Here is a 140554-nt window from a genome sequence, read left to right as displayed (position 1 = left end):
AGCAGCGAGGAAAAGGACCCTGATGATGTTAGTATATTCAACGACTTCTGTGGCCGAGCTTTCGGGGACTGCTTGACAGTGGAAATAACCATAGCAGGGGTGAGAACCCGCTGTTTGATAGACACTGGCTCAGAAGTCACCACTATTTCTGAATCATATTTCCGAAACCACTTAAAAGAGAGAGATCTGACCATGCATAATACCCGATTTGTACAGCTAACGGCAGCTAATGGACTTGCCATCCCTGTGGTGGGGTGCCTTGAAGCTGATGTAGGGTACATGGGTCGAACAATCCCTGGGAAATGCATCTTTATTCTAAAGGACACAGCTTCAGAAAAGACTTTAATGGAGAACAGAGTACCAGGAATTCTTGGGATGAATATTATAAGAGAGCTGAAAGAATTACTGTTGATAGGAGAAGGAACCCAGGAGATGAACCGTCACGGGCAGCCCAGGAAGGACGCTACACTGAAGCGAGTACTAGCCCAAGTGGAGAGACATGAACGTTTCCCGGGGCCAACGGGACAAATTGGCTATGTTAGGGTGGCAGGGAGACAGAAGGTGGTTATACCTCCCTGGAGTGAGAAGATTATTGATGGACGCTGCCGGGTGCCAAGCGACTTTGACGGATACAGAGTGCTTGTCGAGCCAACACCTGGGGCCAGTCTCCCTAATGGGCTCCTGGTTGCAAATGTACTGGCTAATGCCAGCAAAGGAAAAGTGCCAGTCAGGCTGTTAAACTCAAGTAAGAAGGCCATAAAGTTGTGCCCCCGAACCAGAGTGGCAGAGATACACCGACCTGAAGGAGTGGTACCCCCAGTGGGGGTGGCCTTGGAAGAAAATGGGGATGAGCTGCGGGTGACAAAAGTAAAAAAAGGCACACAGGTTATCACATCGCAAGTGGCACCCAATGGAGGGCTACCCATTCCAGTCCAAGTGGACCTCCAACAGCTAACCCCTACACAGGTTGGTCGTTTGCGGGCGCTACTGGAGAAACATCAAGAGGTCTTTTCCAGGGATGAGCGGGACTTCGGTTACACCACTACAGTGACACACCAAATAGCCACTGGAGATGCTGTCCCGATAAAACAGAGACACCGGCGGATTTCACCACGAGTGTTCCAGGAGGTAAAAAAACACATCTTGGACCTAGTGACTCAAGGTGTCCTTAAAGAAAGCCACAGTCCGTGGGCATCACCTGCAGTGATTGTAATAAAAAAAGATGGTGGGGTGCGATTTTGCTGTGACTACAGGAAACTGAATGAGGTAACACACAAAGATGCCTACCCGCTACCCAGGGTGGAAGAGTCACTGGATGCATTAGGGAGTGCAAGAGTGTTTTCAACCCTCGATTTAACGTCTGGTTATTTCCAGGTTGCAGTGGAAGAACGAGACCAGGAAAAGACAGCAGTGACGACTCCCTTTGGGCTGTTTGAATGGACACGTATGCCATTCGGCTTGTGTAATGCACCTGCTACGTTCCAGAGACTAATGGAGGGGGTTTTGGGAGACTATATCTTAGACACTTTGCTGATATACCTGGATGATATTATTGTGTTTTCCAAGGATTTTGAGAGTCATATGGAAAAATTGGACTTGGTTTTCACACGATTGAAGGAACACGGATTAAAGCTGAAGCCAAGCAAGTGCTGCCTCCTACGTGAAAAAGTCAAATTCTTGGGCCATGTGATTTCAAAGGAGGGAATCCAGGTAGATGAGGAGAAGACCAGGGCACTGGAAAATTGGCCGGTCCCCAAGAATGCCAAGCAAGTGCGGCAGGCTCTAGGTTTCATGAGCTATTACAGACGATTCGTTCCAAAGTTTGCACACGTTGCTGCACCGCTATATGGACTAGTGGGCCAACCCACCCAAAGGAAGGGAAAGGACCAATGTTTTGTGTGGGATGATGCCTGTCAGACAGCTTTTGACAAATTAAGACATCAGCTTATGTCACCACCTGTACTTGCATATCCTGACTTTAGCCTGCCATTTATAGTGACAACTGATGGAAGCCTGCACGGCCTAGGTGCGGTGCTCAGCCAGAAGCAAGAGGGGGCCGAGCGTGTAATCGCATATGCAAGCCGAGGGCTGAGGAGGTCAGAAAGAAATGACAAAAACTACAGTGCTTTTAAACTAGAACTGTTGGCCTTGAAGTGGGCTATCACTGAAAAATTTAAGGATTATTTAGTGTACTCTAAATTCACGGTAATCTCAGACCACAATCCACTCCGATACCTGGCAACGGCTAATTTAGGTGCAATTGAGCACCGCTGGGTGGCCCAACTCGCTGAGTTCACTTTTGAAGTACAGTATAAACCTGGAAGGCAGAACATCAATGCTGACACCCTGTCTAGATTGCCTCTGGAGGAGGAATCAGAAGAGGGTGAGGATCTAGAGAAAGACTTCCTAGTCATCCCTGCAGATGTTGTGCGTACGTGTTTGTGGCTCGAGAATCCAAAGCCCGAGGATGAAGTGACGGTAGAGGATGCAGTACAAAATCAGGTAAAAGGGGAGAGCGCAATAATCTCGGGGTACTCATGGGAGGAGATTCAGACTCTGCAACGCGAAGGTGATGTTGGACCTGTCTTAGTGGCAGTCATGAGCCAAAGGAGGCCAGATCGGAGATTTGGGGCCAGATACCCCAGTCTAAGAAGCTAGCCAGACAGTGGGAACGACTTAGATTACACCGTGGAGTGCTGTTCCGGGTAACATACCATCCCGAGATGGTGAGGAAGTGTGGCAGTTAGTGGTGCCTGTGTCGCTCCGCCGTCAAGTTTATGAAGCCAGGCATGATCATGGGGGACATTTCGGAGACAGGAGCACTCTGGAGGTGATGAGGAGAAACTATTACTGGCCCACAATGGGTAGCGACGTGCAAGCATGGATCCGTCAGTGTAAACGGTGTGCCTTAGCCAAAGATGTGTTTCCTCCCAACCGAGCCCCTTTGACCTGTACTAATGTGACTGCCCCAATGGAGGTCCTAGCAATGGATTACACACGGCTAGAGAGAACTTCAGAGGGTATGAGAACATACTGGTTCTCACGGACATGTTCACCCGATTCACTGTTGCAGTTCCAACTAGAAACCAGACAGCGCGGACAACGGCTGATGCCCTCATAAAACATTGGTTTGTGTACTATGGTTGTCCGCACGGTTACACTCGGATCAGGGAGGAATTTTGAATCAGAAGTGATAGCTGAATTGTGTAAACTGTATGGCATAGCCAAAAGCCGAACAACACCCTATCACCCGCAAGGAAACGCTCAGTGCGAGAGATTTAACCGACACTGCACGATATGCTAAGAACACTCCCGCCGGAAAAGAAGCAAGCCTGGCAGGAACATCTCCCTGAGCTGGTGTTGGCCTATAACAGCCATGTCCATTCGTCAACAGGTTACGCTCCTTTTTATCTCATGTTTGGGAGGGATCCCAGGTTGCCATTGGATATTCTGGACAGAGAGGGCCCTGAGGAGGATGTGGTGACCAATTTGGATGACTGGGTCAAAGGTCACCATGACAGGCTGAAGATAGCCTGTGAAGTTGCTCTCAATACAACTAAAGACACTGCCCAAAGTAGGAAAAGGACTTATGATCGCAAGTCCAGTGGGGCTCTCATCAGGCCCGGTGACCGTGTGCTAGTTCGTAACCATAGACACCGGGGGCGTAATAAAATACAGGACAAGTGGGAGTCAAAGCCCCACATTGTAGTTGCTCACACCAATCCCGAGCTACCAGTTTACACCATCCGGCCTGAACGAGGAGGTCCTGAGAGAGTAGTACACAGGGACCAGTTGAAACATTGCACTCTTAGTCCAGACAGGGACCATAGGAGGCGTAGATCAGTACACTCTGAGGAGGCTGAAACTAGTTGGGAAATGGTTCTAGTCCCACAAACCGAATACAGAGGGGGACAGAGTGGGGCAAACCCAAACCCTAACGAGAATGGCCAGATCCCTCAAACTGACCCAGTATTACCTGAGGATAGGGAAACAGAAAATATGGGTAACGAACCACCAGTTTTAAGGAGGTCCCAGCGGGCTAATAAAGGTGTACTTCCTGTTAGACTTAGAGATACTTATGTTATTGGTTCTATGTAGTGTGTTGATGAATATTGTTATGTATAGTATTAAGAAGTAGATGTGGAGTGTTAACTATGTTAAATGTTCTTTTCGTAATTGTTAATGGGTTTTAATATAATATGATGTGGATATATGTTGTTTTTATGGGGCCCGGATGTACCGGTGTAACTATTGTGGCTGTGGCAGAATTTTAGCAGGGGAATGTAAGGGGACTGTTGCCCCTTACTAACATTCAGTGGGGGTGTTTTGGCTGCTAGCTCCCAGCACTAAAAGGGGAGGGTTTGATGGCAAATCAGGACCCTGAGACTGACAGTCCCCAGGAACAATGGCAAGAGGCCAATGCTTCAGGTCAGCCTGATTGACAGGGCAGGCCGGCTAATCAGGGAGACAGAAGGCCAGTGTGGGTCCCGTCCTCCGTGTGTGAGCAGGAATGTGCCGGAGTCAGACAGAGTGGGGCCGAGCTAAGGAGGAAGCAGGGGCCCAAGCTGAGCTGGAGAACAGAGCCAGGCCAGATCCAGAGGGGCCAGAGCTGCAGCCAGAGAGCCAGAGGCACAGCCCAGGAGAGCAGATCCTGTGCTGGGAGCAGAGCTGCAGCCAGAGAGCCAGAGTGTGGTGAGCAACTGGGGCCAGCCAAGGGGGAACCTTGCAAAGGGCCCAGCGCAAAAGACACTCCAGCCAAGGGTCCATGCAGGCCAGGTTGGGAGGGGACCTTAACCTGCCGGGGGGCTGGCACTGGAAAGAAGGATCCCACCACCCAAAGCCCGGAGGTGTGTGGTCACCACCATTTCAAGTGTCCCACCCACAGCATCCCTGCAGCACAGCCAGGGCCTGAGAAGGAGGCCTGGGGCCTACAAGGAACAGACTGCAAAGTGCTTTGATGTCCAGAGACATTGTTTGTAATGTTCCCTGCCACAGAGCAGGGTGATGTGTTTCCCTGTAACCGTTCCCATTTATTCTTATTCTTTTCTTTAAATTGATTGTTAAGTAAACAACTTGTATTTGCTTTAAATTGTATGGAATAATCAGTGGGTCAGGGAGGTGCCCAGTGCAGAGAGGGTACCCCGGAGTGGGGACACCTTAGCCCCTGTCCTAGGTGGCCACAGCAGGGTTGGGGGTTGAGCCCCCCAGGAATCCTGGGCCCAGTCTTGTTGGGGCTACGAGAACTCTGCCAAACAGGAGAGTCCTCAAGGGCAGGGAGGCCTCTGGGTAAAGGAAGTGGGAGCAAGGACTCAGATCCTTTTGCTAGCCCACTTCACCGGGGTACACAGAAGCCAGGAAAGTTCCCCACAATAGCGGGACCATTCCCCCGCTTACACATGCCCCGGATCCCTCTAGGGCCGGCCCTGAAGGGAAGCACCGACTATCACAGTGACAATACAACTGACCAGCCTTGTGGGGGGGGCTGAGGGAGATCCGCACTCACCAGGTCTCTTCTCTCCCCCAAGGTGAGCCAGACACTGCTCTCTCCTGGCTCTCACTCTAGCAGCTGGACGCCAAGGAGCCATTTCCCCTCAGGAAGTGCATTGAGTGCCCCTGTGGTGCTGGGGGGCTGGCGCTGCTGCTGCCTGTGGGGCTGGCAGGGGGGCTGATGTCTGCACAGACTCTCAGCTGCCAGGCCGGAGGGGGCACTTGGGACCTTACCAGACTGGCTCAGTGAAGATGGGGAGTTGACAGAGCAATACAGACGCTCTCCAGAGCACGGAGCAGCAGCCGCCCATGCAGCCAGGCAATGAGCATTTCCCACAGCCTGGAGCCGAGGGGGAGGCGGCAGCTGCTGTTCCAGCTCCTCGGGGACAGGCCCTGTCAGCCAACAGCCACTTCTTACTCCCCACAGCTAAGGGCGTCGGGTTCCTCCGATGGGGGTGTGGAGCAGCCGTTCGTTTTCCTGTTCGCACTCCTCTGCGGTGTGAAAATCGGGGAGGGGAGGCAGAAGCCCCACTTCCCTCCCGAAATGACGCCCAGTGGGGGAAGCCAGGACAACAGGGTGGGGCGGCAGGTGGTGGCCAGACTGTCACTGCCAGGGTCTAGTCTAGCTCAGGGTCCAGCTCAACCTCCTCCCCGCGCCACTGGCCCCCAGTCCCCTTCCACCACCAGGTCAACCCGGGCACTAGGGCAGGAACGGGGTGAGGCAGCAAGTCAAGCTGAGCAAGGCAGGCAAAAGCGAGTCTTGTCTTCATGGGCCGCTCCCAATGACGTCCTTTTTTGTGTGCAACTGCTGCAAAAACATCCCGGGCAGAGAAGCAACAGGCCAAAGTGTCCCTACATAGCTGTTGAAGTAGCTCAGTTGGGAGAGCATTAGACTGAAGATCTAAAGGTTTCTGGTTCAATCCCAGGGTTTGGCAGGTCTTTTCTTCCCTCCTTGTGCAGTGGTGGCTTGTTCTCTGGGAACACAGTTGTGTCTGCACCCAAGGTGAGCAGTGCTGCCCTAGAGGACTTAGGGGGTCTGGAACGAAGCAATTTTGGGGGCCCCTTCCATTAAAAAAAAGGTGCAATACTGTATTCTCCTGGGGCCTGGGGCAAATTGCCCCACTTGCCTCCCCTCTGGGTGGCACTGAAGGTGAGTCTCTGATCTTGGGCTCTGCAGTAGGAAAACATAGAATGGGCTTCTGCCCCTAGTTGGCCCACCTGACCTTTAACAAGGAGAGATGGGAGCTGCCTTTCCCAATATGGCAGGAAGAGAGTGAGGCAGGGGGACCCTCAAGAATGGTGCCACAGGGGGTGCTGGGCAGTGACAGGCAGGGATTGGGATGGAAGCTCCTCTGTGCAGCTGAGTGAGGGCAGTACCAGGGAAGGGGCATGTGTGAAAGCGGCCAGGTGGAAGGGATTTGGGGGCCCAGGAGGTGGCACTTGATGTTCATTGCCTTGGAGCAGCTGGACTTGGCCATGGTGGGTGTTCAGGAAATGCACATTAACAACTCTAGGGTAGCTTGATGGGCAGAGGGTGATTGGAGGAAGGGCCTCCTGGCCAGGGAAGAATGATGGGGCTGGAGTCTTGTTCTTCACGTTGGCGGTGCGAGTACAGAAGGGGCTGGAGCTCCAACCAGGGAGGGCATTACTGGTGGGCTTTGTGCTCTGTGGCACTGGTTACTGCTATATTAGTGTGTATGGTCCCCAGTTAAGGCATGAGAGGGAAGATCAAAGGCTCCCTTCCTCAGGACTGCATGATGTTTGGTGTTGGGGGGGATTTTAATTGTGTCAGCCGGCCTGAGCACCGCTGGTCCTGTTTTTCCAACCTTCAGAAGAAACATTTTTACAATGAGCACTACCTGGCGCAGGTCTGTAGTGAGGTCGGCTTAGAGGAGCTCACTCCAGCCACAGAGGGGGTTCACCTTTCTGCGGGGACAGGCCAGGATTCGCATTGACCGGATTTATGCTTAGCTTTTGTGTCTTTAGCATGTTGCTTCTCAGATTCTTTCTTGGCCTGACTTGTTACACTTTGACACTTAACAGGCCAGAGTTTGTGCACCTCCCTATTATCCTCACTAGGATCTGATTTCCAAATTTTGAGGAATGACTTTTTGCCTCTAACAGCCTCCATTACTCTGCCATGAACCTAGAGTGGCGTTCTGCTGGTCGTCCTATTGTCGCTTCTGATTTAGGGCAAACGTTTCATCTGAGCCTCTAATTGCGGCGGTTTTAAACAGTCTACATGCTGCTTGCAGGCACCTAACACTTGTGACAGCAGCTCCTTTTAATTCCGATCCAACCATCTATACTTATGCCAATAGGTTGACTTTAGGTCTTTAACTTTGAGCGGTAGCTGAGAAGATGGTAAATCGGGCAGAAACCCATTCGACAAACCTCTTCATTTCCTTGTTATTTCCTGACTTCTTCATTCATCGCCTTTTCCTTATTTCCTGGCTGAGGCGGCGGCCTGCCAGAGAGCTCCCCGGCACCTCTGGCTGCCTGGGCTGAAGGCAAGAGGCAGGCCTGGGCATGGCGAGGGCCTCCTGTCCCGTAATGAGGCCGCACTGCTTCCTGGTCCCCTTTTCCCACCCACACCGGCAGGCGGCTGCTGTGGGAGAACACGAGGGAGGCTCTCGGGATGCTAGGCAGCGCTGTGTGGCTGTCAGGGGAAAGAGCCTTCTTCTCTAAAGATGGCTGGCAGAAAGGTGGTGCTCAGCTCTGTCAGCGACCTCCCCAGTAGCCTCGCTGCCAGGGGATGCAGACATTTCTGTAAGGTGCAGAAAGAGGGTATTTGGCTTCCAAGTTAATATGAGAAATATGCATTTAGGAGATGGAATTTCCCTTCTTTCACAAGGCCCCAGTGGCCTAATGGACAAGGCAATGGCTTTCTAAGTCAGAGATTGTGGGTTCAAGTCCCGTCTGGGGTGAAAAACTCCCTCTACATTGCAAGGAAACCTTAGCCTTATTTTCACCAAGGCAGCTGGGAGATGTTTGAACACAAAATACTGGATCTTGGGAAAAATCCCCCAGAAATGGCATCTTGACAAATGCTTTCTAAACCCCTCAGTAGCAAACAGTTAATACTAGTGCTTGTCTGAGACTAGAGGGAAGGGGAGTGTTCACTCTCACACCTCAGTGAGTGAAACAGAGGGAAAGAGGAAGGCTGTTCTGAAAGAGAATGGATCTGTCTGGAGACAAAGCAGCCCCTGAGAATGAGCAATGGTGTGAAAAGAAGGGGTTCAAATGGGTGTTAGATGTAAGTTAGTGTTAGAGGGTTTATCCCTTCACCCTCCAATTACTGGGTCTGTCTTGCGTACACACAGAGCAGCAATACCCAGAGTCCGAAGGTGCAAACAATTAGATGTTTATTGGGTTGAATTTCCAGCAAGCAACGATTCCAGTTTCCTTCCTCAGTGTCCCCATCCCAGCCCTGACACCACAGAGCCTTGCCTGTGTCCCTGTTCCCATTCTCCTCATTGGCAAAGCATAGGACATATGGTGACACATTTCCTGATAGGGCCAGGCCTCAAGGTGGAAGGTGCTGATATTCCATTTGTCCCACTGCCCCTTGCGTAGTACAGGGCCCTGCACCTTCTCTCGTACAGGCCTGCCACACCTGTTCCAATTAGTGTTCCAGACTTCCCACTATAGTGGGCCCGAGAAGGTTGGGTCCAGGTTGTCTAGTACAGGGGGGAGGGGCTTACTCCATTACTTCTAGGTTATTTCCATAGGCAACGTATCACAAGTATACTTAGCAATACACCAGCCGCTGTAACAATCCACAGCAACACCGACAGACCTGAGCACTAGCCGCATGGTCCAACATCCTGGCCACCACCGAAACACCTCCTCTCCTCCTTTGACGGGGTCAAGCCCTTAACATGTCCAGTTGCTGGCAGCTGCAATACGCTGCCGCTGCAGGTTTTCGTGCTTTTGTCCATAGCATAAGTCCATTGAATGTCCTCAGAGAAATGGGTTATTGTCCAAACCAACTTAACCACGTGGTGTGGAATCAGGCTGTATGCGCTGGTTCGATTATTCACAGCAGTAAGATTCACAGGTCTATCTGTGCACCAAAGCCCAGAGAGCAGTGTGTAGTGTGGAATTTGGTTAGGGGCTGGGGTAATTGTGCCCCCAGTAATATGTACATTTCCAGCAAAACACCTCATACACAGTACACCCAATTGTCCACCCCTTGCCATGGGCCATTGGGTGTGCTCCTCCACGGCCATCAGGGAGGGGCACATTCAAACATCTTCTCTGGATTTACACCATTTTACACACCCCTCCATTGATTCCCAGTGAGCAAATCCCCTTCTCATTATTCCCATAGGGCTTGTGGGGCCCACCTCAGCTGCCGATTCACTTCCAGATACCACGGTAGCTATTACACAGGTGCTGGCCTCCTAGTCGAGCATTTTGAATGTCCACACACATCTTCCCCCAGGTCAGCCTTTTGAAGCCATCCCCATCCATGTCATGAGGTTTTCTGTTCATTGAAACACAACAATGCTAACAACAAGACAAACACCACAGACAAACAATACAAAACATAGATTCATGGTATTCTGGGTTAGTCTTTTGCTGGCACCAGCTTGCTTGTAGAGTGTCTGAAAAACAAAAGAAACAATTTCCACACACACCCCCGGCGAGGACAGATTAGTGTTTAATAATAATAATACCACATCCTTTTACAAATTTCCTTGCTAATTGCAGGAAAAACAGAAGAATTCCCTCCAGGCTGTCCTTATTTTGTTCTATAGTCAGATAGTGAATTACTCCCCTCACTGGTCATTTATGAAATTCATGAGGTGGTGTGCCTCAGTTTCCCCTCTTGTACAACAGACCCAGTTTGCAATAGTTTCTCTGCTGCACCAAGCTTTAAGTTTATCCTCAGGTAATAGCTGAGAGACAGCTTTAGATTTAGCTTTAGCACTGTACATACACACACACACTCCTTAGGGTTAACCTGTCCCCCTTATTTTCAGGCTTGACTTGTTTTTTCACCTCCCTTTCCTGGAGGGCCACAATCTGAGTCTTCCAGTAGCTTGTTTGCTGACCAGATGTATTTATTATTTGCAGCTCCTTTGTGCTGCCACTGATGGGCAGTTCTCTCCTTCCCCCATCAGCTAGGTAATTTGCATTCACACAGAGGCTTTCTTGGCTTGCCTCTGGATCCAATGCTATCAGCAGCTCAGAGACTGTTTTAAAAGGGACAGGTTCCACTTCCTCCAGAGTTCCGATTACTTTTCACTTTCATCTCCTGCTCCGAAACACACAGAGATCTGAAAAAGAAAGCACAATCTATTCTGGCTCCTGTTGGAGCCCTAACAGGATTTTAATGAAGTACCATGTTTTGTTTGCATTTCTTTTACCCCTTCTCCAATATACACTGCACACGTCCTGGGAAAATGCACATTCCTTCCATAGTTTAACCTTCATAACATTATGTTACAAAACATAAGTCTCACTTTAGGTTTTTAAAACCTGACACAATTACACACAACATTTTGTTTTGTCTAACATCCCTTGCACTGCAATAATTTTTTTTTACACAACTGTACCCCGATTACACGTCCATCTTGTACAACCAGAGACAGCCAGGGGCAGGCACGTTAAGTGCCAATAGAAACCCCGGACATTCCTTTAGTGATTTTGCTAACATTACCCAGGAGTCAAATCATTTTGATGAGATTATCTCTCCGCCTGCTGCCTGCAGCCGTCCCCTATAGACCATTTCTGTGGACAAAGGGCCCATTTCCCCTCAGAATGGCTGTGAAGGCTTCTCAGGATAAAACTTTACCTGACCCTCTTGTATAATTTAATTACTAAGCTTCCATCCAACAGGAGTGCACAGAGCTGCACATACAGTTACATTTATATAACTGGGTTTTATTATTAAACCAAAAACTGCCTTCTTGTAACACCACAACTGTTGGCTTTTGCTATTTCCACAACTCACAAATGTTTACTTTCCTCCAAACTCTGTATTATTAATTTTTGCAAAGCCCTGGGCGGCTGCACTGCAGTGCTGGGGTGACTCTGCAGGGGGAGAAGCTGCTGTGGAGCAATGTAGAGCAGGTGCAGGAAGGAGCCAGGGTCACTATTCACATTCTGAACTGCACAATTTTCCAAATTTGGGAATGTCCGAGAACAATTCTAAGGGGAAGGTGAATGCAGAGCAGTGACACTGGAGGTGCCCAGACCTCCAATGGGGGCGGTGTGGAAATTAATAATGGGAAGATCATTTGCGAAATTAGTCGTCACTGACAAGATTTGTCTCTGTTCTCATTTCACATTGTGGTGTTAGTTAGCAGAATCAAGACATAGTTTTACTGTATTAATTAAACACGTAATTTTATTTAACTGAGCCAAAAACTTAGTGTCACTTATTTTTTCTCTGTCCTAGCAAGAACTAAATGAATGTTGTGACTTTCTGGAAAGTGCAGCGAGATTAAATGTGGGGAATTCAGTCCCTGTGTTTGGAGCTGATGTTTTCCTCTCACAGGTCAGTGCCTGCATTGAAATACCAAGAGGGATCTAAGGGCTGGTGTACGCTGGGCACAGGGGTATTTGTAGAAGGGGTGAGGCCTCAGGTGGAAGGGGCGGGGCAGGGCATTAGTCTCCCCCAGCTGGCGGTTCACGCCCTGCCCATGGTGTTACAATGAAAGAGGCTGCCCAGGCTGCACTTGTAGCGAGGTTCCCCCACTACGTGGCCGCACAGAGGCTGCAGGAGACAGGCAGGTGGCAGCAGGGGAAGTGGCGACACAGGAGCTCTCAGCAGCAGGGTGAAGGACAATGCCGTGGAGCGGCAGCGACGCAGAGTGAACAGGGCAAACCGAGAGCCAGTTGAGGGAGTGTCGGCAGCAGAAGCTGAGGTGTCTTTTGATGCCTTCCCCTCCCTCCCCCACTCCTGGGGCTTTGCTGCCCAAGAGGAGTGGGGGTTGGGGGAAGGAGAGTGGAGGGGTCTCTTAAAGGAACATTGGATTGGACTGTCACACCGCAAGGTGAGAAACTGAGGCGAAGGACACTGCCCAGTGTACTCTGGGGTGGGGGGTTGCTGATGAGCATAGATTTGAATGTGGTTGTGGGGTTTTCCCAAACTCAGGCTTGATTCTCTTTCTCTTTTAATAGAAGTTCTCATTGGCTCTCCGCCCACACAGAGCTGGGGAGTGGGGGCCTGTTGCCTTTTCCCCAGGCAGAAGGGTGACACCTGCTGGCGAGTGAGGGTCGGTTTGGGTGACCCCCACTCAGGGCAGGCTAAGGGCAGGTCTCTGCCCTTTACTCAGCCCAGGAGGAGTTTTTTGCACTAACATCCCAAGTGTGCAAGTCCGTCCCGGCAGAGCAGCCCCATAGGGTGACCTTAAAGAAACTGGAAAATGGGACAGGGCGTGGGGGGTAATAGGCTCCTATATAAGAAAAAGTCCAGCCAAACCTTTAAAAACGGGACATCTGGTCACCCTGGAGCAGCCCCGCACTCCTGCTCCCCGGTTGGTGCGTTTGTAACCCGGGGGCTGAAGCCGACATGAGAAAGGGAAGTGAGTGAGCTCGCAGCTCTCCGGCGCCACCTGCTGGGAGCAGAGGGCAATGACTGAGTGACGTCCTGGCTAATTTAAATATCACCTGGTTCTCTGCCGGGTGGCTCCACTGGAGAGCTGGGGCGTGGCCTGAGTGTGGCAGCACCTTATTTGCATATATTAAAAGCGGCAGTTTGGGGCCATTGGGGTAAAATATGAGTAAATTTTGGGGTTGGGCCCCACATGTTTAGTGCAGGCTGTGGGGAGCCGGGCTGAGCAGAGCCTGCCCCGACGGGGTGTGTGGTCACCCTGAGCTGGGAGCGTGTTGCCAGATATGGGGAAGGGGCTGGGTTAGGGGTAAGGGTGGCTGTGGAAAGCAGAAAAGGATTCCCCCATTTTTGGTGTCTGGGTGGAGTTCTCGTTGTGTAAATAGAGAACAGCAGTGGGGGGACAAGGGGAGTTGAGACTTGTGTTTTGCGGGTTGCTGGGGGGCCTGACCTGAGCCATCTGGGGCGGGCTGCTGCTGGGTGGGGTAGGATGGGGGGGGTGCTGTCTGTGTGCTTGAGAAGAGGGTCAGTTCCTGGTTGGCTGGTGCTGGCCTGTCTAGTGTTTTCTGACAGCTGAACTCCCATTGGCCTTCAGGCAGGGCGGGTCTCTGAAACCTGGTCTCCCATTGGGCCCTCCCCAATTGACGTTTCTGACAGGCTCAGCTCCCATTGGTGATGTTGTCTGACAGCGATGTGGGGCGGAGCCGCCAGGGCCTTGTGCGCTCAGAGCTCAGCGCCGCCCGCGAGAAGCGGCGCGAGGCCGCGCGGGGCGGGTCCCGCTGCCGGGCGGAGGGACAGAGACCGCAGCAGCAGTGCCAGCGAGAGAGCCATCAGCCGGTCCTTAGTTTCTGCTTGGTAAAGGCAAGTCAGTGGGGTCCATCGGTCAGAAAAAGAGTCCCAGGACTTCTTGCTGGGCGCCAGGGTCCAAAAGCGGCGCATTCCCTCCTGGAAAGGGCTGTGTTTCGAATGTCCGTCCAGTGCGCGTTGAAGGGAAGGATCTGCGTGCCAGGGAAGCTGCGTCCCTCCAGAGGCGCTTGAGAAGCCAAAGGGGCCGTGGGTGAGTTTGCAATGAGGTGAGTGTGAAGTGTGGAAGGGGGAGGGTGGCAAGAGGAGGTTTTGAGAGGAAAAAAGGTGCTGCTGAGCTGGTAGGGGAGGGCAAGGTCCCAGGCGGGTGTTGTGTGAGGAGCTGTGTAGGCCCGAAAAAGCGTCGTGCTGGGCAAGGGCAGGTGAGGAGGGCCAGGGCTTTTCCCAGGGCTGTTGCTGCGGCCAAGGCCTTTGGGAAGCAGAAGAGGCCAGGGGTGCTGTTGCCTGCTGGGGCCCATGCGACGGTGTAGGTGTACGCTGACCATAGCTGGTCTGTGGAGCTGGGGCCCCTCCTATGCCCCTTTCCTCGTTAGTATAGTGGTGAGTATCCCCGCCTGTCATGCAGGAGACTGGGGTTTAATTCCCCGATGGGGAAGGTGACCCCTTTTCAAGGGGGGAACAAAGAAATCCCTGGCCTGCCCACCCCATGCCTTCCATTCTCCTTCTACGGCCACTTCCCTTCGCACCCCGAACTGATGACTTTCTCCTCCAGAGAGACAATTCCTCGCAAGGACACGCTGGCCCTAGCCAAAGCCTCTCCCTGGCCTTCCGCCCCGGCCCAGCTGGGTCCTGCACGTGGGGGCACGTTCAGAGCGGCAAAGGGAAATAGGCTGGCCAGGGCATGAGGACAATGGCCCAGACAAACCGGGAGGGACTTGGTCCAGGGGTGGAGGAAGACAGAAAAAGGGACAGGCATGGGATTGGCTTCCTCTATTTTTTCCTTTGCTCAGCATTTTACCTGTGACTGTAATGGGCAGACTTGAGAAATACCCGTGGCCGCCGGCGATGTAGGTGGCCGCCCCGAGAGCGCAGACCTGAGCATTTTGTGCTGGACTGCTACCTGCTCGCACAGCGCCTGGCCGTGATCATAGAGTGGTTAGTACTCTGCGCTGTGGCCGCAGCAATCTTGGTTCAAATCTGGGTCATGGCATTAATTTTTGGTGGGGAGGGGCTATCCTGCAGCACGCCTCGTGGCTCAGTCTGATGGCGTCCGTTTTTCAAAGAGAACCATCGGCCGGTCCTTAGTCTCTGCTTGGTAAAGGCAAGTCAGTGGGGTCCATCCATCAGAAAAAGAGTCCCAGGACTTCTTGCTGTGCGCCAGGGTCCAAAAGCAGCGCATTCCCTCCTGGAAAGGGCTGTGTTTCGAATGTCCGTCCAGTGCGCGTTGAAGGGAAGGATCCGCGTGCCTGGGAAGCTGCGTCCCTCCAGAGGCGCTTGAGAAGCCAAAGGGGCCGTGGGTGAGTTTGTGATGAGGTGGATAGAAAACTGGCTAGATGGTCGGGCTCAACGGGTAGTGATCAATGGGTCCATGTCTAGTTGGCGGCCGGTATCAAGTGGAGTGCCCCAAGGGTCGGTGCTGGGGCCGGTTTTGTTCAATATCTTCATTAACAATCTGGAGGATGGTGTGGACTGCACCCTTAGCAAGTTTGCAGATGACACTAAACTGGGAGGAGTGGTTGATATGCTGGAGGGTAGGGATAGGATACAGAGGGACCTAGACAAATTAGAGGATTGGGCCAAAAGAAAGATGATGAGGTTCAACAAGGACAAGTGCAGAGTCCTGCACTTAGGACGGAAGAATCCCATGCACTGCTACAGACTAGGGACCGAATGGCTGGGCAGCAGTTCTGCAGAAAAGGACCTAGGGGTTATGGTGGACGAAAAGCTGAATATGAGTCAACAGTGTGCCCTTGTTGCCAAGAAGGCTAATGGCATTTGGGGTTGTATAAGTAGGGGCATTTCCAGCAGATCGAGGGATGTGATCATTCCCCTCTATTCAGCACTGGTGAGGCCTCATCTGGAGTACTGTGTCCAGTTTTGGGCCCCACACTACAAGAAGGATGTGGATAAGTTGGAGAGAGTCCAGCGGAGGGCAACAAAAATGATTAGGGGGCTGGAGCACATGACTTATGAGGAGAGGCTGAGGGAACTGGGATTGTTTAGTCTGCAGAAGAGAAGAATGAGGGGGGATTTGATAGCTGCTTTCAACTACCTGAAAGGGGGTTCCAAAGAGGATGGATCTAGACTGTTCTCAGTGGTAGAAGATGACAGAACAAGGAGTAATGGTCTCAAGTTGCAGAGGGGTTTAGGTTGGATATTAGGAAAAACTTTTTCACTAGTAGGGTGGTGAAGAACTGGAATGGGTTACCTAGGGAGGTAGTGGAATCTCCTTCCTTAGAGGTTTTTAAGGTCAGGCTTGACAAAGCCCTGGCTGGGATGATTTAGTTGGGTTTGGTCCTGCTTTGAGCAGGGGGTTGGACTAGATACCTCCTGAGGTCCCTTCCAACCCTGAGATTCTATGATTCTATGAGTCTGAAGTGTGGAAGGGGGAGGGTGGCAAGAGGAGGTTTTGAGAGGAAAAAAGGTGCTGCTGAGCTGGTAGGTGAGGGCAAGGTCCCAGGCGGGTGTTGTGTGAGGAGCTGTGTAGGCCCGGAAAGGCGTCGTGCTGGGCAAGGGCAGGTGAGGAGGGCCAGGGCTGTTGCTGCGGCCAAAGCCTTTGGGAAGCAGAAGAGGGCCAGGGGTGCTGTTGCCTGCTGGGGCCCATGCGATGGTGTAGGTGTACGCTGACCATAGCTGGTCTGTGGGAGCTGGGGCCCCTCCCTGTGCCCCTTTCCTCGTTAGTATAGTGGTGCGTATCCCCGCCTGTCACGCGGGAGACCGGGGTTTGATTCCCTGACGGGGAGGGTGACCCCTTTTCAAGGGGGGAACAAAAAATCCTTGGCCTGCCCACCCCATGCCTTGTGTTCTCCTTCAATGGCCACTTCCCTTCGCACCCCGAACTGATGACTTTCACCTCCAGAGAGACAATTACCTCACAAGGACACGCTGGCCCTAGCCAAAGCCTCTCCCTGGCCTTCCGCCCCCGGGCCCAGCTTCGGGGCCTGCACGTGGCGGCACGTTTCAGAGCGGCAAAGGGAAATAGGCTGGCCAGGGGCATGAGCACTGATTTCCCAACACCCCCCTGCAGTTTTGTGAACTAGTTACATGCCAAACCTGGTTGCTGAACTTCGCGACTTTGTCCTCACCCACAACTATTTCACATTTGAGGACAATATATATCTTCAAGTCAGCGGCACTGCTATGGGTACCCAAATGGCCCCACAGTATGCCAACATTTTTATGGCTGACTTAAAATAACGCTTCCTTAGCTCTCGTCTCCTAATGCCCCTACTGTACTTGCGCTACACTGAAGACATCTTCATCATCAGGACTCATGGAAAAGAAGCCCTTGAGGAATTCCACTGTGAGTTTAACAATTTCCATCCCACCATCAACCTCAGCCTAGACCAATTCACTCAAGAGGTTCAGTTCCTTGACAGTACTGTGCTGATAAGAGATGGTCACATAAACACAACCCTTTACCGGAAACCCACTGACCGCTATACTTACCTACATGCCTCCAGCTTCCATCCAGGACACCCCACATGATCCATTGTCTATAGCCAAGCTCTAAGATACAACCGTATTTGCTCCAATCCCTCAGACAGAGATAAACACCTACAAGATCTCTATCAAGCATTCTTAAAACTACATTACCCACCTGCTGAAGTGAAAAACAGGTTGACCGAGCCAGAAGAGTACCCAGAAGTCACCTACTACAAGACAGGCCCAACATAGAAAATAACAGAACACCACTGGCCTTTACGTTCATCCCCAATTAAAACCTCTCTAGCGAATCATCAAAGATCTACAACCTATCCTGAAAGATGATCCTCACGCTCCCAGATCTTGGGAGACAGGCCAGTCCTTGCTTACAGACAACCCCAAACCTGAAGCAAATCCTCACCAGCAACCACAGAACAACACCACTAACCCAGGAATCTATCCTTGCAACAAAGCCCGATGCCAACTCTGTCCACTTATCTATTCAAGTGACACCATAATACGACCTACTCACATCAGCCATGCCATCAGGGGTTCGTTCACCTCCACATCTACCAATGTGATATATGTCATTATGTGCCAGCAATGCCCCTCTGCCATGTACATTGGCCAAACCAGACAGTCTCTGTGCAAAAAAATAAATGGGATGTAAAGCAGACGTCAAGAATTATAAGATTCAAACACCAATAGGAGAACACTTCAACCTCTGGCCGTTCAGTAACAGATTTAAAGATGGCAATTTTGCAATAGAAAGCTTCAAAAACAGACTCCAACGAGAAACTGCTGAACTTGAATTAATATGCAAACTAGATACAATCAATTTAGGCTTAAATAGAGACTGGAAATGGCTGAGCCATTACACACATTGAATCCATTTCCCATGTTAAGTATCCTCACACCTTCTTGTCAAACTATCTTAAATGGGTCATCTTGATTATCACTACAAAAGTTTTTTTTCTCCTGCTGAGAATAGCTCATCTTAATTAATTAGCCTCTTAGAGTTGGTTGGGCAACTCCCACCTTTTCATGTTCTCTGTGTGTATGTGTGTGTGCTTATACATATATCCTAACTATATGTTCCATTCTATGCAGCCGATGAAGCCATTTATCAACATTGAATTTCATCTGCCATTTTGTTGCCCAATCACCCAGTTTTGTGTGATCCCTTTGTAACTCTTTGCAGTCTGCCTGGGACTTAACTCTCTTGAACAGTTTTGTATCATCTGCAAATTTTGTCACCTCACTGTTTACCCATTTTTCCAGATCATTTATGAGTATGTTGAACAGTAATGGTCCCAGTACTGACCCCTCTGGGATACCACTATTTCTCTCTCTCCATTCTGAAAACTGATAATTTATTCCTACCCTTTGTTTCCAGGATTTTAACCAGTTACTGATCCATGAGAGGACTTCCCTCTTATCCCATGATGGCTTACTTTTCAAAAGTCAATTTAAATTAAATACATTTTTTTTAAATTATATATATTTTTAGAAATCTAGACCTGTTATGTGTAACTTGCATTATCCTTATATTAAATTTGCATTATTCTAACAAAACATTTACTTTATTCACATCTCTTTTATATATCTCATTGGCCCTGACACCCCCCCCCTGTAAATTCAAACACCCCCCCTAATTTCAATTCCTGGGGAAACTACTGGGCGCCGCCTCCTGCCTGGCGAGAAGCCGCAGCACCGGGGGGGGGGGGTCACAGGGCGCGATGGGTTTCTGCGCACCTCTGTTTTCTGCCGGTCGAAGGGTGACGGTTCCTGCCCGTGGGGGCCGGGGGGTCCCGATGGCAGCTGGGGGCTCTGGCATCCACCTGTGGCAGCTGGGAACTGCGGGGCCATCTGCAATGGCCAGGGGCTGCGGCTTCTCCTCACCCCCCCGGTGACTGGGAGCTCCCGGCTCTGCCTGCAGTGTCTGAGCGCTGGGGGCTCCTCTCCTGCCTGGGGCGGCCGGGAGCTCCCGGGGCTGCGGCGCTGCAGGGTCTGTGAGCAATGACGTGGGGCTGCAGGGTCCTCCCGCCATCAAGGCCTGTTGGGAAATCCTGGGTCCATCCGCAGCGGCTGGGAGCTCTGGGGTCACTCGTAGGAGCTGCAGGGTCCATACGCAGTGGTGTGGGGCTGTGGGGGCTCCCCGGCCACCCATGGCTGCTGGGAGCTCCAGGGTCTGCCTGTGGGAGCTGTGGGGAGATGAGGGGTTTGGGGTGGAGGAGGGGGCTCCAGCCTGCAGGATGGGGCTGAGGGATTCAGAGTGCAGGAGGGGGCTGTGGGTTGAGGCAGGGGGTTGGGGTCCAGGACTGGGTGATGGCTCTGGGGTGGGGGCAGGGATGAGGGGTTCCAGGTGTGGGAGGAAGCTCTGGGCTGGGGCAGGAGTTTGAAGTGCAGGGGGGTGAGGGCTCTGGGGTGCAAGAGGGGGCTCTGGGTTTGGGGGGGGTTCAGGGCTGGGGTAGGGGGTTGGGGTGCAGACTTACCTCGGGCGGCTCCTAGTCAGCGGTGCAGCAGGGGGGACCTACTGGCCTCTTCCAGGGCGCAGTGCGGTGCCCTAGGACACGTAGGGACCAGCCTGCCTGAGCCCCGCAGCACCGCTGACCGGACTTTATAACCCAGTCACCCCACTGGGAGCTCCAGGGTCCCCCTGTCACATGTGGTACCTGGGAGGTCTGGGATCCACCCACAACAGCTGGGAGCTCTGGGGTCCATCCGTGGTGGCATGGGCCTGTGGGAGCCCCTTCCGACACTGGTGGCTGAGAGCTGTGAGGCCCCCACCGGTCGACAGCTCCAGTCTTGCTGCCCCAGGGCTGAGGAGGAAAATGTCACTGAGATCTCTGAAAGTCACAGATTCTGGGACCCCCTTTATATAATCTTAGCCTTAATAGTTGTTGACTGTCTCTCTCAATCGAGTGGTCTGCTCTAGCGCAGATGGGACAGGGAAGACAGAAGCTCACCCCCCAGCACAGGTTTGGGCAGAAATGGCTCTTGGGCTATTTGCTGAGCATGCAGAGGACTTGTCTAGGCCAGTGGAGCAGCTCAGCCAGATGAGGAGCTGGAAGAAGGAGACCTGAGCAGCCTGGAGATCCCACTTTTTCTCCACAGCCACTGCCTATCAGCAGGATTCCTCCTTCTCCTCAGTGAGACCAAATCTAAGCACCTAGACAGCCAGTCCGTCCGCTTCCTGAGCCTCCCTGCCAAAGTCCTCCACCTGGCTGCAGAGAATTGTCTCACATCTTGATGGGAACTGGACTTCTTGTGCCCAGAGAGTCTCGGCCCCACTCAGTAGAGGACCTGAGAAACACAGTGTCTGCCTTTTCCAAATAAGTGCTTGGAAAGGTTTTGTTTTTATGACCGTGTGGCCTAATGGATAAGGCATCTGACTTTGAATCAGGCAATTGAGGGTTCAAGTCCCTTCGTGGTTGTGCAATTTTACCTTTGTGCTGAACGTCCTGCTCCCTTCAGGGCTGGAACCTCTTCTTGGCCGCTCAGGCCAATGCTCTGGCTTCAGCTAGAGCCCCGGGAAGGAGTTGGGGGGTGGGCGTCACAAAGGCTGGGGCATGAGCCCCAGGGGCTTCCAGTCTTGCCTTTGCCCTTCCTGACTTGCCAAAGAAACTGGGCGGCTGCCCGGGCTAGCGTGTGGAGCAGTTTCCCTCTTCCAAGTGTGCGCCTGTCCCTGTGCTGGAGGGGGGTTGCTACATAGCACCTTGGGAGCCTGGGTGTTTCTCTGCTTCTCGCCAGCTGGGGAAAAGCCTCTCGGGGTAAAATCTCCTGCCCCACTGCCAAAGTGAGCACCTTGAGTGGGAACGGTAAGAGGCCCCACCATGGGGGCTGGCCCTGCTTTCCTACCATCGTCTGATGTTGGCCACAAAGCATCAGCAGCCGCCCCCGCATGCTGGTCTGTGGGTGGTTTTCAGTGGGGGTTTGACATGCCAGGGAGCAGCCTGGCTGGGTGTCTCTGTGGCTGTCTGCTGGCCACGCATAGGCATGGTTCTCCCCTCCTCTTGCCCTGCCCTTGGTTGCTCTGTGGCTTTTAAACCTTCCCTTGGATCTGTCAGCACCAGCTGCCTCTGCTCCAGGTGCCCAGAGGAGGAGAGGTGTGTTGGGCTCCAGCCTGGGACTCTGCCTCCCTCCTGCCTAGCCCTGACTATGAAGCCTGGCCCTGGCCCTCCTTCCTTTAAATACCATGTGGGCAAGAGGAAGAGTGTGGCAGCTGCAGGTACAGGGACCAAAGTTGTGGGCATCAGGTGAAGCAGTGAGAAACAACCATATGATCAACCCACAGGACTCTCTAGCCAGACTGTTAAGCTCATTGAACCAGCCAGACCAAAGACCTATCTCCAGTGGGCATCAGTCACCCAGCAGGAGGGAAAAACCTCACTCTAGTTCATCCTGAGAGAGGGTAGCCAAGCACATTGAGCTCCAGGGGTTTTCAGCAAAATCACATATCTCCAGGAGGTCCCACTGACATTTGAACTCAGATTGCAGGATTCAAAGTCCTGAGTGCTGCCCGTTACACCATGGGACCAGCTCTATGTGGGTGGCAGACATTGGGAACAAGGGGCCTGTCCCTAGAGCATGTGGCCACTGCCAGAGCAAGTGTCCAGCCCGTGGTGTCCCTGCAGCACAGCCAGGGCCTGGGGAGGAGGCCTGGGACATGTGAGGGAGAGACTGTGACCTGCCCTGACCCTCCAGAGATGCTGGTTGTGATCTCCCTGCACCACAGAACAGGGTGACGTGTTTTCCTTTCCCATCTTTCCTTATATTTTACATTGATTGCTGGGTAATAAATGGTGTTCGCTTGAAGCACATTCAGAGAGGAGTGGGTCAGGGAAGTGCCCAGAGTGGAGACACTGTAGCCCTGTTCAAGTGATCATGACAAGATTGGGGGGGTCAAGCCCCCCAGGATTCCTGGGCCCAGCCTTGTTGGGGTTACGAGGACTCTACCACGCACCAGAGTAGAAAGAGCCTCCTTGGGGTCAGGCAGCCTCTGGGTAAGGGGGTGGGGACTCAGATCCTTCCGCCAGCCAATTCCACTGGGGTCTTGTAAAATCCAGGGAAGTTCCCAACAATAGCCAGAACAGACTCTCCTTACACTTACAGTCTGTCCTCATTGCTTCTCTCTCTCCCTTCCCCCCATCTCTGGGCTTTCTCAGCACCTGGCCCCACAGCGCTTCCTGCCAGCCAGAGACTGCGTGTTCTAGGCCTGCTCCTGTGGATGTGGCCTCTCTCCTGATTGCTAAGGAAAGGAACCTTTCCAGGAAATGGCCACAGCTTCTGGGAATCCAGCTGTGGCTGTGAACAGAATTTGGGTCCAGGCACACAAGGCTACTTAAGAGCTGAGTGCCCAGACAGGGGCTTGAACCCTGGACCCTCAGATTAAGATCCTGATGCTCTACCAACTGAGCGACCTGGGCTTGTTGAGAAACATTTTCACCGTTCAGCACAAGAGTGAGCAGGCAGGCAAAAGAGAGGCAAAAAAAGTCCCAGGAACCCCTCCTCTTTCTGTTCAGCCACTGCCTGTCAGCAGGATTCCTCCTCCTCCTCAGGGAGACTAAATCTAAGCACCTAGACAGCAAGTCCATCTGCTGCACCCCAATTCCCCATGCCTGAGCCTCCCTACCAAAGTCCTTCACCTGGCTCCATAGAATTACATCTCACGTCTTGCTGGGAACTCGACTTCTTGTGCCCAGAGAGTCTCCCTCCCCCCCTCAGTAGATGACCCAAGAAACACAGTGTCCACCTTTTCCAAAAAAGTGTGTGAAGTAGCTTTGCTCCTGTGTCTACGTGGTCTAATGACTAAGATATCTGACTTTGGCTCAAGTGATTGAAAGTTCAAGTCACTTTACGGTTGTATTGCTGCAGTTTTACCATTGTGCTGAAAGTCCTGCTCCCTTCAGGGCTGGAACCTCTTCTTGGCCGCTCAGGCCAATGCTCTGGCTTCAGCTAGAGCCCCGGGAAGGAGTTGGGGGTTGGGTGTCACAAAGGCTGGGGCATGAGCCCCAGGTGCTTCCAGTCTCGCCTTTGCCATTCCTGACTTGCCAAAGAAAATGGGCGGCTGCCCGGGCTAGCGTGTGGAGGAGTTTCCCTCTTCCAAGTGTGCGCCTGTCCCTGTGCTGGAGGGGGGTTGCTACATAGCACCTTGGGAGCCTGGGTGTTTCTCTGCTTCTCACCAGCTGGGGAAAAGCCTCTTGGGGTAAAAATCTCCTGCCCCACTGCAAAAGTGAGGACCATGAGTGGGAACAGTCAGAGGCTCCCCCATGGGGGCTGGCCCTGCTTTCCTACTGTCTTCTGTTGTTGGCCACAGAGCATCAGCAGCCGCCCCGCATGGTGGTCTGCGGGTGGCCTTCAGTGGGGGTTTGGCATGGCAGGGAGCAGGGAGCAGGCTGGCCGGGAGTCTTGTTGCCTGTCTGCTGGCCACACATAGGCATGGGCCTGCCCTCATCTAGCCCCGCCCTCAGTTGCTCTGTGGCTTTTAAGCCTTCCCTTGGAGCAGTCAGCACCAGCCGCCTCTGCTCCAGGTGCCCAGAGGAGGAGAGGTGCTGGGATCCAGCCTGGGACTCTGCCTCCCTATCAAGCCTGGCCCTGGCACTGCTTTCTTCAAGTGCCATGTGGGCAAGAGGAAAGGTGTGGTCACAAGCACCAAACTTGGGGGCATCAGGTGAAGCAGTGAGAATCCCACCCACCAGACAGCCACAGCCACTTCTGGACCCCAACCAAAGACCTGGCTCCAGTGGGGAAGGAGTCACCCAGCAGGAGGGAAATGATTCACTCTTATATAGGTGGAGCTAGGAAAGCACTTTGAGCATCAGATCTTTACCACCCACTAACACAAGGTCCTACTGACATTTGAACTCAGATTACAGGATTCAGAGTCCTGTGTATTACACCATGGGAGCAGCTTGTGCTGCCATCTGTGGACATTGGTGACACTCACAAGACTGGCTTGTGTAAGGGACTGTTGGCCCTTTACTAAAACTGAGTGGGTTTTTTTTGGTTGGCTAGTTCCCAATCCCAATAGAAGGGGGAAGGGTCAATGGGAAATCAGGACCCAGAGACTGACAGGCCCCTGGGGCAATGGTCATCAACTGGTAGGGAACAAGTGAGAATTTGTTAATGGAGAAAAATCCCTGGTGAAAATTGGCAAAGTTGTGCAGATTTTGAAAAGTTCCAGTGAATTTACACATGAAGATACAAACAGAGAGACAAACACACACAGAGAGAATGAGAAAATCACAGACTGCACAGGCCCACACAGACATAAACAAAAACCGAACCCACACAGCACACAGAGGCATATACCCATAAGGGAAAGCCACACAAAACATAGAAAGAACAAATCCACACCAAAAATACAGCAAAAGCCCACAACAGGAAACACAAAACCCACATACCAAAAGAATACTAAGCAAAAAACAATCTGCATGCAAAAATCATACACACACCCACGCACACAAAACTATGCCAGGCATCCACCAAAATCGCACAGGACCCACATGCACATCAACACGGCAGATGAAACCCCCCCCAACATAGAGAAAGCCAGGCAGGGTTTGAGTCTCACAGCGAAGAGGGTGAGCACACAGGTGGTTTGGGGAGCAAAGACTGAGGGGGAGTCGGGGGCAGTGCTCTGGGCTCTGCTCGACCCCTCCTGACACAGGCGGCTGGTGGAGAGCAGAGCCTGGTAGATCTGTGGACTCTGCTCTGCCCTGCTCTCTGTAAAGCAAGGGGACCCCGGTGTCTTCTGAGCTGCAATTGTATTTTCTGCAGGACAGAATGATTGGCAGAAGCCATTTGCTTAAAGGAAACTAGCGCTGTAGGTGAGGTTTGAACTCACAACCTCAGCATGACTCCACTCAGTACTGCTCTGTAAGTACTGGGCACTAACCCATTGCACCTCTGGTACCTGAGTGAGTGTCTTTTCTCCTTGATTCATGGATGGATTAGGGGTTGAGGGGGGGTTGCATTAGCTAAAACAAATCCATATTAAAGGCCGCAGGATGGCAGCAGCAGAGGTGGGGAGCCTCCTTCCATGTGATAGAGCTGGTTCCCCCCTTCCGTTGCTGAGGGGAAGGTTGGTGCTTTGAGCCCACCCAGTGCTGGAACGTCCCATGGGTGAGATTAACGGGACTCTTGAGAAGAGAAGAGAAGAGAAGGGAGGGGAAGTCTTTTCTATCCCTGCCTAGCTCCATTGGTCTCCTGTGGCCCTTTCGGCTCTCTGCTCCCCTGTTGGGGAGATGCAGAGACAAGCCCCCATCTGAGTAACTCACCGAGAGGCTGTGTCCCATGGCGTGTGTGGGGGAGAGGGGGAGGGTTGGATTGGGCTCAAGGGGAGACGGTGTTGTGTGTGACAGTGTGTGGGGGAGGGGAAAATAAATAATGGAAAACACAGGGGCAGTGACAGTGAAGCCCCGTGTCTGAGTGTTATGACCCTGTGTGGTGCCGCCGTTCACCTTCCCCTCCTATGGGCTCAGCTTTCATTGAATCCAGCATTTTTTCACCTGTCCTCACCACAGAGGTGTCCCACATGCCTCAGCTACCGAGTGTCCCTCTTAGAGACGCCGAGGACTGGAACTGATTTCAGCTGCTGGACAGCTCTGCTAGGTCTTTATTGATTTGCACAGGAAAATGCTGAGTGTTTAAATTCATTTCAAACCCCTGCCCCCCTGCTGGGGATTGGGGTGCAGGAGGGGTGCAGGCTCTGGGGGGAGTTTGGGTGCAGAAGGGGTGAGAGGCTGGTCTCTGGGAGGGAGTTTGGGTGGGGGAGGGGAGGGAGTTTGCAGCGCCGTAACATGGCCGAGGCGAGTGAGGCACTTGCCTCGGGTGCGCAAAGTGGAGGGGCGCAGCTCTGCCCCGATCAGCGGCACTTCGGCAGCAGCTCTACCGCTGCTGCTTCTTCAGCAGCAATTGGGCGGCAGGTCCTTCCCTCCAACAGGGACTCAGGGACCTGCCGCCAAAGAGCCTGGAGCCGGCCCTTGCCTCGGGCACAAAAATTCCTTGTTCTGGCTCTGGGAGTTTGGGTGCTGGGTGCAGGCTCTGGGCTGGGGCAGGGGCGGGGGGAACAGGAGGAGGGGTGGGGTGCAGGCTCTGGGAGGGAGTTTGGGGCTGAGGGGTGGGGAAGGAGGGCGTGCAGACTCTGGGAGGGGCCGGCAGCCACTGGAGCGAGCAGGCAGACGCTGCTCAGCTCCGCTGCACTGACGGGGCCCCTGGGGGGAAGCGCCTGGGGGCAGCAGGTGGGGCCAAGGGAGTGACCCGGTCCCAAAACTGCTGGAGCCCCACGGGCGAGACCTGGGAACCAGGACTGCCAGCCAGACAAACACCTTTAAGAGGAGGTGTCCCTCTCCCTGTCAAAAACTGATCTTCCTCCTTCAGTTCAGTGACAGCCTGAATTGTTCCCTATCCCGGCAGAGCCAGAGACTTGAAAGCAGCAACATCAAACCCCTGTGTAGCTCGCAGGAATGGACATAAACACTCCCTGGTATCTGAGGAGATGTTTAGCTTTGCCCTCGGTCAACTACAAGGCTAAAGGGAAAGAAGGTGGTGCCAGGTATAAAGAGTGAAACACGACACATCATAGTTATGCCCACGGTGCCTGCAAAATCTTTTGATGTACTACTTCTTATCAGCAGTGTATTGTTTTCTCTGGAGCCTAGGCCTTGACCAAGAAATTTGTACTTTGCTAAAATAATCGACTGCCCCTGGTGAAGACAATGGACTTGACACCCACTGGGGTGTCCCTACACAGGTACAAGTACTAAAAACAGTGGCTGCCTTTTAGCCATAGATTTTAATCAGGGCAATAAATACAAACCCCTGTTAAATCATTTCTCAGCCCGAGTCCTTCACCCACATTCCATAGAGCATTGGGCCACCATGTGGACGTTTCATTTCTGACCTCAGTTTCACACAGAGACAAAATTTCCTTTGCACAGATCCATGAACAGCAAAACCTCCCTGTGTCTCTGGTCTGAGCCAGGGCATTCGATGCCACTGAACCTTTTTCTCCTGCAATGGCGATGGTCAGACAGAGGGGTCATGGCACCTGCATTCCTGCCAGGGAGATATTGGCTCCGCTTTTTCTTTCTGCTGCTGTTGTTAGTCCATGAAACATCAGGGACAGAATGCAAGGCTGAGTTCACGCGCCAGCCCTCTGAAAAATTTCAGTGCCCCAGAGAAATCCTGACCCCTGCTATTGGAACGATGTGCTGGAGATTTGACTAGGAAAGGGACTGTCTGAATTGTCAGAGTGGGGAATGAATAACAATCTTCAGCAATGTCATTAACACAAACACACTCTCATGCTGCTCCAGCCGGAAAGGAAATGGGCAGGAATTCTCGCTGTTCAGCCAAGGACACACTTACACTGATGTGCAGCCGTGAGTGTGCTGGGGAAGCTGGTCTGAGCAAACAATTTGAAGTGACAATTCAGTGAGAACAAAATCATCATGCAGTGAAATAGACACATGTCAAGTAGTTGTGGCTGAGTGGTTAAGGCGATGGACTAGAAATCCATTGGGGTCTCTCTGCGCAGGTTTGAATCCTGCCAACTACGCAAGCGCTGCACTGTTGTTGTTGTTATTATTGCAGTCTTAGTGCCTGAGCATCCATAGTGCAAACTGGAGATAAATCTACTTTCACTCTGTCTACACTTAAAATGCTGCTGTGGCACTGCTATAGCACTTTGGAGTAGACAGTGAGTGGAGGGATTTTCCCATCCCTGTAATAGCTGCATGGACAGAACAATTCTTCCTTTTCTTTAGCACTATCTAACGCGGGCTTAGGTCACCTTAACTATATGGGTTTGGGGGGGGGGTCACACCCTGGGAGACGTCGCTCTGCCAGTTCAGTGCCCAGCGTACACCAGCCCTTAGATCCCTCTTGGTATTTCAATGCAGGCACTGACCTGTGAGAGGAAAACATCAGCTCACAAACACAGAGACTGAATTTCCCACATTTAATCTCACTGCACTTTCCAGAAAGTCACAAAATTCAATTCATTCTTGCTAGGACAGAGAAAAAATAAGTGATACTAAGTTTTTGGCTTGATGAAATAAAATTAAGTGTTTAATTGATATAGTAAAAATCTGTACTGATTCCTCTAACTAACACCATAGCGTGAAATAGGAACAGAGACAAATCTTGTCAGTGACGACTAATTTCACAAATGATCTTCCCATTATTAATTTCCACATTGCCCCTATTGGAGGTCTGGGCATCTCCAGTGTCATTGCTCTGCATTCACCTTCCCCTTAGAATTGTTCTCGGACATTCGCCTTCCTCTGCAGCGTGGGGCTCGGGTCACTTGCTGGAGGATTCCCTGCACCTTGAGGGCTTTAAGCCACAATTTGAGGACTTCAATAACTCAGACATAGGTTAGGGGTTTGTTACAGGAGTGGGTGAGTGAGATTCTGTGGCCTGTATTGTGCAGGAGGTCAGACTAGATGATCATAATGGTCCCTTCTGACCTTAAGTCTATGAATCTATGAATCTAGTCCCAAATTTGGAAAACTGTGCAGTTCAGAATGTGAATAGTGACCCCCGTCTCCTTCCTGCACCTGCTCTACATTGCTCCACAGCAGCTTCTCCACCTGCAGAGTCACCCCAGCACTGCAGTGCAGCCGCCCAGGGTTCAGCAGGGGCCCCTGGCAAGGACAGTGGGTGCAGCTAACAGCCCAGTGTGCCTGGCCCTGAGGCAGCTGTAAAAAAGCAACACTCCCCCCAGAAGTACAGAGACTGAATTCCTTAACTTTAACATCATGACCCCCTGTAGAAAGCCACACGTGTCAGTTGTATTTTCACAGGGAGATGCAAACATCAAGTGACCAATTTTTAAGTTGAGTAAATAAAGTTGAGGAGATAGTTATTAACCTCACAAAAATATACTAAAGATCCCTCAACATAACACCTGAAGGTGAAATATGAACAGAGACAAACCTTGTCAGCAAAGGCTCATTTCCCAAACGATCCTCAAAATGTTACTAATTCCCACCCCTCCTCCACAGGAGCTCTGTGCAGTGTCACTGTTCTGCAGGCAGCTTCCCATTCAATGCTGTTGTGGGACATTCCCAGGCCTGGAAATGTACCAGTGACAGAATTTGAAGAGCAAACCTGGCTCCCCGCACCAGGCGGGATTTGAGTGTTTTGTCCCTGTCACAAAGGCCTGGTCTACACTAGGCGTTTAAATCGGTTTTAGGAGCGTAAAACCGATTTAACGCCGAAACCGTCCACACTAGCAGGCACCTTATATCGATTTTAATGGCTCTTTAAACCGGTTTCTGTACTCCTCCCTAACGAGAGAATGCCAGTATCGGTATTAACATATCAGATTAGGGTTAGTGTGGGCGCTGATCGACGGTATTGGCCTCCGGAGCTATCCACAGTGCACCAGTGACCGCTCTGGACCGCAATCTGAACTCGGATGCAGTGGTCAGGTAAACAGGAAAAGCCCCGCGAACTTTTGAATATTTCCTGTTTGCCCAGCGTGGAGCTCCGATCAGCACGGGTGGCGATGCAGTCCGAAATCAAAATAAAAAAAAGAGCTCCCGCATGGACCATGCGGATGTGATCGCTGTAAGGGCAGGCAAATCCGTTCTATCAGCGCTCCGTTAGAATCCTTTTTTAAAAATCTCCAGACAGACGCCATAGCAGGGACTCAGCGCACTGCAGCGTGACAAGCGTAACGGAAAGCCAAAGAATCAAATGGATGCGCATGGACTGGAGGACTGAAGCTATCCCACAGTTCCTGCAGCCTCCTAAAATTATTTGCATTCTTGGCTGAGCTCCAAATGCTTCTAGGGTCAAACACAGTGCCCGCGGGTCAGGGCATAGCTTGGCAATCTACTCACCCACCCCCCACCCACCCCCAGAAGCGAAAGGTAAAACAATCCTCTGACTCTTTTACATGTCACCCTATCTTTACTGAATGCTGCAGATAGACGCGATAGTGCAGCACTCAACACCAGCATCCTTGCTCCCCCCCCCCCCCCGTCATGGGTGGCTGATGGTACAAATGATGGAAATCCATCCTCATCATCAGCCTCAGCTGATGGTACAAAAGGACTGGTAACCATCCTTGTCATCAGCCTATTGGCCCTAATTTTTTCTGGTGGATGGATGGTGCAATATGGCTGGTAACCATCCTCATCATAGCAACAGGGGGCTGAGCTCCATCAGCCCCCACCCTTCATGTGTAAAGAAAAGATTCAGTTGCCCCTGGACTAGCAGTGGGATGCTGGGCTTCTCTCCTACACACTGCTTAATGTCCTGTCTGGACTATCATAGCAGCTGGAGGCTGCCTTCCACTCATTTCTCACTAACAAGTCAGTGTGTCTTATTCCTGCATTCTTTATTAATTCATCACACAAGTGGGGGGACAATGCTACGGTAGCCAAGAAAGGCTGGGGGAAGAAGGGAATCAACAGGTGGGGTTGTTACAGGAGCACCCCCTGTGAATAGCATACAGATAATTTCTGCAGGCTCTGACACAGAGCAGGTGGTTCTCTAGCACACTTGCCTATATTAGGCAGCACAGATTCTATTTTTAGATACTAAAAAGGAGGGATTGACTCAGGGAGTCATTCCCAATTTTTGCTTTTGCACCCCTGGCTGATCAGCCAGGGGCACTTATGACAGCAGCCAATGGTACAAAACGATGGAAGGTACAATATGGCTAGTAATCACTCTTGGCTTTTGCACCCCTGGCTGATTGACCAGGGGCACTAGCAGCAAATGGTACAAAAGGACTGGTAGCCATGATCATCCTCAGTTCCAATTTATGGAAGGGTTTGGATGGTGCAATATGGCTAGTAACCATCTCTGCTGTCATGCAAAAGCAAAAGCATGCTTCTGTGTAGCGCTGCTGAATCGCCTCTGTGAGCGGCATCTAGTACACATACGGTGAGAGTCACAAACGGCAAAACAAACTCCATGATTGCCATGCTATGGCATCTGCCAGGGCAATCCAGGAAAAAAAGGCGCGAAATGCTTGTCTGCCGTTGCTTTCCCAGACAAAGGAGTGACTGACGACATTTACCCAGAACCACCCGCGACAATGATTTTTGCCCCATCAGGCACTGGGATCTCAACCCGGAAGTTCCAAGGGGCGGGGGAGGCTGCGGGAACTATGGGATAGCTAGGGAATAGCTACCCACAGTGCAACGCTCCAGAAATCGACGCTAGCCTCGGACCATGGACGCACACCACCGATTTAATGTGTTTAGTGTGGCCGCGCGCACTCGATTTTATAAAATCTGTTTTACAAAACCGGTTTATGCAAATTCGGAATAGTCCCGTAGTGTAGACGTACCCAGAGATGGGCTGAGGAGGGGCCGCTTGTGCAGAGTCACTTCCCTGCCCACCCCCAGCGCTTGCCCCGCCTCCATCCTCTGGGCCCTGCCTTAATTCAGACAGTCCCTTTCCCGTCATATCCCCAGCACATCAGTGATTGCGATAGCAGGGGGCAGGTTTTCTCTGGGGCACTGAGCTTTGCCAGGGGGTTGGTGGCTCCTTTCTTTCCTCACCCTGGATAAACTCAGCTTTTTATTCCATCCCTGATGATTCATGGAATAACAACAGCAGCATGAAGAAAGAGGTGGGCACAGCGGGTCTCAGGGTGGGAGCAGAGGGTGGGCTGGGCTGGGCAGGGGAGGGGACAGAGAGGTGTAGGTGGCAGGCAGGATGGGTGTCACAGGAGGAGCAGAGAGGTGCAAGTGGTGGGCTGGTCTGGGTAGGGTAGGTCAGGGGAGGGGCAGAGAGGTGTGGGTGGCAGGCAGGATGGGTGTCACAGGAGGGGACAGAGAGGTGTGGGTGGCAGGCAGGATGGGTGTCACAGGAGGGGCAGAGAGGTGTGGGTGGCAGGCAGGATGGGTGTCACGGATGGGGCAGAGAGGTGTGGGTGGTGGATAGGATGGGTGTCACAGGAGGGGCAGAGAGGTGTGGGTGGTGGATAGGATGGGTGTCACAGGAGGGGACAGAGAGGTGTGGGTGGCAGGCAGGATGGGTGTCATAGGAGGGGCAGAGAGGTGTGGGTGGCAGGCAGGATGGGTGTCACGGATGGGGCAGAGAGGTGTGGGCGGTGGATAGGATGGGTGTCACAGGAGGGGCAGAGAGGTGTGGGTGGTGGATAGGATGGGTGTCACAGGAGGGGCAGAGAGGTGTGGGTGGTGGGCAGACATTGGGGCAGAGGGTGTAGAGGCACGAGCAGCAGGTAAGGAGGAGGGAGGAGAGGAGCGAGCAAGAGGTGGACTAACTTCTAGGGAGCTTCCAGCGCTCATGCCCAGCCTCCCGACATGCAAGAGTCATGGGCCACCTGTTCTCTGGGTCGTCACTAACCAAGTCCCTCCCCAAGCTCTGTTGATGGGAGAAGCCCTCCTGTTGACACAGCGCTATCTGCACATGGGTTAGGTTGATAGAATTGCATTGCTTGGGGGGGGGGGTAAATTTTTTTACAACCCTGAGTAATGTAGTTAAACCGACCTAATTTTGCAGCATAGACCTGTGCAAAGAATCACACACCCACCTTGGGAGCAAAACTTCACCTGCTCCTCTGCTTTACAGAATCCAAACACAAGCAAAGCTTGTCAGGCCCCAGTGGGGGTTGGCAGACAGTCAGGTTTGGGCAGACAGGATGCTTTGATTAACAGCAGGCACCATGGCTTAGCTGATTAAAGCACCTTTTTAGTAACAAGAGATCCTGGGTTCAACTCCCCCTGGTACCTTAGGGAGTGGCTTTTGGGGCACCTGGCATTGGCTACTGTCAGAAAACAAGATTCAGAGCTAGATGGACTATTGGTCTGGCCCAGTGTGGCTTTTCTTATGGTTTAAATTACACTCACAGGCACTGATAATAGAGTTACTGAAAGTTTGGGACTTAAGAGCTGATAGGTCAGTGGTCCAGTCCCCTCCCAGATGACCCCCCTCCCTCTGGGACAGGGGCAGGTCTGAGCTCTCGCACCAAATGCTCATTGTGGCTGCCAGAATCTGTGGGCAGCTCATTTAGTTTATGCTGAGGGTTGAGTCCTGCTTTGTGCATCGTGTGTGAGAATGAAAATCCTAAACCACCCTTTGAAATAACGAATGCAGCAGGACGTGTTATTGTCCCTGCCCCAGAGCAGACAGACCAGTGGAGAAATGCCGTCGAGTCCAAGGTGATACTCCACTACCATTTTACCTTTTTTGCTGGCTAAACTCCTTCTTCTCTGCCCGGCCCAGGCTGTCCTCTGCCTCAGCTGCTGCTCCTGGCCTGCTCTAGAGTCAAACACGCAGGGCCCCAGGGGAACAGAGGCTGGGACAGGGCAGCAGCCTGTGCTGGGCTGGGAAGATGCTGGGAGTTCTCGTTCCCTGAGAACTGGCCTGGCTCCCTTCTCAACAGCAAACAAATCAATTCCACGTCCCCTCCCCAGAAAAACCAGCCTGGAGCCAAGGGCAGCAGGGGACGATTCCCTCCAGTTCCCACCGAGGCAGGAGAGAACCCAGGGTGTTTCTAGCAGAGCTTATGGAACTGACGTGGGGAAACCAGCCTTTAATAACAGGCAGTTCCAGTTGAAGCTCAGTGTTTTTAACAATTTCTACAACATTAAATAACCCTTCAATCGTAGTGTCACCATCCATAAAATTGCTTCAGCCTTACAGGTTCCCAAGTGCAAAACTAAACATCTCTTCAAATCCAAGGGAGTGGAGATCAGTCAATGTTCAGAGTCATCCCACATAAAAGAACCATGTTGTGGTACATACTGGCCCCATCATGTGGCCATCACCTTTCCCTCCTCCTCCAGAGTCAGAATGTGATCAGCTCACACCCAGGGGGTGCAACACCCCTGCCTTGGTCTCTATGCCAGAACTCCTATCAGCTCAGTGTCCTTCCCACAGGAGTTGGCTGCTGAGAGGGTTGCAATGGGGTAAATGAAGGCAGAGGAGGATTGTTCCTGCTGGGTTTTCTTTGTGTTGCTCTGTGATCCTGCTGGAGGAAGCATCATTTATGTTTGTTTCAGTGGCTTGGGTTGGTCTCAGGTTGTGACCCTGAGTACAGGGATTCCTGCACTTTCTGCTCTTAGCCCCTCAGGGAGTGGACAATGGAGCAGCTTCAGAAATTGGCTAGAAAGTAGCCTAAGAAAGTGTAACATAAGTGTAAAGAAAAACAGTATCATCACCTCCGTGTTCCCTCGTGGTTAGGATTTGGCACTTTTACTGCCAAGGCCTGGGTTCAATTCCCAGTCAGGGAAAAGTGACTTTAAACCAAAAATACTCCAGTTATTCTTCACTTGCAGTGTAAACAAATCCGTAGTATTTTCCTGATTCCCCCCATCTTCCCAGTGTCTCCATGGCAGGGCTGGCTCCAGGCACCAGCACAGCAAGCAGGTCCCTGGGGCTGTCAATGGAAAGGGGAGGCTTCAGCCTTCTCAGTCCCTCTCGGAGGGAAGGACTTGCTGCCAAAAGTGGCAGAGGTAGAGCTGCCGCTGACTGCAGCTTTTTTATTTATTTTTTTCCACTTGGGGTGGCAAAAACACTGGAACTGGCCCTGCTCCATGGAAGACAATTTGTTAAATCCCAGATGAGTGGAGTTAAATCAGTTCTCAGCCTGAGTCCTTAGGTCTTAATCCTGAGGAAATTGTCCCACCATGGGGCCATTTCCCTCCTCTCTTTCCTAGGGAAGCACAATTTTCCTTGCACAGACACAGGAACAGCAAGATCTTTCTCTGTCCCTTGTGCAAAGCAGGGGGCCAAATTCCATGGAAACAATGGACAAGCAGGGGGCCCTGGGCACATCCAGCCCTGGCCGTGAGATGTTCCCTCCCCTCTTTCTTTATGCCCCTGTTGTTATTTCATGGATGGTCTGGGATGGGGGAAAAGCTGAGTTCACTCCAGGTGGAGGGGAAAAAGGACCCTGAAAATCTCAGGCCCAAACCCCTGCTACCAGGATCACTGAGGTGCTGGGAATCTGCATGGGAAAGGGACTGGTTGAATTATCAAGGTGGGGAATGAATAACAATCTACAACTAGATCCACCTCATTAACCACTGACACAGGCTAATCCTGCCGCAGATAGAAGGGAAACTGGGAGTGATTCTTTGCTGTGCAGCCATAGAAATAGTGACCCAATTGCACCGCAGTGAATGTGCTGAGGAAAGCTGGACTTCACAGGCAGGTGGAAAGAGCAGATCCTAGAAACACCTAGAGCTCCCCACAGCACTTCTGCCACCAGGGTCAGGTGCTGAGTGACTCACAGTGCCCCCCTCCCCCCAACACATTACCTTCCAGTAGGGGGTGGCAGCACCCCCCACCCAATGCAGGGGAGAGGGCTGAGAGTATCTCTGCACCCTGAGTCCAGGGCACCCACTCTCTCTGCCCCACACATAGAATCTGGCCCTGCTGCAAAGTGACCCTAAGAAGCAGCAGCCTCCAGGACAGCAGGTTTGGCCCTCAGAGCAGGGAATGCGTCCCCCATGCTGCTTTTAGGCCACTAGGTGCTCTAGAAACAGGAGGGCTCTGAGTGCAACTTATAGCACACATGGCTCACCTGGAGATGTAGCTCAGTGGTAGAGCGTATGTTTTACATGTATAAGGTCCTGTGTTCAGTCCCCAGCATCTCCAGGTTCTTTTCACGCTGCTGCTTTGCTCATGCCCAGCTGGGATGTGGCCCAGCAGTCTCCCTGCAGGAGTTTTAATCCTGCTCAGTGAGGGGCAAGTGCCAATTGCATGGAAGGTCGGGGGGGGGTTTCTGCTCCTAAGTCACCTCAGTACATGTAAGATTCCCACCCGCTGTGCTGCTTGGGACAAGGGTAGATGAGAAGGGTGAATCCTCCAGCACTGGAGGGAAAGGTCCCATCTGCACAGACTGAGAGGCAAGGAAACAGAGGGGCAGTCAGTGCTCAGAGAGGAGAGAGGTCAGTGATTTACACCCAACAGGGGACACTGTCTTTTTGAGTATCACAGGGGTAGCCGTGTTAGTCTGGATCTGTAAAAAGCAACAAAGAGTCCTGTGGCACCTTATAGACTAACAGACGTACAGGAGCATAAGCTTTCGTGGGTGAATCCCCACTTCGTCAGATGAATGTAGTGGGAATTCTGTGCCTGGCTAGCCAACTACAAAAGCAATTTCTCCTCCCTTGATGCTCACACCTCAACTGCTAGAAGAGGGCCTCATCCTCCCTGACTGAACTAACCGCCTTATCTCTAGACTGATTCTTACCTGCATATTTATACCTGCCCCTGCAAATTTCCATGACATTCATCTGACAAAGTGGGGATTCACCCAAGAAAGCTTATGCTCCAATATGTCTGTTACTCTGTAAGGTGCCACAGGACTCTTTGTCTTTTTGAGGCGAGTGCAGCTGGCTTGGGATGGTGCTGACTATGGATAGAAAAAAGGCTGGAGTCAATGACTGATGAGACCACAGAAGGGGAAGGGGAATGGCAGCCCCACAGAAGGTCCTGGGTGCTTAGATGCCCCAGTTATTGCACCCTGGCCTGTCAGAGAGAAAAGACACGGAGGACCCAGCCCCCTACAGTGATCCCATGGACAAGAACCTGGCTGGGAGTTGGGTGAAGGTTCCTCTGGGCAAAGGGAGCTGAAATCCTCAGTGTCCTGGAATTTAAGCAATGGAAGCTTCAAAACCTGCACGGGTGTGGGCTGAGGTGCGTCAGCAGAAGGTTGGGCTGGACACGGGAGGCAGGTTTGTATAATTTTTGGTCGTTCCCAGAATGGGACCAAGTCCTGCCCCACCCCACAGCTGTGTAAGGCTCTGGGGGGGAGTTTGGGTGTGGGAGGGAGAGGGATTGGGCTCTAGGAGAGAGTTTGGGTGCAGGGTCTGATCTCAGTCAGGGGATTGTGCTGCAGCAGGGTGTGTGGGGGGCAGGGTCTTGGAGAGAGTTTGGGTGCAGGTGTGGGGTCTGGGTTGGGGTGCAGGAGAGGGTGAGGGGTGCAACCTTTACCTCGGGCATCTCCCGAAAGCAACCCGCACCCCCTTCTGGCAGCAGCCCCTAAGTGGGAGGGCAGGGGGCGTCTCTGAGCATGGCTGCCCGCAGACTCCACCCCTGAAGCTCCCATTGCCACAGTTCTCAGAGTTGGCTCTCGGGGCAGGGGCAGCACGTGGAGACCCCACCCCCCACCCCAGGGGCCGCAGGGACGTGCCAGCCGCTTCCGGGAGTGGCGTGCCACATGGAGCGAGAGTGGGCAGGAAACCGCCTTAGCCCGCTGGTGCTGGTGGTGGCAGGGGTCCTCCGGCTCTTTTAACTTGGCCGGGGCAGCAGGCAGGACCAGGGGGGACACTCCCAAGGGCCTAACGTTGCTTTGCACAACAATAAATCTTGGAACAGGACAGAAATGAAATGGCAGCAGAACCTAAGGAATTAAAAGCCTCCGGATTCTTGTGTGTGCACTGACTCCAAACGGAAACTGTAATTTGACTCACTTTGTGTCTGTGGCCGGTAAAATATCAAGCCAAAATCATTGCAGTGATTGTGACCGTGGGTTTGAGGAGGCTTTGGTCTTATTAAAATGTAACTAGCATGTTACACTTGTGTTTTTAAAGGTGGCTTCCCCAAGCAATCCCAAGTTGTTCTTCCCACAGCTGGCTGATGGGGGGCAGCAGGGGATCTCCCCAATCTGGGGGAATCTCTCTGGGCCCCACTGTTAGTTCTCCATCCTTTCTCCTCCTAATCACAGACACCCCTCCCCTCCCCATTATCAGTGTTTTGGAGCGACCCCTCCCTCCCTTGATGGGATACAGACTCTCTGTGACAGAGACTGACTGGGGCTCCTCTCTGCACAGCCCCAGTGGGGAAAGAAAGAGAAGGGGTGGGGCAGGGCGGGGAGGCGGGGGGAGAAGATGGGCAGGAGTCAAATGGGACTAAACCAGAATCGAGGAGATTTTCTTCCTGTTAAAATGTCCTGGAGTCTCATCACTGAAAAGCTGCATCTTGAGTTAGGTTTGATGCATCAGCCTTTCAATTACCAGGCAAAGGTGTGAACCCCAGAGACTGATAACTGCCTGCTTCCCAGCTTGTTCTAAAAAGCACCTGCAGTGGTGCAATTGGTTGGTATAAAGGGGGCTACTGCTGGGGTTATGAGTTCAAGCCTTGTCTGAAGCATTGGGGTTCATTATCCATGTAGTTTCCCCAGCTTGCTTTGCCCAATGCATAGGGAAAGGAGATTGAGTTTTAACATGTGGCAGTGGGTGTACAACTTGGAAACATCCCCCCTGTGCTGCCATTAGCTCCAGTACATTATTCACTGGCAGGGAGAATTGATTTATTTGCTCCTGTGAAAGCCGCCAGGACAGGTCTGTGGGCACCAGATCTCCTGCTTTTCCAGCACACCCTGGCTCCTTCCCTGCCCCAGTCACTGCTGTAGGAGGATCCTATATGTACTGAGCCTAAACATTTCACTGGGCAGCCTTAGCACAGTTGGCAGCGTGTCAGTCTCATAATTTGAAAGTCTCGAAGCTCAAGCCTCAGAGAAAGAAATGGTTCTGTTTCCTGCTTTGGATTTTCTAAAGGAATTCAGAGAAAAGAAAGTAGAGGAAAGTGGTTTTTAGACACCCTCCCACCCATCTAACACACAGAGGCTTTTCCAAGGCATTAACTTTTCCTTCTCTGTGCAGTTTGTATTCTCCATAGAGCAAAATAAACCAAAAACATGCAAGTCCAAGCCTAATACAGTATGAAACTCAATACAGATCAAATCTCACCCTCAGAGATCTTCCAATAAGCTTCTTTTGCAGACTAGATTTATTTCTTGTGTAAGCAGAGTCAGGATGAGATCTACCCTGACATCTGGTGGTACATTATGAGGAGTGGGCAAAGGAATTTTAGGAATGTGCATTTGCATTGGTAAACCCACTCCACTTAGCATAACACACAGCAACATGGGATGGTTATTTTCACACTGTGGAATCCCCAATTTCTTTGTTATTGGGGCAGGAAGGAAAAAAAAGTGCTGTTACCTTAATTATGTGAATGAGGAACTATGAGACTGCTTTATGACAGAAATGACTCAACCTACATTAAATAGTACTTGCTAGACAAGGGACATGGGTTCCAAAACCCAGTGAAGGGAGAGAGGCTGGGAACTGGTGTGTGTACCTGATGGTATGGGCCCCTTTTGAGGGTCTGGAACACCAATTGTACATTCTCCTTTGTCCACTGTTAAAGAGCAGAGCTAATTTTGAATCCTTTAGGAGTCCATCTGGAGGCTGCTGATCTGAATTCACGTTGGGCCAAGGTGGCACTGGGGCTCCTCTACTACAAGTTGAAACCACTAAGAGCTGAAATCACTAAAAGAGCTAAGCTTACTGAGCTGAGATCACTGAGTGGGGGAGCCTGAAGATCAATCGCTAAGCAGCTGGCAGAGCGGAGCAGTCTGCAGCACGTTGGCGCAGCCCGTGGAACAGTGAGCAGTGTGGCGCAGTTCACGGGGATGGCTGATGCGGTTCACGGGTTGGCTGGAGGAGCAGCACAGCTGGTGGAGTGGAGCCAGTCGTGGTGAAGGCTGCAGCAGAACTCCAAGGAGAAGCGGGGCAGTCGGCCCTGGCCCATGTAAGGTGTCCTTTAACACCCTGTGTATGCCCCCACCATTTCCACCCAGGCTTGGGGGAGGTGGTAAAACTCTGCAGATAAACTTTTGAACTCTGGGGTGGCACTGACCAGAGACAGAGACTCTTGGGTTGTTGGACTTTGGGGTGATTGGACTTAAGACTCTAAGGGGGAAAGGACAGTGCCAAATGTGCTTGGAGGTGGGTTTTTTTGCTTATGGTTTGTGTATAGTCCTGTTTGTGGTGTCTCTCCAATGTGATGCCGCATTGTTTCCCTCCTTTATTAAAAGGATTTTGCTACACTCGGACTCTGTGCTTGCGAGTGGAGAAGTATTGCCTCCTAGAGGCGCCCGGGGGGGGGGTGGTAGGTAATTGTCCCAGGTCACTGGGTGGGGGCTTGAGCCAGTTTTGCATTGTGTTATTGAAACAGAACCCCTGGATACTGAACCCGGCCCTTGTTGCTGCCAGCTCAGAGGGGCAGAAGGGTTACACTTGTCTGGGCCCAACCTTTTCACCTGGTATAGCCCTTGTTCCAGCTCAGGTGGTAGCTAGGGGATGTCTCATGACTGCAGCCACCTTTGTTCTGTTCCACCCCCTTATACAGCTTTGGTACAAGGCAGGAATCTTTTGTCTCTCTCCTGGGGAAAAGCCCCAGGTTTAAGATGGATTCCTGTACCAGGTGACATGGTCACATGTCCTGTGAGACCCCCAAGCCTTCATTCTTCCTGGCCTGACTCACAGATGGTGCAGGACAGAGCCATCTCCAGTCAATTGTCCTGGTTAATGGGAGCCATCAAGAGTCCAAACCACTATTAATGGCCCACACTTTGCATCATTACAACAGGACCTCAGAGTTATAGTTCATATTTCTAGTTTCAGATCCAAGAATGATCGGTTCATACAAATAGGATGAACACACACAGTAGATTATAAGCTTTGTAATGATACTGCACAAGAGACCTTTTGCATGAAGCATGTTCCAGTTACATCATATTCACACTCATTAGCATATATTCATAAAATCCTATGGAGTGCAACGTTACAGCAGGGAAAGGGTTTTACTGCGGCACTTGGGAGCAGTTGAGTTTCATGTTCAGGCTGTGGTATGAGTTCCTCCAGGTTTCTCGTAAGCACACAGGGACCTTAGCGGGTGCTCTCGATACAGGAATGGCCCAGACACGATAAAGTGATGGGAATTGCATTTTCCTTTTTTATTTTTGTATTTCCAATGACATTTCTGTTTGTGATTTTGTTTTGCTTTGTATAACTGTGTTTTCTCCTGGATTTGTTATTTAACTAAAAAAAGAATAAGGCCTCAGGGCACTGGATGGAGGAGCAGGCTGGGGCTAGGACTGCTAAGAGAGCCAGAGTAGCAGGTTTTCTGTATTGTTTCCCGCTCTCATTTTCTTGATTAGTTTCTCTTCTGCATGGAATTTGCTTCTTTGAAACATGAGCCTGGCTAGCTCAGTTGGTAGAGCATCAGACTTTTAATCTGAGGGTCCAGGGATCAAGTCCCTGGTCAGATGTAAAGTAACCCCTCCCTGTTGGATATTTCCCCCAGAACTGATGAAGGCATGTCTCCAGGATGTTATTTGAATCACTTTTTTCCCCCAGGAATTCACCTTTCACTAGGAAGGGCCATGTACTGCCTGGGACTGAAGGGAAAACTTCCTCACATGCCCACTGGCCTTTCACAGTCTGGATTAAGAAAGGCCTCTGGGAGCTGCAGCAAACTGCTGCATGAAAACCTGGTGAGCAAAGGCAGGGCTGCCCGCACAGGGTCATCCACACCAGAGCTCAGCAGAGGTCTGGGGGTTCCCTATTGGTCCCATGGTGTAAGGGCAGCACTCGGGACTTTGAATCCTGCAATCTGAGCTGAAGTCTCGGTGGGATCTGAGGACAATTCCTGTGCCACAAACCCTGCTGGGTCTTCCAAGGCTCGATCTTGCTCTCTCCAAGGCCATGAAAGCCTGTCTTTCACCCGCTAGCTGTTGTGACTTGAGCACAAGAGGGGACGTTTGATCCAGAAGCCTGGCTGTGCCTGGAGTCCTGTAGGTAGGGATGCAAGCTCCATTTCCTGTGAGTCCTGAAGCTGGGCTGCAGCCTGGCCTAGGAGGCAGCCCTATTGGTTGACCTACTGGCCCAAAGTCACTCGGGCGGTGTTGGTGTTCCCCAGGGATGCTGAAGGGCCTAAGGGAGGGAAGCTCAATGCTCCCCCCTATTAGTCAGGGCGGAAGGGGAGGGCTGCAAGAGTGGGCAGGTTGATGGCTGGGCCTTCTAGCATTCGGTTGGGGTTGAGGTGGGGAACACGAACTGGGAGAAATGGTTGCTGGCCTGTGAGGAATGGCTCAGCCGGTGGCGTAAGGGGACCTTGTCATTACCTACAAGGTTGTCATGCTCAAGACCCATCTGTGGGGAATTTCCTCAGCCAGGTATTTCCCCCTGCTCCACGAGTGCTGCTGAGACCGAACACGATGGCCTTCCACCTCTTGTGGGGCCATAGGACGTCCCCACCTAGTCAGGAGAACTGTGGCTTTTCTGCCGTATTAGAAGAGGGGTTGGGCCTGGTGGGCTTTGAAGCCTTGTACGGTTCTACTGTTTTGTTTTTCAATTTTCAGTGGTGGCTGAGCTGGAGGGCAGGTCAAAGCCCAAAGCCCTGCCCCCGCCCCCCTCGCTCCACCCTTCCCCCAAAGCCCTGCCCCCCCCCCCCGCTGTGCCCTTCCCCAAAGCCCTGCCCCTGCCAAACCCCTTTCCCCAAAGCCCTGCCCCCCCTTCCCCTGAGGTCCTGCCCCCGCCCCGCCCCCAAAGCCCTGCTCCTGCCCCCCCTCACTCTGCCCTTTCCCCAAAGACCTGCTCCCACCCCCCGAGGTCCTGCCCTCACGCTGCCCCTAACCCCGAGGTTCCCCCTCACATCGCCTGTTCCCCCTAATCCCTGCCCCTTTCCCTGAAGTCCTGCCCCGCCCCGTCCCTTCCTCCACGGCACCACCCTCACATTGCCCCTTTTCCCCAGCACCCCACCTCACTCTGCCCCTTCTCCCGACTCCCCACTCCCACATTGCCCCCAATACACCCCCTCCTGCACCCTTTCCCCAAGGACCCACCCCACATGGCCCCTTCCCCCGAGTTCCCGCCCTTGAGCTTCCCTTTCTCCTCGAGACCCCCCCCCCGCACCCCCCCCTCCCCCTGGGACCCCGCCCCTGCACCGCCCCTTCCCACTGGGACCCGCCCTGCACCGCCCCTTCCCCCTGGGACCCCGCCCTGCACCGCCCCTTCCCCTGAGACCCTGCCCCTGCCCCGCCCCATCCCCTGGGACCCCGCCCCTGCACCGCCCCTTCCCCTGGGACCCCGCCCTGCACCGCCCCTTCCCCTGAGACCCTGCCCCTGCCCCGCCCCTTCCCCTGGGACCCCGCCCTGCCCCGCCCCTTCCCCTGGGACCCTGCCCTGCACCGCCCCTCCCCTGGGACCCCGCCCCTGCACCGCCCCTTCCCCTGGAACCGCATGCCTGCACCGCCCCTTCCCCCTGAGACCCCGCCCCTGCCCCGCTCCTCCCCCTGGGACCCCGCCCCTGCCCCTCCCCTCCCCCTGGGACCCCGCCCCTTCCCCCTGGGATCCCGCCCCTGCACCGCCCATTCACCTGGGACCCTACCTTCACATTCCCACTAGACTCCGCCTCTGCACCACCTGTTCCCTCTAATCCCTGCCCCGCCCCTTCCCCTGAGACCCCTGCACCGCCCCTTCCCCTGGGACCCCGCTCCTGCACCGCCCCTTCCCCTGGAACCGCATGCCTGCACCACCCCTTCCGCCTGAGACCCCGCCCCTGCACCGCCCCTTCCTCCCTGAGACCCCCACCCTGCACCGCCCCTTCCCCTGGGACCTTGCCCCTGCACCGCCCCTTCCCCTGAGACACCGCCCCTTCCCCTGAGACCCCGCCCCTGCACCACCTTCCCCTGGGGCACCGCCTTCCCCTGAGACCCCGCCCCTGCACCACCCCTTCCGCCTGAGACCCCGCCCCTGCACCACCCCTTCCGCCAGAGACCCCCCCCCTGCACCGCCCCTTCCCCCTGAGACCCCGCCCTGCACCGCCCCTTCCCCCTGGGACCCCGCCCCTGCACCACCCACTAATAGGCCAGACCCCGGCGGGGGAGGGGGAGAAACATGCTGTGCTCTGCCACAGACTTCCCGAGTGTCCTTGGGCACATCACTCAGCCTCTCTTCTCCCGTCCAGGAAATGGGGCTGGTGGCGCTTCCCGCCCTCGCACGAGCTGGGACGAGAACTACCCTGTGAATTAGGAAGATGCTCCCAGTCCCCCTGCTCCCACCTCTAGACCCACCTCTGCTCCCAGAGCCAGGAATAGAATCCAGAGGTCCTAGCACCCAGCCCCCTCCCTGTTCTGACCACTGACCCCCACTCCCCTTTTAGGCTCACTGCCATTTCTATCCACCCACCCCACCTGTCCATCCCTTTGCTGCAGGTTTCTGGGGTGTCACCCCTGCTCTGCACTCCCCCAGTGCAGCCACAGGCCTTTTTTCCCCCAACCACACATCCTCTCCCCCTCATGCTGGATCATCTGCTTGGCCCCCTGCCCCCTCTCGGGGTGCGCTGTGCTGCGTGGCTGGGGATTGTGCAATGGCCCAGCACCAGGCAACACAGAACGTAAACCACAGGCCCTGCCCCACCCCACCGGAGCTGCCCTCCAGGTGCATTTGAGCCCAGCACCTTGCATCTGTGCTCTCCTGCCCCACGAGGGGTGAGCTGCAGTCCCCACCATGCTCTGCAGCAGAGAAGGGTCAAGCCAACCAGCCCATTTAGGATGGGGGAATCAACACCCTTTTTTCTGCACAGCCACTGACCATCAGCGGGATTCCTCCTCCCTCCTGTGCCTCAGTGCAATTAAATCTCCGCACCTAGACAGCCGGTCCATCCGCTGCACCCCAGTCCCCCATGCCTGAGCCTCCCTGCCAAAGCCCTGCACCTGGCTCCAGAGAATTAAGTCTCACATCTCGCTGGGAACTCAACTTCTTGTGCCCAGAGAGTCTCAACCCCCCTCAGTAGATGACCTGTCTGAGAAACACAGTGTCCGTCTTCTCTAAAGAAGTACTTGGAGAGCATTTGCTAGTGTGACCACGTGACCTAATGGATAAGGTGTCTGACTTTAAATCAGGCGGTTGAGAGTTCGAGTCCCTTTGTGCTTGTGCAGTTTTACCTTTGGGCTGAACGTCCTGCTCCCTTCAGGGCTGGAACCTCTTCTTGGCCGCTCAGGCCAATGCTCTGGCTTCAGCTAGAGCCCCGGGAAGGAGTTGGGGGTGGGTGTCACAAAGGCTGGGGCATGAGCCCCAGGTGCTTCCAGTCTCGCCTTTGCCCTTCCTGACTTGCCAAAGAAAATGGGCGGCTGCCCGGGCTAGTGTGTGGAGCAGTTTCCCTCTTCCAAGTGTGCGCCTGTCCCTGTGCTGGAGGGGGGTTGCTACATAGCACCTTGGGAGCCTGGGTGTTTCTCTGCTTCTCGCCAGCTGGAGAAAAGCCTCTTGGGATAACATCTCCTGTCCCACTGCAAAAGTGAGCATGGAGTATGGGAACGGTAAGAGGCCCCACCAGGGGGGCTGGCCCTGCTTTCCTACTGTCTACTGATGTTGGACACAGAGCATCAGCAGCCGCCCCGCATGGTGGTCTGCGGGTGGCCTTCAGTGGGGGTTTGGCATGGCAGGGAGCAGGCTGGCTGGGGGTCTTTGTCGCTGTCTGCTGGTCACGCATAGGCATGGTCCTCCCCTCCTCTGAACAGCCAGAGTGAGTCTGTGCTTAGAAAGCAGAGACACAGGAGACTGGAGACAAGAGGGTGAGAAAGATTGAGAAAGGGCCTATGCAGACAGCCCACACGACAGGGACGCTGCCTGGTTAAGGGATGTGGAGGCACCAAATTGCCCCAAATTTCCCGGTGCCCTGCGCAGCTGCGATCTGCTCCAGCGGGGAAACCGATCCCCTGGCTAGCTGAGCCGGCCAGGAAAGCTGCCCCTGCCCCTGCTCCACCTCTTCCCCACAGCCCCCACCCCTGGTCTGCCCCCACCCCCTCTTCCCACCCCTGCTCCACCCCATCCCCACTCCGCCCCTTCCCCTGAGCTACACCCCGGTGGACGGCAGGAGGGATCAGGCGCACCCGGCACTCACTGAGCGGTGGGAAGTGGAACGACCTGTCCCCAGCCTGCTCTGCTCCACTAGCGCCCAGCCACGCCACTGGTGAGTGCTGGGGGGGCGTTTCCCCCCCAACTTCCAAGGCTGGGAGCAGAGTGCAGCAGGCTGGGGCCGGATCACTCCATTTCCCGACACCCCGTGAGTGTGGGGTCGGGCCTGCCCTGCAATTACCGGGTAGCGGGAAGTGGAGTGACCTGGCCCCAGCCTGCTCCGCTCTGCCAGCTCGGGCTGGGGGACGGGGGTGCCGTGTAGGGCACCAAAATGTCTAGGGACAACCCTGAATAGATCATTTTCCCACAGGGGCCGATGGCTGTTAGAATAGAGAGATTCAGGCAGCCTGTACAGGCCTAGACTTTAAGAACTCAGGTGTATTTTTATCACTTAGCTAGTGACAGGGCTATAAAAGAAAGACCCAATATCCCAGTCTGCCTGCGTCTGGGCCTTCTCTCCCTCGGAGAGTCTGAGCCTTGTTTGTAGGCGAAGGCCTTTGGCTAAGCAGCGGGGGCAGCCATAAGCTGGGAAGCGAACGGTCCCATCCTCACCTCCCAAACCCATCACACTGAACTAAGGTGGGGTTGGGCTGTTAGCCAGACGATCCTGTCCCGATAGTGCCCATCACCACCAGATAACAAAACAGATCTTAAGGGAGCATCCGGTCTGGCAAGAAATCCCTTCTCAATGGTTGTGGTTGTGAAACCCTCATTTCTGTAGGGTTTAGCTTTCTGGCCCCCACTTTTCTATTGTCAATCTGTCTGGTTCGCTAATTGTTTCTGTCTGCTGCCGAGTTAATTTTGCTGGGTGTAAGTTAATTAGGGGAGTGGGATGTAATTGGTTAGAGAATTCTGTTACAATAGGTTAGAATTGGTTAGTTACAATGACTGGTTAAGGTCTAGCTGAGAATATTACTGTATAAACTGGGGTCAGACAGGAAGTGGAAGAGGAAATTGGAATCATGCTAACAGGGGGATGGGAATAGGGAACAGGGACACAGACAAGGCTTTGCAGTGTCACAGCTGGGAAGGGGGATGTGGGGTAAACACTCTGCAGTGTCAGAGCTCATAGACTCATCGACTTTAAGGTCAGAAGGGACCATTGTGATCGTCTAGTCCGACCTCCTGCACAATGCAGGCCACAGACTCTCACCCACCCACTCCTGTAACAAACCCCTGGCCTATGTCTGAGCTAGCGAAGTCCTCAACTCGTTGTTTAAATACTTCAAGGTCAGAGAATCCTCCAGCAAGTGACCCGTGCCCCATGCTGCAGAGGAAGGTGAAACCACCCCAGGGTCTCTGCCAACCTGCCCTTGAGGAAAATTCCTTCCCGACCCCAAATATGGCGATCAGCTAAACCCTGAGCGTGTGGGCAGGACTCACCCGCCAGCACCCAGGAAAGAATTGTCTGTAGGGATGTGGGGTAAACGCTCTGCGGTGTCAGAGCTGGGAAGGGGGACACTGGGGAACAGACTCTGTCGGTCTATAGAGATAAGCCCGACTGGTGTGAAGGGCTTCGGAATCTGCCTGCTTGGAAACTTGTAAACATCCCTTTCTCTGCGCTTCCGACTTCTGGTCTTTTGCTGCTTGCTGCTTGTGTGACAAGAGCCAGGGAAGTGGGCAGGGGAAGGGAAAGCCCTGTAACAATGGCTCCTTGCTCCTCTCCCTCCAGGCTCAGGGGTCAAGGATGGGCAGGACTCCAGGCTCTGCTTGAGGGATCCTGGCACAGGGGCTGGTGGGGGAGAAAGGATGGTAGATTCTCATCTGCGCTCTGGAGAGGAGGTAATAAACAAAGGGGGCATTTTTGACTCCTCCCCTCCTCAGTGTCCCCAGGGCTGGAAGTCTACATTACGCACGGCCAAATGAGGGGGTGATGCCACTTGGTTAATGAAAACCAGCGCTCCAGGTGAGGTTTGAACTCACAACCTCAGCATAACTCCTCTCAGCATTGCCCTATAAGTACGGTGCACTAACCAATTGTGCCACTGGAGCACCTGCTGTGACTCTCTAAAACCCCTAGGTTGATACAGGCGAGGGGTGACCCCAAAACATTGTCAGTGGGGCTGAGAGCAGGTAGCGACAAGTGTTGTACTCAGTGGGGTGGATTCTTCTTAAGGGTTCCAGGCACCATTTGACCCTTTTGTTCTTCCCTGTGTAATAACAGAGCTGGTTAAGACTCAATGGAGAGTCTTGCTGCAGACCAGCAGATCTGAAGTCACTGATAACCAGCTCTAAGCATTAGTCCTGCTTTGGGACAGTGTCTCTCATGCAAGAAACTGCCCAGTCTGCGCTAGCAGTGAGGCTCCCTCACTAACAGCTGAAATCAGGGAGAGCTCTGTGAAGTGCAGGGCCCCAGGGGGGCCTGAACAGGGGGGAACAACACCCCAGGACTTTAAAAAATGGGAGGGCTCTGCCTTGCCACTTTGTAAAGACCGTAAGGGTGAGTGAGGGTGGGGAGGGGACGGAGAGCAGTGAGCGGGAGGAAGGATCTTGGGGTATGAGGCAGTGTAGGAGCGGGGCCTTGGGGAGGGGGTGGTGCAGGGGCGTGGCCTCAAGTGGAAGGGGTGGGGCTACTGCTTGGGCTCTGGTGGCCGCCACTTTTAGGCAGGGACACCCCAGGGGGGGGCAAGTGGGGCAAAAAACCCTCCATACCAGTCCAGTTCCTTGCGGTTGCTTGTCTATCCACTGCAGGCATGTGCTATACCGTACCCTGAGCTGATGCCTGGCTTTTGTGCTCAATACAGCCTTGCCCCTCCGTGTCTCTGTGGCGCAATGGGTCAGCGCTTTCGGCTGTTAACCGAAAGGATGGTGGTTTGAGCCCACCCAGGGACGACGCTAAGTCTGTGCTGCTTCCTTGCTTCCCCGAGGCCTGTGGGGGAGTCTCAAAGGTCCCATTTTGCTGCCTCTTGGCCTCAGTGCTTTCAGCTGGTGGTCCAAAGAGCGGGCTGGATGCCATTCAGAAACCCATCTGCCAGCAGCCGTGCCGGAGGCTCAGGCTTAATCCTCAAGGCCGAGCACAAAAACTTTCAGCCGGGAACATTTCGCTCCCTTCCCACCTCCGCCCAAGCGGCAAGGGAGAAGCGGAGGAGACAGGCCGGCTCAAAGACGCCTCCCTCCCACTTCCCTGTACGCTGTGCAAAGCTCTTGGCCTGCCTCATGCCTCGTCAGGAAAGCACGGCCATGCGGCCCAAGCCTGAGTCACGTCCACGGCCTGGCCCGCCCCGGCTGACGGCCGCGCAGAGCCACGCGAGTCAATGGCAGGTCGAGTCGGGAGCCTCGGCTCTTTCCCCTGACAGCCACACACACAGCGCTGCCTAGCGCCCCCAGAGCCTCCCTCGTGTTCTCCCGCAGCAGCCGCCTGCCAGTGTGGGTGGGAAAAGGGGACCAGGAAGCACTGCGGCCTCATTCCGGGACAGGAGGCCCTCGCCACGCCCAGGCCTGCCTCTTGCCTTCAGCCCAGGCAGCCAGAGGTGCCGGGGAGCTCCCTGGCAGGCCGCTTCGCCTCAGCCACCTCTTGCCTCATGGCCTAGGCTCTTGGTGCTCTGCTGGTCCCCGGCTCGCTTGAAGGCCCAGAGGGAAAAGAAACAAGCGCACGCGTAGCAGAGGATGGTTTCAATCCATTGACCTCTGGGTTATGGGCCCAGCACACTCCCGCTGCGCCACTCTGCTGCTTCTTCACACCCTCCCCCTGCCACCTAGCCGCCACTATCCGGATTAGTGCCTTACGCGCTCTCGTGCTGGCAGGCAGATGCGCAGGCTGCTAGGCAGCTGCCCTGGTCACAGGATTTTACAGCTTCTACAGGGTAAAAGGGATCTATTTGGGGTTTGGACCCCATTGGGAGCTGGGTAGCTGAGTGCCGGAGATGGGAGCACTTCTTAAACAGTTTTCAGTTAAGCTTTCAAGCTTGTGGGGGACGAGGTTCAGCCTTGGATCCGTGTCTGCAGCAGGCAAGCACGTCTGGCTCAATCGTCCCCCCCCTCCCCCGCTGTATTAGCAGACTAAAACCCGGAGCAAACGCACACGCCTTGCAAAGGAACAGGAGCCGGGATCTCGAACAAAAGTCAACTTTTTATTAAGATGACGTTCAAAGAAAAAAAAAGTGTACAGTACAGAGTTTCAGCATAGAAGTTTCTGGTGCTCAGGGAACAACGTACAGCTTACCCAAGGGATGCAAAATTCAGTTTAAGATCGGGTGGCATAAGGAATACATAATCTACAACAGCCCTGACTGGGAGGTAAAAGGTTAACGTACAGATACTGAGTTAGGAGGGTATGTTGTCCATATGAGGGCTACATTCGGGTGTGGAATATAATGAGCGGTTACGACGATGAGGATGGATTGACCCGCGTTTGGTGAGTTTTAACGTTCGGTGTTTTGGAATCTTTGCCACAATCTAGTTGAAGCAGGGTCAGTATGAAGTCTCCCCTGCCATCTGTTGGTGATGTGTTGTCAAGGCCTTTTGGGGCTGATGTCATTTGCATGGTTACACCCACCCCGGATTGCATGATGGGAGTGCTTGTCCAAACGGTCATTTCAGCTGCTGCGATATCCCCAGTCTCTTTGTTATTGGGGCAGGAGTAATCCAGTGTATTTTCCTGTTGATTTTGGATCAAGGACAGAGTAACTGTACCTGGCATTTGAGGCCTGAGAGCGTCACCCTCTCCTGAAAAGTACTCACCATTTAGGGGTATGGGTTCCTAACGGCCGCTCGTGGAGGGAGGTAGAAATGGATGTTTGTTGGTGTCTTACAGGTGCTGCTGATGTCCTTTCTGCTGTCCCTGGTGTGGAAAAACAGAGGCAGAGGCGGTTTTGAATCTCTTCAAATTGTTGTTAATGCTGCAGTTGCTCACCCTAAGCTTATGCCGTTAGATCTCTTTCATGGTGTATTTTAGTCCTGAGGTAAAAGATGTGTTGTTAGGGAGTGAGGTAGCAAACGTTAGTTGCAGAGGTGGTGCATGTGCCACAGAAGTCGTGTGCCCCCCCCCCTGCCCCTGCTCCCGTCCAAGAGTCCAGTATTTCCATAATCCCACCCACTGACCTGTGACTAACAATTTCGCTCTGCTAACTCTTCCAGCAAAACTTTTCTACCAGGTTCTTATGCAGTGGTATATTTCTACCCACTTTAGCTTTTAAGTACCATCAAAGACAACCTGTTTACGTATAACTAAAATTCCTGCTTTTGCATTGAAGATTTTCAGTGTATGCTATAACACATTATTTAAAAAAGAATAACAATTAATTATATTTTTAAACTAAAGAGAAAAAAACCATAAAATATGTGTTTAGAGATTGCTAAAGAATCCCATGGTGCAAAACACAAATATTGATTTTCAATCTCTTTTATCTTGCTATTGTTTGGAACCCATGTGTCTTGTCTAAAGATTTTTATGTTGATTTGGGTGAGTTCTGAAATCAAGAAATGCTAAGTACCGTTCTACTGTTCTTGATTCATGTCACCAGGATTACTACACTTAATTACTCTTGCCCTAATAAGAAAGAGTTTGGAGATCCCACAGCAGCCAAAATCACCATTTGGACAAGCACCCCCATCATGCAATGCGGGGTGGGTGTGACCATGCACATCAGCAACTAAATGCCTTTGCATCACATCACCAACAGATGGCAGGGTAGAGTTCATTCTGACCCTGCTTACACCCTCCCCCCCAGCCAAGAATTGGTGGTCCTGATACATCACATTCCCTGTTATACCAACTCATTGGTATTGAATGCTGAAGTTATGGCTAGCAAAAGTAGCCACCCATCTCTGCCCTGTAGCATCCAGCTTAGCCCTTGTTAACACAGAAGTCAGTGGATTGTTCTCTGTCCATAGCTGAAACTGAGCACCAGACAAGTAGTCTGGACATTTCTCAGTGATGGCCCATTTCAAGGCCAAGAACTGCAGCTGGTGGATGGGATAGCGAGTTTCGCTATCAGACAGTCCTCAGCTGGCAAAGGCCACAGATTTACATTTACCTTCCACTTCCTGGTAGGCGAGTGCTCCCAGACCCTCCAAACTGGCATCAGCATGCATGATAAACCGTTCGTTTGGGTCAGCAAGGACTAGGACTGGCACATGAATCAGGCAAATAATGATTTCCCGTAAAGCCCTGTCACATCTCTCATCCCGCCATGTCCCCAATGGAGAGGAGAGGAGCCCCTCCCCTGTCCCAGGCCAGGCACACCAGATCTGTGCGGGGAGGTGTCCATGGCCCAGCCCAGGCGTGCTGGAGCTGCTGGGGAGAGAAGTTCCTCCCTCAGCCCGAGCCCACCAGAGTTGATGTTGCAGTGGGGGAGAGGTATCTCTCATCTGGTTTTTAGATGCTCTGATGAGAGGGAGCAGGAGAAAGATTTTTCTTCTCCTTGCATTTCAAACCCTTCACCCCCCCCCCAACCACTTTCTGCTCTAGCCTGATCTCTCTCTCTCATGTCTCCAGGGCCGTCCTTACCCATAGGCAGCTGCCTAGGGCACCACTAGGTCTGGGGGCACAGCTCTGCTGGGAGTCTGGACAGACGGGAAGCAGTGGAGCATGTAAGAGCAGGGCTGCTGGGTCCTAGAGAGAGCCGAATGCAGCACAGTCTGAGGGAGGGGATTGGCTGCTGGGGTCTCTGGGAAGGAGGGTAGGGGTGGGGAAGGAGCTCACCTGTGAGTGTGACTCTTTCCCCCCGGCTGAGGTGAGGTGAGGCAGGCTCTGCAGCTCTGGAACCAGTATCCTTTGTTGTCCCCCATAACATCCATTCTTCTCCCCCCCTGCCCCATGGAGCACCCCCTCCTTTCTCCCTCCTCCTCAGGAGCATCCCTCTCTCTCTCCTCCCTCCCCTCCGTCAGGGCTGGGTTGGGTGAGGTGCTGGGGGGTAGGTGGGGGGGAGGAGGCTGGCTGGCTGCCTGCTGAGGAATGACAGTGAAAGTAACTCACTTCCTGGGCAGTGAGCCAGGATTGGAATGTCACACGGGGCTGGGCTGGGGTTAGCCAGATGTGTGAAAAATCAGGACAGGGGGTTGGGGTAGGGTGAGCAGATATCCCTATTTTATAGGGCCAGTCCCAATTTTGGGGTCTTTTTCTTATATAGGCTCCTTTTACCCCCACCCCCACCCCCTGTCCTGATTTTTCACACTTGCTGTCTGGTCACTCTAGATGGGGGTAATTGGTGCCTATGTTAGGTAAAAAGCAAGTCCTTACTCACCTCTCCAGCACCCGAGTTTGTGCGGAGTTGGTATGGGGCTCACAAATCTGTCAGAGACCAGACAATTCGTTGATCAACGGGCTCACACCATCCTTAGCTTAAAAAAAGCTTCGGAGTAAGTGTGGCAAGTTTATTAGGGGTGAGCATCAATATTTATACACAGAAGTAAACAAAGTGATTAACAGATCATAATGGTCATGCATAATCAATCAAGATTCTACAGGATAAAACAGGTTAAAATGTAAACTGGAGAAGACATAAGAGGAGATGACTACTTATGGCTACTTATTGGGAGGGGAAGGGTCATGAGTAGTTCGCAGGTCAAAACTTTTGATTAAAAGTTTCAGACAGAGACATGTAGTCTGAGTTAAGTTTCAGTTCATAAAGAGTTAAATTGGAAAAGATGGGGATCGAAATGAAAATCCAGAGGTGGATAAGGAGCTGGTTAAAGGGGAGACTGCAGAGGGTAGTATTGAAGGGGAACTGTCCGGTTGGAGGGGGGTTACCAGTGGAGTTCCTCAAGGTTCAGTTTTGGGTCCGATTTTATTCAATCTATTTATTGCTGACCTGGGAACCAAGAGTAGGAGTGGGCTGATAAAGTTTGCGGATGACACCAAGTTGGGGGGTATTGTCAATTCGGAAGAGGATCGGGATATTCTCCAGGGAGATTTAGATGACCTTGTAAACTGGAGTATTAGTAACAGGATGAAATTCAATAGTGAGAAGTGTAAGGTTATGCATTTAGGGATGTCTAACAAGAACTTTAGTTATAAGCTGGGACGCATCAGTTGGAAGTAACGGAGGAGGAGAAGGACCTAGGAGTCCTGGTTGATTGCAAGATGACTATGAGTAGGCAATGTGATGTGGCGTTAAAAAGCTAATGCGGTCTTGGGTTGCATTAGGCGAGGTATTTCTAGTAGGGATAAGGAGGTGCTAGTCCCGTTATATAAGGCGTTGGTGAGACCTCATTTGGAGTATTGTGTGCAGTTTTGGTCTCCCATGTTTAAGAAGGATGAATTCAAACTAGAACAGGTACAAAGAAGGGCCACTAGAATGATCCGAGGAATGGAAGGCCTTTCGTATGAAAGGAGACTTGAGGAGCTCGGTTTGTTTTCCTTAACCAAAAGAAGGATAAGAGGAGATATGATTACACTCTTTAAATATATCAGAGGATAAATACCAGGAAGGAGAAGAATTATTTCAGCTCAGTGCTAATGTGTACACGAGGACGATCGGATATAAACTGTCAGTCATGAAATTCAGGCTTGAAATTAGACGAAGGTTTCTAACCATCAGGAGTGCAATACTGGAACAGTCTACCGAGGGAAACAGTGGGGCGAAGGACCTCCTTGACGTTAAGATTAAGCTAGATAAGTTTATGGAGGGGATGGTATGATAGGATAACGGGCTTAGTCAATAGGTCAATTATGTGCCTGGTATGATATAACCTTTTCCAGAGGGTTGGCTGGAGAGTCTTGCCCGCATGCTCGGGGTTCAGCTGACCGCCATATTTGGGGTCGGGAAGGAATTTTCCTCCAGGGAAGATTGGCAATGGCCCTGGAGGTTTTCGCCTTCCTCCGAAGCATGGGGCAGGGTCACTTGCTAAGGAGTGGGTGGATCGGCTTATGTGGCCTGCATCTTGCAGGAGGTCAGACTAGATGATCATAATGGTCCCTTCTGATCTTGAATTCTATGATTCTATGATTCTATGAGTTCAGACTCAACATTCCTCCATTTGTAGCTATTGGGATAACTATTTACCAACAGCTACACCCCATTTTAAGGAGCCAAGGGCCGCTTGGCAATTTCAGCCTGGGCCAACTCGAAGAGAGTAAGGCCTTTGGCTGAAGTAGAAAAAGAATAAACTGACCCACATGAGTTTATGAGGGAGGGAACACACTGAATACAGCAACACAGTATTATAAGGATTACTATGGCCCCAACAATACCCACCAAGAGTTTTTTAACCCACCCAAATCCAGGCAGCCAATTCCATAAGGCTCCCCACCAATCATAAGGTGGCTGGCCAGAGGAGTAGTTCTTAGCCATTTCCCTTAGATGTTTGGTACGTTGAAAAGTGTCAGGGTAGGTGTCGTTTACAAAAACACAGCATTCTTCATTTATGAGGGCGCAAGTTCCTCCTTGGGCTGCTAACATTATGTCTAAAGCCATTCGGTTTTGCAAAGCTAACTGGCGCAGCTGGGACATTTTCCCAAATCCAGGTGCTCCCTCCAGGAACACTGCAGTCTGGGTTGTTAAAAGAACCTGGTGGGGTCCAGTAAACCTCGGCTGGAGGGCGTCGCCACGAACGAACTTTTTGGCCCAGACAAGTCCCCTGGATGGAACGGGTGGATCTGTTCTTCTAGTGGCACGGTCTGGGAAAACTGCGAGGCTTTCCAAAGGGTACGGAGGCGAGCCTGTAGGGAGAGAAACTGGCACGCGGTCATATGATCCCCTCCCAATAGTGAAACATCAGCACGTGGTAGCGCCCCGCCTTTGAAAGGGGGGTGTCCATAGAGCAGTTCAAAGGGGGATAATCCCAATACACGGGTTGGGTGAGTACAAAGGTGAAACAGGACCAAGGGAAGTACCTGAGGCCACTTTAACCCTGTTTCCTGACAGTATTTAGCCAATGTAAGCTTAAGCTCCCTATTCATACGCTCAACTTTCCCGCTAGACTGGGGGTGGTAGGGTGTATGAAAGGAGTGTGAAATGCCCAGTCCTTGTTCTAAACAGCCAAGGACATTACCAGTAAAGTGGGGTCCGCGATCTGAATCAAGTATGAGAGGGATGCCAAAACGGGGTACAATGTCTCTAAGGAGGATCTTCGCCACTGTGGCAGCAGTACAATTAGCAGTAGGAAAAGCTTCGACCCATGAAGTCAGAGGGCAAACCAAAACAAGGAGGTGCTTTTTTCCAAAAGCCTTTGGCATATTTGCAAAGTCAATTTGAAGATGTTGAAATGGAGCAGCAAGCGGAGGTCTTTTACCCTTAATTTTGTTAAGAGGCGGAGCAGGTTTATTACGCTGACATGTGCTGCATGCTTTCACTATTGACAGGCAGTAGGGTTGAATGCCTGGAGCATACCAAAAGCGAGCGATGGTGTCCACAAGGGCGTGCGTGCCATAGTGACCCCCCTTATCATGGTGCCAGCGAACTGCCACGGGGTATGTGGAGCGAGGGAGGCAGGCTCGGCCATCCGGCATAAGCCAGGTCCCTTTGACCAGAGTGGCTCCGAGGCTCTCCCACGACTGTAGTTCAGCAGTGGGTACTGGTACGGGGTAAAAGCATACTTGCTATCAGTAAAAATGGTAACGGTCTTACCAGCGGCCAACTGGCAAGCTCGGGCCAGGGCGTAGAGTTCGGCTTGGGCTCCCCAGTTGCCTGGCAGTGAGGCGGCCTCTTGAATGTCCCATTCAGAGGTGACTGCATAACCGGTGAAACGCTTGCCATCAACATAGAAGGAGCTTCCGTCTGAGAAGAGGATGCAATCAGGGTTGTCCAGTGGCACGTCAAACAGGTTGTTCCTTATCTGTAAGATGCTATGAACTACTTCCACACAGTCGTGCTGTTCCTGGAGGACTGGCAGGTCAGGAAGCAAGGTAGCTGGATTAAGTGGACCACACCTTTCAAAAATTAGGTTAGTGTCTTCTAGGAGTTCGGCCTCTAGCTGCTGCTGACGATGGGACAAAAAGACTTGGGTCGTGCCCCTACGCAGAAGGGCTGACAAGGCATGAGCGGTCCAGACCGTGGTAAAATGACCCAGGGTCAGGCTCTTTGCCTTTGTGATCAGCAGGGCAGCTGCTGCCAGAGTCCGGGTGCAGGATGGGGTTCCCTGAGCGACAGGGTCAATCTGCTGGGAGTAAAAAGCAAGCGGGAAATGGTGGGGCCCGCTCAGCTGGGTAAGGACGCCACTAGCAATTCCGCCCCTCTTGTGGACAAAAAGGTGAAAGGGTTTGCTGTAATTGGGGGGGGGGGCGGAGAGACATGGAGGAGGCCACACTGTCCTTGAGTAACTGAAAGGCTTGGATCGTGTCTGGGGACCACTGCAAAGGGTCAGGAGCAAGGTTAGCAGTGAGTCGGTGGAGCGGTTTGCTCAACTCCCCGCAGGATGGCAACCAAGGGCGACAGAAGCCAATTAATCCTAAGAAACCTCGAAGTTGCAGAGGGCAGTTTTGGATAGTCTTTATGTGGACTGGGTCCATTTGTCTCCCCTCTGGGGTTAACAGGAAGCCCAGATATCGAACCTTCTGTGAGACCCACTGAATCTTGTTAGGGTCTACCTTGTGGCCTCTGGTGTGTAGGTATAATAAAAGTGCCTTACCATCGATGCGGAGGGCGGCTTCTTCGCGGTTACCTAGTAGGATGTCATCTACGTATAGGACTAACGTGGATCCCTGCGGACTGGTGAAGCCTTCCAAGTCGTGGCGGAGGCATTGGCTGAAAATCGTGGGGCTGTCTCTGTAGCCTTGAGGAAGTCGTTGCCAGACATAACTTTGTCCCTCCCAGGTGAAACCAAAGAGATATTGAGAGTCTGGGTGCACAGGAATGCTGAAAAAGGCTGATTTTAAGTCAATAACAGTGAACCACTCAGCATCCCAGGGGATTTGGCTGATGATAGTAGCTGGATCAGGAACTACTGCATGAAGAGGGACCACATACTGATTAATAACCCGTAGATCCTGTACAAAGCGCCAACGAATAGGGTCTCCGTCCTTTTTAGGAGGCTTTTGACAGGCAGTATAGGGTATTACAGGAGTGCGCTGCGGGCGGACTAGCTTTTGTGCAATGAAGCCCTCGACACGGGGGCGGATGCCCTCCCGGGCTGCCAGCGCCCGGGGGTATTGGGGGACTGCCGGGGGGGCTAAGGAGGGCTTTACTTGAATCCTTACTGGCTCTGCCGAAAGGAGCAGGCCAACATCAGTGTCAGAAATTCCCCAGAGGGTTAAAGGCAAGTCAGTGAGGTCAGGGGAGAGAGGGGGGGGTTCCCAATTACCCTGAGTTGGGGCCGAATCTCCTAACACTGTCACCAATAATCCTACCCCTTCAGGAGTGCAGGTTAAAGTAGCCTCAAGCTTACAGAGTAAATCCCAGCCCATCAAAGGGATCGGACAAGCTGGGGAAAAAAGAAAATGGTGAGAAAAACATTTATCAGCATAAATAACATTTAGAGGTAAAGTGAGTCCCAGAGACTGTGGATTGCCTTCCACCCCAGTTGCAGTTTTAACCTCAGAGGATAGCCAGGGAGAGGGGGCATGATTTAAAAGAGAGAAAGTAGCTCCAGTATCAATGAGGAAACAGACAGGCAGTCCCTGGACTGAAAGGGTTAGATGAGGCTCTTTGCTGGGAGGGGAGAAAGTGAGGAAAGAGCCGGCTAAAGACATTAAGGAAATAAGACCATCACATTGTTTGCCTTCGCCCCCGGGGTACCGTCATTGAGAAGGCTGAGTTCGCTGCAGCTGCTGCTGTTGCCCGTAGTTGATCCAGGCCTGAGGAACGGGCTGGGCTGGTGGTGCAGGGGTGTATTCGTCCCTGGTGTAAGTATCTGCGGATGCGACCGGACCCTCTGGGCGTCCCCAGGGGCATTCACGTTTAAAGTGACCGGGTTGTCCGCACTGAAAACAATTTCCTGATGGCTGGGGTTGCCAGGACCCTCTTCCCCGAGCACCCTGAAATCCCCTGTCACGGCCATGGCTTCTGCCTCGAATACCACCGCAAAAAGCTAAAGCCATCAACTTATATTCTTCCTTTTTTCTTTCTTTTTACTACTTTCCCTTTCTCCCATGCAAAACTCCTCCCGAGGTGTGCCCCTCCATTTCCTCCTTATCCCTCTGCAGAGATTCCAATCTGGAGTCCTGCAGATTCCCCTCTGCACTCTGGAGAGAGTCCCCTTGCGGAGGAATAGGGGCAGGTGCAGTGGGGACCAACTGACAAGTTAAAACACGCCGTGGTTTACACCCTTCATCGAAATAACATGGAGGGGGTTCACTCTCGGAAGAATACCTGACTGCCATAATTTTTAAAGATTTCCACAGCTCTGCTGCTGTGTCCCAACAAAACCAGTAACATAACTGTCCCGGATGGTCTTTTTCGATCTGGCTCCTTACTCCTCTTAAGGCAGCCTGTTCGAAAGAGCCATACGAAGGCCACCTCATCTCCGGGTCGGCCAATACCGCGGTATACCCAGTCCAATTCCTTACACACAGTGTGTACAACTTCCTCCTAGACATTCCTGTCTGTACTGGGAGTTTCCCTTCATTCCATAACTTATTTACAATCCCCAGCGGACTCTCAAGAGGCACGCTAGTCCCTTGACCCATGGTGTCTGACAGGAGCCCTCCAACTGGCGTTTATCCTGCTGTCCAGTACACGACCCCTCAATATTGAATTGGCTGGGAGAAATCTCCCGTGGCGCCTGCCAATTCGTATGTGAGTGGTCTGACCACTGGACAGAGGCACCGCACCAGAAGGAATCCCGGACGAGCCCCCAAATTGTTAGGTAAAAAGCAAGTCCTTACTCACCTCTCCAGCACCCGAGTTTGTGCGGAGTTGGTATGGGCTCACAAATCTGTCAGAGACCAGACAATTCGTTGATCAACGGGCTCACACCATCCTTAGCTTACAGAAAAGCTTCGGAGTAAGTGTGGCAAGTTTATTAGGGGTGAGCATCAATATTTATACACAGAAGTAAACAAAGTGATTAACAGATCATAATGGTCATGCATAATCAATCAAGATTCTACAGGATAAAACAGGTTAAAATGTAAATTGAGAAGACATAAGAGGAGATGACTACTTATGGCTACTTATTGGGAGGGGAAGGGTCATGAGTAGTTCGCAGGTCAAAACTTTTGATTAAAAGTTTCAGACAGAGACATGTAGTCTGAGTTAAGTTTCAGTTCATAAAGAGTTCAGACTCAACACCTATATAAGACAAAGCCCCAAATATCGGGACTGGCCCTATAAAATCAGGACATCTGGATCTGGTCACCCTAGCTGGGGAGCGCCTCCCCCCGGGCTGGCAGCTGCCACCGATCCATCTCATCCGGGGGGGAGCTGCACAGGGCAGGATGAGCTGCTGTGGCTCCATGGGTGACCTGTCCCTGAGATCAGATGCTGGGCTAACTTCACCATGGTCCGTAAGGCTGGTGGTGGTGCCCATTGGCGTGTGATTGGACCTGAGGGTTTGCTGCTGCTGTTGCTATTCTCCACCCCAAGAGGTGGATTTTGGGGTCTACTACTGCAGCTGTTGGACCAGCAGGCTGGGGGTGAGCCAAGCATGAAAGCAGTACTGTGTTGCCATTTAGATTGTCATTTAACAACTTTGTTTGCCAAAAATTCTTGCTAACAATCCTGAATCCAATTTCAATATCTTAGCCAAAAACAGAAAATTAAGTTGTTGTTGACAATTATTAGTGACAGGTTTGGTTTGGGGCAGGGAGTGGGCCAGTTTTCATCAGAGAAACAAAAAATGTCGACTGACTTTCCTATAGCCTGTTACTCCGGATAAGAGCCCTCCAACAACTGTATTATGCTCATCTTCTTACTGGTGTATAGAGCAGGGGTCGGCAACCTATGGCACACGTGCCAAAGGTGGCAGGTGAGCTGATTTTTGATGGTACGCAGCGGCAGGCTGAGCGGCTCAGCCCATCACTGCTCTGGGGTTCTGGCTGCTGCCCTATTGCCAGCTGGGATACCGGCCGTCGGCCCCACTCAGCACCTGCTGCTGGCCTGGGGACCCCCCAAGGAACCCCAGGCTGGCAGCGGGCTGAGCAGGCCGGCTGAACCACTCAACCTGCTGTCAGCCTGGGGTTCCATTCACTCAGCCGGCAGCGGGCTGAGTGGGCTGGCAGCGGGCTGAGCACGGCCGGTGGAGGGCTGAGTGGCTCAGTCTGCTGCCAGTCTGGGGTGCCGGCAGCACTCAGCCTGCTGCTACTCCGGGGTTCCGGCTGCCGGCCCCTTGCCAGTCAGGAGCCCAGCCCCCGGCCCCACTCTGCCTCCTGCCAGCCTGGGTGAGCAGAATCCCAGGCTGGTAGCAGGCTGAGGGGGGTTGGCGGCCGGGATCCTGGCTGGCAGGAGTTGGTGGTCAGAACCCCAGACCAGCAGCGGGCTGAGCAGGGCCTGGGATCCTTGTCTAGGGTTCCAGCCACCAGCCCCGCTCAGCCTGCACCCGGTCTGGGGTTCCATTTACTCAGCTGGCAGTGGCCTGAGTAGGACCTCAGATAATAACAATAGTTTATTTATATAATATAGAGATAGAGAGAGACCTTCTACAAACGTTAAAATGTATTACTGGCATGAGAAACCTTAAATTACAGTGAACTTGGCACACCACTTCTGAAAGGTTGCCGACCCCTGGTATAGACTGACCATATGTTGTACTAAGATTCTCCTGCTTTTTTTTCCCTGTGAGTCAGTATAGCTTTTGCCAGCCCAGAAGTTGGGCAGCCAATGTTTTACGTTTTCACAATATTTTCTCCAACTTTCATAAAGTAAATACATAGTTAATATGAGTTTAAAAGGCCAGGGACACTTCCTTGTGAAGAATCTGTACAGCAGATCATGCTAGAGCTGTGAAAATGTCAGTTTTTGATGGAACTTTAGAGGCAGTGATTTATCATGTATTTTATCATATGAATGTGCTGCTATTGCTAATGTCTTTCCAAACAAAAATAAGGCACAATAGGACTTCTGTAACATTTCTGTGCGACCTTAATCTAGATGAGATGATTCTGTGCTGACTTCATTTTGGTCACTTTGTGCTTTACCTAGCAGTAAAACTAGGGTTATATTTTCCCACTGTTTGGAAACCTAGCTTATTAAACTGATTTTGCAGCCAAAAAAGCCAGAAAGATTGCTTTTAATTAAAAACAAATCTTTGTTTCAATACCTCTTCATATAAAATTTCCAATAACATTCTGACAAATTAAAAAATATATATTATTTTCATCATTCTGTCAAATCACAATTTTTTCTATAGTGCTACTTCTTTAGTGCTAGTGCATCAGCATTACATTGTGCTTCGTTAAGTTAAACTGGTTTTAATACCGTGAATGTGGCAAGTTTTCCAATACTGTATGCTTATATTTGTGTTGCTAAGAGCAGAACAGGCACAGGGGCACCAGTTTAATAATCTCACCTAGGGCACCATAAATCCTAAGTACGGCCCTGCAGGTGAGTGCGGATCTCCCTCAGCCTCCCCCGCAATGCTGGTCAGTTTTATTGTCACTGTGATAGTCGGTGCTTCCCTTCAGGGCCGGCCCTAGAGGGGTCTGTGACAAATCCCCCCTTCCCTCCCCACGCCCAGCCCCCACCCCACCCCACCCCTTCCCCCAAGCCCCCACCTCTGTCCCATCTCTTCCCAGCTTGCACCTTCCTGCCCCATTCCTCTCCCTCCCCCACCTCCTCCAGTCCCTGCTCCTCCCCCTCCCCGCCCAGCGCCTCCTGCACCCCACTGAACAGCTGATCACTGGCAAGTGGAAATCACTGAAGGGGAAGAGGAGGAGCTTGTCAGCAAGGCCTGTAGTGGGGGGGGGGGAGCTGGCTGCCAGTGGGCGCTGAGCACCTATTTTTCCTCTGTTGGTTCTGCAGCCCCGTAGCTCCCATGGAGTCGCTGAATTGGCTCCTGTCACACTCTAGAGAGAGGAGCAGAACCAGGGCTATGGCTGATCTATGGGGCACCAGGTGAGTGGCAGAGGCTTCAGGCGCTGAGAGTTTGCCTCACCCCTCAGGGACACAGTGTGAGGGGGTGTCCCAGGGATCTCTATGAAAGGAGCAGAACAGGATTTACCTGGGGTGGGGAGAGAATTGAGAGTGTCTCAGGGGGTTGTACAGAGGTATTGCCCCCGTGAGACACCTGCTAAAACACAGGCTTTCCTGTGAGCAGGATTTGAACCCGCCTACTGGATTGCAACTCCAACGCCTTAACCACTCGGCCATCACAGCTGTTAGCACAAAACTGCCCCAATGCCAGAGAAACTGGTAAAGAATCCCAATGCCCAGGCGTGAAGTCATCTGAACTACAGGATTCCCACCGCAAACCTGGCTCCCAAAGCACAGGGGGGATTTGGGTTTGTTCTCTTTGCTTAGCCATGTGCAGTCGCACAGAGAGCGCGTTTAAAAGTCTCCCCTCCCACAGAGCGGGAAGGGGAAATGATTCTCAACTTGAAGCCTGATGTAGGGTGACCAGACGTCCCGATTTTATGAGGACTGTCCCGATATTTGCCTGTTTGTCCCGCGTCCCGACCGATGTTTGGTCAGGAGAGTGGACAAACAAAAAATTTTGCCCTCTGCTCCGGCACAAATGCAGAGCCCGGAGGGACACTCGCCCCCCCGACTCCGCCCCCTCCTTCCCCCATTGGATCCCTCCCCAAATCCCCACCCTGGCCCTGCCCCCAGCCCCACCCCCTCACTGCCCCATTGGATCCCTCCCCAAATCCTCGCCCTGGCCCTGCCTCTTCCCCAAGCAGGCAGCATCCTCCTCCCTCCCAGGTTTGCACATGGGCCATGGCCATGGCCGGGAGCGCAGCACGGAGGCTGCTCCAGCCCTGGAGCCTGCGGGGCAGCGCAGTGAGGCTGAGGGCAGTGCGGAGCAGACAGGACCCATGTGGGTGGGGGGCAGAGACACATGTGGGGCAGACACGCTCCTGCCAGGAGGGCCCGGGCCCGGCTGCCTGGTTCGCCCCTTGCCCGGGAGCTGCAGGAGGGACCTGGAGTACGGCTCGGCTGCAGAGCTCGGAGCCCAGGCTGGGCCCAGGAGTGAGGGGATGGGGGAGCTGGGGGTGTATCGGGGGTCGGAGCCGAGAGTTGGGTGGAGACGGGGCTGTGCCACTGCCACCTGGCTGTGTGGGGGGAGCCTCTGGCTTTTTTTTTTTGCTCCGCCCTCCGCGTCCCAATATTTCATCTTTGACAACTGGTCACCCCAGCCTGATGTGAATCAGGATGTCTGGACCAAGGGGCCAGAGACTGGCCTTTGCTAGAGAAACCACTGTCAAGTGTTAGCCAATTAGGACAAGTCAGCAAATAAGAACAACCTCAGGTCTCAGTAACTGCTACAGGTAGCAAAGTCCTACAGGGAGCAGTTTCTGGCACTACACCTGCGCAGCTCTGCTCCCCAGCTCTTCTCGGGCTCCTGCTCTCTCCTTAGCTCCGCCCCACTCTGCCCCAGGCAGTTCCAGCTCCCACGGAGGATGGGACCCCCTGGCCTGGTGACTCCCTCATTACACTGCCTGGCCTGTCAGTGCGGCTAAGTTGGAGCTTTGGCCTCTCCCCATTGCCCAGGGGACTGTCAGTCTCAGGGTCCTGATTTCCCATTGGCCCTTCCCCCTTCTATTGGGACTGGGAACTAGCCAACCAAAACCCCCACTAAGTTTTAGTAAGGGGCCAACAGTCCCTTACATGAGCCAGTCCCGTGAGGGTCACCAATGTGCAGAAAAAGCAGCAGGAGCTGGTCCCATGGTGTAACGGGCAGCACTCAGGACTCTGAATCCTGCAATCTGAGTTCAAATCTCAGTGGGACCTTGTGTTGCTTTGTGGTGAAGCCCTGGAGCTCGCAGTGCTCAACTTCCCTGTCTCCAGTTGTAGGAGAACAAGTCTTTCCCTTCTGGCTATGGTGGGTCAGGGCTCTAGAGCTGGGTACTGGTGTCTTAGGGTTGGGATTCTCATGGCTTTACCTGGTGCCCATAAGTCTGGTACTTGCCACTGTGCTTGAAGGAAGCAGGGCTGGGCAGGCGGAAGCCCAGCACCTCTCCTCCTCTGGGCACCTTGAGCAGAGGCAGCTGGTGCTGACAGCTCCAAGGGAAGGCTTAAAAGCAACTGAGGGCAGGGCAAGAGGAGGGGAGGACCATGCCTATGTGTGGCCAGCAGACAGCCACAGAGAATCCCTACCATGCCAAACCCCTGCAGGACAGCTGCTGATGCTCTGTGGCCAACATCAGAAGAAGGTAGGAAAGCAGGGCTGGGCCTCTGAGGGTGCTCAATTTGGCAGTGGAGCCGCCCATTTACTTTGGCAAGTCAGGAATGGCAAAGGCGAGACTGGAAGCACCTGGGGCTCATGCCCCAGCCTTTGTGACACCCAACCCCCAACTCCTTCCTGGGGCTCTAGCTGAAGCCAGAGCACTGGCCTGAGTGACCAAGAAGAGGTTCCAGCTGTGAAGAAAGCAGGACTTGCAGCACAAAGTGAGCACAACCACGAGGGGACTCAAATCCTGAATCATCCGATCCACAGGGAGATGCCTTATCCTTTAGGCCACATGATGAAGGGGTCTAAGCTCTTCTTTGGAAAAGCCAGACACTGTGTTTCTCAGGTCATCTGCTGAGGGGGCCGAGACACTCTGGGCACAAGAAGTCGAGTTCCCAGCGAGACGTGAGACTTAATTGTATGGGGCCAGGTGCAGGGCTTTGGCAGGGAGGCTCAGGCATGGGGGATTGAGGTGCAGCAGATGGACCGGCTGTCTAGGCACAGAGATTTAGTCTCCCTGAGGAGGAGGAGGAATCCTGCTGACAGGCAGTGGCTGTGCAGAAAAAGAGGAGGGGTTCCTGGGACTTTTTTTGCCCCCACTTTGCCTGCCTGCTCACTCTTGTGGTGAATGGTGAAGGTGTTTCCTAACAAGCCCAGGTAGCTCAGTTGGTAGAGCATCAGGCTCTTAATCTGAGGGTCCAGGGGTTAAGCCCCTGTCTGGGTGCTCAGCTTTTAAGTTGCCTTGTGTGCCAGGACCCAAATTCTGTTGACAGCCACACAGGGATTCCCAGAAGCTGTGGCCATTTCCTGGAAAGGTTCCTTTCCTTAGCAATCAGGAGAGAGGCCACATCCACAGGAGCAGGTGCAGATAGCGCAGTCTCTGGCTGCCAGGAAGTGCTGTGGGGCCAGGTGCTGAGAAAGCCCAGAGGGGGAGCAGCAGAGATGGGGGGAAGGGAGAGAGAGAAGCAATGAGGACAGAGCATAAGGGTAAAGGGGAACCCTCTGGTCTGGCTATTGTGGGGAACCTCCCTGGTTTATACACGACCATGGTGGAATTGGCCAGAGAAAGGATCTGAGTCCCCACCCCCTTACCCAGAGGCTGCCTGACCTCGAGGAATGTTAGGATACAGATATTCAGGCCTGTACTTTAAGAATTTAGGTGTATTTTTATCACTTAGCTAGTTATAAAGGTATAAAAGAAAGAATAAAAAATCACTGTCTGTCTGTGTAATGGCCTTCTCTTACTGTGACAGTCTGAGGCCTGGTTCTTCGGCTAAGCAGCAAAGGCAGCCATAAGGTGGGAAGTGTCTGGTCACATCCGCACATTCCCAACTAGTCACATTGAAATAAGGTGCTATTGGGCTGTGAGGAATACAATCCTGCCCTGATATTCCATCACCTCCAGAGAAAGGGAAACTTAGTTTGGTAGCATCCTGTCTGGCAAGAACTCACTTATCAATAGACACAGCTGGAAAACCCTTATGTCTGTATAGATGTAGTTGTGAAATCCTCCCTTCTGTATTGTTTTGTAGGTTTATTTGCATGGTCTCAGTCTGGTTCTGTGATTGTTTCTGTCTGCTGTATAATTAATTTTGTTGGGTGTAAACCAATGAAGGTGGTGGAATATAATTGGTTAGATAATCACGTTACAGTATATTAGGATTGGTTAGTTACATTTCAGTAAAATGATTGGTTAAGGCATAGCTAAGCAGAACTCAGGTTTTAGTATATAGTCTGCAGTCAATCAGGAAGGCGGGGGGGGGAAATGGGAACAGGGACTGGGGATGGGGGAATTGGGATCATGTTTTGCTACAGGGGGAAATGGGAACAGGGGATGGGACCAGAAACAGGGACACAGGCACGGCTCTTTGGTGTCAGAGCTGGGAAGGGGAAACTAAGGAAGGAAACTGGAATCATGCTTGCTGGACGTTCACCCCAATAAACATTGAATTGTTTGCGCCTTTGGACTTCGGGTATTGCTGCTCTCTGTTCATGCGAGAAGGACCAGGGAAGTGAGAGGGTGATGGAATAAGCCCTCTAAGACTGTCATTTGTTGCACTAGGCTCCATTCACATCCCACTCCTGACACAATCACTGTCTTCTATCTGACGAAATAGCCTAATTTCAACCTCTCCTGTAACATTACACCACCAACTATTCAGCATTTGTAGGAGACAAGCTGGAGGGAATTCAAATATCTTCAAATGGCAAAACTTTCCCCCCGGCCTGGTCACTGAATCCTATGGTGAGAAACTTTCTGTGCATTTCAGTTTCTTGTATTGTTGGATGGGGCCTGAGGTGCTGGAAGGGAAATGTCCATGGAAAACCTGGACATCACTGTTGTCCAAAAAAAGGCTGGTGTTAGACACAATCGCTTCTCGTATTCCCGTGGAATCCGAGTCTAGCTGAAGAATTTCTGTCTATCCTAGAGAGAATCATTCCATTGTAAATACAAATGAAATGAGATCTTCAGGTCAAGTCAGCGCCTTTTAAAAATATTTACTGAGCAAAAAGCCATTCTTTGCCTTGTTGATAAGGACAAGAAGCCCTCTTTTCCTTTCCATTTCAAATGCAAAATGAATGGAGATTTTCATTGAAAAACTTCTGGTTTTTAGGGGGAATTGAACCCAGGCCATGGCTGTTAAAACACCAGAACCTACTGCTTAAAGCACCATGAAGGGTTGTTTTTTTCTGATAGCCAGTGTTGTTTTTCTCAGCCTCCTACTTCACCAATGTCAGACTCTGAGTGCAGTTAAGCTCTGGAATAGGCTCCCAAAGGCGTCTGTGGTGTCTCTGTCCTCAGAGGTTTTTAAGAACAGGTTGAACAAACCTCTGTCGAGGATACTCTGCATATACTTGGTCCCATAGACAACCTGCTCTGGCTCTATCTGCTACCTTCATCGTGTTTGGATGTAAAGGTGGGAAATGATGGGGAAATTGGCCCCTCTTTCAAGTTTAAATGTTGTAACTTCTACATCTAGACCGGGGTGGCCAACCTGAGACAATGTAACTGCCAAACGTGCACCTTTGTATGCAACTGCTGAGTCAGTTGTGAACCTTGCTACCATTATCATTATCCCTTTGAAATGATGATGGTGATGGACACTTGGCTCTATATCCCAGAGTGCCCTGGACGTCTACAGGCTGCATTAGCCAATCCAACCATTTGGCACTTGCAGATGGGCACCTCTGTATTGTGCCTGAGTCTTGTACAGCTATGAAAGGCTGGTAGATGCCGATATTTTCCCGTCTTTTTAACCAGCACTAATACCCAGCCAGGCCAGGGCTGGGAAGAGAGAGAGAGCAGCAGGTTTCCCCTATTGTGGCCATCTCGCTTTTTCTTGACTAGCTTCACCTCTGCACCAACTTGTACTTTTCCTATGTGAGCCTGGCTAGCTCAGTTGGCAGAGCATCAGACTTTTAATCTGAGAGTCCAGGGTTCAAGTCCCTGGTCAGGTGAAAAACTTCTCACTGTGAGTATAAAAATCGGTCTTTCTGGAGTCTTGTTCAGTGTTACTCTTTCTCTCCAGGATTTTGCCTTTCCTAAGAAGGGCCTTTCTGGGGGGGGATTGAAGGAGCAACTCCTTGACATCCCCTCTGTCCATGCAGGCTGGAAGAATAAAGTCCTCTGGGCATAGAGCATGTTCCTCCCCTGCAGACACAAACACACAGAATATTCATAAGGAATTAGAATTAGAATCCACCACATTCCTTGGCAGCTTGTTCCTGTCATGAATCATCCTCGCTGTTGAATATTTGTGCCTTAGTAGTAATATGAATTTGTCTCTTTTCACCTTCCAGCCATTGGGTCTTGTTATGCTTTTCTCTGCTCAATTAAAGAGCCCTTTCATACCCAATATTTTCTCTCCATTAAGGCCCTTCAACACTTCAATGAAATCACCTTTCAATCTTCTTTTGATAAGCTAAACAGGTTGAGCTCGTTCAATAGCAAAGAGCCACCAAATGTTCTGAGGGCTGGAGAAAAATGTCTTCTAGGGAAAGTGGTGGATTCTCCATCTCTTGATATCATTTAATGAAGACTAGACGCCTTTCTGGAATGTGTTTGCCCCAAAAGTAGCTATTGTGTCATACAGGAGGCCTGTGATATGCAGGGGGTCAAATAAGATGCTCTAGTTGTCTCTTCTGGCCATAAAGTCGACTAATTTCTGAAAAACTGAGTGTAGCATTGGGAGCAGCGTCTGATGTTTTCCTGTCTAGCCGGCTTGCTTCCTAGAACGAACGCTCCTTGAGTGGGTGATCCACAGGGAGTAGCTCAAACCTCCAAAGTGCCTGGCCAGGGGCAGGACATTAGCCCAGCTAGGGAGGGGTGTGGCAGTGACATCACAAAGGCCTTTTGCAGGACCTCAGACTATTGGTCAAAGGTGGTGGGGAGGTGGTGACCTCACAGAGAGATGCTGACATCAGCCAGGCAGGACAGGGGCGAGGGGCCAGGGAAACCTCAGAGACCCTGTGGCTTTGCTTCAGCAAGTCTCCTTCTCCAGGTCTCTCTTTGAGGACTGAGAGAGTATTCGGGTTCAGGCATGTGAGCGCCAGGAGGAACCTCTTTCGAGTTTTCTCCTTCCCTTTTAGTGATTTTACTAGTAAACAGAAGTCCCTGTTTAGAAGGTAAGAGCCTCCTCGAGGTTTGAAACCTGTTCAGTCTGATCCATCTGGTGACAGTTGAATTCTAGGCATGGAAAACACGAGCTTAAGGAGGCAGAATTTTATTCCGAACCTGGGATTTTGTCCCTTAGAATCACTGGGGACATTAGGGTTTGTCCTTTTGGTTTCACCTTTTCCTCCATCCATCCCTCCCTCCTTTCTCTTTGTCTCTTGCTTCTTTTGTCTTTTCTCCTGTTCCCCTCCCAACACCAGGAAGGCATTTTTCTCCAGCCCTCAGAACACTTCGTGGCTCTTTGGTTATCAGACTCCTGAACTGCAGCTGGATGTGGTTCTTGTTCTTCTGCACAGCACAGCTCCTGGAGAAGAGGGATCTGCAAATGTACATTCGTATGATACCTTTGTTTAACTGATGAAAACATAAATTGACACTTTGAGGATTGAAACTGATTTCAGCGGATGGACAGCTTTGCTAGGTTTTTATGCATTTGGACAGCGAAATGTTGAGTGTTTACATTGATATCAAGCACTCCTGTATAGAGGAGCCCCTGAACATAATGGAGAATGGAAATGAAAATGTTTTCCTTTTTTTTAAAAAAAGAAAGAGGGTTATAAGAGAACACGGGGGTTTGAACTGAGGACTACGTGAACTGCACTCAAGCACTCTAACACTGAGCAATATCCCCATGACAACAGGAGTATGGAATCATGATGTCCAGCACTTTGAAGGACAGACCCTGCTTCATCGAGCTCCTTTGCCATTCCCAGACCACAGGTGGTTTTAAAAATGGGGTTTGATTAAACTTCTTAAATGTGGCAAACACCACAGCTTGCGCACCCACCGATATAGCTTCTCCCACTGACATAGCTGCCACCTCTTGGGAAGTGGACTAACTGCACCCACAGGAAAACTCTTTCCCCTCAGCCTAGAGCAGTGGTTCTCAAACTGAGAGTCAGGACCCCAAAGTGGGTCATAACCCTGTTTTAATGGGGTCACCAGGGCTGGCATTAGACTTGTTGGTGCCTGGGGCTGAAACCAAAAGTCTGAGCCCCACCACCCAGGACTGAATCCCTCAAGCTCTGGTTTTTCCCTCCCCTAACTGGGGCAGGGCTCAGGCTTTGTCTCCCCTGCCTGTGCTCAGTGTAGAGGGGCTTGGTGCGTCTTTCTAGGGTCAGGTAGTAAGTTGTTTTTTTTTGGCAGAAGGGGGTTGCAGTGAAAGGAAGTTTGAGAAACCCTGGCACAGAGCCTCTGAGTATGTCTAGACTTGGCTCCCTGTGGCAGATCAGACACTGAAAGTGCAGCCATGGAGACACCACACCCCAGCCTTGCCCAGCAGGCAAGAATCAAACATCCACAGACAAGTGGCTGTAGCTTTTTAACCCATCTCCCTAAGCCCTCAGCCCCCACCATTTAACAAAGGGGCTTTTCTACACTATGGTTCTGGTCTCACTGAAGGGTTATTTCCAATTGTTTGCTCAGAGCAGCATTAGGGAAAATGGTGCCCTGGGCAAAGCTTGTACTTTGGCACTTCCCCATTGCCCCTGGGCGATCCCCACTCCCCCTTTACCGCTAGCTCCTGCACTCCCACCCCTTGCACCTCCTTCACCCCTAACTCCTGCCCCCTCCTGTGCCCCATTTGCCCTTAATTCCCTGGGCCACCAGCCATTGCCCCTCTCCTGCAGCCCCTTCACATGGCTCCAGTGCTGGGGGCCCCACACTTGTTCTCCCTTTCCCTGGGCTTTGGCATCACTAGCCCCTGATTAGCAAGTAGGGTTCAGTGGTCCCCAAAAAGTGGGGCATGACTCCTAGGGGGACACAGAGGAACATTCATGGAGTCAATGAAATCAATTGAGTTTCTTCAGTCTCTCGCTGTAGACATTTCCCTTGTTTTTAAAGGCAAAAATCCTGATCTTTCCAATGGGAGCTGCTGCTTCAATGTTCAGTTTGGGGAGGGATCTGGCTGCACTCAGAGATCTGACCCTCGCTGTGCAGCAGGAGGCGGAGGGAAGCTGATTGTCAGGGCTCAGGGCTGCACCCTGCCATGTTGAGCCCGTGTCTGTGCTAAGCTCGGCATCAACCAGGTGATTCTGGGCAGTTCGGGGTCCCCGGGCTCCCACAGGAGGGTGAAGCAGGTCACCCCTGGAGCAGGTTAAAGCTGCAGGGTGACAGTGGGGCTGCTGCCCCTGTGAACAGCTGCTGTAGCACCGCCGGGGCAGGACAGGGAGAGCCAGTTATACGCCCCACCCAGCCTGTATCGGGGGATGGGAGCACTCACACCCTGGGGACCCACCCACCAGAGATCTGCTGGGGGGGGGAGTGGCACCCACACACCCAGGATGTTTTAGGGGGGGACAAGGGCATCCACACTCTGGGATCCTCTGCAGAGGGACGGACACCCACACACCCAGGATTCTGTATGGGGGGCAGAGGTACCCGGACACCTGGGCGGGGGATGGGGGCACCGAAACATCCGGGATCTTACCTGGGAGGACAGCGGCGCCTGCAGCTCGACATGAGACGGGGGCTGGGGGAGAAGGAGCATTTCCCAGTTCCAGACTGTCCCTGTCTGGCCAAGGCACAGAGCTCACAAGCAGAGTTTAAAGCTCCAGCTGCCAGGCTGCAAAACAAGCTGGGCTCCATGGCTGGTGCCTGTGATCCCAGCGCCTGGGGAGGCTGAGGCTGGCGGATCGCTTGAGCTCAGGAGTTCTGGGCTGCAGGGGGCTGTGCTGATCAGGTGTCCGCACTAAGTTCAGCATCAATATGGTGATCCTGGGGAAGCTGGGGGTCCCCAGTTTGCCTAAGGAGGGGTGAACTGGCCCAGGTTGGAAATGGAGCAGGTCAAAACTCCTGTGCTGATCAGTAGTGGGATTGCACCTGTGAATAGACCCTGCAGCATAGCCTGGGTGAGACAGTGAGACATGGTCTCTTTTTAGACCTCCCTCCCCCCCCCCCCCCGCAGAGCCTGCATGGGGGGATGGGAGCACCCACACACTGGGGATTCTGACTTGGGGGGAGGGACACCCCCCTGCAACACGGATCTTGAAAAGAGGAACAGAGACACCCACACACCACAGAGCCTGGATGGGGGCAGGGGAACCACACACGGGAGCTAGTTCATGGGGTGGGGGACACACCCATATGCTCCGTTGCACCATTCTTAATGAGAAGAACGGGGGCATCCACACAACATGGATCCTTAATGGGCGGGGGGACACCCACACACTCCACTATTAAGCAGGAGGGACAGGGGCACCAGACACCCACAGTAGCTTGGAGAACACCCACATCCACCGGATCCCTCATGGGGGGTAAGACAGAGGGGATTGTAATGGGGCCCAGCGCACCCACGCACCGGGGATTGTTAAGCGTTGAAGGGACAGGGACACCCACACACACTGAGATCAAGTCCTTGGAGGAACGCAAACCCTCCACAGAAGGACCTGGTATGTTCCATGATGGCAGCCCAGCCTGGGTGAGTCAAAGTCTCTTTTTATACAGCCACGCCCCAGAGATCCTGACTAGGGGGAGAGACACCCACCCACCAGAGATCCTTAATGGTATAGGGTGCACCAACACACCAGGGATTCTTCTGGGTGGGAGGAATGGAGACAGCCAGACACACTGAGATCACTTCCTCCCAGGAGCCTGGGCCAGACAGGGAGACCCTTTACATCTCTGCCAGACAACCTTCCTCCCACCCCCTCCACACAATGTTCTTATCTGGAGGTGAAGCCAGGGAAATCCCATGGAGGATTCATATCTGGGGAACGGGGGGGACCCACTTACCACCAGAGATTCTTAAGGGCAGGAGGAACAGGGACTCCCAGCTCTGCAGCATGGGGGTGGGTCGCCTGCTGGGATCATCTGGGCATATTTCACCTTGTCAGTTCCCTGCCATTGCCTTGGGGGCTCCTTGTTCGCTGCCTCTGGTACCCAGTTTAGCCTCCTTCCTGAGGGCTGAAACGCTTTGATCTATCTAAGGTCTGTGGGATCAGTGTGTGTCATGGTGTAATTCTGTGTTATTCGGGGTCAGACTAGCTGAGCTAATGGCCCCTTCTGCCCTGAAACGCCATGAAAACATTTCCCTGGTTTCTCCTTGCGCCTGACAGTCACCACGGTGAGGGGCCCAAGAGAAGATCCTGGACACAGCGCTCTGGCTCTTACGTTACTTGGGGACGTCAGCGCTTTCCTAGCAAAGCTGCTGCTAAAGCGCTGGATTTGGGGAACGGTTCGGCTCCGGTTCAGAGATCTGCCTGCGGGGTGTGAACCTGCCACGAGGAGCGGGAAACGCAACCAGCAACGGGAGGCGTTGGCTGAGCTCCAGGCTGCCCCCGTGTGGCCAAAGCTTAGAACTGAGCAGCGGAGTTTGAAGCTGGCGCTGGGAGGGACGTGAACACGCGGGGCACGAAGGCTCCTGCGTGTAACGCTTGTTGGGTGGGCAGCTGAGCGTAGCTGATTGCAGGGGTTCAGGGCTGCACCCCGGGGTGCTGAGCAGGTGTCTGTGCTTAGGTTGGCCTCGCTGTGATGGTTTCTGGGAAGTTTGGGGTCGCCAGTCCCCCTAGAGAGAGGGGAACCAGGCCAGCCCAGGAAAGGAGGCTTTCAAAACTCTGGTACCAATTGGCAGTGGGACTGACCGTGTGAAGAGCCGCTGCAGCCCCACCAGGGAGAGCTGGTCTCTCTTTATGCAGCCCCTCCCCCATTCCTCAGGACGAGGGTTGTGCTCAAAGATCTGTGCCCCGTGTTTTCACCTCCATGTGAAACGCACAGTGCAAATAACCCTCAGCCCATCAGCTCAGTTCCAGGCTCCACTTCCACCCGCTCAGAGCGCAGAGCTCCCAGGCTGAGCCTGAAGTTGGAAGCGGGAGACAATGTAACCAGCCGGGCCCCGTGGCTGGTGCCTGTGATTCCCAGCTCCTGGGGAGGCTGAAGCTGGCGGATCGCTTGAGCTCAGGAGTTCTGGGCTGCAGGGGGCTGTGCCGATCAGGTGTCCACACTAAGTTTGGCATCAATATGGTGATCCTGGGGAAGCTTGGGGTCCCCAGGTTGCCTAAGGAGGGGTGAACCGGCCCAGGTCGGAAACAGAGCAGGTCAAAACTCCCGTGCTGATCAGTAGTGGGATCGCGCCTGTGAATAGCCCCTGTAGTGTAGCCTGGGCAAGACAGTGAGACACGATCTCTTTTTATACAGACACCCCCCGCAGAGCCTGGATGGGAGGATGGGAGCACCCACACGCTGGGGATTCTGACTTGAGGGGAGGGATGCCCCCTTGCCACATGGATCTTGAAAAGGGGAACAGAGACACCCACAGATCCCGGATGGGGGCAGGCAGGGGAAACCACACACTGGAGCTAGTTCATGGGGTGGGGGACAGAGACACCCACCAGAGATCCTGGATGGGAGCATCCACATGATGGGGATCTTGAACTGGGAGGAGGGAAGCACCATGTACCAGAGGTTCTGAAGGGGGAACAGGGACACCCACACACCAGGTGTCTTGCAGCAAGAGCTGCGGTCTTCATTTACACAGAGCAGTGATGGGGAATTAACCACGTCCCTCGCGGAGCTTGTTCCACTAGATGATTAGCCTCATTGAAGTACCCAAACCTTTTAACAATAAGAAGTGAAATGAAATGGCCACATGATGGCAACAGAACCTAAGAAACGTGTTAGTGTCTAAGGTGCCACCAGGGGGGCTGGCCCTGCTTTCCTACCCTCTTCTGATGTTGGCCACAGAGCATCAGCAGCCACCCTGCATGCCGGTCTGTGGGTGGCCTTCAGTGGGGTTCAGCACAGCAGGGAGCAGGCTGGCCCTGTGGCTGTCTGCTGGCCACACATAGGCATGGTCCTCCCCTCCTCTTGCCCTGACCTCCGCTGCTTTTAAGCCTTCCCTTGGAGCTGTCAGCACCAGCCGCCTCTGCTCTAGGTGCCCAGAGGAGGAGAGGTGCTGGGCTCCCACCTGCCCAGCCCTGCTTCCTTCAAGCACAGTGGCAAGTGCCAGACTTGTGGGCACCAGGTGAAGCCATGAGAATCCCAACCCTCAGGTGTCAGTTCTAGAGCCCTGACCCATCCAGCAGGAGGGGAAAAAATGGTGCTTGTACAGCTGGAGACAGGGAAGTGGAGCAGTGTGAGCTCCAGGGCTTTACCACAAGGTCCCACTGAGATTTGAACTCAGATTGCAGGACTCAGAGTCCTGAGTGCTGCCCATTACACCATGGGACCAGCTCATTCTGCCTTCTCTGGCCATCAGTGACCCTTATGGGGCCTGCTCAAGTAAGGGACTGTTGGCCCCTTATTAAAGCTTAGTGGGGATTTTGGTTGGCTAGTTCCCTGTCCCAGTAGAAGGGGGAAGGGCCAATGGGAAATCAGGACCCTGAGACTGACAGTCCCCTGGGCAATGGGGAGAGGCCAAAGCTCCAAGTTAGCCGCACTGACAGGCCAGGCAGTGTAATGAGGGAGTCACCAGGCCAGGGGGTCCCATCCTCCATGGGAGCTGGACCTGCCTGGGCCAGAGTGGGGCGGAGCTAAGGAGAGAGCAGGAGCCCGAGAAGAGCCGGGGAGCAGAGCTGTGCAGGTGTAGTGCCAGAAACTGCTCCCTGTAGGACTTTGCTACCTGCAGCAGTTACTGAGACCTGAGGTTGTTCTTATTTGCTGACTTGTCCTAATTGGCTAAAACTTGACAGTGGTGGGAGATGGAAGCATAAAGGCTTCGTCCTCCAAACGACCCTGCCTGGTGCCCATCTGTATCTATTACCTCTTAACACCGGATTGTAAAAAATAGAGTGAGGTCATTTAAACATCATTTATTTTGCAGCTTCATTTACTGTGCTAACAATGTAGCATCCTGACACTGATACTTCTGTCCATGTGCCCTGTGGATTGGATTCATTTTAGTGGGACGCGGGACATGTGCAGGATAATTTAAACTCTTAATTTCCTTATGGTTTCCCTGCAATATACTTCTCTGCTGGTGCGATTTCTGACCATTGCACGTCTATTATATTTATTACAATAGCACAAGTAAGTCACACAAGTGACATAGTCTAGGGGCTTGGCTACACTTGCAAGTTAGAGCGCATTAAAGCAGCCCCAGGGGTCCTAACTCCTGAGGTGTCCACACTGGCAAGGCACATGGAGCACCTGGGCTCTGCAGCTGGAGCGCTCCTGGTAATCCACCTCCATGAGAAGTATAAAGCTCACTGAGCCCTGCTGAAACGCCCTGGCATCACTTGAGTGCGGATCTCCCTCAGCCTCCCCCGCAATGCTGGTCAGTTGAATTGTCACTGTGATAGTCAGTGCTTCCCTTCAGGGCCGGCCCTAGAGGGGTGTAGGGCCCAGGACAAATCCCCCCTTTTCTGCCCTGTCCCCACTCCACCCCTTCCCCCAAGCTCCCACCCCTGTCCCCTCTATTCCCATCCTGCACCTTCCTGCCCCATTCCTCTCCCTCCCCCACCTCTTCCCGTCCCTGCTCCTCCCCCTCCCCGCCCAGCGCCTCCTGCACCCCACTGAACAGCTGATCACTGGCAGGTGGGAGGGGCTGAAGGGGAAGAGGAGGAGCTTGTCAGCAAGGCCTGTAGTGGGGGGGGGGGAGCTGGCTGCCAGTGGGCGCTGAGCACCTATTTTTGCTCTGTTGGTTCTGCAGCCCCGTAGCTCCCATGGAGTCGCTGACTTGGCTCCTTTCACATGCTAGAGAGAGGAGCAGAACCAGGGCTATGGCTGATCTATGGGGCACCAGGTGAGTGGCAGAGGCTTCAGGCGCTGAGAGTTTGCCTGACCCCTCAGGGACACAGTGTGAGGTGGTGTCCCAGGGATCTCTATGAAAGGAGCAGAACAGGATTTCCTTGGGGTGGGGAGAGAATTGAGAGTGTCTCAGGGGGTTGTACAGAGGTATTGCCCGGGTGAGGGACTGGCTAAAACACAGGCCTCGCTGCGAGCAGGATTTGAACCTGCGCAGGGGAACCCTATTGGATTTCAACTCCAACGCCTTAACCACTCGGCCATCAGAGCTCTGAGCCTAAAACTGCCCCAATGCCAGAGAAACTGGTAAAGAATCCCAATGCCCAGGCGTGAAGTCATCTGAACTACAGAATTCCCACCGCAAACCTGGCTCCCAAAGCACAGGGGGGATTGGGGGTTTGTTCTCTTTGCTTAGCCATGTGCAGTCGCACAGAGAGCGCGTTTAACAGTCTCCCGTCCCACAGAGCGGGAAGGGGAAATGATTCTCAACTTGAAGCCTGACGTAGGGTGACCAGACGTCTTGATTTTATTGGGACTGTCCCAATATTTGCTCTCCCCCCGACACACACTCTAACCACTGGCCCCCACTCCCCTCCCAGGGCTGGAGATAGAACCCAGGAATTCTGACCACCAACCCCCCTCCTCTGCTCTGACCACTAGACCCCACACTCCCCTTTTAGATTTTAGGCTCGCTGCCTCTTCTATCCATGCACCCCACCTGTCTATCCCTTTGCCGCCCCTGGGCAGGGAGCAGGCTGGCCGGGTGTCTTTGTGGCCGTCTGCTGGCCATGGTCCTCTCCTCCTCTTGCCCTGCCCTCAGTTGCTCTGTAGCTTTTAAGCCTTCCCTTGCAGCTGTCAGCACCAGCCGCCTCTGCTCTAGGTGCGCTGAGCAGGAAAGGTGTGTTGGGCTCCAGCCTGTGACTCTTCCTCCATCCTGCCTAGCCCTGACTATCAAGAGTGGCCCTGGCACTCAGGGCCGGCTCCAGACCCCAGTGCACCAAACGCGCACTTGGGGCGGCCTTGTGCCGGCAGGCGGCTCCGGCGGACCTTCTGCAGTCATGCCTGCGGGAGGTCCACCGGAGCCGCAGGACAGGTGGACCTGCCGCAGGCATGACTGCGGATGCTCCACCGGAGCCGCGGAACCAGCAGAACCTCCGCAGGCACGTCCTGCTTGGGGCAGCAGGATTGTTAAAGCCGCCCCTGCTGGCACTCCTTCCTTCAAGTGCGATGTGGACAAGAGGTAATGTGGCTGCAAGCAAAATGGCCAAACTTGTGGGCATCAGGTGAAGCTGTGAGAATCCCAAGCATCTGGTCAAACCACAGGACTGCAGGCATCAGCAACCAGGGTAACAAGTTTTAGAGCCTCAACCCATTGTGGCCATCACAACCTGGCCCTCGTGGGCGAGTCACCCAGCAGGAGGGGAAAGATTTGCTCTTGCACAGCTGGAGACAGGGAAGTTGAACCCTGTGAGCTCCAGGGCTTTAGCACAAACCACCAACACAAGGTCCCACTGAAATTTGAACTCAGATTGCAGGATTCAGAGTCCTGAGTGCTGCCCGTTACACCATGGGACCAACTCGTACTGCTGTGTCTGTGCATCAGTGACCCTCACGGGGCCGGCTCAAGTAAGGGAATGTTGGCCCCTTACTAAAACTTAGTGGGGTTTTTGGTTGGCTAGTTCCCAGCACCAATAGAAGGGGGAAGGGCCAATGGGAAATCAGGACCCTGAGACTGACAGTCCCCAGGGGCAATGGGGAGAGGCCAAAGCTTCAAGTTAGCTGTACTGACAGGCCAGGCAGTGTAATGAGGGAGTCACCAGGCCAGGGGGTCCCATCTTCCCTGGGAGCTGGAACTGCCTGAGCCAGAGTGGGGCGGAGCTAAGGAGAGAGCAGGAGCCCGAGAAGAGCCGGGGAGCAGAGCTGCACAGGTGTAGTGCCAGAAACTGCTCCCTGGAGGACTTTGCTACCTGTAGCAGTTACTGATACCTGAGGTGGTTCTTATTTGCTGACTTGTCCTAATTGGTTAAAACTTGACAGTGGTGGGGGATGGAAGCATAAAGGCTTCATCCTCCAAACGACCCTGCCTGGTGTCCATCTGTATCTATTACCTCTTAATACCGTATTGTAAAAAATAGAGTGAGGTCATTTAAACATCATTTATTTTGCAGCTTCATTTACTGTGCTAACAATGTAGCATCCTGACACCGATACTTCTGCCCATGTGCCCTGTGGGTTGGATTCATTTTAGTGGGACACGGGACATGTGGAGGATAATTTAAACTCTTAATTTCCTTATGGTTTCCCTGCAATATACTTTTCTGCTGGTGCAATTTCTGACCATTGCACGTCTATTATATTTATTACAATAGCACAAGTAAGTCACACAAGTGACATAGTCTAGGGGCTTGGCTACACTTGCAAGTTAGAGCCCATTAAAGCAGCCCCAGGGGTCCTAACTCCTGAGGTGTCCACACTGGCAAGGCACATGGAGCACCTGGGCTCTGCAGCTGGAGCGCTCTGGGTAATCCACCTCCATGAGAAGTATAAAGCTCGCTGAGCCCTGCTGAAACGCCCGGGCATCAGTGTGGACGACGTGTTGCATCACTGCACTATGTTTGGCATCAGGAAATGTCCCATAATCCCCTGAAGTCAAGTGCCCACTCTGGTCATTGTTTTGAAATCGGTTGCAGGCATGCGGATATCCCCTTTCAAAGCTCCGTTTCTGACAGCCGGCTGCTTATCTGCTCCGGGACAAAGCAACCATTAGTGTGGAATGCTGCTGTTGTGAATGTGTGTGTGTGTGGGGGGGGGTCTGCTGCTGTCCGAACACACAAGACAGCATGCTGACACACTGTCAGCCCCCCAAACACACCGTCGCTCCCCCCACGTACGCACAACACACTTCCTGTCACACTCCACCCCCGTCCCCCATTTGAAAAGCACGTTGCAGCCACTTGCACACTGGGATAGTTACCCCAGTGCACTGCTCTCTGTGGCATTGCCAGAGCTGCTAATGTGGCCACTCCAGTGTGCTTGCAGCTGTCAGTGTGAACACACGGCAGCGGTTTCCCTGCTGTGGTTTCACTCCCAGTGCTCTACATCTGCAAGTGTAGCCAAGCCCTAAATTTGCCAGACCAACCAAACTCAGTAACTGCCCTCCACCACCATGTGCAGTAAGGAGGGGCACCGTGGAGCACACGCCACACTTACTGGCTCAGCCTTGTGCATGCTGGGGTGGCCACCTCCCCATTGATGAGACCTGGTCCCACCATCTCCGTGGAGCTCCAGGCTGCCCTGCTGCCATCCCTGTCTGTGTTGTCTTCTCTAGCAGTTGACTGGAAGGTGAGCACTGGCCGCATGCCATGTAGCCGTGTTGTCTTGAAGGGCGAAAGCAGGAAGAATGGTGCCTTCAGAGCACACCCAATATTCCATAACATAGTTAAGGAAAATATTTCTCAATGAACTCTCAGTAAAAGATCAGAAGCAGCCAGTGTCTGCATCAGTCTACGAGCATTGGTATTTTCTTGAAATTTGTCAGACCAACCTAACTAACACCTAACACACATTTGAAGTTCTTCTTTTCACACTGTTGCTCATTCTCAGGTTCTGCTTTATCTCCAGACAGATCCAGTCTCTTTCAGAACTGCCTTGCTCTTTCTGTCTCTTTCGCTCATGGATGTTTTGGAGTAAACACTCCCCTTCCCTCTATTCTCAGACAAACACTAGTATTAACTGTTTGCTACTGATGGGTCTAGAAAGGATTTGTTAAGTGGAAGATGCCATTTCTGGGGGATTGCTCCCAAGATCCAGTACTTTGGCTTCAAACGTCTCCCAGCTTCCTTGGTGAAAATAACACCAAGGCTTCTTTGCAATCTACAAGAAGAAAGGAGTTTTTTACCCCAGATGGGACTTGAACCCACAATCTCTGGCTTAGGAAGCCAATGCCTTATCCATTAGGCCACTGGGGCCCTGAAAAGTACTGGAAGGTGGGATGGAAATTCCCTCTCAGGATTGCACATTCCTCACATTCACTCAGAAGCCAAATACCCATTTAATGGCCTTACAGAAACGTCTGCACCCCCTGGCAGTGAGGCAGCTGGGCAGGTGGCTGACAGAGCTGAGCACCACCTTTCTGCCAGCCATCTTTAGAGAAGAACCCCACCCTGGAGTCACCCCTCCCTCCTTCAGCACCTCCATGGCTGTGGCTCTGAGTGGCAGTAGGATGATTAGGGGGTGAATCCGGGGCTGGAAGGGGGGTAAGGTCGGCCTGTAAGGAGGAACCAGGTGGGGCAGACCCAGGGGGAGGCTGTGGGCTGCTGGTCGGTTGTTGGGATCCGAGCTCTAGATCAAAGCTGCACAGGGACCTGACACCCAGGGTTACAGGGCTGACATAGTGACCCCCTTACTGGCCTCGGTGACCCCCAAACCCTTGTTACTAAGGGCATTGAGGAGTCTCTGTCCCTTAATAACTTCTGGGAGCTCCCCAGCAGGCTGCGGGCGTCAGCCGCCTCCTGCCTCACAGGTTAGACTCTTGGCGCTGTGCCAGCCGCCCCCTCGCTTGCAGGCCCAGTGTAAGAAGCAGGAGGCCTGGTGCTGGCAGAAGAGGGTTTTGATTGATCGACCTCTGTGTTATGGGCACAGGACGCTTCCACTCAGTAGCACAGCTCGGGGGGAGCAGGGGGAGCAGCTAAGGGAGTCGGGTGCCTCCGGTGGGGGTGTGGAGCAGCCGTTCGTTTTCCTGTTCACACTCCTCTGCGGTGTGAAAATCGGGGAGGGGAGGCAGAAGCCCCACTTCCCTCCCGAAATGACGCCCAGTGGGGGAAGCCAGGACAACAGGGGGACTCTCACTGCCAGGGTCTAGTCTAGCTCAGGGTCCAGCTCAACTTCCTCCCCGCGCCACTGGCCCCCAGTCCCCTTCCACCACCAGGTCAACCCGGGCACTAGGGCAGGAACGGGGTGAGGCAGCAAGTCAAGCTGAGCAAGGCAGGCAAAAGCGAGTCTTGTCTTCATGGGCCGCTCACAATGACGTCCTTTTTGTGTGCAACTGCTGCAAAAACCTCCCGGGCAGAGAAGCAACAGGCCAAAACACTGGTATACAGCTGCCAAAGTAGCTCAGTGGGGAGAGTGTTAGACTGAAGATCTAAAGGTCCCTGGTTCAATCCCAGGCTTTGGCAGGTGCTTTCATCCTCTTTGTGCAGGGGCAGCTTGTTTTCTAGAAGCTCAGTGGTGCCTGCACCCAAGATGAGCAGGGTTTCCCTGGGGTAAAGCAATTTTGGGGGCCCCTTCCATTAAAAAAAAAGTGGCAATACTGTATTCTCACGGGGCCCCTGCAGGGCCTGAGGCAAATTGCCCCACTTGCCTCCCCTCTGGGTGGCCCTGAAGGTGAGTCTCTGATCTTGGGCTCTGCTGTAGGAAAACATAGAATGGGCTTCTGCCCCTAGTTGGCCCACCTGACCTTTAAGGATGAGAGCTGTCTTTCCCAACATGGCAGGAAGAGAGCAAGACAGGGTGACCCTCAGGAATGGTGCCAGAGGGCTGCTGGGCAGTGACAGGCAGGAATAGGGGATGAAAACTCCTCTATGCACCTGAGCAAGGGCAGTACCAGGGAAGGGGCATCTGTAAAAGTGGCCGTGTGGAAGGTGGAAGGGATTTGGGGGCCCAGGAGGAGGTGCTTGATGTTCAGTGCCTTGGAGCAGCTGGACTCAGCCATGGTGGGTGTTCAGGAAATGTCCATTAACAACTCTAGGGTAGCTCAATAGGCAGAGGGTGATTGGAGGAAGGGCCTCCTGGCCAGGGAAGAACGATGGGGCTGGAGTCTTGTTTTTCACATTCGCGGTGCTAGTACAGAAGGTGGTGGAGCTCCAACCAGGGAGGGCATTACTGGTGGCTTTGTGCTCTGTGGCACTGGTTACTGCTATATTAGTGTGTATGGTCCCCAGTTAAGGCATGAGAGGGAAGATCAAAGGCTCCCTTCCTCTGGACTGCATGATGTTCGTTGTTGTTGTTGGGGGGGGGTTAATTGTGTCAGCCGGCCTGAGCACCGCTGGTCCTGTTTTCCCAACCGTCAGAGGAAACATTTTCACAATGAGCACTACCTGGCGCAGGTCGGCTTAGAGGAGCTCACTCCAGCCACAGAGGGGGTTCACCTTTCTGCGGGGACAGACCAGGACTCGCATTGACCGGATTTATGCTCAGCTTTTGTATCTTTAGCACGTTGCTTCTCAGATTCTTTCTTGGCCTGATTTGTTACACTTTGACACTTAACAGGCCAGAGTTTGTGCACCTTCCTATTATCCTCACTAGGATCTGATTTCCAAATTTTGAGGAATGACTTTTTGCCTCTAACAGCCTCCAGTACTCGGCCGTTTACCTAGAGTGGCTTTCTGCTGGTCCTCCTATTGTCGTTTCTGATTTAGGGCAAACGTTTCATCTGAGCCTCTAATTGCAGTGTTTTTAAACAGTCTACATGCTGCTTGCAGGCACCTAACACTTGTGACAGCAGCTCCTTTTAATTCCCATCCAACCATCTGTACTTATGCCGATAGGTCGACTTTAGGTCTTTAACTTTGAGCGGTAGCTGAGAAGATGGTAAATCGGGCAGAAACCCATTCGACAAACCTCTTCATTTCCTTGTTATTTCCTGACTTCTTCATTCATCGCCTTTTCCTTATTTCCTGGCTGAGGCGGCGGCCTGCCAGGGAGCTCCCCGGCACCTCTGGCTGCCTGGGCTGAAGGCAAGAGGCAGGCCTGGGCATGGTGAGGGCCTCTTGTCCCGTAATGAGGCCGCAGTGCTTCCTGGTCCCCTTTTCCCACCCACACTGGCAGGCGGCTGCTGCGGGAGAACACGAGGGAGGCTCTCGGGATGCTAGGCAGCGCTGTGTGGCTGTCAGGGGAAAGACCCTTCTTCTCTAAAGATGGCTGGCAGAAAGGTGGTGCTCAGCTCTGTAAGCGACCTCCCCAGTAGCCTCGCTGCCAGGGGACGCAGACATTTCTGTAAGGTGCAGAAAGAGGTTATTTGGCTTCCAAGTTAATATGAGAAATATGCATTTAGGAGATTGAATTTCCATTTTTCTACAGGGTCCCAGTGGCCTAATGGACAAGGCAATGACTTTCTAAGTCAGAGATTGTGGGTTCAAGTCCCATCTGGGGTGAAAAACTGCCTCTATATTGCAAGGAAACCTTAGCCTTATTTTCACCAAGAAAGCTGGGAGATGTTTGAACGCAAAATATTGGATCTTGGGAAAAATGCCCCAGAAATGGCATCTTGACAAATGCTTTCTAAACCCCGCAGTAGCAAACAATTAATGCTAGTGTTTGTCTGAGACTAGAGGGAAGAGGAGTGTTTACTCCCACACCTCAGTGAGTGAAACAGACGGAAAGAGCAAGGCCGTCCTGAAAGAGAATGGATCTGTCTGGAGACAAAGCAGCCCCTGAGAATGAGCAACAGTGTGAAAAGAAGAGGTTGAAATGTGTGTTACATGTTAGTTAGTGTTAGAGGGTTTATCCCTTCACCCTCCCATTAGCGGGTCCTTCTTGCGTACACACAGAGCAGCAATACGCAAAGTCCCAAGGTGCAAACAATTAGATGTTTATTGGGTTGAACTTCCAGCAAGCAATGATTCCAGTTTCCTTCCTCGGTGTCCCCATCCCAGCTCTGACGCCACAGAGCCTTGCCTGTGTCCCTGTTCCCATTCACCCCCTTAGCAAGACATAGGACATATGGTGACACATTTCCTGATAGGGCCAGGCATCAAGGTGGAAGGTGTTGATATTCCATTTGTCCCACTGCCCCTTGCGTAGTGCTGTGCCCTGCACCTTCTCTCATACGGGCCTGCCACACCTGTTCCAATTAGTGTTCCAGACTTCCCACTATAGTGGGTCCAAGAAGGTTGGGTCCAGGTTGTCTAGTGCAGAGGGGAGGGTCTTACTCCATTACTTCTCGGTTATTTCGAGAGGCAACGTAACACAAGTATACTTAGCAATACACCAGCCGCTGTAATAATCCACAGCAACACCGAGAGACCTGAGCACTGCCGCATGGTCCAGCATCCCGGCCACCACTGAAACACCTCCTCTCCTCCTTCGACGGGGTCAAGCCCTTAACATGTCCAGCTGCAATACGCTGCCGCTGCAGGTTTTCGTGCTTTTGTCCATAGCATAAGTCCATTGAATGTCCACAGAGAAATGGGTTATTGTCCAAACCAACTTAACCACGTGCTGTGGAATCAGGCTGTATGTGCTGGTTCGATTATTCACAGCAGGAAGATTCACAGGTCTATCTGTGCGCCAAGCCCAGAGAGCAGTGTGTAGTGTGGAATTTGGTTAGGGGCTGGGGTAATTGTGCCCCCAGTAATATGTACATTTCCAGCAAAACACCTCATACACAGTACACCCGATTGTCCACCCCTTGCCACGGGCCATTGGGTGTGCTCCTCCACGGCCATCAGGGAGGGGCACATTCAAACATCTTCTCTGGATTTACACCATTTTACACACCCCTCCATTGATTCCCAGCGAGCAAATCCCCTTCTCATTATTCCCATAGGGCTTGTGGGGCCCACCTCAGCTGCCGATTCACTTCCAGATACCACGGTAGCTATTACACAGGTGCTGGCCTCCTTGTCGAGCATTTTGAATGTCCACACACATCTTCCCCCAGGTCAGCCTTTTGAAGCCATCCCCACTCATGTCATGAGGTTTTCTGTTCATTGAAACACAACAATGCTAACAACAAGACAAACACCACAGACAAACAATACAAAACATAGATTCATGGTATTATGGTTTAGTCTTTTGCTGGCACCAGCTTGCTCGTAGAGTGTCTGAAAAACAAAAGAAACAATTTCCACACACACCCCCCCCCCCGTGGGGACAGATTAGTGCTTAATAATAATAATACCACTTCCTTTTACAAATTTCCTTGCTAATTGCAGGAAAAACAGAAGAATTCCCTCCAGGCTGTCCTTATTTTGTTCTATAGTCAGATAGTGAATTACTCCCCTCACTGGTCATTTATGAAATTCATGAAGTGGTGTGCCTCAGTTTCCCCTCTTGTACAACAGACCAAGTTTGCAATAGTTTCTCTGCTGTACCAAGCATTAAGTTTATCCTCAGGTAACAGCTGAGAGACAGCTTTAGATTTAGCTTTAGCCTGTACATACACACACACACTCCTTAGGGTTAACTGTCCCCCTTATTTTCAGACTTGACTTGTTTTTTCACCTCCCTTTCCTGGAGGGCCACAGTCTGAGTCTTCTAGTAGCTTGTTTGCTGACCAGATGTATTTATTATTTGCAGCTCCTTTGTGCTGCCACTGATGGGCAGTTCTCTCCTTCCCCCATCAGCTAGGTCATTTGCATTCACACCGGCTTTCGGGCTTGGCTTTTGGATCCAAAGCCATCAGCAGCTCAGAGACTGTCTTAAAAGGGACACAATCAACTTCCACCTGAGTTCTGATTACTTTCCACTTTCATCTTCTGCTTCAAAACACACAGATCTGAAAAAGAAACCACAACCTATTGTGGCTCCCTTTGGAGCCCTAATAGGGTTTGAGCTAAGTACCATGTTTTGTTTGCATTTCTTTTACCCTTTCTCCAATATACACTGCACACGTCCTGGGAAAAAGCACATTCCTTCCATAGTTTAACCTTCATGACATTATATTACAAACCATAAGTCTCAGTTTAGGTTTTAAAACCTTACACAATTACACAAAACATTTTGTTTTGTCTAACAGCCCTTGCACTGCAATAATTTTTTTTACACAATTGTACCCCGATTACACGTCCATCTTGTACAACCAGAGCCAGCCAGGGGCAGGCAAGTTAAGTGCCAATAGAAACCCCTGACATTCCTTTAGTGATTTTGCTTACATTACCCAGGAGTCAAATCATTTTGATGAGATTATCTCCCCGCCTGCTGCCTGCAGCCGTCCCCTATAGACCATTTCTGTGGGCAAAGGGCCCATTTCCCCTCAGAATGGCTGTAAAGGCTTCTCGGGACAAAACACAGTGGTGGTAGCAGCCACTTTACCTGACCCTCTTGTATAATTTAATTACTAAGCTTCCATCCAACGTGAGTGCACAGAGCTGCACATACAGTTACCTTTATATAACTGGGTTTTATTATTAAACCAAAAACTGCCCTTCTTGTAACACCACAACTGTTGCCTTTTCCTATTTCCACAACTCACAAATGTTTCCTTTCCTCCAAACTCTGTATTATTAATTTTTGCAAAACCCTGGGCGGCTGCACTGCAGTGCTGGGGTGACTCTGCAGGGGGAGAAGCTGCTGTGGAGCAATGTAGAGCAGGTGCAGGAAGGAGCCAGGGTCACTATTCACATTCTGAACTGCACAATTTTCCAAATTTGGGAATGTCCGAGAACAATTCTAAGGGGAAGGTGAATGCAGAGTAGTGACACTGGAGGTGCCCAGACCTCCAACGGGGGTGGTGTGGAAATTAATAATGGGAAGATCATTTGCAAAATTAGTCGTCACTGACAAGATTTGTCTCTTCTTATTTCCGGTTGCGGTGTTATTTAGCGGAATCAGGACATATTTTTACTATGTTAATTAAACACATACTTTTATTTAACTGAGCCAAAAACTTAGTGTCACTTATTTTTTCTCTGTCCTAACAAGAATTAAATGAATGTTGTGACTTTCTGGAAAGTGCAGGGAGATTAAATGTGGGGAATTCAGTCCCTGTGTTTGGAGCTGATGTTTTCCTCTCACAGGTCAGTGCCTGCATTGAAATACCAAGAGGGATCTAAGGGCTGGTGTATGCTGGGCACAGGGGTGTTTGCAGAAGGGGCGGGGCCTCAGGTGGAAGGGGCGGGGCAGGGCGTTAGTCTCCCCCAGCTGGCGGTTCACGCCCTGCCCATGGTGTTGCAATGAAAGAGGCTGCCCAGGCTGCACTTGTAGCGAGGTTCCCCCACTAGGTGGCTGCAGGAGACAGGCAGGTGACTGCAGGGGAAGTGGCGACACAGGAGCTCTCAGCAGCAGGGTGAAGGACAATGCCGTGGAGCGGCAGCGACGCAGAGTGAACAGGGCAAACCGAGAGCCAGTTGAAGGAGTGGCAGCAGCAGAAGCTGAGAGTTTGCTTGATGCCTTCGCCCGCTGCTGTTTTCTGCTGGTCGCTGGGTGACAGTTCCTGCCTGTGGCAGCTGGGGGCTGTGGGGTCCCCTCGCTGCCTGTGGCGGCCGGGAGCCGGGGGGGTCCCCTCGCTGCCCATGGCACCCAGGGTCCATGGGGTCCCCTCGCTGCCCATGGTGGCCGGGAGCTTGGGGGTCCCCTCGCTGCCCGTGGCACCCATGGTCCATGGGGTCCCCTTGCTGCCCATGGCACCCGTGGTCCATGGGGTCCCCACGCTGCCCGTGGTGGCCAGGAGCTGGGGGGTCCCCTCGCTGCCCGTGGCGGCCGGGGGCCATGGGGTCCCCTCACTGCCCATGGCAGCCAGGGTCCATGGGGTCCCCTCGCTGCCCGTGGCGGCCGGGGGCCATGGGGTCTCCTCGCCGCCCATGGCGGCTGGGAGCTGTGGGGTCCCCTCGCTGCCTGTGGTGCCCAGGGTCCATGGGGTCCCCTCGCTGCCTGTGGCGGCCGGGGGCTGTGGGGTCCCCTCACTGCCTATGGCGCCCGGGGTCCATGGGGTCCCCTCGCTTCCCGTGGCGGCTGGGGGCCATGGGGTCCCCTCGCTGCCTATGGCGCCCGGGGTCCATGGGGTCCCCTCGCTTCCCGTGGTGGCTGGGGGCCATGGGGTCCCCTCGCTGCCCATGGTGGCCATGGTCCGTGGGGTCCCGATGGCAGCTGGGGGCTCTGGCATCCACCTGCAGTGGCTGGGAGCTATGGGGCCATCTGCAATGGCATTTGGCTGAGGCTTCTCCTCACCCCCCATGGTGACTGCGCACTCCAGGCTCTGCCTGCAGTGTCTGAGAGCTGGGGGCTTCCTCACTTGCCTGTGTCAGCTGGGAGCTCCAAGGTCTTCGGTGCTCCAGGGTCTATTAGCAATGACGTGGGGCTGCAGGGTCCTCATGCCATCAATGCCTGCTGGGAAATCCTGGGTCCGCTCACAGCGGCTGGGAGCTCTGGGGTCTACTTGTAGGAGCTGGGAGCTGCAGGGTCCATATACAGTGGTGTGGGGCTGTGGGGGCTCCCCCGCCACCCATGGCTGCAGAGGTAGTATATATATTGTGTGAATGGTGCTCACATAACACAGAGAAAGTTGCCTATGCAGCTCACAATAGTAAATAAAGTCAGACCAGAAGTTCTCTTCTTTCCAAGTGGGAATTGTGCAGGGAGGAACAACAGACCTAGTGCAGCTGTGTTGCCACTGTCTGCTAGCCCTGAAATGGTTCACAATGCCTTGGGTCAAGTGGCACCGGTTCTAAAAGCAAGGGTGATTTAGTGCTGTGGTTCTCAAACAGGGGTATCCAATGGTCTTCCAGGGGGTACAGCAACTCATCTAGATATTTGCCTTGTTTTACAACAGACTACATAGAAAGCACTAGCAAATTTGTAACAAATTAAAATTCATATGTTGATCTGTTTATACTGTTCTCTATATACACTGAAATGTAAGTACAATACTTATATTCAAGGGATTTATTTTTATAAATATTGCATCTGATTTTGTAAGCAAGTAGTTTTTAAGTGAGGTAAAAAATGGGGGTATGCAAGAGAAATCAGACTCCTGAAAGGGGTACAGGTGTCTCTAAAGGTTGAGAGCCACTGATTTAGTGCAGGTACCACCGGTAACATAGAACCCTGCAAAAACTTCTAGTGCAGATGAACTTGAGAGCAAGCCGGAGAGAAACAGCTGCGGAGCATGCTAGAAAGGGCTGACCTGTCCGCATTGTCTGTGCCTGACAGGCGGTCATGTGGTACAGAGGAGCCTGTGAGAGGTATCCCAAAGCAAGAGGGTTTGATTAGTTGCTAGGAGCTCCACATGCTAATCAGGAGGTGTGTTTCTGTAAATAGCGACATAAACATCTTCTAATGGCCAGTGTGCTAAAGCTGCCTCGATTGTGCTTTAATGAAATGGGAACCTGGTTTTAGATTTTTGTTCTTTAATTCGCTGGGGGTAAAACCCATTGTATGAAAACATTCACCGTGGGAATAAAGCTTGTGCATATTAGCCTGGATGTGTAGCCGAGGACAGTTTTGTTAAGACTGTATTTTGAGGGATCATTTCTATAGTTTGTAACTAGAGAAGTGTGGTTGAAAGTGTATGATCTCGCTAACCACGAGGATGAGTTAAAGTGTTCTCTTCTGAGCATGAAGTGAGTGGATAGTATTGCTTTAATGTATCTGCTGTCTGCTATTGATGAGTGTTCTTGTTTTCCTTTTGGGAAGCTGAGAGGAAAAGAGCACAGACTGAGTGGTTAGTCCTTATAAAACAAGTTTAAAAATAAATGTTTTGGCTTTTTTTTTGTATTATCTGAACTTGTTTAAAGCTTTTCTTCAGTTCTCTTTAAAAAAAGTAAAGGTAGTGTGAAAATGGTGTTTTAGAAATTTCTAGTTCAGTACTTACTGAAAGAGTTTAAAGATTTCTTTATGCTGCTCTCTCTTTTTTTTCTTGTAATCTATTTCAGTATTTAGGTAGGGTTCTGTGTCTGCATGTTCTTTTCCTTTTCCATTTGCCTCTCCACTTCTCTCTTCTTCCCTTCCCATTTTTTGGGAAGCCCCTATTTTTACTTCTCCTGCTCTGGCAGGGGGTACGCAGTTTGCTCTTGGCCCCAAGCACATCAGACAATCCACACAGGATCTGAGAGTAGCTGTCCCTTGGCCGTATAGTGGGTAGAGGGTTCTAAAGCTGTCTCAGGGTATGTCTACACTATGGGATTATTCTGATTTTACAGAAACCGGTTTTTGGAAACATATTATATAAAGTCAAGTGCACGCGGCCACACTAAGCACATTAATTCGGTGGTGTGGGTCCATGTACCGAGGTTAGCATCGATTTCTGGAGCATTGCACTGTGGGTAGCTATCCCATAGTTCCCACAGTCTCCCCCACCCATTGCAATTCTGGGTTGAGATACCAGTGCATGATGGGGCAAAAACAGCATCGCGGGTGATTCTGAGTAAATGTCATCAGTCAATCCTCCCTCTGTGAAATCAATGGCAGACAATCATTTTGCGCCCTTTTCCCTGGATTGCCTGAGCAGACACCATAGCACGGCAATCATGGAACCCGTTCAGCCTTTTGTCACCGTCACTTTATGTCTACTGGATGGTGCTGACAGACGCGGTACTGTAACACTACACAGCAGCATTCCCTTGCTTTTTGCAAGTTAACAAAGATGGTTACCAGCCATACTGTACCATCTGCTGCTTTGCAAGTTTACAATGATAGTTACCAGTTATACTGTACTGTCTGCTGCTGTCCTGGATGCTCCTGGCCGGCCTAGGTGAGGTTGGCCAGGGGTATATGGACAAAAATGGGAATGACTCCTCAGGTCATTCTCTTCTTTAAGTTTTGTCTGAAGGGAGAGTCAGTCCTGCCTAGACTATCAGGCAAGCCTCCTAAAGAACCAGAGAGACAAACGGTCGTTCCAGCTCAGAGCCCCAGACATCCTGCAGAAATGATGGGCTGCATGCCATTCTAGGGGGTGCCCCTGCAACAACCCCATCCATTGCTTCCCTCCTCCCCCACCCCTCCTGGGCTACCGTGGCAGTTATCCCCCCATTTGTGTGATGAAGTAATAAAGAATGCAGGAATTTGAAACAACACTGACTTTATTGCCTCTGCAAGTAGAGTTCAAAGTGGGGAGGAGAGAAGCCTCCAGCTGCTATGATATTCCAGGCAGGACTGAATCTCCATTAGACAAAGCTTAAAGAAGAGAATTACCTGAGAATCATTCCCATTTTTGCCCAGGCACCCCCAACTGACCTCACCAAGACCTGCCAGGAGCACTCATGGGACAACGATGAGGGATATCAGTCCTACCATACCATCTAGAGAAGGGAAGAGGACACTGCTGTGTAGCGCTGCAGCACCACATCTGCCAGCACCATCCAGTAGACATACAGCGACATTGGAAAAAAAGGCAAGAAATGATTTTTTTCCCTTTGCTTTCATGGGGAGGGAGGGGGACAACATATACCCTGAACCACCTGCAACAATATTTTTGACCCTTTAGGCTTTGGGAACTCAGCCAATAATTCAAATGGTTTTCGGAGAGTGCAGGAACTGTGGGATAGCTACAGACGTCAGTTGCCCCTCCCTCCATGAGCGTCCATTTCATTCTTTGGCTTTCTGGTACGCTTGTCTCAGCTCTCAGCTCTTAAGTTTCAGCACTGTGTCGAGTCCCTGTTGTGGCCTCTGTCTATCATGGCCTTGGAGATTTTTTCAAATGCTTTGGCATTTTGTCTTTTGGAACGGAGTTCTGATAGAACAGATTCATCTCCCCATACAGAGATCAGCTTCAGTATCTCCTGTACGGTCCATGCTGGAGCTCTTTTTGGATTCTGGGACTGCATGGTCACCTGTGCTGATCAGTGCTCCATGCTGGGCAAACAGGAAATGAAATTCAAAAGTTCACGAGGCTTTTCCTGTCAACCTGGCCAGTGCATCCGAGTTCAGATTGCTGTCCAGAGCGGTCACAATGGTGCACTGTGGGATAGCCCCCGGAGGCCAATACCATTGAATTGCGGCCACACTAACCCTAATCCGAAATAGCAATACCGATTTCAGCGCTACTCCCCTCGTCGGGGAGGAGTACAGATACCGGTATTAAGAGCCCTTTAGATCGATCTAAAGGGCTTCACTGTGTGGACGGGTGCAGGGTTAATGCGATTTAACGCTGCTAAATTTGATATAAAATCGTAGTATTGACCGGGCCAGAGAGAGCAGCAGGTTTCCCCTATTGTTTCCCGCTCTTGTTTTCTTGATTAGTTTCTCCTCTACACCAACTTGTTTGGTTTCTTTCTCAGCCTGGCTAGCTCAGTTGGTAGCGCATCAAACTTTTAATCTGAGGGTCCAGAGTTCAAGTCTCTGGTCAGGTGATAAACTACTGCCCAAGATCTTAAACTGTCTTTCTCATGTCCTCTTTGTTACTTTTTCTCTTCAGGATTTTCCCTTTCCTCAGAAGGGCCTTTTTGTGTGTGGGTTTGAGGGGGCAACTTCCTGACAGCCCCTCTGTCCTTGCAGCCTGGAGGAATAAAGGTCTCTAGGCATAGAGCATGTTCCTCCCCTGCACGCGTGCGCGCACACACACACACACACACACACACACACACACACACACACACCTGAAAATCCCTAAGGAATTAGAATCACCTGCTGCCTTCCCCTTTCCTGTTGGATCCCCAAACAAGGATGCTCTTCAGCTTAAACCCATGTCCCCTCTTTTCCCAGTGCCCCTCAATCCCAGCCCTCAGTCCCTCCTATGCTCACTGCTCCTCACTCCCAACCGGAGCCTGCTCCTCTTCACCCTTCTCCTCTGTCCCAACCCACAGCCCCCTCCTATTCCCAGTGCCCCTCAATCCCCATCCACAGGCCCCCTCCTCCTCATGCTGCTCCTCAATCCCAACCCACGGTTCCCTCCTTCCCTCCAGCAGCAGGTGCTTCAGACCCCCTCAGGAAGATTTTCTTGCAAGGTTTCGTGTAGGAGTCTGCATGTGGATTTTACAATATGTTGGAAATCTGTTGGGTTGCTTGCCGAAATGATCACTTGTGGCTGGTGTTGGATTCCCAGTCTCCATGTTACAGGGGCAGGAGAAATAAAGGGTTTTTATCCTTGTTGTGTGAATCGAGGGCAGCACAACTGTGCTTGGCAGACCCCGATTGAGGGACTCACCCTCAATTCAATAGCACTTGCTAGGCAGGGGACAGGGGTTCCAAAGCCAAGTGGGCCAAGCTCTGGGTCTCAATACTAAAATTGAGGTGTCAGACCAACGTTAGGACAGGGTGGCTGGGGAGGGATGAGTGAGTCCCTAGACAACATAGTGAGTATGGAGCCTTCTTATTTCCCCCCTTTTCCACCCAGGATGGGGGGTGAACTGTACAGCGGCACCTCTGGGCTTGCACTGACTAAGGACAACAGCTGTGAGTGGGGTGCAGAGATGGGATGGCTCATGTTAAAGGACGTTTGGTTGCTGGACTTACGAATCGTAGGGAGAAGGACACTGCCCAGCTTATCTGGGGGGTGAGTCTTTCCCTCGTGGTTTACATTTATGTGTTGGGGCTGCTGACATGACTTCTGCTAACCCTGGGCTTACATTGCAGTGTAGACATACCCTGAGAGGGCATCTATACTGTGACAAAATCCCACTGGCCCGGCTGGCCTGGATGAGTGTTGGGAAATATTTTGCTAGCTGGCAGCTGGTATTGTGGGAAGCTAGAATGTTTAGGTTTTTAAGATGGGTTAATTAGGCTTTGAGCTTTGTTTTGAGAAGTTGGCCTTGGCTAGTTTATGAAGTCACAGCTGCGGGTGTGTGTACCTTGTTAACCAATTAGCAACTGCTTGCTTGCCTGCTGCAAGAGTATAAAGATGTATGCTGGAGAGAAATAAATGACTTTTGCTGCTAATCAAACTGACTGAAAAGCTTTGTTCATATACGCCTGCGATGCAACAAATGGTGACCCCGACGTGATTGAATGAGGACAGTGTTGGTGGCCTGAACTGAAAAGAAGAAAAGGAGGCGCACCTGAGTCTCAGTGTCGAGCGGCTAGGAGCCGCAGGGCGTCCGAAAAGAGGGGCGCACCTGAGCTCAGTGTTGAGCGGCGGCCGCAGGGCGTCCGAAAAGAAGGGCGCACCTGAGTTCAGTGTTGAGCGGCTAGGAGCCGTAGGGCGTCCGAAAAGAGGGGCGCACCTGAGCTCAGTGTCGAGTGGCAAGCCGCAGGGCGTCTGAAAAGGGAGGCACACCCCAGCCCAGAGGTGAGCAGCTAACATGGGAACCGCTGCATCAGCGGAAGAAAGGACGGTGCATGAATATCTGATGCGCATCGCGGAGCGGCAGGGAGAGAAGCTCCCCTCTGATACGTTATCCCGTCTGCTGCGGTGGGGACGGAGAAGGGGACTTTCTGTTCAACCAAGTACAATTTTTGATAAAACTGTTTGGGAGCGGCTAGGCTCCGAGCTTTGGAAGTCGGTGGCTCAGGGCGATAAGGAGGCCTTCTCCCTGAGTCCAGTATGGAATAAGGCGAAGGAGATAGTAGAAACTCTCACGGCCGAGGCAGGAGTGCAGGCGGCCCTTTCTGAGCTTTGCCGCCCAACGCCCGGAATGCCTTCTGTGTTGCCGGTTGGAGCCAGAGAGTTTTTCGGTGGTGAGGACACGGTGATACCTTTGGCTTCCAACCCCTACCCTATGGATGATGTTGCCCTGCTACGGCTCCACTACCCTCCAATGTGGCTATTGGCCCCGACATGATTGATCCTGCTACGGTCCCGTTACCCCCCGATACGCCCGAGCCTATGGAGACAGCCTTGCCGTATGCGCCCCCTCCAAAGCCATGCCGTGTCCACGGGACCTGGGGGTGCCACGATTGCGGGGGAACGAAGGGGGCTCGGGTGGAACATGTGCCATCAAAGCCATATCCCGATTTGACTACGTTTACTCAGTTTACTCAGTCTGATGCCTTCTATAAGGAGATGGAGCGCCAGGGTCGACAGCTGCAGCATATGTGTGACAAGTTGGACCAGTTGCACGGTTCTCCACCTGGATCATCGCGGCCGCATCTTCACGAGCGCTTTCATCCGACTTGCCCTTCCGCCCCGCCTGGCCCCGGGGACCCTCCAACTGGGGACCCTCCGGATCCGGTACAGCGCTGGCATGGAGTTTTAAGAGAAGCCATCCTTGAAGGTCTAACCCCTGAGGCCTTTCCGGTGATTACGCCAGACCCTCAACACCCTAATCATAGACGGTGGGCCCCTTTGGACTGGAAGTTGATCCGTGAGGCACAGAAATCGATCATGGCTTATGGACTAGATAATCCGTATGTACAGTCTATACTTGAACAGGTGTTTACTGGACAGGCAATGTGTCCCTATGATGCGATCAAGCTAGCTGATATGCTTCTTACACCTACCCAGAGACTTTTGTGGAAAGATGATTGGGCTAAAAGAATTGATTTGGCCCTTGTCCGCAATTTGGATTTACCGGACGATGATGTTCGGCGTGTGGCCACTGTTGACATGCTTTTGGGGACCGGCCGCTTTGTTGACCCGCATTTGCAAGCCCGCCTCGATCCCCGGATCCTGCAGCAGTCGCAGGAACTGGCTTTGGCTGCCTTTAAAGCGGTGCCCCAGATGGGAAAGCCGAGCCCTCCCTACGCTAAAATTATGCAAGGCCCATCGGAACCTTATTCCACCTTTTTGGATCGCCTTCGAGAGGCTATTGATAGATCTCCTAATCTGACGCCAGAGGCCAGAACTGCAGTTGGACTTGATCTTGCAACCCAGAATGCAAATCCCACTTGCCGCCGTATATTAGCCACCTTGCCCAAGACTGCGACCCTGATGGAAATGATTGAGGCATGTGGTAGGGCCGCTATGCTTGAGGAGATGGATAAGGCAGCAATTCATGCTAAGGCACAGGCCTCTGCACTGGCCGTGGCGTTACAACCCCTGCTCGGGCGACAGCGGGGGGCTAGAAAACCGACCCGGCCAGCCGGCCCCTGTTTTGGTTGCGGAAAACCCGGGCATTTCCGGCGGACTGCCCTATGCAAAATGGGCAGCGGGCCTCTGATGTGTTACCTGAAGCTGCAACTGGCGCTTGCACACGATGTGATAAGTTTGGACATCGCGCCGCCGACTGTTGGGCGCGTTACAAGAAGGATGGAACACCGCTGCCGGGAAACGGATTTCAGAGCGCCCCTCGGAGGAGCGCGACGACACAAGTGCCTCCAACCAGCAACCCGGCTGCCTGGAACACCTCACCGGAGCAACCCGTGGCAGCGCCGGAGTGGACTTGGCCACAGCGACAGATGTAGTTTTAGAGACTGACGAGGTTCAAGTTCTTCCTTCCAACATCGATGGTCCATTAGGATTTGGACTGAGTGCCCTTTTGATTGGCCGTTCGTCAACATCGAAACAAGGTATTTTTGTTTTGCCTGGCCTTATTGATGCCGATTATACGGGGAATATTGGGATAATGGTACGCGCCTTTGTCCCCTGTGACTATAACTGCTGGTACACGTCTTGCTCAGTTAATACCTTTCAAGGGATGTGTGCCCCGATCGACCGCGGGTCTCGAGGGTTTGGATCCACTGGCCCTCCCCACACTGCCTTTGCTATGGACATCACTTTGCGCAAGCCCACCCGAACTGCTCGGCTTCAGGGATCCGATGGGCGGCAGATCACTCAGGGAGCTTTTATGGGGGATGCAATGCAGAGTGGGGTAACTGAGGCACCTGGGACGTCAGAGGTAGAAGATACTGTGTTTACCTTGGAATCAGCGCCCACTGGAGCGGTTGCAGCTGAGGCCCCCATGCAGAATGATGTAGGAGATGCGCCATCTAACCTAGTATCAGAATGCCCAGGGGCAGTTGTAAATGGGGCCCCTCTACAGAGCGACATGTGTCCTCAAGAACTGCCTGTGTGTGGAAAGGGAGACGAAGAGGAGCAAGAGAATTTAGCTGTGCAGCTGGCAGATACTGGCTCACCCATTTTTAGTATTGAAAGCTCTGGGGCTCAAAAAACATTTGTGCCTGTTACAGCTGCAGCAATTGAAGAACAAATCATTGCAGAAACTGTAACATCTATGGAAACCTCAGCTGAAACTTTAAAGCCTTTAGAAGCAGTGCCTGGAAAACTATTTCCTGAACTAGTCCAAGATATTACCACTGCTCATTCAGGATTTGAGGCTGCAAACAGTAGGACTGAAGAAACTGCAACAGTGTCAGTATTAGAGATGACTGCTGCAATGGTGGATGGAATGACTGAGAAAGCAACAAGATGTACACACCCTGAGCCCCTGGAGAACAACTGCTTGTTAGCTGTGCCAGGATCCCGTTTGTTTGATCCTCCCTGATTGATTTAATTGATGGAGATAATTTTTGCTTTGCCTGAATGTATAGGATGGTGTCCTGATAATTTCCCCCGTAGAACTTGAACCACGATGGTGGTGGAACAGAAGAAAAAACACTCACATCATTGATCTTGCCAATGTCTAGAAATTCCTGACTAAAAGGGCATTGAGAACTGACCCTGGTAAAGAAGCAAAGAATTGCACACTGGCAGGAAAAAATTTGGGACTCCTGCTAAAAAATGTGGTATTGATTGGATTTTGGGGTTTATTTTACAGGCTGCGCCCTGTGTTGTGGAATTTTTTTTTTTAGCATGTATTGCCCTCCCTAATTGGATTGTAAATGATATTACCCCTCCCCATTACTAACCCCTGTTTTTTAGAGCCTATTTGTTTTTTGTTTTTAAAGTTTGAGAAAACTCAGCCAAAAGGTTTGTTGAGTATTCTCAAAGGGGGGGGAGTTTATGGTGTTATTTAGGCATAAATTTAGGTAATTTGGGAGAATGGCTTTGAATTTATGTGACCCAAAATACCTTTATGTAAAGTGCTTTGGATCGGGCCCAGGCAGGCACGCGATAGATAGAGAACTTGACGAGGAAAAAAGGATCGGGCCCAAGCGGGCAGGCAACAGACAACAAGCTTGGAATACTGGTTGATAACCTTGAGGGTGTAGTTGATAGAAAAGGTAATTAACTACTAGCGAGTAATGTTAGGCAGAGTACAAAGTTAACTCTGTGGTTGCTGGAGGGAATAGCAGTTGAATTCTGCAAAGTTGCTAAAGAGTAAAGTTTTGGTGTTTTTGAAATGTTTGTAAATAAATTTAGGTAAAGATATTAGTTTGTAATTGTTTGGCTATGAATAATTTTGTTGTATTAGCTGAAGAATGTATATAGTGCTATGTAATTGTAATTGTATTAGGTTTAAGGGCATATAAGTGGTGATTTTTTTTTAGGGTTTAAAAGTAGAAGTTAATAGTAAGAACCCTTAAGCTGTGAATAGCTTTGAATTTAGAAGTAAGTTAGGATGCAATTGTATTACTGTAAATGATGTAATTGATGATGTAATTTTCCTTTTTTTTTTTGCCTGATGGTACTAAGGGTATTTGTATATTGTATGTAATGATTGCTTGCCCAGTAGGGGTAGTTTTGTTTTGTTTTTTAGATATTAAGAAAATTGGTGTTAGCTGCATAGCATTTTATGTACCATGCATTTATTTATAGAGTCAACTTTATGTTATGTGTTTTATGTTTTGTTTTGTGGTGTTTGTGTTTGTTTGTTTTTCTGGCCAGAATTGTCTTTTGCGTTTTATGTGGTTTATGTTGTGTTTTTTCTAGGACCCCCCCTCCCTCAGTGTCAGTTTGATCGCCTGACATCTGAGGGATGATTTGGTAATAGAAGTTTGCCACAAGTTGGTGTGCTATAGAGAAGGGGGGAATCCTGTAGAATTTACACCATTTATGTGTTTGATTTTTGTGTATTTATGTTTGTTTTGTTTGATGTTGCTGCAGTGGAAGCCCTTATTGGAAACCTGCTTTGTGGGTGTTTGCATATTGGCAGAACCCTCCTGGCCCCTTGGGCCACTTGCATTACCTGGAGGAGGGATGTATAGGTAAAAGTAGGGCATTGCGGAAGATATTGTTACGGTTTAGTTAGGCAGCTGGTGTTTAAATTTGCTTTTAGTTTTGCTGTGTAATAGATTGTAGTAATGTGATGCTATAAGTTGAAAATGTTTTGCTAATGTTTTTATTCCTTTTTTTCTTTCCCTCCTTTTTTGATTTTGGGTAGAGGGGGGAGGTGTTGGGAAATATTTTGCTAGCTGGCAGCTGGTATTGTGGGAAGCTAGAATGTTTAGGTTTTTAAGATGGGTTAATTAGGCTTTGAGCTTTGTTTTGAGAAGTTGGCCTTGGCTAGTTTATGAAGTCACAGCTGCGGGTGTGTGTACCTTGTTAACCAATTAGCAACTGCTTGCTTGCCTGCTGCAAGAGTATAAAGATGTATGCTGGAGAGAAATAAATGACTTTTGCTGCTAATCAAACTGACTGAAAAGCTTTGTTCATATACGCCTGCGATGCAACAGATGAGCTGATTTGGGATCCTGGAGCTCATACTGGAGCCCAGGCTTGGAGACCCTCACCCCTCATGGGGTCTCGGAGGCTGGGCTCAAGCCCAATTCTCTACACTGTAATTTTATAACCCTGCAGCACAAGCCCCACAAGCCTGAATCAACTGACCCAGGGCTTGAGAATAGTGACGTGGGTGTGTTAATGGCAGTGTAGACATAATGCTAGGCTATGTCCACACTGCAATGAAACACCCATGGCTGCCCTGTGCCAGTGCAGGCTCCCAGGCTAGGGCTGTGAGGTGGTAAATTTGCACCGTAGACATCTCAGATCAAGCTCAATACCGGGCTCTGGGACCCCACGAGGTTGGGAGGGAGTTTAGCAAGCAAAAAAGGTAAAATGTCAGTGGAGTATTACCCCGGACTCAATGGCAGTTCTCCATTGGTCTGTCTGCTTTGGGGCAGGGACAATAACACGTCCTGCTGCATTCGTTATTTCAAAGGGCGGTTTAGGATTTTCTTTCTCACACACGGTGCACGAAGCAGGACTCAATCCTTGGTGTAAACTAAATGAGCCGCTCACAGATTCTGGCAGCCACAATGAGCATTTGCTGTGAGAGCCCAGACCTGCCCCTGTCCCAGAGGGAGGGGGGTCATCTGTGAGAAGCTGGACCACTGACCTATCAGCTCTTAACTCCCAAACTTTCAGTAATTCTGTTATCAGTGCTTGTGAGTATAATCTAAACAGCCATACTGGGCTGGACCAAAGGCCCATCTAGCTCTGTGTTTTGTCCTCTGACAGTAGCCAATACCAGGTGCCCCACGAGTTATACAACAAGTCACCACTGGGAGTTGAACCCAGGATTTCCTGTTTACAAGACAGGCACTTTAGGCAGCTAAGCCATGGTGCCTACCTGTGGCTAAACTACCGTGTCTGCCCACACCGGACTCCCTGCCATCCCCACTGGGGCCTGACAAACTTTGGTTGTGTTTGGATTCTGCGAAGCAGAGGAGCAGGTGAGGTTTTCCTTGCAAGCTGTGTGTGTGTGTCACGGAGTGTGGGGGAGTCCGGCCCTGCACCCCTCTTCCTGAACTCACAGTGACTCTCAGCCAGCCAGTAAAACAGAAGGTTTATTGAACAACCGGAACACAGGATACAGCCCAGCTTGTGTGCAGAGCCAGGAACCCTCGATCTGGCCTTTCTGGGGTTCAGGGTGCTTGGATCCCAGCCTAGGATCCCCTGAAACCCACCTCCCAGCTCCCAAAACCGAGGAATGCCTCCACTCCCCCGTTCCCTTTTGTCTACCTCCAGCCAGAGGTGAGACCTCCCCTCCCCCAGGCCAGGCTCATGTTACAGCTGCATACCTGTCTCTGCCTACCCAGCACACAGACAGCCCCTGCTCCTTCACAGTGTGTGTGTGTGTGTGAATCTTTGGCCAGGTCTGCACTACAAAGTTATTTCAGCATCATTATATTGCTCAGGTGTGTGAAAAACACACAACGCTCCCTCGGTCGGCAGCTTGTGGCTGGTGCACACACTGCAATGCCATGTCTGGTGACAAAACTTCCCTCTTTTGGTGACAAAATAAAACCACCTTGACAAGAGGTCTAGAGCTTTTTGCAGCAAACTCAAAGTGACAAATTGTCAGTCTAAATGCTGCTGGTCATTATATCACCATAACTGGCCTCCACCAGTATCCCACCATGCCTGCCGTGAAATCACCTGCCCTGCATTCCTGCTACAGAGGTTGGGTCCCTCCCCTTTCATAGCTCCAGAAAGTTCTGACAGCTGAGCTGCTATTTACACTGGAATTAGGTTAATATAACTGCATTGTCAGCCTAAGTAATGTAATTACTCCAACCTAATTTTGTAGTGTAGACCTGTCCAAAGAATCACACACACACCTTGGGACCAAAACTTCACCTATTCCTCTGCTTTACAGAATCCAAACATGAGCAAAGCTTGTCAGGGCCCAGTGGGGATTGGCAGAGATTCAGGTGTGGGCAGACACAATGGCTTAAATAACCACAGGTGTCATAGTTTAGCTGATTAAAGCACCTGTCCTGTAAACAAAAGATTCTGGGTTCAACTCCCACTGGTACCTTGAGGAGTGGCTTTTGGGGCACCTGGTATTGGCTACTGTCAGAAGACAAGATTCAGAGCTAGATGGACCTATGGTTTAAATTACACTCACAGGCACTGATAATAGAGTTACTGAAAGTTTGGGTGTTAAGAGCTGATAGGTCAGTGGTCCACTCCCCTCAATGAGGTTTTACCATTTCCACTTGCTAAACTCCTTCCCAACCTCTATAAAATTACAGTGCAGACATATGGGCTTGAGCCCAATCTCTGAGGCCCCATGAGGGGCGAGGGTTTCTGAACCCAGGCTTCAGTGTGAACACAAATATCTGCACCACAGTTTTTAGCCCCTCAGCTTTAGCTCCAGGAGCCCAAGTCAGATGACCCAGGGCAGCCCTGCTGCCATCTTTATCCCAGGAGAGATGGACTCTAAGGGTACGTCTCCATTGCAATGGAAGCCCAGGTGTGGCACGCTGTGCTCAGAGCAGCACCCTGCAAGTCCCATATTCACCACTCTCATATAATGATGACATGGTTTGTACAAAGTCTGCATGGTGAGGTGTCATTTCAAAAGTCTTGATCTGTTGAACATTAATATCGTGTTGGATTGTGTGTGCTCGCATTGGTTGGGAAGTTATGAAGTTTTGCTCTGTGTGCGTTACTGAGATATGTTATGAGGTTGGGAAATGCCCCCCACCAGCCTTTCAGGTGTGACAGTGGAGGAGCCAGACTCGCTGCTGGCCCATTGAAGGGATCCACACTCCCAAGGACTAGCCCAGGAACCGTGTACAATGCAGGCTTCTCCGAGATAGCACAGCGAAAATTGACATTGCTTGACTCACATCGTAGCAAAGGAGCTTCCTAGCAAGTTGGAAGAAACTATGAAAGAGGGGAAGAGACATCATGACTTGGCCTCTCTCCCCCACAACTCAATACCTGTAAACACATCTGGAGGACAAACACTGAACTGAGATGAATCAGAAGAGAATAATAATAATAGATTCAAATCAACGTCCCCAAACAGACTAGTATGGGTGTTTCAGCAGAAAATTTTCAGTCTGGGGAATTTTGTTTTCTCAGTCAGACCTTGCCAAGGGAAGCAGGGAGAAAATGTTTGAGTTGCCTCCTTCAGAACAGCTTGGTCTAGACACTAGCTCTGGTTCACTGCTCTGGCCTTGCTCGGGTTGAGGATATTTTAATAATTTGGGGAGGTGCCAGGGTGGTTGAGGGAGATGAGGAGGATGTTCCCTTTTGAGATAAAAACTAAGAAATACAGAACTAGAGAATTTTTTTTTTTTTAGAAATCTGGGATTTAGACATTTTATTTAAAGTAAGGGCGTTCTGAGTTTCTGTTTGCAAGAAGTACCATTGTTTGATCTGTCATTGTACCAAAGGGGGAGATGGTTGTCTATAAAGGATGGGTGAAGACTAAATGCATCCAATGAGGATGGGATTCGAACCCACGCATGCAGAGCACAATGGATTAGCAGTCCATCACCTTAACCACTCGGCCACCTCATCAGAACTGTAAAGAAAAGGACAGGAGGAGAAATCTAAGGCCGGCAGAGACAGGGGCAATAAGGCATTTTTAAATACTAAGCGGAAGCAGGGGCTGAATGAGCTCCCTCCTCACATCTAGTGAGGAGCTGGGGGAAAGACTTCAGGAACAGACGATGTTTGCATAGACAAACCTACTCTGCCTAGATATGCAGCATGATGGGGCCACTTTCCCAAAAATGACCAGTTTTGGCTGGTGGCAGGTTACAAATCACTTTAGGATTGAGTGGATTGAAATGTTATTATCCTTCCTGCATGAATGAAAGGCAGCAGAACATACCTAGTCGGTCCTGATGGAGGGGTAGGTGGGTGAGGAATAGCTTTTATTGGACTTCATAGAAGTGATTGAGAACATCACCCTAAACCAGTGGTCCCCAAACATTTCACACTGTGCCCTCTTATCCAGTTGGGGGAGGGCAAAACCAGAGCTTGAGGGATTCAGCCCTGGGTGGTGGGGCTCAGACTTTTGGCTTCAGCCCCAGGCCCTAAGAAGTCTAATGCCAGCCCTGGTGACCCCATTAAAACAGGGTTATGACCCACTTTGGGGTCCTGACTCACAGTTTGAGAACCACTGCTCTGTGCTAAAGGGAGAGAGTTTTCCTGTGGGTGTAGTTAATCCACTTCCCCAAGAGATGGCAGGTATGTCAGTGGGAGAAGCTATATCAGTGGGTGTGCAAGCTGTGGTGTTTGCCACATTTAACAAGTTTAATCAAACCCCATTTTTAAAACCATCTGTAGCCTGGGAATGGCAAAGGACCTCGATGAAGGAGGGTCTGTCCTTTAAAGTCCTGGAGATCATGAGTCCATGCTTTTGCCAGCATGGGAGTATAGCTGAGTGGTAAAGTGCTTGATTGCAGATCAAGTGGTCCTTGATTCAACCCCCAGTGTTTTCTTATAACCTTCTTTCTTTTTTTTAAAAAAAGGAAAACATTTTCATTTTCATTCTCCATTCTGTTCAGGAGCTCCACTGTACAGGGTTGCTTGATATGGATGTAAACACTCAACATTTCACTGTCCAAATGCATAAATACCTAGCAAAGCTGTCTATCAGCTGAAATCAGTTTCAGTCCTCAAAGTGTCAATTTATGTTTTCATCAATTAAACAAAGGTATCATATGAATATACATTTGCAGATCCCTCTTCTCCAGGAGCTGTGCTGTGCAGAAGAACAAGAGTCACATCCAGCTGCAGTTCAGGAGTCTGATAACCAAAGAGCTGTTGCCAGCTCAAAGAGCCTGAGGCGGAGCAACAGCAGGGTTCATTGCCCGGTGTGCGTAGCACTAATTGACACACCAGGGTGGAGAAGCAAAACCAGGTTTATTTGAGCCCAAATAAGGTGCCAGGGAGAAAAAGCATTCTCAAATCCTGCACACCCACGCGCAGGCGGGGTCCCAGCATTTATACCCCACTTGTTTGTGTAAGCCTTTTGTTTGGTTTTCCCCCTCACCCCTCCCTTCCCAACAGCAGTTACTTTAAACATTACATTTCAGCATGTTAGAAAAGTTCTCATTCGCATGCTTATCTATGGCCTTCACAGCACAAACACATACAGATTTTCCTCCCCCCTCTCCCCCTCCTCCCCGCCGCTTCTGCTGTTTTAAACTCCTGCATTTGCAAGCTGAGACAGCTGACAGTTACACATTTTGCTTGCTGTCTGTTAGCATCTTAGGCTGGTTAAAGTTCACAGCATGGAAGACCTCTGGTTCACTCAGGCCTGTAGTCACAACTTTGGTTTACTTAGGCCTAGTGACACCAACAGAGCCAATAAATGTTCTGAGGGCTGGAGAAAAATGCCTTCTAGTGAGCTATTGAACAAGCTCAACCTGTTTAGCTTATCAAAAGAAGATTGAAAGGTGACTTCATTGAAGTGTTGAGGGGCCTTAATGGAGAGAAAAGATTGGATATGAAAGGGCTCTTGAATCTAGCAGAGAAAGGCATAACAAGACCCAGTGGCTGGACGGTGAAAAAAGACAAATTCATATTACAAATAAGATGCAAATATTCAACAGCGAGGATGATTCACCACAGGAACAAGTTACCAAGGAAAGAGGTCGATTTGCCATCTCCTGATGTCATTTCATGAAGACTAGATGCCTTTCTGGAATGTGTTTGCCCCAAAGTAGCTCTTGTGTCATACAGGAGGCCTGTGATATGCAGGGGGTCAGATTAGATGCTCTAATGGTCTCTTCTGGCCATCAAGTCGACTAATTTCTGAAAAACTGAGTGTAGCATTGGGAGCAGCGTCTGATGTTTTCCTGTCTAGCCGGCTTGCTGCCTAGAACGAACGCTCCTTGAGTGGGGTGATCCACAGGGAGTAGCTCAAACCTCCAAAGTGCCTGGCCAGGGGCAGGACATTAGCCCAGCAAGGGAGGGGTGTGGCAGTGACATCACAAAGGCCTTTTGCAGGACCTCAGACTATTGGTCAAAGGTGGTGGGGAGGTGGTGACCTCACAGAGAGATGCTGACATCAGCCAGGCAGGACAGGGGCGAGGGGCCAGGGAAACCTCAGAGACCCCTGTGGCTTTGCTTCAGCAAGTCTCCTTCTCCAGGTCTCTCTTTGAGGACTGAGAGAGTATTCGGGTTCACGGACGTGAGCGCCAGGAGGAACCTCTTTCGACTTTTCTCCTTCCCTTTTAGTGATTTTACTAGAAAACAGACGTCCCAGTTTAGAAGGTAAGAGCCTCCTCGAGGTTTGAAACCTGTTCAGTCTGATCCATCTGGTGACAGTTGAATTCTAGGCATGGAAAACACGAACTTAAGGAGGCAGAATTTTATTTCGCACCTGGGATTTTGTCCCATAGAATCACTGTGGTCATTAGGGTTTATCCTTTTTGTTTCACCTTTTCCTCCATCCATCCCTTCCTCCTTTCTCTTTGTCTCTTGCTTCTTTTGTCCTTTCACATGTTCCCCTCCCAACACCAGGAGCGGTGTGTGTGTGTGTGTTGCAGGGGAGTGCTCTGCAGCTCCCACTGTGGGAGGTCCACCCAAAAATGTGGGGCTGAAATAGTGCTCGGGCAGTGAACCCCACCAGTGACCTGGGCCATCCTTTGGGCTCTCTGGTGAGAACCCTCAGCCTCCCGTCCTCAGTCTCTACCCTGATTGGCTGAGCAGGGGGTTATTGACAGGGAGGAGACTCAGGTCCTTGTTCTCTTTTAAGACCAAGGAAATAAGTCAGAACCAGTCATACGTTTGACAAATTTTGCTGCTTCTCTTCATTAATGGTCTCTGAGCAGTTTATGATTCTCTCTAACATTGCAGTTCTCCTCAAATGCTTGCTGAATAATTACTGTGCACTGTTGTTGGTCTGGAGCTCATCCGAGAGCACTTTATTCAGGTCATTCAATGTGTGAAATTCAAGGTCTGATGGTTAGTTTGAAAATCAGGGCTCTTGGGTCCTATTCCCAACTCTGCCACTGGCTGGCTGTGTGACCTAAGACAAGTCAATTCTCCTTTCTCAGCCTTAGCTTCTCCCTTTTTCAAGTAGGGATAATGATGATCCGCTCCTACCTACCTCACGGTGGGTGGAGGATGGGGATCCATTGGAGAGTGTCACTAGGAGTATCAGAGGGGCCGTGTTAGTCTGGATCTGTAAAAGCAGCAAAGAGTCCTGTGGCACCTTATAGACTAACAGACGTATTGGAGCATGAGCGACTGCACATGGCTAAGCAAAGAGAATAAACCCCAAATCCCCCCCTGTGCTTTGGGAGCCAGGTTTGCGGTGGGAATCCTGTAGTTCAGATGACTTCACACCTGGGCATTGTGATTCTTTACCAGTTTCTCTGGCATTGGGGCAGTTTTGTGCTCACAGCTGTGATGGCCGAGTGGTTAAGGCGTTGGAGTTGAAATCCAATAGGGATCCCCTGCGCAGGTTCAAATCCTGCTCACAGCGAGGCCTGTGTTTTAGCCAGTCTCTCACCGGGGCAATACCTCTGTACAACCCCCTGAGACACTCTCAATTCTCTCCCCACCCCAAGGAAATCCTGTTCTGCTCCTTTCATAGAGATCCCTGGGACACCCCCTCACAGTGTGTCCCTGAGGGGTCAGGCAAACTCTCAGTGCCTGAAGCCTTGCTGACAAGCTCTTTCTCTTCCCCTTCAGCGCCTCCCACTTGCCAGTGACCAGCTGTTCAGTGGGGTGCAGGAGGCGCTGGGCGGGGAGGGGGAGGAGAAGGGACAGTAAGAGGTGGGGGAGGGAGAGGAATGGGGCAGGTATGTGCAGGACTGGACGTGAGGGGATCGGGGTGGGGGCTTGGGGGAAGGGGGGAGTGGGGGCAGGGCCTGGGCTGGAAATGGGGGGCTTTGTCACAGACCCCTCTAGGGCCGGCCCTGAAGGGAAGCACTGACTATCACAGTGACAATAGAAGTGACCAGCCTTGCGGGGGAGGCTGAGGGAGATCCGCACTCACCAGGTCTCTTCTCTCCCCCACGGTGAGCCAGACACTGCTCTCTCCTGGCTCTCACTCTAGCAGCTGGACGCCAAGGAGCCATTTCCCCACAGGAAGTGCATTGAGTGCCCCTGTGGTGCTGGGGGGCTGGCGCTGCTGCTGCCTGTGGGGCTGGCAGGGGGGCTGATGTCTGCACAGACTCTCAGCTGCCAGGCCGGAGGGGGCACTTGGGACCTTACCAGACCGGCTCAGTGAAGACGGGGGGTTGACAGAGCAATACAGACGCTCTCCAGAGCACGGAGCAGCAGCCGCCCATGCAGCCAGGCAATGAGCATTTCCCACAGCCTGGAGCCGAGGGGGAGGCGGCAGCTGCTGTTCCAGCTCCTCGGGGACAGGCCCTGTCAGCCAACAGCCACTTCTTACTCCCCACAGCTAAGGGCGTCGGGTTCCTCCGGTGCGGGTGTGGAGCAGCCGTTCGTTTTCCTGTCCTTTTTGTGTGCAACTGCTGACAAAAACATCCCAGACAGAGAAGCAACAGGCCAAAATACTTCCATACAGCTGCTGAAGTAGCTCAGTTGGGAGAGCGTTAGACTGAAGATCTAAAGGCCCCTGGTTCAATCCCAGGCTTTGGCAGGCCCTTTCTTTGGTCTTTGTGCAGTGGTGCCTTGTTTTCTGGGAGCACAGCAGTGCCTGCACCCAAGGTGAGTCCCTGAGCTTGGGCTCTGCAGTAGGAAAACATAGAAGGGGCTTCTGCCCCTAGTTGGCCCACCTGACCTTTAACAAGAAGAGATGGGAGCTGTCTTTCCCAACATGGCAGGAAGAGAGTGAGGCAGGAATGGTGCCAGAGGGCTGCTGGGCAGTGACAGGCAGGGATTGGGGATGGAAGCGCCTCTGCGCAGCTGAGCAAGGGCAGTACCAGGGAAGAGGCCATCTGTAAAAGTGACCCAGCAACACCTCTCCTCCTCTGGGCACCTAGAGCAGAGGCGGCTGGTGCTGACAGCTCCAAGTGAAGGCTTAAAAGCTACAGAGCAACTGAGGGCAGGGCCAGAGGAGGGCAGGACCATGCCTATGCATGGCCACCAGACGGCCACAAAGACACCCAGCCAGCCTGCTCCCTGCCATGCCAAACCCCCACTGAAGACGTGCTTAATCCACTTGCTGATCAGGAGGAAAACCTGTCAAAATCTGTGTGCGAGAACTCACTCGGCTCGGAAGGAGAGAGTAAAAAGAGCGAGTGAAAAAAATAACCAGTGAGAGTGAGAGAGAGAGAGAGAGAGAGAAAAGAACGTGAAAGGCAGAGAAAGAAATAAAGGGAGAGAAAAAAAATTAGAAAAAGAAGGAAAGAAAGGAACAGCATGAAAGGTAGAGGGGAAAAAAGAAAGCAAGAACATACAAGCTAGAGAAGGAAAGGAATGAAAAAGAACGAATGAACCACAAGCGCTAGCTGAAGCTGGAATGGGAGAGTCAGAGAAAGGACAGACTGACCCGTTAAGTAAGGTTGCACCCGATTCTCCATGTTGGGGGCACAGTCCTCCCATTTCCGTCCTGGCCCTGCTTGGGTTGACCATCCATAGGTGTCTACTGGCACTTCCATGCTGCGAGGAGGGGACAAGCCCCCCCATACCCTCCCCTCGGGACATGGGCTCTCCCCAATCCTGACCCCCTTCCTGCACACTCCTGGGAATGGGGGAAGGTGGGGGGAAGCCGTGTGCTGAGCAGCACCGTGGGTGTCTCTCTGGGGCGAAGGAAGAGGATATTTTTTGTACCAGAAGGAAAGAGCAGGGGGTGGGGTTGTTTGTGGAGCCGGGGCGCACACCAGAGAGAAGAACTGAACGCAGCCCAGCGTGAGCCCAGTGCCAGTTGGAGCCGAGACGCCCATACCTGGAGGACCATCTCCAGAACCTGCCTTGATGGTGCCGTCCATCACCGCTCCCACATGGAGCTTCCCACCTAGACCTGCCTGGACGAGGTGAGGTGGTGCACTGGCAAAGGGGGCGGTTTGAGCAGGGTTCTGTGTGTGTGTGTCTAATTTTGGGAAGTGAAGTCACAAACTGCTTGGGCTGGTTTCCTATTGGTGTGACCGATTTTTGCGAGGCTTCCCCGCCCCACCTCTTCTTGTGGCACTAGGGCGTGCGGCGCTGCCGTTGACACGGCAGAATCAAGGCCCCCGTTGGGCCAGGCGCGGCCCAGACACAGCAAGATACATGCCATGCCCCAGAGAGTTTACAGGCTCCATACCCAAAAAGTGGGAGGAGAAACAGACCCAGTGTCACACAGCAGCACTGAGAGCAAAACCCAGGAGTCCTGGCTCCTCCTGCTCTAACCACTAGACCCCACTCTGCTCCCAGAGTTGGGGCCAGAACCCAGGAGTCCTGGCTCCCAGAAGGGGGAGGGGTCTAGTGGTTAGAGGAAAGGAAGATGGGTGTCAGGACTCCTAGGTTCCAGTCCCAGCACTGGGGTTAGAGTGGAGTCTCGTAGCTTAGCACAGGTGGGGCTGGAGCCAGGACTCCTGGGTTCTTCCCATCCCCCTTCTCCCCAAACCATCTTGCACAGCAGGAGGGAGCTGGGCAGGAAGTGGTGATGAGGTGAAAACTACCAAGAAATGCAAATCCTAAAAGGAGACTGTGCCAGGAACCGAGTGGTGCACAAACCATGGCCTCATCTCCACCTCTAACCCCGCCCCCCTTGGCTGGCACTGGATTGTGCCCCCTGTGCCCCCCCAATCCACCCCCTGAGAGCCCTGGGGGGCAGGGAATAGCCATGGTGCTGGGCCCCCCATCCAATTGAAGTATTCAGTGTTGCAGTGACCCAAGGTGTGTGCACAGAATGGGGATGGAGTGTGTGTGTGTGTGTGTGTGTGTGTGTGTGTGGATGGATGGATTGATTTCTGCATGTATTTGTATATGTGTGGTTTTCTGTAAGGGTTTTGTGGGGGGGGTGTTATTCCAGCTGTGGGGGTTGTGTTTGTGGCTGTGCAAGTGTGTATGTTCATGTGGCTGGATTTGTGCATGTGTTTGCATCTGTTAGCAGTTGTGTTGATGTTGGCTGGATTTGTGCGGGTGTTTGTGTATATTAGCAAGTGTGTGTGTGTTTGTGTGGCTGGATTCATGCATGTGTTTGTGCATGTTTGCAAGTGTGCGTGTGTGTGCGCGCGTGTGCTCTGCTGCCCTCTTTCTGCGCAACAACCGTTTCTCTATATGTCACAGCCCCCATACCGTCGACCCCGGTGGTGATTTCCCCATCTTACAAGGGCTGGCTGCCCTGACCCTTCTCCCCTCTGCGGAGTGTGGCAGGGGCTGCAGCTCACCCCCTGTGGGGCAGGAGGGCCCAGGTGCGGGGTGCTGGGCTCCGATGCACCTGGAGAGCAGCTCAGGTGAGGTGGGGCAGGGCGTGTGGTGTCCGTTCTGTGTTGCCAGGTGCTGGGCTGTTGCACAGTCCCCAGCCACGCCGCACAGCACACCCCGAGAGGGGGCAGGGGGCCAAGCAGATGATCCAGCACGAGGGGGAGAGGATGTGTGCTTGGGGGGACTCCAGTGACAGTGAGTTCCACAGGCCTCGGCGCAGGCTGCATGGGGCAGGAGGTCCTTGTGTTGGGAGCAGTGAGAGTGAACTGCGTGCAGTTGTGTCTCTGAGCATGATTGTGAATATTCTGGTGTGTGTGGCTGGAGGTGTGATTGTTTCTCTCTTTGGGGGTTGGGCTAGCATGTCCCTCTGGGTGTGTTGTGTGTGAGTGTTCTTGGGATTGTGTGAGTGTCTTTGTGCGTCAATATGTGTGTGTGTCACTTGCTGCAGGATACAAAATTCTGCAAAGCCGCCAACACACACACACACAGAGTGGGGCTCAGCCCCACCAGCAGGGGGCAGCAGGGACACACACGTCTCTCCTGGGCCAGCTTGGACAATTTCCCATCACGACCCGGCACAGTGCTGGTGCCCCCGCACGGGGGTGGGCAGCGACCGGGCGGGGGGGGGGGGGCAGATGTGCTGGATTCAAAAGGAAGCACTTTGGGAAAATCAGTCACGGCCCTTAGCAGAGCTGAGACACGGACCCAGTGACCCCTGCACCACCCTGGGAGGGGAGTGGGGTTGAGTGGTCAGAGCAGGGAGGGGGCTGGGCAGCAGGACCCCTGGGTTCTACCCCTGGTCCTGGGAGTGGAGGGGGTCTAGAGCAGGGGGACTGGAAGCCAGGACTCCTGGGTTCCATAGGGGAGACTGTTTTTTCTTGTGCTCCCCTCCCTAGAGATCCCAGCCCAGCCCCCTAGTGGAGAGTGAGTGGGAGCAGGGGAAGTTGCTCTCCCACTTCAGAAACATGATTCAAACTCCCCTCCCCCATGGGCTGTGACATCATAGACCCCTCCCTCCCCAAGGCAGACAGTAGAAGCCCCGCCCACCACAGAAGGGGGAGTCAAATTGCACCCACAACAATCCCACTCATGGTTGCAAAGAAACCCCACCCAGCCCCCTGCTAGGACAGGATCTGCTGCTCCCACCTTTTTGTTACCACCATGAGCTGCTCCCTGCCAGGCACCACTCCCCATTCACACCCCTTTGGTCACTACGTAGCTCAGTAGCAATCACTGCCCCGAAGTGACTCCAGCGCAGGCACCCACAGCACGAACTCCCCACACCGGATTCTGTCCACACGCAGAGAATTCTCTCCGCCGGGCTCCTTCGGTTCCTCTCGCTGCTCCCCGTCCTGCCGCCAGACACTGCTCATCTGCATAGCCCCGCCCATGGACACGTGACACCCACTGTCGTTCTGGTCTCCAGTGAATGAGTCGCCTGCAGAGAGTGAACACGTCACCGGACGTCACAGCCCCAGCGCACGTCACAGCCGCCGGGCGGGGATTGTCTGTGAGCCCCGCGCTGGGGGCGGGGCTTCAGGGAGAGACCCAGCCCCATAGACAGCCTGGGGCAGGGAGATATTGCGGGAAGGGAGGAGGGGATGGGGGGAGAAGGGGGGAGGGAGAGACCCACCCCCATAGCCCTGCAGGGGCAGGGAGATATTGCGGGAAGGGAGGAGGGGATGGGGGAGAAGGGGAGGGAGAGACCCAGCCCCCATAGACCCCTATGGGCAGGGAGATATTGGGGACCGGAGGGGTGAAGGGGGATTGGCAGAGACCCACCGGGGGGTGCTGGTGAATTGGGGTGGGGTGGAGGGAGACATGTCGGGTGGGGGTGGGGTGTGTGAAATGTTGGTCCAGGGAATCTGAGTCACTCCCAGGACATGTTGTGCAGGGGGGAGCACAGAGGCAGTGAGAGAGCCCCAGCCCCACAGAGCCCCAGAGGGATATTGGGGGCAGGAGGAGGATGGAGGGGGAGAGACCCAGCCCCATAGACCCCTAGAGGCAGCGGGATATGGGGGGGTAGGAGAGGGGATGGCAGAGGAGACACCCATCTCCTTAGACCCCCAGAGGCAGGAAATGAGGGGAGAAGGGGGGAGGGAGGGATCCAGCCCTATAGACCTGTAGGGGCAGGGAGCTATTGGGGGCAGGAGGGGAGAAGGGGGGTTGGCAGAGACCCAGCCCGGGGTGCAGGGGAAATGGGGTGGTTTGGAGGGAACTGGGGAGGAGAAGAGACACATGGCAGGACACATGTTGGGACAGGGAAACTGACTCACTCCGAATACATGGGGAGCAGTGCAGGGCGGAGGCAGATCATGCTGGTCCCAGGGTAATTTCAGGGGGTTCTGATTCCCCACTCAGCCGGGGGGGGGGCTCCCCTCTGGGCTGAGGAGCCCTGGGGTGGGGCGGGTGCAGGGGCTGGGTGTGTGTGTCGGGCTGGGGGAGCTGCCTGGGCAGAGGGGCTGGAACCAGGGGCGGCTCCAGGCACCAGCACCCCAAGTGCCTGGTTGGGGTAACAATCGGCAGGGGGGGGGGCTCTGCTGGTCACCCCGAGGGCAGCAGGCAGCCCAACCCCTCCCCCACTCTACTCTCCTCATCCCACTCCCCTCCCAGAGCTGGGGGAGAACCCAGGAGTCCTGGCTCCCAGCCCTGCCCCTCCCCCGTATTCCCATATGGCTCCATCCAACAGCCCCCCCTGCCCCTGAGTCGGGAGAGAGGAGGCCAAGGGAGAAGCAGGGGGGGCGCTGGGACACAGGAGTTCTGGTCAGGAGCCGGAGGGGGGCGGGGCCGGGGCTCTCTGGGGGGCGGGGCGGGGATGAGGAGTTGTGGGGGCGGTTGACCCACCGGGACCCGCCCTCACCTGGGCTGGAGAGGACGGAGGCGCCCCGGGGCAGGCTGGGAGTTGTAGTTCCTGGCTCGTCTCAGAGCGGAAGTGACGGACAGTTGCTCAGGCAACGCGCCCCCTCCCGGTGCACTCTGGGAAGCGTAGTTCTCTCTCTCTCTCTCTCTCTCTCTCTCTCTCTCGCAGCCTCTATGGGAGGAGGGGCCGTCACTTCGCCCCGCCCCTCCCCGCTCGCTGATTGGCGGAGAGAGCGCGGGACAGAGACTCGGCGCGTGGGGGGAGGCCCCGGTTCCCTCGCCCCGAGGCTTCGCTGCCCCCCCCCCCGGCGCGCGGCGGCCGTTGGGATTCGAATCCCACGTGGGAGCCGGGCGGGGGGGGGGTGCACAGGGCAGAGGCCTCCAACCCCGCCCCCAACCTGCCCCCGCAGTGTCCCCCCCTCCACTGTGACCCCCCCCACACACCCTGTCCGCTCTGCCTGGCTGTTCCCTTCCCCCCCCCCCTCCTCCTCCTCCTCCTTCCCGCTAGTGGAAAGTGCTGGGAGAATCCCCCAGCCAAAGCTGCTCTGACAGCGCTAAGCAGCATCTGACCATTCCAGGGCGGAGCGCACGGCCCAGGAGGGGGAGGGTTTGGCTCTGGGGTTTCACTTCAGCCCAGTCTAGAGAGAGGGGCCCAGCCATGGAGTTTGGCTCAAGAAGACCAAGTCTCCAGTTTGTTAAGGGCGGTTTGAATTCCAGTCCTGTGCTCCAAAGTGCTTGGTGTCAGTTGCACATTTTAGCAGCATGCTCTCCACTCCATCTTCCAAATCATTCATGAAAATATTGAATAGTACCGGACCCCGGACCGATCCCTGCCGGACCCACTAGGTGCACCCTCTCCGTTGGACAGCCAGACATAGAAAAGGGCTCTTGGAGTCTGGGCTTTCAACCAGCTCTGCACCCACATTACACTGATTGCATCTAGACCGCATTTCCCCCCTTTGCTTGTGAGAATGTCCTACGGGACTGTGTCAAAAGCCTTAGTAACACCGAGCTAGATCCCATCTCCTGTTTACCCACCTCCACTAGGCCCGGAACCCTGCCGAAGAAGGAAAGCGGATTGGTTTGGAATGATTTGTTCTTGACAAATCCATGCTCACTTGTCCTAAGAACCAAAGTATCCTGTAGGTGCTGCTGACAAAGTGATTGTTTAAGAATGTATTCCAGGATCTCTACAGCTGTGGAAGTGAGGCTAGCTAGTCTGTAAGTCCCAGGGGTCTCTTTGTTCCCCTTTTAAAGATAGGTCCTGTCTTGTTCATGGAGAGGAAGATGTTCTTTTTCAGGGATCTCAGACGAGAACTGGGGCACAACGCCTGGTTTGTTAAGGCCACAAAAACAGAGGCAGGAACCTCTTCTCTCCTGCTGGCAAAGAACGCCAGGTACCTAAGAGACAGGGACTCACATCCCTGAATGAGCTTTAAAAAACGCAATGGTTAAAAAGTTTGGCTCTGACCATTTCTTGTTTCCACAGACTAGACTTTTTAGCAAACTTTAGAATTCCTTGGTGCTAAACACCGAGAAACTCCCCTTTCTCCTTCACAGAGGGCTTTAACGTCCCTTATCTCACTCAGGCTCACAACCGCCCAGAGTTCGAGAATTGTCCCTGTTTCCATTGGACAGATGGGGAGGAGTCTGAGGTACAGAGAAGGGAAGTGACCTACCCAAGGGCCTACACAGCAAGGCGGTGGCAGAGCCAGAGAGAGAAGCCACCAGTCCTGACTCCTGTTCTAACAAACAGCAAAACCCCCCAGAGGCAGGGATAGAGCCCAGGAATCGAGATGGTGGGGAAATTTCATTGAAACCATTTCTGTCAGAAAATCCCCTTCAGACTAAACCAGTTTGTTTCTCAAAATCAAAACAAGTGGGATGAAAGTTCTTAGCAAAAATATTTTGTTGCAAAACAAAAGCATCTCCTGTTTGTCAGAGTGTGTTAAATTGTCTCGTCGCACACAAAGAGGAGACACTTAGATCACAAACATGAGATAAGATACTTCAGTCTGAGCTAAGTAGTTGCTGCTCTTAACAATTTCAAAACAAAAAAAAATACAAATCAAATAGACTATTTCAGCTATTCTATTATGTCATAATCTGATCGGAGTAAACGTGATAGAACACCTCATATTATGCACTACTCCTAGTGACGCTCTCCAATGGATCCCCATCCTCGACCCACCGTGACGTAGTTAGGAGCGGATCATTATTATCCCTACTTGAAAGAGGGAGAAGCTAAGGCTGAGAAAGGAGAATTGACTTGTCTTAGGTCACACAGCCAGTCAGTGGCAGAGTTGGGAATAGGACCCAAGAGCCCTGATTTTCAAACTAACCATCAGATCTTGAATTTCAGACATTGAATGACCTGAATAAAGTGCTCTCAGGTGAGCTCCAGACCAACAACAGTGCACAGTAATTATTCAGCAAGTATTTGAGGAGCACTGCAATCTTAAAGGGAATCATGAACTGCTCAGAGACAATTAATGCAGAGAAGCAGCAAAATTAATCAAACATAGAACTGGTTCTGACTTATTTACTTGGTCTTAAAAGAGAACAACAAGGACCTGAGTCTCTTCCCTGTCAACAACCCCCTGCTCAGCCAATCAGGGTAGAGACTGAGGACGGGAGGCTGAGGGTTTTCACCAGAGAGCCCAAAGGATGGCCCAGGTCACCGGTGGGGATCACTGCCCAAGCACTATTTCAGCCCCACATTTTTGGGTGGACCTCCCACAGTGGGAGCTGCAGAGCACTCCCCCTCAACACACACACGCTCCTGGTGCTGGGAGGGGAACAGGTGAAAGGACAAAAGAAGCAAGAGAAGAAGAGAAAGGAGGGAGAGATGGATTGAGGAAAAGGTGAAACAAAATGGACAAACCCTAATGTCCCCAGTGATTCTAAGGGACAAAATCCAGGTGTGGAATAAAATTCTGCTTCCTTGCCTAGAATTCAACTGTTTTCCATGCCTAGATTTCAACTGTCACCAGATGGATCAGACTGAACAGGTTTCAAACCTCGAGGAGGCTCTTACCTTCTAAACAGGGACGTCTGTTTTCTAATAAAATCACTAAAAGGGAAGGAGAAAGAGGTTCCTCCTGGCGCTCACGTCTGTGAACCCGAATACTCTCTCTGTCCTCAAAGAGAGACCTGGAGAAGGAGACTTGCTGAAGCAAAGCCACAGGGGTCTCTGAGGTTTCCCTGGCCCCTCACCCCTGTCCTGCCTGGCTGATGTCAGCATCTCTCTGTGAGGTCACCACCTCCCCACCACCTTTGACCAATAGCCCGAGGTCCTGCAAAAGGCCTTTGTGATGTCACTGCCACACCCCTCCCTTGCTGTGCTAATGTCCTGCCCCAGGCCAGGCACTTTGGAGGTTTGAGCTACTCCCTCAAGAACAAATGGATATAAATTGGCAGTCGGGAAGTTTAGGCTTGAAATTAGACGAAGGTTTCTAACCATCAGGGGAGTGAAATTCTGGAACAGCCTACCGAGGGAAACAGTGGGGGCGAAGGACCTCTCTGGCTTTAAGATTAAGCTTGATAAGTTTATGGAGGGAATGGTTTGATAGGAGAACGTGATTTAGTCAATAGGTCAATAACGTGCAACCACTGGTAATTAGTACCAAGGGTCAATGTTGGGATATTGAAAGTCTTTTTCCTGAGTGTCTGGCTGGAGAGTCTTGCCCGCATGCTCGGGGTTCAGCTGATCGCCATATTTGGGGTCGGGAAGGAATTTTCCTCCAGGGTAGATTGGCAGAGACCCTGGAGGTTTTTCGCCTTCCTCCGCAGCATGGGGCAGGGGTCGCTTGCTGGAGGATTATCTGCTACTTGAAGTCTTTAAATCAGGATTTGGGGACTTCAACAGCTGAGTCAAGGGAGAGAATTATTTCAGGAGTGGGTGGGTCAGCTTTTGTGGCCTGCATCTTGCGGGAGGTCAGACTAGATGATCATAATGGTCCCTTCTGATCTTAAGTTCTATGATTCTATGATTCCCTGTGGATCACCCCATTCAAGGAGCGTTCGTTCTAGGCAGCAAGCCGGTAGTTTTGGATCATCTGCAAATTTTGTCAGCTCACTGTTTAGCAGGTTGTTTATGAATATGTTGACTAGTACTGGCCCCAGTACAGACACCACTAGTTACCTGTTTCCATCCTGAAAACTGACCGTTTATTCCTACCCTTTGTTTCTTGTCTTTTAACCAGTTATTGATCCATGTGAGGACCTTCTGGAGGTGAAAGTAAGCCAGTATGTTCCGGTATGGGGTACCGGCAAGAGCCGGTATGTTATGCCAGACCGGCCCGGCTTCCCCAGGCTGGTGATTTAAAGGGTCCAGGGCTCCCTGCAGCGGCTGGAGCCCTGGGCCCTTTAAATCACCTCCCAAACCCCCCTGCCAGAGCCCCAGGCAGCAAATCACTGCTGTGGATGCTGCTCTCTCCCGCTCTGCGAACACAGAGCAGGGGCGGCAGAAGCTTCCTTACAGTGGGGGGGGCACCATTGTCTGAACTGTGGCACCCCCATGACACCCCTTCCTAAGGACCCCCACTCACACCACCTCTCCCCCCGAGGCCACACCCACAGATGCCTCTTCCCCAAGACTGCACCCTCCCCCCGACATCATTTGTCCTAACAGCCAGTAAAGAGTGGTGGGGCCATGGCCCTCTAAACCCCCTGGTCCAGCCCCCCTGACACAGAGCTAATCAGGCAGCACGTGTGTGCGACAGAGAGTGCTGTGCTGAGCTGCGCCAGTGAGAGCAGGGCGGCTGCGGTCGGGGCTGTCCCCCTCCCCCGGCCTCAGGACTGGTTGCTTCCAGCAGCTGTCTGAGCTTAGAGACAGTGTGCGACACACTCACTCTTCCGCAACGCACACACTGTCTCTCCCCCCCACTCACACATGCTCTCTACCCCACCACGCACATTGCAGTTGAAAAGCAGCTGGCAATCTAGTAAGATGCCCATGGAACAATGGGATAGAAACCTGCATCATGTGATGCTGTACCAGCCCGTGAGGCATTGCAAACCCTTCCCAAAGCACCCTGCAGCCAGCTGCACAGTGGGATGGCTACCCACAGTGCACTGCTCTCTGTGGCAATCCAAGAGATGCTAGCATGGATGTGCTCTGGTGACACAGGGGCATAGGGTGGACATGCAACAGCTGTTCAATTAAAACACCTTAACTAAAGCCATGTTACTCTTTTATGTAGACATAGCTTAAGAGTGAGACAAGACCCAGCTCCATTGAAACTAAAGAACCACAACATCCTTTGTAGTTGCAGGATTTGCACCTGTGCAGGGAAACACCGATGGATTTCTAGTCTATTGCCTTAACCACTTGGCCACAATTACTTGCTGGATATGTGGTTCTCACTGCACTCTAGTTCTGTTCTCACTGAGTGATCAATTCCAGTTGTTTCCTCAGACCAGCTTCCACAACACACCCACTGCTGTGCCCTTGTGTAAGGGTGTCCATGGCTGAACTGCAAGAATTCCTGCTCTGTTCCCTTCTGGCTGGAGCATGAGGAGAGTGCGTTTGTGGTTAATGATGTTGCTGTAGCTTGTTGTCCATTTCCTGCCCTGATCATTCAGACAGTTCCTTTCCCGTCATATCCCCAGTACCTCAGTGATTGCGATAGCAGGGGGCAGGTTTTCTCTGGGGCACTGAGCTTTGCCAGGGGGTTGGTGTCTCCTTTCTTTCCTCACCCTGGAGTAAACTCAGCTTTTTATTCCAAAGAAAGAGGTGGACAGGGTGGGTCTCAGGGAAGGGGCAGCGAGGTGTGGGCAGGGCAGGTCTCAGGGGAGGGGCAGAGACGTGTGGGCGATGGGCAGGGTGGGTCTCAGGGGAGGGCAGAGAGGGGTGGGCGATGGGCAGGGCAGGTCTCAGGGGAGGGGACAGAGAGGTGTGGGCAATGGGCAGGGTGGGTCTCAGGGGAGGGGGCAGAGAGGTGGGGGCAGCAGGCAGACCTTGGGGTAGGGGGTGAAGAGACGCGAGGAGGCCCTGGGGGAGGAGAGGAGCGAGCGAAAGGTGGACCAGCAGGCCTCAGCCAAAGAGCAGGGGTGGGAAGTGGCCAAATGGGAGTGAGGGCGGAGCACAGGTGGGGCCTCGGAGGGAGCAGAATGATGGGGGAGACAGCACCACGGTCTGGGCAGGGGCCACCCACAGGATTCAGGAGGCCTGGGGCAAAACAATTTCAGGGGCCCCTTCCATAAAAAAAAGTTGCAATACTATAGAATCCTGTATTCTCCTGGGGGCCCTGCAGGGCCTGGGGCAAATTGCCCCCCCTGCCCTCCCTCTGGGCGGCCCTGCCCTCAGCCTCTCCTCGTCAGTCCCCTGCCCTCTCATCATTTTTGTTGCCCTCCCCTAGACTCTCTCCAATTTGTTTCTGTAGTGGGGGGCGGGGGGTGAAAACTGGACGCAATGCTCCAGATGTGGCCTCACCAGTGCTGACTAGAGGGGAATAATCACTTCCCTCGATCTGCTGGCAACGCTCCTACTAATCCAGCCCAATATGACCAGTTACCCATATTGAATGCAGACACAGCAATATTTGATACATTGGTTCCTGTCCATTCAGGAGGTTATTTCCCACCTATTCATAAATAATGAAGCTGCTCTAAGCGGAGGGGAGAGAGCTGTCCCATCCGTGTAGTTAACCCATCTCCCCGAGAGGTGGTAGCTATGTCAGTGGGGGAAGCTATGTTGGTGGGTGTGCAAGCTGTGGTGTCTACATGTGTATATAAAGTTTAATCAAACGCCATTTTTTAAACCCCTGTGGTCTGGGAATAGAAAAGGAGCTCTCTGAGGCAGAGCCCGTCCTTCAAAATCCTTAAGATCATGGAGTTCCATATGCAAATGTCATAGGGTATAGCTCAGTGGTAGAGTGTTTGACTGCAATTCAAGTGGTGCTTAGTTCAAATCCAAGTGCTCCCTTACAAGCCTGTTTCTTTAATAAAAATAATTTAATTTCCAGTCTGCTCAGGAGCTCCACTAAATAGGGATCCCTGAAATGAATGGACACACTCAATGTTTTCCTGTGCAAATGCATAAAAACCTAGCAAACATGTCCCCCCGCTGAAATCAGTTCCAATCCTCTAAGGGCTTGGCTACGCTTGAGAGTTGCAGCGCTGGTGGAGGCTTTCCAGCGCTGCAACTTAGTAACTGTCCACACCTGCAAGGCACATCCAGTTCTGCAACCCCCTGGCTGCAGCACTGGCTGTACACTAGGGGCTTGGCTACACTTACAAATTTGCAGCGCTGCAGCAGGGTGTGAAAACACACCCTCTCCAGTGCTGCAAATTGCGGCGCTGCAAGCGCCAGTGTGGTCAAAGCCCCAGCGCTGGGAGCGGCTCCCAGCGCTGTACGTTATTCCCCACAGGGAGGTGGAGTACGGACAGCACTGGGAGAGTTTTCTCCCAGCGCTGGCGCTTTGACTACACTTAGCGCTTCAAAGCGCTGCTGCGGCAGTGCTGCCGGCAGCGCTTGAAGTGCAAGTGTAGCCAAAGCCTTGGGGTGTAGTGAGTGCAGCACTGGTGATGCAGCGCTGCTCGTCAGGTGTGGCCACACACCAGCGCTGTTATTGGCCTCCAGGGTATTAGGAGATATCCCAGAATTCCTGTTCAGCCACTCTGCTCATCAGTTTGCACTCTACTGCCCTGGCCTCAGGTGACCCGCCCTTTAAATGCCCCGGGAATTTTAAAAATCCCTTTCCTGTTTGCTCAGCCAGGTGTGGAGTGCAATCAGTGAATCTTTCCAGGTGACCATGCCTCCACGCGGCAAACGAGCCCCAGCATGGGGCAATGGCGAGTTGCTGGACCTCATTAGTGTTTGGGGGGAGGAAGCTGTGCAGTCCCAGCTGCGCTCCAGCCAGAGGAATTACGATACCTTTGGGCAGGTATCAAAGGCCATCCTGGAAAGGGGCCATGACTGGGATGCGCTGCAGTGCAGGGTTAAAGTAAAGGAGCTGCAGAGTGCCTATTACAAAGCCCGCGAGGGAAACCGCTGCTCCGGTGCTGCCCCCACGACCTGCCGTTTTTACAGGGAGATGGATGCGATACTTGGGGGTGACCCCACTGCCAATCCGACAACCACGATGGACACTTCTGAGCGGGATGGGGGACAGGAGGAGGAGGGGGGGAGGAAACCGAGAGTGAGGGTTTCTCCTTTCACTTCTGCTGGGAGTGCCGGGTTCCAGGGGCGTTTCTAGCAGAGCATTCGGAACTGAACTGGGGGAACCAGCTTCTCATTACAGGACGCTCACGTTCAGACCACATCTTTATTTACAGTTTTTTATAATACGATATCATCCTTCAATCCTAGTGTCACCATCGATAGCATGGCATGTTCAGCCTGGTGGGATACCCAGGGGAAAACTAACCAGCTCTTCAAATCCAAGAGAGTGGAGATAAATCACCTCTCCGAGTCAATGTGGGGTAATCAATAGGCAGACAGTGGGCCAAATCGCTCTTGAATGGACCCCAAAATATTTTTATTATTGTTATTTTTTATTATTATTTACACTGCAGTCTGGACCTTGACTAGACCCTGAGCAAAAATTTTGGCTCTTTACAAAAAATAACGGATTACCCCTAAGAACGGGGTTGTGTTACATTCCTTATGTCCTCGCTCCCTCTTGTGGCCATTTCCTTTCCCTCCTTTCAGTGAAAGGCTTTGGGATTGTGTGTAGAAACTTTATTTCCTCGGGAGAGACCCCGGAGCAGGGGCTGCCTGCATGTACCAAGCACCCACTAGATTAGAAGGTGACAGACCAACACCCGTAAGACGAGGCAGCCGTCCCTGTCAAAAAAATCATCTCCCTTCTTCACTTGAGTGACAGCCTGAATGGCTCCTTCTCCGGCAGAGCCCCAAGGATTGGTATCATCCGCAACAAAGCCATGTGTCCGTAGCAGGAACCAACCCAAAATGTGCTTTCAAAGGAGCTGTCTCCTTCCTTCTGGGGTAAAATCTGCCATTATGGTCATTGATTTTAATTTCCCTTCTCCGAGGGCAGAGATGGGGTTGGAGCTACCTCAGGCTGGGATGTAGAGCCCATGTCCCCATCTGTCAGTCACTCTGGGAACCTGCCTTTGCTCCCAGCTGACAGGCTGCCTCCAGCTTCTCCGGTCAGCTCCTTAGTGTGGGGTGGGGTGGGTGAGTCACTTGACAAGCATAAGTGGCACATAAGAGAGCTACTCTCACCAGCTGCATTGGTGGTATAGTGGTGAGCATAGCTGCTTTCCAAGCAATTGACCTGGGTTTGATTCCCAGCCAATACAGGGATGTGATGTTTTCCCCCCTGGGAATTGGTTTAATTTCACTCACAATGTATCACTTTAGCAATGGAATGAGAGAATCAATGTCCCAAATCCCAGCAGGTCATTAAACACCCAGTGGAGGAAGAAAGGGGCAGGACTATACAGTGAGCGGTTGTGGAGTCATCCTGGTATTAAAATGTTTTACTGATTTTTAATTTTTTTCCCTTTACTTCCCTTTTAGACTCAGAGCCTTTAAGGTCAGAAGGGACCAGTGTGATCATCTAGTCCGACCTGCTGCACCTTGCAGGCCAAAACACCCCACCCACCCTCTCCTGTAATAGACCCGGGGAGGGGATCCTGGCTGCGGGCAGAGGCTGCATCAAGCTTCTGCCCCCACAGAAGAGAGCAGGGGGCGGAGAAGAGCAGGCTGGGCACCCTCTGGACCGTGGGCCCAGCGCCATGGCACCACTTGCGCCATGGTAAATCCAGTACTGGTGGGTGGGGAGGCAGCTCTGTGCACTGCCCCTAATCCAGGCAGCACATGGAGGCCCTCTGCTCCCCTCCCCCCATGGGTGTGCAGAGATGTGCCAGCAGCACTGAGGTGACTCCCTGTCCACTCTGCCTCCATCCGTCCATGCCGCTCCCAGAAATGGCCGGCATGTCCCAGCATCCCCTGGGGTGGGGGAGAGGTGTCTCCATGCACTGCCCCTGCCCCGTGTACCAACTCCGCGGCTCCCATTGGCCAGGAACTGCAGCCAATGGGAGCTCTGGGGGCAGTGCCTGCAGGCAGCGGCACACAGAGACCCCCTGCCCCTGCCCACCTAGGAGCTGCTGCCAGAGGGTTGTGTGTACCAGGCACTTTGGGAGCTGCACTGGCCGGGGTAAGTGCCACCCCTCCTGCACCTCAACCCCCTCCCCCAGCGCAGAGCCTGCACCCTGCACCCAAATTTCCTCCCAGAGCTTTGCTTGTCTTCCTTTCACCCAGAACCATCCTTCTCCTGGGCTGCAAGTAGCCATCTCTGGGAAGCCAAGAGGCAGGCACAGGATTCTACCTCCCAGCAGCCAATCGCACCTCCCCAGGCTTTGCAGAACGACTGGTGATGCTCTACTAACCCCACTTAGCCGCACTGAGGCGCTGAGCTTCTGCCCTGCCTTCCTCAGCTCGACTTTCCTCTTTTGCCCCATTCCCGCCTCACTTCCTCCTTTGGCAAGTCACACAGAGGAGGCAGCAGGAAGAGCCGGCCTCCACCGGCCAACCTCCCAGGGCAGAGGAGACCAAACCGCAAGGCTTCAAAAGGTGACTGGCCCAGATCCTCTAGCTTTCCCGTGCTGATGCCAAAGCTTTTTCTCAGCTCATTTCACCACCCTCTGCCATGCAGGGGTTGAGTTTATCGCAGGTGTTACCCAAAATTGGGCCAGCTAGTCAGCGTAGGGAGAACTAATGACCCAACAGAGTTTGGCAGAAAGCAGCACATTTATTATACTGACAGCTAAGCTCAAAAGAAGAAGCTGGGGGGGGTCACACTCGCACTCGCATACTCACGCTCCCAGGACAGGCACAGCACTGGAGATGTCAGGATTCTGCAAGGTAAGTGTCCCACAGCGCAGCTATGGACGGTACGATGAAGGTAAGTCTTCCTGAGTCACAATGAAATACAACACGGAGAACCACTGGCCAGGCGGTCCGGGCAAAGGGCATTCACTGGAGGTACAAGCTTGTGAGTGCTCTCCTGAGCACAGGGCCCCTTCCCCTTTTAAGGGTCTGCACCTCATGGCCTGCGACTAGAGATGACTTGGCTGCATCTGGTTGGTCACACCCCACCTTGGGCAGTGTCCATGCTCTGGGTGTGTGAGTGCTGCCTATTTAGCGTCCCAGACACCTTGTCTACCTGGGAGCTCTTCTGCTCTTCAACCAGCCCATTCATCCCACCAGCATTCCAGGAGGGCGCGGGAGGGGAAAACCACTTCACAGGAATTCAGAGAGGGAGAGGAGACAAAAGTGGGAGCGGGGGAAGTATAACAGACCTTTTGAGCATAGAAATCACTGCTGCTCCTACAACAGCATGGACAGGCCAGTAGGAGCTGGGAAAAACAAGCCAGCATGTTTCTGCCTGGTTTCGAACCAGGGACCTTTTGCGTGTTAGGCAAACGTGATAACCACTACACTACAGAAACTCTGTCATAGGTAACTGCCTCTCCCTTCATAAGAACATAAGAATGGCCATACTGGGTCAGACCAAAGGTCCATCCAACCCCATATCCTATCTGCCAACAGTGGCCAATGCCAGGTGCCCCAGAGGGACTGAACCTAACAGATAATGCTCAAGTGATCTCTCTCCTGCCGTCCATCTCCACCCTCTGACAAACAGAGGTTAGGGACACCATTCCTTACCCAGCCTGCCTAATAGCCATTCATGGACTTAACCGCCATTAATTTATCTGCAAAAAGAAAGAGGAGTACTTGTGGCACCTTAGAAACTAACAAATTTATTTGAGCATAAGCTTTCGTGGGCTAAAATCCACTTTATCGAATGCATGCAGTGGAAAATACAGTAGGAAGATATATAGATATACACAGAGAACATGAAAAAATGGGTGTTGCCATACACACTATAACGAGAGTGAGCAGTTAAGGTGAGTTATTATCAGCAGGAGAAAAAAACCTTTTGCAGGCATAATCGGGATGGCCCATTTCCAACAGTTGACAGGAAGGTGTGAGTAACAGTAGGGGGACAAATAAACATGGGGAAATAGCTTTAATTGTGTAATGACCCATCCACTCCCAGTCTTTATTCAAGCCTAATTTAATGGTGTCCAGTTTGGAAAATAATTCCAATTCAGCAGTCTCTCTTCCCCAGGAGCAGAGCGGCCCCTCCATCCCCGCTGGCGGGGAAGGAGCTCCCGGCCGGGCCACGAGGTGGAGGTGCCCAGCCTTCTGGAAGAGGAAACCTGCTCCCGGTGCAGGCGCCGAGGTGGGAGAGGCACCGGCCAGGCCAAAATGGAGCTGGGCCAGGATGCGGCTGGGCAGGCAGGACCCAGCCCAGGAGCAGAACCAGGCAGAGTGGCTCCGGGGCTTGTGTGGACAGCAGTGGCCCCAGGAGCCCAGCCCCGATTTCCAGCAGGAGGCATCGCCCTGCCCAGTCAGTGGGGACCTTCCAGCCTTCCCAGGGCAGGAGGTGGAGGATCCCTCTCCCAGCCCCAGCAGCTTGGCCCGCTCCCCATGGGACAGCAACAGCACCTGGGACTCAGACAGCAGCGAGGCCGACGGACGCTTCTGCTTTGTTCCGGGTGAGGAGCCAGGCTGGGCTCAGGGAGGGGTGGGGAGGGGGCTGTGAACACCCCAGGCCCAGGCCCTCGAGCAGTGCTATGGGGGTGGGTCCCAGCTCAGGTGTCTGGCCTGAGCCACTGAACCCCACTGACACTAGATGCTGCCACTTTAATCCTTGGTGCTCCATTGGGTTGGGGGGTGGGAGGCACCTCCCAGGGAGTCCAGGGCAGTGGGGGGGTCTCTTTGCTGTGGACTCCTGAAGGAGTTGGGGGCTGACACCACTGAGGCTACTGGGAATCAAATACATTTGAGATACAAGTACATAGCCCATATTCATAACTTCAAATACAAAAATGGTGCACACATACAGCCAGCATCATTATAACCAGCCAGTCATAACCTTGTCCTAGACACCTCACACGCCAACCTTTGCACAATATTTGCTGCACATATATAACAGTGGTGGCAACAATGATCTCTACGGTCCCAGTTCATATTAATAACGTCACAGCAGGCTACAGAGAAGTGGGAGGGAGGCGTCTTCCAGCCGGTGTGTCTCCTCCGTTTCTCCCTTGTCGCTTGGGCCGAGGTGGGAAGGGAGCGAAACGTGCCCGGCTGAAGGTTTTGCGCTCGGCCTTGAAGATTAAGCCCGACCCCCCGGCATGGCTAGGTCGGGGTTGTCCTGGGCTCTGTGGGGGGAGGGCTCAGCTGGGAGAAGGGGCAGACGAGGGGATTTTGTCTCTGATAGATAAGGGCTTTGTCAGCAGGAAGCTGTAGGTCACATGCTGGGGGTGACAATGGGGTTTGAGCTGGGGGCAACAGCAGCAGGGAAGCAACGTGTGTGTGTGTGTGTATGTGTGTGGGCGGGGGATTCACTTGGTAAAAATGAACCTGCCAAGCTGCTCCCTCTGCTGGAGCAAAAGCCTCTAATTTATCTCCTCAACTCCCCTCCATGAAAATCTCCACCCCTCCCCCGGCGCTGAGAGACCCCCTCACTCCCATGGAGATTTGTAATTGTTCCGACTCTTCCTTGGCCTTGTCCAAACAGTTTTCCCAGACAAATGATCAAGGACATTTCAAATGAGAAAAACAAACCAAGCAGAGTATCAGAGGGGTAGACGTGTTAGTCTGGATCTGTAAAAGCAGCAAAGAATCCTATGGCACCTTATAGACTAACAGACGTTTTGCAGCATGAGCTTTCGTGGGTGAATCCCCACTTCTTGCATCCGATGGGGTTCCCCTGTGCAGGTTCAAATCCTGCTCACAGCGAGGCCTGTGTTTTAGCAGGTGTCTCACCGGGGCAATACCTCTGTACAACCCCCTGAGACACTCTCAATTCTCTCCCCACCCCAAGGAAATCCTGTTCTGCTCCTTTCATAGAGATGCCTGGGACACCACCTCACACTGTGTCCCTGAGGGGTCAGGCAAACTCTCAGCACCTGAAGCCTCTGCCACTCACCTGGTGCCCCATAGATCAGCCATAGCCCTGGTTCTGCTCCTCTCTCTAGAGTGTGAAAGGAGCCAAGTCAGCGACTCCATGGGAGCTACGGGGCTGCAGAACCAACAGAGGAAAAATAGGTGCTCAGCGCCCACTGGCAGCCAGCTCCCGCCCCCCACTACAGGCCTTGCTGACAAGCTCCTCCTCTTCCCCTTCAGCCCCTCCCACCTGCCAGTGACCAGCTGTTCAGTGGGGTGCAGGAGGCGCTGGGCGGGGAGAGGGAGGAGAAGGGACATTAAGAGGTGGGGGAGGGAGAGTAATGGGGCAGGAAGGGGCAGGGTGGGAAGAGATGGGACAGGGGTGGGGGCTTGGGGGAAGGGGTGGAGTGGGGGCAGGGCCTGAGGAGGAAAGGGGGGGCTTTGTCACAGACCCCTCTAGGGCCGACCCTGAAGGGAAGCACCAACTATCACAATGACAATACAACTGACCAGCCTTGCGGGGGAGGCTGAGGGAGATCCGCACTCACCGCACTCACCAGGTCTCTTCTCTCCCCGACGGAGAGCCAGACACTGCTCTCCCCTGGCTCTCACTCTAGCAGCTGGACGCCAAGGAGCCATTTCCCCACAGGAAGTGCATTGAGTGCCCCTGTGGTGCTGGGGGGGCTGGCGCTGCTGCTGCCTGTGGGGCTGGCAGGGGGGCTGATGTCTGCACAGACTCTCAGCTGCCAGGCCGGAGGGGGCACTTGGGACCTTACCAGACTGGCTCAGTGAAGACGGGGGGCTGACAGAGCAATACAGACGCTCTCCAGAGCACGGAGCAGCAGCCGCCCATGCAGCCAGGCAATGAGCATTTCCCACAGCCTGGAGCCAAGGGGGAGGCAGCAGCTGCTGTTCCAGCTGCTCGGGGACAGGCCCTGTCAGCCAACAGCCACTTCTTACTCCCCACAGCTAAGGGCGCCGGGTTCCTCCAGTGGGGGTGTGGAGCAGCCGTTCGTTTTCCTGTTCGCACTCCTCTGCGGTGTGAAAATCGGGGAGGGGAGGCAGAAGCCCCACTTCCCTCACGACATGACACCCAGTGGGGGAAGCCAGGACAACAGGGCGGGGCGGCAAGTGGTGACCAGACTCTCACCGCCAGGGTCTAGTCTAGCTCAGGGTCCAGCTCAACCTCCTCCCCGCGCCACTGGCCCCCAGTCCCCTTCCACCACCAGGTCAACCCGGGCACTAGGGCAGGAACGGGGTGAGGCAGCAAGTGAAGCTGAGCAAGGCAGGGAAAAGCGAATCTTGTCTTCATGGGCCGCTCACAATGACGTCCTTTTTGTGTGCCACTGCTGCAAAAACCTCCCGGGCAGAGAAGCAACAGGCCAAAATACTCTAACACAGCTGCCAAAGTAGCTCAGTTGGGAGAGCGTTAGACTGAAGATCTAAAGCAGCAAAGAATCCTGTGGCACCTTATAGACTAACAGACGTTTTGCAGCATGAGCTTTCGTGGGTGAATACCCACTTGTTCGGTTGCATCCGAAGAAGTGGGTATTCACCCACGAAAGCTCATGCTGCAAAACGTCTGTTAGTCTATAAGGTGCCACAGGATTCTTTGTTGCTTTTACAGAACCAGACTAACACGGCTACCCCTCTGATACTTGAAGAGCTAAAGGTTCCCTGGTTCAATCCCAGGCTTTGTAGGTCCTCTCATCCTTCTTTGTGCACTGGTGGCTTGTTTTCTGGGAGCACAGTTGTGCCTGCACCCATGGTAAGTCCCTGAGCTTGGGCTCTGCAATAGAAAAAGATACTGTGGGCATCTGCCCCTAGTTGGCTGGCCTGACCTTTAACAATGAAGGATGGGAACTGTCTCTCCTACATGAGTTATTGGTGGACCCAATATGGCAGGAAGAGAGTGAGGCAGGGTGACCCTCAGGAATGGTGCCAGAGGGCTGCTGGGCAGTGACAGGCAGGAAAAGGGGATGAAAACTCCTCTGTGCAGCTGAGCAAGGGCAGTACCCTGGAAGGGGCATCTGTGAAAGTGGCCAGGTGGAAGGGATTTGGGGGCCCAGGAGGAGGTGCTTGATGTTCATTGGCTAGGAGCAGCTGGGCTTGGCCATGGTGGGTGTTCAGGAAATGCACATTAACAACACTAGGGTAGCTTGATGGGCAGAGGGTGATTGGTGGAAGGGCCCATCTCTCTGGTCCTCCAGGCCAGGGAAGAATGATGGGGTTGGGTTGGAGTCGTGTTCTTCACATTCAAGGTGTGAGTACAGAAGGCGCTGGAGCTCCCACCAGGAGAGCATTACTGGGGGCTTTGTGCTCCATGGCACGGGTTCTGGCTATATTAGTGTGTATGGTCCCCAGTTAAGGTGTAAAAGGAAAGTTCTATGAAGGAACTGGCTCCTTCCTCTAGACTGCATGGTTTTTGGTGTCGGGAGGGTGTGTGAGGGATTTAAATTGTTGCACCGGCCTGAGGACTGCTGGTCCTGTTTTTCCAACCTCAGAGGAAACTCTTCTATGATGAGCACTACCTGGCGCAGGTCTGTAGTGAGGTCGGCTTAGAGGACGTGTTTCTCCACAGTGGAACCAGTGGAGGGCGGGCGGTAGCCTCCTATTCCTCTGACCCGAGCTCACACCATCCGCAGAGGGGATACACCTTTCTGCGGGGACAGGCCAGGAGTCGCACTGACCGGATTTCCGTGAAGGAGAGCACGTCGACAGCCCAGTGCAGGGTGGTGCCAATGGACTGTTCGGATCACGCAGCTCTCACCGTGTGCTCAATGTGGGCAATTCCCTGACCCAGGGCAGAGGATATTGGAAGCTGAACATCCAGAGCTTGCAAGATAAAGGAGCAGGAGGGCGAGGCCTGATGGTGTTGGCAGAACGGGAAAGCAGCAGAGGGTTCTATGGCAACCAGGGGGATTGATGCGAGTCGGTGAGTTGGCGGCTTTGTTCTGGCAGTTGGGGAAACACCACAACATTAAAGAAACCAGTGGTGCCAAGTCCTGCAGTGTCACCTGTGGGATTTCCACAAGAGCATCCGGGCAGGGGAGCCAGTCAGCATGTGACTGTACGACCGGATCAAGCGACAGTTGCCCGAGTTCCAGGAGATGAGGCTGCAGCTGGCTGATATAAGCAGGAGCACCGAGTGAAGGGAGGGGCGGCCTCCCCTGACATTTTTGCAGCCTGCAGGGAATGGAGACAAAGCAGGGGGATGCAGGGACTCAGGGCAGGACGCACAAATCTGGTAGTGCAGGACCACAGTCACTGGAGGAGGAGAGAGAGTCCTGTGAGAGGAAGCCTCTGGTGGGAAGCAATAAGTGCAGAGTGAAAACCAGCCAGCTGAGAGTCACAGGGGTCTAGAAAATGAAATAGCAGCAGGTCCCATGGTGTAATGGGCAGCACTCAGGACTTTGAATCCTGGAATCTGAGTTCAACTCTCAATGGGACCTACTGGAGATAGGTTAGTTTACTGCAAAGCCCTGGAGCCCAATGTGTTTGGCTACCTTCTCTCAGGGTGAACTAGAGTGAGTTTTTTCCCTCCTGCTGGGTGACTGATGCCCACTGGAGATAGGTCTTTGGTCCAGCTGGTTCAATGGGATGGCGGCTATAGGTAGGGGTCCTAGAACTTAACAGTCTGGCTAGAGAGTCCTGTGGGTTGACCATATGGTTGTTTCTTGCTGCTTCACCTGATGCCCACAACTTTGGACCCTCCAGCTGCCACACTCTTCCTCTTGCCCACATGGCATTTAAAGGAAGGAGTGTCAGGGCCAGGCTTCATAGTCAGGGCTAGGCAGGAGGGAGGAAGAGTCCCAGGCTGGAGCCCAGCACCTCTGGGCACCTAGAGCAGAGGCGGCTGGTGCTGACAGCTCCAAGGGAAGGCTTAAAAGCCACAGAGCAACCAAGGGCAGGGCAAGAGGAGGGGAGAACCATGCCTATGTGTGGCCAGCAGACAGCCACAAAGACACCCGGCCAGCCTGCTCCCTGCCATGTGGAACCCCCACTGAAGGCCACTCACAGACCAACATTCGTTCTACGGCCGGCCAGCATCACAAGGTGGTTGGAAAGCAGGTGGGGCCTCTGACCCTTCCCACTCAGGGGGCTCCTTTTGGCAGTGGGGCAGGAGATATTTCCCCCAAGAGGCTTTTTCCAGCTGCTGAGAAGCACAGAAGTACCCGGTGTTTGCTCTTGCGGTGAAAGAGGTTAATACGTTTAGGCAGCCTGGCTAGCTCAGCTGGCAGCATCTCTGGCTCTTACTCTGAAGGTTGAAGTTACAGTTCCCTGTCTGGGTGCTTGGGGCTCCTCTTCAACAATACAACACACAATCTGCCTCAGCCCCCACTCAGTAACCTGGGGAAACTAACTCTGGCCACTAGGTGCCTCTAAGAGGCGATACTTTCCCCACTCACAACCACTGAGTGTAGAAAAGAAACTTTAATAAAAAGGAGGAAAATCACCTTGTGTTAACTTGGGAAAACACCACAATCAGGATTCATAACACAACACTATGAGCAAAACACCCCTCCCCCCCCCAGTGCGCTGGGTAGTGGCCTTTTGCCTCGGGCTCCTAAATCCAGACACCAGAAGCTCTGTGGATGTGCCCCTCCCTTCACTGCACCTCACCCACAGCTGCTGACCTGGGTCAATGAAAACCCAGAGTTCACCTCTCACCTCCTGGGGGGAAAGCCCCTTTCTCCCTCCGCTGTCTGGCCACATTGCCGGCCACTTGCCGTTCCACCCAGTCACTGCTCTGCTGGCCACCCTCTCTGCTCTGGGACGTCTTGTGGTCCCACCAGGAGCGGAACAGGCTCCCTAAAAGGAGTGGCCACCAAAGCCCGAACAGTAGCCCCATCCCTGCCACTCAACACCACGGCCCTGCCCCACTCTTTCTCCCCAAGGCCCTGTGCCTACACTGGAGCATAGCTCAGTGGTTTGAGCATTGGCCTGCTAAATCCAGAGTTGTGAGCTCAATCCTGGAGGAGGCCACTTAGGGATCTCAGGCAAAAATTGGTTCTGCTAGTGAAGGCAGGGGGCTAGGATTTGACCTTTCAAGGTCCTTTCCAGTTCTAGGAGATTGGTATATCTCCAGTTATTACCTCCTCCCCTGAAGACCCTTCCTACTGCTCTCTACCTTGTCTTCTCCCACCTCCACTTGCCCTTACAGTTGTTAAAAAATGGCAAGGCAGAGCCCTCCCATTTTTAAAAGTCCTGGGGTGTTGTTCCCCCCTGTTCAGGCACCCCTGGGGCCCTGCACTTCACACAGCTCTCCCTGATTTCAGCTGTTAGTGAGGGAGCCTCACTGCTAGCGCAGACTGGGCAGTTTCTTGCATGAGAGACACTGTCCCAAAGCAAGACTAATGCTTAGAGCTGGTTATCAGTGATTTCAGATCTGCTGGTCTGCAGCAAGACTCTCCATTGAGTCTTAACCAGCTCTGTTATTACACAGGGAAGAACAAAAGGGTCAAATGGGGCCTGGAACCCTTAAGAAAAATCCACCCCACCGAGTACAACACTTGTCGCTACCTGCTCTCAGCTCCATCGAGAATGATTTGGGGTCACTCCTTGCCTGTATCAACCTAGGGGGTTTGGAGAATCACAATTTACAGGTGCACCAGTGGCGCAATTGGTTAGTGCACAGTACTTATAGGGCAGTGCTGAGAGGAGCTATGCTGAGGTTGTGAGTTCAAACCTCACCTGGAGCACTGGTTTTCATTAACCAAATGGCTTCACCCCATTATTTGCCCCTGTGGAATGTAGAATTCTAGCCCTGGGGACACTGAGAAGGAGAGGACTCAAAAATGCCCCCTTCACTTATTACCTCCTCTCCAGAGTGCAGATGAGCATCTATAATCCTCTCTCTCCCCTCCACTCCCCCAGCCCCTTTGCCAGGATCCCTCAAGCAGAGCCTAGAGTCCTGCCTATCCTTGACCCCTGAGCCTGGAGGGAGAGGAGCAAGGAGCCATTGTTAGAGGGCTTTCCCCTCCCCCGCCCACTTCCCTGGCTCTTGTCGCAGACAGCAAGCAGCAAAAGCCTAGAAGTCGGAAGTGCAGACAAAGGGATGTTTACTGGGGTTCGTTTCCAAGCAGGCAGATTCCGAAGCCCTTCACACCAGTCGGGCTTATCTCTATAGACCGACAGAGTCTGTTCCCCAGTGTCCCCTTTCCCAGCTCTGACACCACAGAGCGTTTACCCCACATCCCTACAGACAATTCTTTCCTGGGTACTGGCTGCTGAGTCCTGCCCACATGCTCAGGGTTTAGCTGATCGCCATATTTGGGGTCAGGAAGGAATTTTCCTCCAGGGCAGGTTGGCAGAGACCCTGGGGGTTATCACCTTCCTCTGCAGCATGGGGCACGGGGCACTTGCTGGAGGATTCTCTGCACCTTGAAGTCTTTAAACGACGAGTTGAGGACTTCGCTAGCTCAGACATAGGCCAGGGGTTTGTTACAGGAGTGGGTGGGTGAGAGTCTGTGGCCTGCGTTGTGCAGGAGGTCAGACTAGACGATCACAATGGTCCCTTCTGACCTTAAAGTCGATGAGTCTATGAGCTCTGACACTGCAGAGTGTTTACCCCACGTCCCCCTTCCCAGCTCTGACACCGCAGAGCCTTGTCTGTGTCCCTGTTCCCCGTTCCCTATTCCCATCCCCCCCGTTAGCATGATTCCAATTTCCTCTTCCACTTCCTGTCTGACCCCAGTTTATACAGTAATATTCTCAGCTAGACCTTAACCAGTCATTGTAACTAACCAATTCTAACCTATTGTAACAGAATTCTCTAACCAAATTACATCCCACTCCCCTAATTAACTTACACCCAGCAAAATTAACTCGGCAGCAGCCAGAAACAATCAGAGAACCAGACAGATGACAATAGAAAAGTGGGGGCCGGAAAGACAAACCCTACAGAAATGAGGGTTTCACAACCACAACCATTGAGAAGGGATTTCGTGCCAGACCGGATGCTCCCTTAAGATCTGTTTCGTTATCTGCTGGTGATGGGCACTATCGGGACAGGATCGTCTGGCTAACAGCCCAACCCCACCTTAGTTCAGTGTGACGGGTTTGGGAGGTGAGGATGGGACCGTTCGCTTCCCAGCTTATGGCTGCCCCTGCTGCTTAGCCAAAGGCCTTAGCCTACGAACAAGGGCTCAGACTCTCCTAGGGAGAGAAGGCCCAGACACAGGCAGACTGGGATTTGGGGTCTTTGTTTTATACCCCTGTCACTAGCTAAGTGATAAAAATACACCTAAGTTCTTACAGTCTAGGCCTGTACAGGCAGCCTGAATATCGCTATTCTAACAGCCATCAGTCCCTGTGGGAAAATGATCTATTCAGGGTTGTCCCTAGACATTTTGGTGCCCTACACAGCACCCCCGTCCCTCAGCCCGAGCTGGCAGAGCGGAGCAGGCTGGGGCCAGGTCACTCTACTTCCCGCCACCCGGTAATTTCAGGGCAGGCCCGACCCCACACTCACGGGGCGGCGGGAAGTGGAGTGATCCGGCCCCAGCCTGCTGCACTCTGCTCCCAGCCTTGGAACATGGTGGAGTGGGGGAAATGCCCCCCAGCACTCACCAGTGGTGCGGCTGGGAGCTGGTGGAGCAGAGCAGGCTGGGGCCAGGTCGTTCCACTTCCCACTGCCCGGTGAGTGCCGGGTGTGACTGATCCCTCCTGCAGTCTACCGGGATGTAGCTCAGGGGAAGGGGCAGAGTGGGGGGGGTATGGGGTGGAGCAGGGGTGGAAAGAGGGGGGTGGGGGCAGACGGGTGGGGGGGCTGTGGGGAAGAGGCGGAGCAGGGGCAGGGGCAGCTTTCCTGGCCGGCTCAGCCAGCCGGGGGATCGAGTTCGCCGCTGGAGAAGTATGCAGTTGCGTAGGGCACCAAGAAATTTGGGGCAATTTGGTGCCTCCACGTCCCTTAACCAGGCAGTGTCCCTGTAGTGTAGGCTGTCTGCATAGGTCCTTTCTCAATCTTTCTCACCCTCTTGCCTTGAGTCTCCTCTGTCTCTGCTTTCTAAGCACAGACTCACTCTGGCTGTTCAGAGGAGGGCAGGACCATGCCTATGCGTGGCCAGCAGACAGCGACAAAGACCCCTAGCCAGCCTGCTCCCTGCCATGCCAAACACCCACTGAAGGCCACCCACAGACCAGCATGTGGGGCGGCTGCTGATGGTCTGTGGCCAACATCAGAAGATGGTAGGAAAGCAGGGCCAGCTCCCGTGGTGGGGCCTCTTTCCGTTCCCACTCCAGGTGTTCACTTTTGCAGTGGGGCAGGAGATTTTGTCCCAAGAGGCTTTTCCCCAGCTGGCGAGAAGCAGAGAAACACCCAGGCTCCCAAGGTGCTATGTAGCAACCCCCCTCCAGCACAGGGACAGGCGCACACTTGGAAGAGGGAAACTGCTCCACACACTAGCCCGGGCAGCCGCCCATTTTTTTTGGCAAGTCAGGAATGGCAAAGGCGAGACTGGAAGCACCTGGGGCTCATGCCCCAGCCTTTGTGACACCCAACCCCCAACTCCTTCCCGGGGCTCTAGCTGAAGTCAGAGTATTGGCAGGAGCTGCCAAGAAGAGGTTCCAGCCCTGAAGGGAGCAGGACGTTCAGCCCAAAGGTAAAACTGGACAAGCACAACCACGAAGGGACATGAACCCTCAATTGCCTGATCCAAACTCAGATGCCTTATCCATTAGGCCACATGGTCACATATAGTCTCTCCAAGTACTTCTTTAGAGAAGACGGACACTGTGTTTCTCAAACTCAGGTCATCTACTGAGGGGGGTTGAGACTCTCTGGGCACAGAAGTCAAGTTCCCTGCGAGATGTGAGACTTAATTCTCTGGAGCCAGGTGCAGGGTTTTGACAGGGAGGCTCAGGCATGGGGGATTGGGGTGCAGCGGATGGACCGGCTGTCTAAGTGTGGAGATTTAGTCACACTGAGGCACAGGAGGGAGGAGGAATCCTGCTGATGGTCAGTGGCTGTTCAGAAAAAAGGGTGTTGATTCCCCCATCCTAAATGGGCTGGTTGGCTTGACCCTTCTCCCCTCTGCAGAGCATGGTGGGGATTGCAGCTCACCCTCTTGTGGGGCAGGAGGGCACAGGTGCAGGGTGCTGGGCTCCAATGTACTCGGAAGGCAGCTCCAGTGCGGTGGGGCAGGGCAGGGCCTGTGGTTTACGTTCTGCGTTGCCTGGTGCTGGGCCATTGCACAATCCCCAGCCACGCCGCACAGCGCACCTCGAGAGGGGGCAGGGGGCCAAGCAGACGATCCAGCACGAGGGGGGAGAGGATGTGTGGTTGGGGGGAGGAAAGGCCTGGGGCTGCACTGGGGGAGTGCAGAGCAGGGGTGACACCCCAGAAACCTGCAACAAAGGGATGGACAGGTGGACTGGGTGGATAGAAGAGGCAGCGAGCCTAAAAGGGGAGTGGGGTCTAGTGGTCAGAGCAGGGAGGGGGCTGGGCACCAGGCGCCAGGGACCTCTGGGTTCTATCCCTGACTCTGGGAGCAGAGGTGGGTCTAGAGGTCATAGCAAGGGGACTGGGAGCCAGGACTCCTGGGTTCAATAGTGGCGGCTGCTTTTTCCTGTGTCTCCCGCCCTACAGATCCCAGCCCAGCCCCCTAGCAGAATCTGACTGGGGGAGGGGGTTGCCCTGCCACTCCAGACTCGTGATTCGAACCACTCTCACCATAGGCTCTGACATCACGGAATCTCCCCCCCAAGACAGAAAGTAGGAGCCCCTCCCTTCATGTGGAGGAAGCTAGTGAGTTTCTTGGGGGTCTCTGGCAGAGGTGACGGCACCCACCAGACACCCACTCATGGTTGCAAGGAGACCCCCCTGCACAGCTCCCTGCTATGAGGGGCTGGGGGTGCCCAGCCAGGGTCAGGAGGTGAGATGGGGATGCAGTGGCAGGAAAGGGGCAGAGCTGGGGGTGGTGCCAGGTCTGGTGCTGGCTACACGGGGAAAAACCACATTGCTCCCCCATAACACACACACACACACACACACACACAACTCCTGGTCTTGGGAGGGGAACAGGAGAAAGGACAAAAGAAGCAAGTGTCGGAGAAAAACTCAGTTCTCGCTTTTTCTTTGGGTGCAGCAAAATCAAATACTTTATTATTTCTCTAGTAATTACAATAGAGGGAGGGAGGGAGTGCCCTAGGACACAGGGTCGCCCCAGTCCCGGACAGGTCTCTCAACTAGTAAACAATTACAGCAAGCCTTTATACCTTTGTTACAGACAATAACTAGCAATAATACAGACAATAAAGAGCAACAACTGCATTTTGTTTATACATAAGCCATCCTGCTATCTTGTTTTTCTCACTCCTAGAAGACACCACTCTGCATATTTGGTTATCTGAATTGCAAGGTCGTAATAACTTTTTACACAGTTTCTTTCCCTCTCGCCTCACACCATCCTCGCTTCTGCAAGTCTCACGTCATTGGGGTTACAGTGTGGCCTGACTTTTGCTAACTATTAGCTTGACTCTTGCTAACTGACTGACATGCATTAAGATCCCCTTCAAATCCTTGTTAATTCTTTCCCTGCTTCCACACAAGAGACAAAGAGAAAGGAGGGATGGAGGAAAAGGTGAAAGCAAAAGGACAAACCCCAATGTCCCCAGTGATTCTAAGGTACAAAATCCCAGGTGCAGAATAAAATTCTGCCTCCTTAAGCTCGTGTTTTCCATGCCTAGAATTCAACTGTCATCTGATGGATCAGACTGAACAGGTTTCAAACCTCAAGGAGGCTCTTACCTTCTAAACAGGGATGGCTGTTTTCTAGTAAAATCAGGAAAACGGAAGGAGAAAAGTCGAAAGAGGTTCCTCCTGGCGCTCACGTACGTGAACCCGAATACTCTCTCAGTCCTCAAAGAGAGACCTGGAGAAGGAGACTTGCTGAAGCAAAGCCACAGGGGTCTCTGAGGTTTCCCTGGCCCCTCGCCCCTGTCCTGCCTGGCTGATGTCAGCATCTCTCTGTGAGGTCACCACCTCCCCACCACCTTTGACCAATAATCTGAGGTCTTGCAAAAGGCCTTTGTGATGTCACTGCCACACCCCTCCCTTGCTGTGCTAATGTCCTGCACCTGCCCAGGCACTGTGGAGGTTTGAGCTACTCCCTGTGGATCACCCCACTCAAGGAGCGCTCGTTCTAGGCAGCAAGCCGGCTAGACAGGAAAACATCAGACGCTGCTCCCATTGCTACACTCAATTTTTCAGGAATTAGTCGACTTTATGGCCAGAAGGGACCATTAGAGCATCTAATCTGACCCCCTGCATATCACAGGCCTCCTGTATGACACAAGAGCTACTTTTGGGGCAAACACATTCCAGAAAGGCATCTAGCCTTCATTAAATGACATCAGGAGATGGAGAATCCACTACTTTCCTTGGTAGCTTGTTCCTGTGGTGAAACATCCTCGCTGGTTAATTTTTGTGCCTTAATTGTAATATGAATTTGTCTCTTTTCACCTTCCAGAGATTGGGTCTTGTTATGCCTTTCTCTGCTAGATTAAAGAGCCCTTTTATACCCAATATTTTCTCTCCATTAAGGCACTTCAACACTTCAATGAAGTCACCTTTCAATCTTCTTTTGGTAAGCTAAACAGGTTGAGCTCGTTCAATAGCTCACTAGAAGGCATTTTTCTCCAGCCCTCAGAACATTTG

General features: G+C 52.6%; 18 non-coding genes across 18 annotated transcripts; 12 read left to right on the top strand and 6 right to left on the bottom strand.

The window, feature by feature from the left end:
* The first annotated feature begins 8341 nt into the window (after positions 1–8341).
* On the top strand, positions 8342–8414 carry TRNAR-UCU. Its single transcript has one exon. It is a non-coding gene; the product is annotated as a tRNA-Arg (tRNA).
* Positions 8415–22856: 14442 nt separating this feature from the next.
* TRNAK-CUU lies at positions 22857–22929 on the bottom strand. The gene has a single exon. It is a non-coding gene; the product is annotated as a tRNA-Lys (tRNA).
* Positions 22930–27982: 5053 nt separating this feature from the next.
* Positions 27983–28064, top strand: TRNAS-AGA. The gene has a single exon. It is a non-coding gene; the product is annotated as a tRNA-Ser (tRNA).
* A 7964-nt stretch (positions 28065–36028) lies between these two features.
* Positions 36029–36100, top strand: TRNAV-UAC. The gene has a single exon. It is a non-coding gene; the product is annotated as a tRNA-Val (tRNA).
* A 5394-nt stretch (positions 36101–41494) lies between these two features.
* TRNAK-UUU lies at positions 41495–41567 on the top strand. Its single transcript has one exon. It is a non-coding gene; the product is annotated as a tRNA-Lys (tRNA).
* A 6546-nt stretch (positions 41568–48113) lies between these two features.
* TRNAI-UAU lies at positions 48114–48207 on the bottom strand. The gene is made up of 2 exons: positions 48170–48207; positions 48114–48149 (listed from the first exon to the last, which is right to left on the bottom strand). It is a non-coding gene; the product is annotated as a tRNA-Ile (tRNA).
* Positions 48208–48973: 766 nt separating this feature from the next.
* On the top strand, positions 48974–49047 carry TRNAN-GUU. The gene has a single exon. It is a non-coding gene; the product is annotated as a tRNA-Asn (tRNA).
* Positions 49048–64847: 15800 nt separating this feature from the next.
* Positions 64848–64919, top strand: TRNAQ-CUG. Its single transcript has one exon. It is a non-coding gene; the product is annotated as a tRNA-Gln (tRNA).
* Positions 64920–68744: 3825 nt separating this feature from the next.
* On the top strand, positions 68745–68817 carry TRNAK-UUU. The gene has a single exon. It is a non-coding gene; the product is annotated as a tRNA-Lys (tRNA).
* A 9084-nt stretch (positions 68818–77901) lies between these two features.
* On the bottom strand, positions 77902–77983 carry TRNAS-UGA. Its single transcript has one exon. It is a non-coding gene; the product is annotated as a tRNA-Ser (tRNA).
* Positions 77984–81608: 3625 nt separating this feature from the next.
* TRNAR-CCU lies at positions 81609–81681 on the bottom strand. The gene has a single exon. It is a non-coding gene; the product is annotated as a tRNA-Arg (tRNA).
* A 1133-nt stretch (positions 81682–82814) lies between these two features.
* On the top strand, positions 82815–82887 carry TRNAF-GAA. The gene has a single exon. It is a non-coding gene; the product is annotated as a tRNA-Phe (tRNA).
* A 7989-nt stretch (positions 82888–90876) lies between these two features.
* LOC120385249 lies at positions 90877–91093 on the top strand. The gene has a single exon (XR_005589373.1). It is a non-coding gene; the product is annotated as a small nucleolar RNA U3 (small nucleolar RNA).
* A 13164-nt stretch (positions 91094–104257) lies between these two features.
* On the bottom strand, positions 104258–104339 carry TRNAS-GCU. Its single transcript has one exon. It is a non-coding gene; the product is annotated as a tRNA-Ser (tRNA).
* A 3843-nt stretch (positions 104340–108182) lies between these two features.
* On the top strand, positions 108183–108264 carry TRNAS-UGA. Its single transcript has one exon. It is a non-coding gene; the product is annotated as a tRNA-Ser (tRNA).
* A 1055-nt stretch (positions 108265–109319) lies between these two features.
* On the top strand, positions 109320–109392 carry TRNAF-GAA. The gene has a single exon. It is a non-coding gene; the product is annotated as a tRNA-Phe (tRNA).
* Positions 109393–126313: 16921 nt separating this feature from the next.
* Positions 126314–126386, bottom strand: TRNAV-AAC. The gene has a single exon. It is a non-coding gene; the product is annotated as a tRNA-Val (tRNA).
* An 8117-nt stretch (positions 126387–134503) lies between these two features.
* TRNAI-UAU lies at positions 134504–134597 on the top strand. The gene is made up of 2 exons: positions 134504–134541; positions 134562–134597. It is a non-coding gene; the product is annotated as a tRNA-Ile (tRNA).
* Positions 134598–140554: the final 5957 nt, after the last annotated feature.

This window comes from Mauremys reevesii, linkage group 17, assembly GCF_016161935.1.
Source record: "Mauremys reevesii isolate NIE-2019 linkage group 17, ASM1616193v1, whole genome shotgun sequence".
Lineage (NCBI taxonomy): Eukaryota > Metazoa > Chordata > Testudines > Geoemydidae > Mauremys > Mauremys reevesii.
This window is presented reverse-complemented; position numbering and strand designations above follow the sequence as displayed.